This window comes from Zeus faber, assembly GCF_960531495.2.
Source record: "Zeus faber genome assembly, chromosome: 2".
Lineage (NCBI taxonomy): Eukaryota > Metazoa > Chordata > Actinopteri > Zeiformes > Zeidae > Zeus > Zeus faber.
Genome location: NC_137189.1, coordinates 48,820,141 through 48,959,360, shown reverse-complemented (window position 1 = coordinate 48,959,360; position 139,220 = coordinate 48,820,141). Strand labels below are relative to the sequence as shown.

Here is a 139,220-nt window from a genome sequence, read left to right as displayed (position 1 = left end):
CCTTCTCTCCTTCCTTCCTTCCTTCCTTCCTTCCTTCCTTCTCTCCTTCTTTCCTTCCTTCCTTCCTTCCTTCCTTCTCTCCTTCCTTCCTTCCCTGTGTGTTCAGAAGGAAACGCTCCACGTGTTGTCGCCGCTTGTGACTCCGTCCGGGAGCAACGAGGCCCCAGAGCCGCTGAGACAAAAAGACAGAACATGAACCCGGCATCATAAGATGATAATGAACAAAACTAATAAGTCTGTTCAAGTGAGAATCTGTGACATTTATTTTCATTTAAAAAAATCCTAAAAAATTTGCTGCCACTTTATGGTTATAAATAATAAGCACATCGCAATAATTCATTTTTATAATTTATAACACTCATAACAATTATCAACCCTGTGCACGGTGTCACATGTTGTTTATCTTTATACATCTGTCAATTTTAATTGTAATTAAAAAAAAGTTTTTTTATTCCATTTAATTGTATTATAGTTTGAATTCTACTTTTATTTTTTTTTTGAATATTAAGTTTTTTCTTTTCTGTTTTTAATGCTGCTGGTCTGCAGTGCACGGCACCAGACCTCACCAGGACAGATGAACTGATTCTAAAAAAAGAAACAGCCACAACACCACCACCACCACCACCACCACGTGCTCCTCCTCATGCCCCCGCCCTCTAGGGTGGCGGGGTCCACCACCTTTCCTTGTAAGAATTTGGCGATGACAAAAGGAAGAAGCTGTGAATGACCCGCCGCAGCGTGGGTGTAGTTGTGGTCGGTGAACTGTCGACATGGAGGAACATTCACAAAATAAAGAACAGAACAAACATCCTCCACCGCCTCCACCTCCTCCACCGACCCAACAACAAAAAACAAAGGAAAACAAACAAACGATGCATCAGAACGAGTCAAACTTTGGAGGAAAGGAAGCGACGTCTCAGGGCCGGATGGAGGATGTTGCCGACGGAGAAGCTCCATCCGGGACACCTGACGGATCTCCACCCCCACCTCCAAAAACACAAACACCTGAGAAGTCCAGAGCCCCCCCCACGCAGGTTCCTGTTGCCGGGTAAAATCCTGAGCCGCTGTGTTCAAGGCCTCTCCAGCTCGGGTCGTGGCGTCGAGTCGCTGCAGGATGAATAACGAGTCCCACGGAGGAAGCTCGTTAGGAACACCACCCTCTACGTCCTGCTAGGGCCGAGGAGGCCGACGGCGCACGGCGGCTCCTCCGTGCCGCATTTAGGATGCATCTGAGGGCCCTGGAGGTCCCCGGGGGGCGGGGGCGGGGACATATCGGCACTTCCCCCCCAAAACCCGACTCCGTCCTCCACCCGCCGGCGGCGCCGCCTGCGTGACCTTCCCGTCCCGCCGAGCGGCTTCTCCGGCTCCTCTTTCAAGTCGTCCGCCGGCGGGTGGAGATTAGGGTCTGTTTGACGGAGCTTTAAAGCTGCAATTAAGAAGGTGTCTGGCTCCCAAAGGTCTGTTTGGAATCAAACATCTCCAACGCCGGCGACATGTGGGGGGGACACGCTCCGCCCGGCAGCCCAAAATAGAGGCGGTTCAACGAAGGCGTGAAACAGATGTAATCACCTCACAGTCACGGCTGATGTGGGGTCTACGCCCAAAAGATCCTCAATATGGAAACAGACATTTTGGGAGGCGGGGGCTCCAGCAGGGTCCAATTAAATCCCAATCCCATTCCGCCTTGCGACGCCGGTTTCAACGCGGAACGCGATCGTGAACAAGCCGCTGATGTGGAGGAGCTGACGGTGTTTTTGTTTTTCTTTAAAGGGCGTCGCCTCGATTCGGCGTCGTGACGGAGCAACGAGAAAAACGGACTCAACCAAACGAGAAACGTCTCCGTGGGTCAGTTCTTCACACAGTAAAATAAAGGGAAACGGATGAAAAAGGAAATGTGCGCCGACGATGACATCATGGGTAGCGGTGCTGATGTGTCCTTGAGCAAGACACTTCTACGTCCCCCCAACTACATCGCTCACTGCCCCTAGCTACGTCACTTATGAGGACGGTGCAATGACAATAGGTTGAAACTAAAACACAGACATCCACTCGCTCTCCTTCCTTATTTCTATTTCACGTGATAAAGGTGAGATGCATTTTGTTTGCGTTGAACAGTATCTGCAGCTTCCTCTTGTTCCTCCGTTAAAATGTTTTGTTCATCCGTAACGTTTTCAGCTGCAGCTTCGATCTAATTCACAACGGACAAAGAAAGAAAGTGAAGAAATAAAACATCGGCAAGAAAAAGTTGCACGACAGCGGAGGCATCGTGGACTTCACGTCACGTGGCTCTTCGATATTACAGTGTTGGTACATTCCAGCAGGGAGACCACGGGCAGGTTGTGGTTGTCGTTGTCGTCGTCGTCGCTCTTCCTGCCAAGCTCATTCCTCCAGCTCCAGACGTGACATTTAAATTTCTTTTTAAAGGAATCCACCAACGGGGATCGACCTCAAACGTTGTTTTTCATCAACTTTTGTCCAAATTAACGTCGACATTCAGGTTCTAACTTTTCGGCTTAAATTTCGAAGACTTCTCCAACCTCCTCCGCCGACATCACGGCCCAAAAAAAATAATAATAATAATGATAATAATAATAATAAAAAAATATATAATAATAATAATTGTAATACCCTGACACAAAATATCTCTCGCTAGTGAAAGTACATTATTATAGAAGTACTCACTTTTAAATGTACCTACAATTTTAAAGTAAAAGTATATGTCATATCCGGTGTCCTGGGTCTAGAACACGAGGTGCAACTGCACCCGCAGATGGAGCGCTCATGCAGATCCTGATACAGTTAATAACAGGCACGCAAATGAACAAATATAGAAACAACAACAACAAACAACAAACACCAGCGTTGGGTTTTAGACGTTATCCCCAACGTTCTATCACCGTAATACCTGGCGTAGACGTTGCCGCCAAAAAAAAAAAAAGTGTTTTCCATAATACCCGACCCGATGGAAAGGCTGCTGGTTGAGCAAGTGTCTTGCTCAAGGACACTACAGCATGCTAGCAGGAGGAGCCTGGGATCGAACCAGCAACCTTTGGATTACTAGACCACCAGCTCTACCTCCTGAGCTACCACCCCCGGGAACCCGGCGACGCGGAGGGAAGATCTGGAGGAGGAGGAGGCACCTGAGAGCCAGTGGGAGGCTTCACCCAGGCAGAACAGAGGAGGTGACAGGAAGCCCCGAGTCCCACGGCGGTGACTCACGTACGAGGGATAATTCATGCAAAGCTTAGAAAGAGTCACGGGGAGCTGCACGGCTCTTGACATGCAGGGTGATGAGGCGAGCAGCCTCACGCCCAATCTATTACCGGGCGCCGTCGCACCAAGGTCTCAGATCCCAGCTCGGCCCTGCTTCTTGTTGTGTTGACATAACAGAAAGCAGGTGGGGGAGGGGGGCGGAGCAGCTATCTCAAGGGGGCAGCTATCTTGTGAAATTCTCTGATGACACCGCCCTATTTGTCTCTTCCTAGGGGCTCGGAGTCAGAACAAGGCGGTGCCCCGCCCGCCTTCGTTAAACAGGGCGATGGTAACCTCCTCCACCCTAAAGGCCGCGGAATTTCTCGTTGATTTCGGGCAGAATAGTGACAACAGTGCACGGCGACGCAAATGCGTTTTTAGGAATGCACCAACCGACTCCGACGTGAACACTGAGTCGGTTGGTGCATTGCAACTGCTGCCTCGCAGCAAGAAGGTCCTGGGTTCGATTCCCGCTCGGCACCGCGCTCTGGAGGGTTATCCCCCGACGAGGGGCCTTTCAGGTTGGCGTTTGCATGTTCTCCCCGTGCTCACGCTGGTTTCCTCCAACAGGAAAAAAGACCCGAAAGCGCATTCTCACCTGAGACCAATGAGAAGGGATTCTCCTTGTCAGGTGTGGACAGACAACCGGCTTCACTTTTTCTCGTGCCTCTGATGCAATTTGATGTCATTTCTACCGACCGTTCATTCAAAGAAAGTTCCTTTCCCGTTTATTTTTTCGCTTCAACACTTCGTGAACGCCGCGTTCCCTCCGGGAGGAACAGGAAGCCCCGGAAGCGAAAGGAATCGTCCGGCCAATCCGACCGCGCTCTGTCCGGCGAATTCACCGTCCCTGCGCTGCCAGGCTGCTTTAATGCCGACACTTGTTTTTTTAATGATCGCTGTGTTCTTCTCACCCCGGTTATTACACAAACTATAACGAACGTTTTGTTTTCTGCTGCTGCCGCGTCGCTCCGTTTCCCGTTCACATACGGCGACCACGCCCGCGTGGACCCGGCGCGCTGCACATTCATTGACCTTCTGAGGATCAATAAAGTTTTCTGAATCTGAATCCGTCACCTCGGCTCTTTAACGGTTTGTACAGAAAGCCTCCTTTTGGGATCGGACGGAACCTTTGTATTATTAATTATTATTATTATTATTATTATTTTGTGCTTTGTGCTTTTTTCAAGGTCTTATCATTGCGGCGAAACCCACTGCAGGAGGAGATGTTTTTAAAGAAAAATTGCTTGATAAAACAAAAATATTTCATTGTGTTTTAAATGCGTGAGGGGAAGGCGTTGAATTAAAAACCTGCTGAAAAACACGTTGTCTCTGCGTCTGGCTCCACACAACCAAACAGAGCTGAGAGCAGACATTCTATTCCATCGAGTCGGGTTTTTAAAGTGTTAAGATGTAAAAGTTGAACCGCGGCTAAAAAGTCTCCCAACACTAAGATCTGACGCTGAAAAGTTAAGGATCAAACGAAAATACTTCTTCAGACAGTGTTAACAAGGTAAGAAATGTATTTTATTTTTTTATTACATTCACCAGAGGTACAGTACACTGAAATTGCACATTTTCACCAGATATAGCAGCATTCTGACTGGCAAAGAGACTAATCAAGAGGCACATACCAAAAAATACATTTAAATAGAAATACACAGGTTTCACTCTACTCGTTTTCTTTTTTTTTTTTAAAGGTTTTATCAGTAATATGAGCAACTCCTTTTGGCGACCGATGGGAATCAAACCGACTCCTCGGCGGCCGCCCCGGTCTGAAGCCAGACGGCTCGGCGCTGATTGAAGTAACGGTGGAGTGTCGGGTGTCCATTACCGCCTCCTTCAAACGCTTCAAAACGCTCCTTCAAATCACTCTGCGGCGTGAAAATCCCCCGGACACAACGTCCAGAGAAACAACGTGTTCCGACTCCACAAAGCTTCATGTACATGCCGTCGGGAAACAAACGATGTGGAGCGGCGCCGCGTCGGTGCCGTGCCCCCAGTCGTGGTTTGTCCAAACTGGGCCATGACCGCGGAGGGGGGGGGGTCGCTCCGCCCGCCCGGAACGGCGTTTAAAGGGCAGACCGTGCAGGACTCCACACCTCCGCCCGGCTCCGTCTGCCTCCGCGAGACGCTTAGAGGCCGAAGCGTACGCCGAGCCGGCAGTGCCGCACTGCCTCCGCCTCCACCCTGCATCCACCTGTCGGGCTCTCCTCTTTCCTTGCAGCGAGGGGATTCCCGCTCATTTAGTGCATCCGGTTTCATGTTCACCGCGCTGGGAGGGACGAGCCCAGACGCCAAACTCAAACGACGCAAAAATAAATAAAGATCATCTTTAGAGCAAATCTTAGAGTTGTCTTTTGCAGCAGCGTTTGGGAAACTTCTGTGTTGCTATTGTCGGGGCCGGAGACGAAACCAAAGTAGGCCTTCTTTTTATAGACACGGTGAAACGCGGTGGTGTGCTGCGTTGGCGGTGCAGGATGCAGGTAAGACGGCACTCGTTCTGAAAACCAGACAGAACCTGAGCTTGGCTTTGCGCCGCGTTCTTCAGAGACAGTGGAGTCCGTTCAAAAAGGAAAACCACGGTATTTCGTCAACCTAAATCTTTTTTACATGGTTGGCCGTCAACACCACTGATTTGCAGCAGATATTTCAAATGGACTCGGTGATGAGGAAGCTCAGCCGGCCGCCGCGCGAAGGGACGATCGCGCTCCGTGAAGAACGTGGTCACGAATACCCTGCAGGGAGGGATTCAGCTGGAGCGGTTCCCTCAGTACTCGGTCCATTTAAAAAGACGACCAGAGTACCGGGACACCAAGGTTTTCCTCGTCGTAAACATAGTCCAAGAGCGGGGGCAGAAACGTCGCACAGTTGACCCTCAAACCACAGAGCGGTGCTCCCCGCAAACGTAGACGGCGCTGGGCTGGATGCGGCGCTTGGTGTTGCCCGGCAGCTGAGGAAGAAACTTGAAGTACTTGGGCATCAGGTCGACGCAGGCGTCGCGGAACTTCTTGATCCGCCAGTAGTAGACGAGCGGGTTGAGCGCCGACTTGAGGTAGCACAACCACAGCAGCCACGTGCTGATCTGGAAAAAGTTCTCCTTGTGGTAGAAGCCGCTGCTGAAGGCCGTCAGCAGGCTGTAGGCGGTGAAGGGCGCCCAGCACACCGTGAAGACCGAGAAGAGGATGAGGATGGTGGTGAAGGCACGGGTCTTGAAGCTCATGTCGATGTTCATCTGGAAGGGGCGCTGCAGGCTCATCAGGCCCAGCTTGCTGGCCTGGCTCAGGCAGATGCTGTCCGTGTGGCTGTGGATGCGCACGGCGTTGTGCCGGATGGTGTTGAGGATCCCCATGAAGGTGTAGAGCATGACCAGGAAGGGGATGAAGAAGAACACCAGCATCAGGATCAGCACGTAGGCGTGGTAGCCCGGCTCGCCGCTGTAGCCGAACACGCACTGCGGCGCCCTGGGAGGGCTCTGCAGGGCGGGGTGGCCCACGGCCAGCGGGAAGGAGAAGACGAAGGACAGCCCCCACGTCACCCCCACCAGCGCCTTGGCGCGGCGGGGGCTCAGCTTGTCCTGCTTCTGCACGATGATGAGGAAGCGGTCGATGCTGATGATGAGCAGGACGGCCGAGCCCTCGATGACGAACAGCCAGAACAGCATGGCCCACACCCGGCAGAAGGCGTCGCCGAAGATCCAGTGCGTGGTAACCATGGTGACCAGCGCGAAGGGCATGTTCAGCACCGCCAGCAGCAGGTCAGCGAAGGCCAGGCTGGCCAGCAGGATGTTGATGGCGGAGCGCATGGCGGAGCGCTGGTACACCATCAGGCACACCACCACGTTGCCCAGCAGCGCCGCCAGCAGGACGGCGACGAGGGCCGCGGAGAAGAAGACCCGGAGCGGGAGACCCACGCCCGCTCCGCCCTCCGGCGCCCCGGGGGACGACGTCGCCGCCTCCGCCGGCAAGCGGGTGCCGAGGGCGGAGGCGTTCGCCATGGAGACGTTCTCCCGGGGGTGCGTCTCGGAGAGGTTCAGCAGCCCCCCCGCGGCGAGGCAGCAGAGGCCGGCGTAGAACTCCCCCGCCTCAGCGAGGGGAACAACAGCGGAGCGAGCCATTCCTCCCCGGGCATCGTCTCCGGTGCCGCCGCGCTAAACACTGAGCCGCCGCCGCCGCGCGCGGGGACGGCGAGCCGACGCCCGGCACTTCCCAGGCCGCGATTCCCTGCGGGAGGAGACAGCGGTTAGGCAATGGAAAAGAAGACGAGCGGCACATGTTTTTAATCCAGTTACTAGGCAATATCTCCACATCCAACAGATACCGAACGCGCCGTTTCCTTCCCTTCGCCGTCTTGTTAAACCGCCGCACAATATCACGGGGGTGGGATTTCAAAACAAGTTCAAGTGATTAGGACGACGCTCGCCCCTTCAAACCACCGACGAGAGCGTTAAAACACCGCGTACCACGGCCGCCATTGTCGGGAGGGAAAGCCACGTACGAGCTCCTTCCGAAAATCGCTCCGACGCGCTCCTTCCGAGTTGCGCGGAACCCTGACACTCGGCTCGACGGCGGTTTGGGCACAAAGAGAGAAGAAGAAACAATGAGATGATGTCTGAGGGGGAGAGCGCCGTTTAAGGAATAATTAAAAAAAAAAAAAGATCAAAAATCTTCCAAGGTGTTTGCACTTGACTGTTTGAGGACGACAGCTGCGTCCAGAAAACGCCAAAACAATGATTTCTGTTTCATGGCAGATGATTTTAATTGGCGACGCAGCGCAGAATATTCATCCGAAAGGAGGTGAGATAAGTGCTGGAACAGCATTTAAACAACAATCCCCGCCGCTCTCTCCCCACAATGTGATAACACGGCATATTGAAGCGGGCCACGGCCGGGGACAAGTCAACACGCAATAAAAATAAAAAGCGTATCTCTTGTATAAACAAGAGGCAGCGTGATGTCGACCGGACGGGGATCGTTTACAAAAGGCTCCGGGGCAAACGTCAAACAACCGCGCGTTGACGCAAGCGGCCCGGGGCGTTTTCAGACGTGCCCCGCGTCACTATTTTTAGACGCCCGGCGTGGGCGTGAGGGTTTTAACTTCAAGCAATTACGGGGGGGAGGATTACCAACGCGAGGCGAGGCGGGCGGCCGCGGTTCCCCTCCCTCCGCGGGCAGATATTCAACACGCGGCTCGGAAGATCACTCGGAACACCCGAGCGTCGCCAAGACGCCGGAGGGCGAGCGGAGCGGCTCCAAGTGGGTGAACAAAGAGTCGCGAAGAACCGCGCTTTATTCATATGGAGATGACAGGCCTCGCCGCCACAATGGGGAGCCGGTGAATGGGAGAGAAAGATGAGTAAAACTCCCTTTTGTTCGGCCCGCTTCCTGCCTGGCTTTTGGGTAAACACACCACATTTGGAGCGTTTTTTGTTTTTTTTTCTCACCCCAGGCGACGCGGGGGGCAGCGCGCCGCCGAGCGGGACGCGGCAACACGTCGGCTGCCACCGCTTTCAGGCAGAGTGACCTCGGGATACCGGAGACGCGGAGCGAGGACGCGGAGGTTTCGGCGGCGAGAGCGGAGGGAAGCGTGTGAAGTCAGCACCACCCGGGGCGGGAGGCTGCAGGGGTGGACTGCGCAGAGGGTTTTGTCTGCGTTCTCCACCCCTCCACCCTCCAGGAAACTGTTGGGAGTGTGTGCGTGTGTGTTTCAGCGGACGTTTTCCTTCTTGAATCCTCGGTTTGAGACGCATTGGAGTCAACCCGCTCCAGTTCCCTTGCGTTTCAGATCAAGCCGCCCCTAGATTGTGGGGAGGAATTGGACATTTTATCGTGACACATTTCGAGGCCGAAGAAGACGCCCGCGCCGGGATGAGAAGGCACCTGTGCGTTGAAAAGGGAACGTTAAAAATCACCTGGTAATCAGAGAATCACGCCGGCGTCCTGTGTTCATGTCAATCGGCAAAGTGTCTAGTAATGCAGCATGTATACCAGGTCAGCGTGGACAGAAAGACCACCCTGAAAGAAGCTCCTCATTCCACAACAACATCCTTCTAAAGTTCTTGACTCTACACGACGTGGAAAGTGCGAATCGGGAAATTGGGGAAAATTCAATTTTCCCCTGGGTTTCAAATGCTTTTGCCCCCCCCCCCCAAAAAACAAACAATCAACCCTGGACTGACCCGAACCCCACGGAGGGGGTACTGGTGATCACACGCACGGGACACCGGGGCTTCATTCCACCCGACGTTTAATGTTCGCAGCGCACACTCCATCGGGATCTTAAACTGGTGCGTTTGCGAGCAGCGCCCGCGGCATCTCCCACGACTGAAAATACATTTACATGCAAAAAAAAACAACAACAACCCGTCTCTGCTCCGCCCCTGGTCGCCTCGGGCGGTTTGGGGAATGGCCCCGGTGGAGCGTGGACGCCCGTGGCCGACGGAGGAGCGGACGCGGGCGCCGTCCAGATGCGGACGTTGTTTACACTGTTCGCCGAGCCTCGTTACCTTCACTCTCCCGCGGTGGACGCCCGGCGGCAGGGACCCGCTCCGGGCTTCCCCCGCCCCCGCTTCTCCCTTCGACGGACCTGCTCCCGGGGGTCGGGACGTTCCGTCGGTGCTGGTCTTCCCCCCTTGTCGTTGTTTTAAGGTGTTTTATGCTCTGGTTCGTTGTTTTGTTGGTTCGTTGTTTTGTTGTTTTTTGGGGTTTTTTTTACCGGGCAGCGCTGCGCCTGCGCCTCCCACACACCGAGCGGCGGAGCCCGCAGATGGTTGTCTCACGCCGGGGGGCGGAGGGAAAAAAAACCCCAAAAAAAGATAAAAAACGAAAAAGGAGCGAAACAGAACAAAAACGCGAATGAATAATTATAACGTTCTTGTCGCTGCCGCGGGTCGTGGCGCCTCCTCCCGCGCCGACGTGTGCGGCGGCTCCGCGCTGTTGCGGCACAAGGAGGAGGGCGGGGGCTTCCAGGGCTCCGCCCACTCGGCGCGCCTCGGCCAATGGGAAGCGAGGAGCCGCGGGAGTGGGCGGGGCCTGGCCGACAGGAAGCGGGGAAAGGATTTAAGATCAAAGTAAAAGGATATTATTCATAATTATGATCCTATTGTTTATTGGTTGATCAGCTGCGTTTTAGTTGTTTCTTTACAATAAAGATAAATAAAATAAAGGTCAAGTTAAAAAACAACATTTCATTTGTAGTCTCCAAGCAAGCATATTCATTTTAACACGTTGAAATGTAATAGAGAAATATCTGAAAATAATGATTATACTCAGTATTGTGACTTATTTCTGAAGTAATACACCCCTATGTATTTTTGTTTTTACTTAATTCTAAGTATGGAATAAGTGTGCCAACCACAGGACGACTTCCAACCGCCACTAACCCATTTCTAATCAAAAGATAATTTCATTCATTTTCCATAAACGTTACACACATGATTGTGTATTTATTCATATACATTACATTTCATTGATCAGACGCTTTTATCCAAAGCCACTTACAATTGTTCAAACACTGACGGACGCAGCCATCAGGAGCAATGAGGGGTTAAGTGTCTTGCTCAAGGACACTACAGCATGTTAGCAGGAGGAGCCTGGGATCCAACCAGCAACCTTTATATTACTAGACCACCAGCTCTACCGCCTAAGTCAACGTGTTTTTTCCCCTCAGTCTTTCTAGGACAAATGCTCAGTTATTGTTTCTTCCACGTGTGAATGCGAATGAACCAAAACAAGGAGCTTATAAATAACCGTCTTCCCCGGTTCCTTCAGTGCGTGCGCCACCTCAGGAGGCGGTGAATTCACTCTTTATCTTCATTATCATCTGAGCGTTGACTTCACAACGTGTCCCATTAAAACGTGAGTGAACAGAGCAGGACAAGGGAGGCCAAACACAAAGCCAACGTGTTGTACATGTGTGCGTTTATGCAGCGTTTCAGGCGTAGAGCATCAGATAAATACAGTCACACGGTTACATGAGATCCACTTCAACCTTGACCTGAGATCCATTCAAATCAGAGACGTCTCTAAAGCCAGAAAACTCGATCATCGGGATTTGAAAACAACGTCAAGTTTTTACAATAAGAGCATTAATTATTTTCTCTGCCCTTTCCTTCTTTTTTTAAACATGTCAAATGAAAAATGTTTTGCTGTTATCGAGCCATTACGGAGGCATGTGTGCAGCTTTATTCAAATGATAATTCAAACTGGGAAATGAAATTTAAAACGCAACTGTGGAATTGTATTTTGATTTCCCAATTTTGAATTTACATTTCAATAAAGTTACATTCATGTTTCCAAAAAGCCAATAGACGCGACGTTTTAATTTGAATGATTAAAAAAAAAAAAAAAGGTGAACAGGAAGTCAAACGCGTCACTTCTCACACAAACTGCAGCTGGGAGTGAAACTGTCTGGCAGCCGCCGACACCCAAACCACCGGCGTCGAATGAAGTGGAACGGAAAACACAAGTCCACAGAAATAAATCAAAGTATTCTCCGCATCCCCATTCGACCAAGGAGTTCAGTCGGACTCGCCGTCTTCTCCGTTTCAAGACGGCGTCCCCCCCGGGCAGCGACTTCACGGGGAGCCTTTAATCTGCTTCGCGCGCTCCGTCTGGGGCGGTATGATCTTCACGTCGAAGGGCGTGAAGAACTCCAGGATTGCCTTGGTGTCCTTCGGGTTGAGCGAGTACTCCTGCGTCAGTTTCTCCGGCGTCCACGTCGCGGGCTGGCTCTTGTGGCTGTTCAGGGCTCTGAGCGCCTCCACCAGCGACAGCTTCCCTCGGGGCACGTCCACGGCGCCCGGACCATAAAGATCCCCGGGCAAACTGAACTTGAGCGGCCGGCGCTGCTGTTCCTCGTGCGCGGCGGCGGCTGGCTTTGGTGCCTGTTAAGGGATGAGAACGAGAGGAGGGAATAAAAAAAATAAAAAAAAACCTCATAATATAAATACAATAATGGTTAAAAAACAGGCCAGAAAGTAAAGAGGGAAGCTGATGATCATTTTGGACGGCTCAGCTGCCACTTTGTGCTGTTGAGTGATTTGTGGTAAACCTACAGAAAACGTAGCACGTGATGGATCCAACGACTTCACTGTGCGATGGTAAATAACTGACACACAGGTACAAACTGTCTGAACCTTACAGCCATAGAACCAACAAGTCACTTTTTAAAAGTCAGTAGTACTTATATTTTAGTTACTATTTGCTTTTCCAACAGTTACTTGTAACTATTTCCATTTTAACAGTCAAAATGTATAAGGTACTAGTACTTATTAATTAGATACCAGTTACTACTGCAATGTTACTCGTAACAATTTCGACCATTTTGTCATTGAATCCTACGGGACTGTGTTTCAGATATAAAAGATTTGCCTCTGACTAGTATCTATTCCCATTGTCACTAGAATCCATTCCCATTGTCACTAGTTCCTATTCCCATTATTACCAGTATCTATTCCCATTGTCACTAGTATCTGTTCCCATTGTCACTAGTATCTATTCCCTTTGTTACAAGAGAATAGATATCTCCTGAATTTTTTCTAGTCACTATGCGTTGAGTACTACTAGTACTTATTCATAAGTGACCAGTGCATTTTCCTGTTTTTCCTCGTAACATTTTATTCTCACTCATTACATTTTATATTTAACTATAATGAAGATGTTTTGTTCAATAATCTCTCAAGACGGGTACAAATGACATCGTTACTGGTAAAATGACATCAGTTATTGACAGCTGAATGACCTTGGATTATCTCAAGGTCCTGCACAAACACCTTGAGATAGTTGATGATCCAAACCAAAATCCCAGACGACATCCAGTCTCACACCACATGGATATCCAGTCTCACACCACATGGTTACCCAGTCTCACACCACATGGATATCCAGTCTCACACCACATGGTTACCCAGTCTCACACCACATGGATACCCAGTCTCACACCACATGGATACCCAGTCTCACACCACATGGATACCCAGTCTCACACCACATGGATACCCAGTCTCACACCACATGGATACCCAGTCTCACACCACATGGATACCCAGTCTCACACCACATGGATACCCAGTCTCACACCACATGATAAGACACTTAACCTCCTAACTGCTGCCTGGGTGTCGCTATGTGGCAGCTCACTGCTCCTAGATACGTCAGTTACTAGGATGTGAAATGCAGAGAAATGCATTTCAATGCCTCAGTAACTGTACTCTGTGCAAAAGACAATAAATGGAATTTAATGTAATCTCACATCACACCACATGATATCTAGTCTCACACCACATGGATATATTTCCCAGCGCCACCGTCCAGTCACACACAGCTCCGGTTCGATCCCTCAGTGTCTCCGTCTACATCGATGACCCAAAAACTGAAATTGATTATAATCTTTATTTGGTTTTTCATTCAATGCTTCAGCTTGTTTGCTTTTCACTGCTGTTCACGTTTCCATTTGAATGCTCGACTCGTTCATTGACTTCTATTAAAATACATGTATTAGAGCTGCATGTTGTGTATGGAAAATAGATGATTATTATTATTGTTGTTATTATGATCATCATCATCTTCATCTTTATTGCTAATAAGACAGATATTATTATGATGCTATCATATTATTATTACTACTACTATCATTAGTGTGAGAGAGGGTTGTATTATGGTCTGTTTCGAGCACGTTGAGCTGACCTCTGAGGGAGCGGGGTCCTCCGACTTCACATACACGGACTTGAGCAGCGACAGCAGGGGGTCGTTCTTCCCGTGGATGGACTCGGCGACGTCCGAGGCTGAAACACATGTAAGAAGGAAGGAGGGTTTGAGGCGGGAGGCGGGAAGGCTCTGACCCCGGCACGGCGTCCTACCACACGCATCCCCATCGTCGCCGTCGCCACCATGACAAACCCTCGGGTCCTCACCTTCGGGGCCGGGGGCCGGGTGCCTGGGGGCCGGGTGCCTGGGGGCCGCCCGGGGCTTGTCCCTGGAGAGCTCCAGGTGAGCTCTGCTTTCCAGGTTGAAGTTGCGGAGCATCCGCGCCACGCGCGCCCCCATGACCGACGCTGTGGCGGAGCCGCGTGAACAATAAAGGTTTGTTCGGTTTGGCTACGGCGAGCGAGGAGGTCCAAACGGCGGGTTCGGGCCGGGCCCGCGAACGGCCCGGACAGCGACGCCTCGTGGTCGGAAAGGTAACGCCACGGACGTGTCGGAAGAGTCAGGATTGTGTCTTCGTCACGATAGTAGCTTTAAAAACGCAGTCCTCAAGGAATATGAGCACATAGTTACACATGTACAGGAATAAAAAGAAACGAAAGACATGTTGTTTATGATTAACATAACTCACGAGCTATTTATTTCAGCTGGTGCGTCAGCCCGGTGTCGGTGACGTCACATTTGAGCGACTTTGTCAGCCGGTCAGCACTTCGGGGCTTCGAGACTAATGGACCTCCAACAGCTTTGCATCGGATTTTTAAAGTTCGACAACAACATGCACGACAGAAGACAGCGCCCGTTCAATATCGCCGGTGTCAGAATATCTGCAAAGTGAATAGAGACTCAGAGGAAGCCGAGGGAAAACAGACGTTTTCTCCATTGACTTGAACGGGACTGCAGATATTTGTACCCTTTTCCGGTGGGAACGCCCGTTCCGGAAGTAGCTTTAAGAAAACTATAAATTAAATTAAATTAAATTAAATTAAATGATAAATAAAATGCACACCCTCGAAAAAATGTATTTATATATTTGAGTTATATGCTACTGTAAGTGTAGTAATACAAGTGTACTGTATGAATATATGCAATAGAATATAATGATGTCTCTCCTGGCCCAGCAGGTGGCAGCATCTCACCTCCTTCCTCGTGGAGGTCAACGTGTCACGTCGTTCATTGTTGTGGAACAGTTTCCACTGGTTGCTCCAGGATCCAAATGGTTGTTATGCATAAAGTGTCACTGGGATGAAGAGAAACAGGTTATGGAGTCCAACAGGGGTTGTCTATGTAAGGCCAGAGGATGCAGTTGGAAATACAGTTTGCTCTGCTTGACACATCTGGAAAGGATTATCTGCACAATTAGGGCAGAACCACAGCAGCGTTCCTGCACCCAAAGTCAAGTTAGTCATGTTCATCCTGCTTCCTGATGAGAATCCACTTTAAATTGCTCTTTGAACAAGAAATCGGAGGCAAACGAGGTATAATACCAGTATTTAGATGTCTAAAAAAAAAAAGCATAATTTCCTTTGAAATGGAAAATATAATTGTCTAAATGTTCCAACTCCACAAGTACCTTTTCAATAAGGACCATTTGCACAGAATGAAACGCAAACGCCGTGTTGTTATCGCCGCAGACTGCCGTGAAAATGCGTTTACTCAAAGTGCAGAATGACCTTTAAGTGCTTCTTTTTTCACATCCATTGGACGGTTGAGAGTTCAGATATTTAAGATATAATCATTAATTATGGCAACGTGTATTGAGTAACACCCGGCGTGTTATTATTTCGTAATCACTATCGTTTCATTTAAAGCTCAGCGGCACGCGGCCCCAGAGCCGGGGTGTTTCGTTCCCAGATCAACTCCGTTTGCTGCCAAACCGGGGTCATTATCTGGAATAATACCGCTTTCTTGCCAACGGCGCAAATGACTCAGCTAAATGTTTTCAGCCTCCAGAAGTTGGGCCTGTGCTGCAGTGCTGCGGTCGCCGTGAGCGGAGGCCCTTCCTGTCGCGGGTGCCACTGCGAGGACGGCATTCCGGGCAGGCAAACCGGCGTTTCAAACGAAATATTATGGGCTTATGTGGTGAATTATTTGAAAATGTTTCTCGGGGCAAAATAAAGTTCTTCCACATGCGTGACTAGTTAGTAACACAAAGATGCAGGAAAAAACAACAACAAAAACATTCTACGCACACCCGTGCTGCAGAGGGACGGACGCGTCCTCAAATGTTCAAACAAAGAGGTTCACACCCGCCCTATGAAAATACAATTCAAATGTATTGAACTAAGTGAAGTTTTAATTATGCATCAGGAAAATACAATGTTTGCCTGACGAAGGACCGCTGACAGCCGGCTACAGCGGCTTTACACCAAACCCGGAAACACCTTCTCCAGTGGGATGATGCCCCCTAGTGGCCGTCGGATGAACGGGTGAACTAGGTTTTGCTGCTTTTCCTGTCGCATCTGCACAACACTCTCTCCTCTTGCAGCTTTCTTTTCTCTGTTTTCCAAAAACTCGCCTTAGCGACTTTCACTGAATCAAAGGGACTAAAAACAGCCTTTAAATGGTGTTTGAAAAGAGCGGCAATTTATTATTATTATTTTTAATCTTACATCATTTTATATGCAAAATTCATTCATAAAATATCATAATTTATTGGTGAATATGGCAGCATCCAACTTAAATTATACAATTAAAGATTAATTCATAAATAATATGTATAAATTCATCTTTAATTTTATAATTCATGTATTATTACAACTCATATATTATATGAAACGTATGTAACTTGCAGTTTTAATTAGTTTCAACATCATTGCAGAAATCCGATCAGCGTGTTGAATCTGATTCTCCATAGGAATGAATGGGCTTTCTGTTTGTTGTTGTTGTTTGTCGGATTCAGTGTAAAGCCGGCTTAAGAAAATAAAGGTGTGGATGTGAAGGCGATGAGATTACTGAGCAGAGCTTCACCACGGAGCTTCGCGTTTGTCATCTGGAGAAAAGCGCCGCTTCCAAAAAAATCACTGCAAGAGAAAACAACGACAACAGCAGTCCACCGCTGAGCATGTGGTCATTTTAATAACAAATTGTAAAAAACAACATCACAAAAAAATATATAATGCTTTTTGTTCCCTCATATATACACTAATAGTACGTATTTCTAAGACGGACGTCGAAACGCCACATCTCAAGTACAGACGGATGAAACTGCATTTTAGTGGCTAACCTTGAGATCTTTGACAGGAGACACAGAAAGTACACAGAAAATCATTTCCACAGCTCCACAGAAGCTTTTTATGTCAAGAGATGGTCTGGTGTAACCATGGCACCTTATCAATTCCTATTTGGAATCACCTGCTTTCTTTTCTCTCTCTCTCTCTCTCTCTCTCTCTCTCTCTCTCTCTCTCTCTCTCTCTCTCTCTCTCTCTCTCTCTCTCTCTCTCTCTCTCTCTCTCTCTCTCTCTCTCTCTCTCTCTCTCTCTCTCTCTCTCTCTCTCTCTCTCTCTCTCTCTCTCTGGACCCTCATTAGGTAGAAATGGCTCAGACTGAGGTGCAGGATGCATTATCCATCCCCCCTGAAACCCCCCCCCCCCCCAAAAAACAAAGACAAAGACGGACGGCCCTGGTCAGCACTGCGTGTGGGAGCAGGAGGAGTAGAGGTACAGTAGGATGAAGCTGTCGATGAGCAGGATGGCGTAGAAGCAGCGCTGGGCGTGCAGGCTCCGCCCCTTCTGGAAGCGCGTGAGCAGCACGGCGAGCAGCAGGAAGAAGGTGGCGGTGTTCAGGACGAGGAACAGCCTGATGTAGGAGCCCACGCCCGCCGGCCCCACGCTGCCGGCCGTGGCCACCATGTGGACCTCTTTGAACTTGCGTCCCTTCACGAAGGCCCCCTTCCTGTTCCTGCGGCTGTCGGCGTAGTCCACGAAGGCCCGGGAGTCCCCGCCCCCCACCTCCTCGGCGCTGTCCTCGTACGCCCGCTTCGTGGTGCGCTGCCGCTCCTTCTTCTCGCTCACCTCGATCTGTGCAAAAATGTCGGGCAGGCTCTCGGAGAGCTTCTCCCCGAGGTTCACCTTCTTGCCGCCCTTGCCCCTGCCCTGCTTCTTGGACATGGCGAACATCTTCTCCACCACCTCCTTGGTCTTCTTCTTGTCCGAGAACTGCAGGAGGCGCTCGGCCGTCTTGCTGAAGGTGGCGCTGCTGAGCACCCGGCCCAGGATGTGCCTCTCCATCTGCTGGAAGACGGGCTTGGCGTGCTGGAGGTTGTCCTCCACCACGTTGACGTACTCCTCCACCTCCTCCGGGGAGCCGTCCGTCACGGCGTCCGCCTTCTCGAACACCACCTTGCGCCGGTCGGCCAGCACCATGGCGAACAGCGGCTTGCTGGTGGCCTCCCCGGTCAGCAGGTAGACGGTGTAGCTGTGCTCCTTGGTGGCCAGGTAGATGTCCACCCGCTCGGCGTCGCCGCGCAGACTGAAGCTCTGCACGTCCACGCCGGGGCCGAAGAAGATGTAGGCCACCCGGGTGTGAGGGTACCTTAGTGGCGTCGTTACATTCACAAAGTTTGATCCGTTGTACGGGTACCCCCGCGGGTAACTCCAGTACCCGAGCACCCCGCGGTCGCTGGAGCCCGTGTCGTCCATCCAAAACATCTTGTACGCGTCGTTGCCGTGCGCCACCGCCGCTCCGTGCACGCCGTCCACCTTGGCCGCCTGGAACGGCAGCTCGGTGTTGTGGAAGAAGGCGCTCATGGCCCTGGTGGGGCTGCCCGAGTCCAGGTGGACGTGGTCCACCAGCAGCAGCAGCTGGGGGTGCAGGAGCAGGAGGTTCCTCTGGAAGCTGCGGACCTTCAGGTCGGGGCTGTAGGCGGAGCGCCCCTCCCCGCGGATGAACACCATCCCCTGCCTCTCCATGGCCGCCTCCACCTGCCCCTGGGCGTCGGCGGCGGGGCCGGCCTTGTACTTGAGCCACTTGGAGTCGCAAGCCTCGGTGACCTGCCCCGCCCAGGGCTTGAAGCAGCTCCCCGAGGCCGCCGGCCCAAACAGCACGGCGTTGTTCAGGAAGGTGTACTTGGGGCCGTACAGCGCCTCGGTGATGAAGGGGACCCCGTTGGGGGCGAAGGTGAAGGTGTTCTGGTCGGGGTGCTCATGCCCCGCGTTGAAGTTCCTCCACCCCTTGATCCAGTCCTTGTACTTGTTCCTGTGGACGATGTCGAAGATGGCGCGGCCGCCCAGCTTCCCCGACTTGAAGGACAGGAAGGAGCGGTTGGCGGCCACCGGCAGGGCGCTGCCGTAGGTGACCACGCCCCAGTCCTCGAAGTGGTGCAGCCGCGGCGTGCCGAAGTCCGGGGGAGGCTTGGGGCTCAGGCCCGGGTCGTACCTGACGGATACAGTAACAGGAGTCGTCAGAATACACTCATATGGAAATGAAGCCTCTTGATAATAACCCTATAAACCAGTGGTTCTCAATCTGGGGTCCGGGGACACCCTGGGGTCCTTCAAGAGGTTCCAGGGGGACCAAAATGATTGATAGTTATTTACGTCATTTCATTTACAAGAAGTTAGCGCCGTTGGAGGATAATAAGTGTTTTGACAGTTTTTTCTCCCAAACTGTAGAACTTCTCAGACTGGATCCCAGAGGCTAAATCTTATCAAACGGAGTCAGTGGCCTACGTCACGGTTCTAAATGATCCAAAATGATTGCAATACACAATTAGAGACTCAGTAGAGCCCAGTCAGCACAATTCATGTATTAATAACAAATAATAAAGAAAATGGAATAACTAACTAAAAAAAAACAAAGAAACAAATAAATAAAGAGAATAGAATAAAATAAAACACCGTCTGGATGGTAATTGCAGTAATTGTGTGATGGCACAACAATACCTTCCTTTACAACGTGGGAAAACCTGAAAACCCCGGCAGGCGGTGTCTTTCTGTGATGTTTTAGCCACAGACAGACAGATAAGCAGGGAGGGAGACGGACGGACAACCAGACAGACAGTCGGACACAACACACAGCCCAAGCGGCGTCAGCCCTAAGCGACGCGTCTCCACCCACCAGATGAACTCGGTGTGCAGCGTGCACCAGCGCTGGCCCTTCCCCGCCTGTCCCGGCCCCTCCGTCACCCTGTTCCGGTGGATGAGCTCGGCGAGCCAGTTCCCGCTGCCGTTCCGCAGCACGTAGCGGTCCAGGAACACCAGCTGGCTCTCCGGCCCGTAGAACCAGTTGTAGTTGGAGTCTGCGATGGCCACCGTCCTCTGGAAGCCTGCGGAGGTGGAGGAGGTGGAGGGTTCAGATATCTCAGTGGAGTGTTAGACAGTTTAAACACCTGCACCGGAGTTCCGGTTCATTCAGGCTTGTTGGAGAAGGAACCGGGGATTTATTTCATAGGCTTCTGGGAAAAAAAGTTAACGGCTGACATGTTCTACCGAGTTTGAACAGTGAGACACCCCAAATGTACGGAAACATTACTTGAAAGTCCAGAGTCCAGTGCACTATCAGAACAAACTGTTTGAGCAGATTCCCCCCAGTTCGGAGCACACCCTGCTCCCATTCCCTTCATTCCAACTATCTTTCCAAAATGTTTTTTTGGCAGATTGGAAACTCAGATCGGGGTCTGGGGACCATACGCACCGTAAAGTAAATATTTGGACAAGAATGAAAACAACATTTCCCAGCCGTAGACCAAACTGGCAACCCCCAATCAGAACCTGCAGGGGGGAGAGAGACGCTCGTCCTCGCGTAAACAGCGTCTGTTTGCGCGGAACAAACACGAACCCGAGAGGGAAGTATTTTGGGATCGGAGGATTTACTGTGTCCTCATCATCAGGCGCGGAGATACTGTCTCCTGGTAATAACGTGATCTTGTGATGTGTGAGCCCCTGTCGCCGATCAGTCATGTAGTACTGCAAGATTCCCCATCACAGGACAGAGAGTTGTGTAGTGTGAACGGTGCAACGATCTGACCACTCTGAAAGTCCCGTAGTGCGAACATGGCATCAAGTAAAAGTATATACAGTATGTACTTGCTGTTAAATGTACCTAAAGTATTAACAGTAGGGGTACTTGCCATCTCCAGTTCCCTGATATAAGAGTCTGTAATACTTCATCAAGTTCTCCTGCAGCAGATGGTTTTCATGTTGATCCTGATTACAGCAGTCATTTCTTATCTCACGTTAACTTGTATCTCGTCCTCGGCGACACTGGTTTTTGCTGCTGGAACGCCTGAATTTCCCTCCAGGGATTAATGGGAAAAGTATTATTTTATCCTATTTTATCTAATCTAATCTAGTCTTATCCTATGTCATCCAGTCTTATTTTACAATCTACAGAAAGATGTACAGGTGGAGACATCAGTAATTCTCAAGGATACAAAGCTAGTGAACCATTGAGTAGCGTGATAGATCCAGTCCCTGATTTTTTTCTTTACTTTGGCTTATTTTTGATATGAATATAAAACCTGAAAAATAAAATCAAATAAAGTAATGTAACTGTAGAAATGTAGTCAAATAAAAGTACCGATACTTGGCACATTTTTACTTCATATTTAACTTCCACTTTTAAGCTTTAAGTTAAATACACATATGTATATACGTGTGTGCATATCAATATATATACATATATGTATATATATGTGTGTATATATATATATATATATATATATATATATATACACACACACACTGTATATGTGTGTGTTTTGTCATGTATGTCATTGCTGCTGCAATTCTTGAATTTCCCTTTGCGGATTAATAAAGTATTTTTATCTCATCTTATCAGTACTTGTACTTAGTTACTTTCCAGGAGGCTTCCTTGAGGATAATCCCGTCTTGTCTCGGTGTCTCGGCACAGAAAGGCGTCTCTGTGCGTCCCTGTGCGTCAGACTCTTCTGGTCGTCGTAATTAGACGCTCGCTCCACAAAGCACAAAGTGTCGGCAGGAAGCTGTGAAACGTCCAGACCTGCTGGGGGCTGGAGCAGGGTGGAGGACGGTGAGGAGCCTCACCTCCCCTCCCGCTGCCCCCTCCATGACCTTCAGGCCGGCCTCCCAGGGCTTCCAGGAGCCCCGCTGGTCCCGGCCCAGCTTGGAAAGTCATCCAGGAGGGTAATAAGCGCACGCATGCCTGCCCCATCTCAGCACCACCGAGTGCTCCACCCCCAATTTGCTGCGACCACCGTCCAATTTGCTCAGCTTCTTTGCCGAGGGGTCTCGGCCAGGCGTCGGCCGTTCACTGCAAAGTAAATATTTGTTCACACACTGTTGACAAGACCCATTTTCGGGGATGCCCTAAATATAACCGCGTCAACGAAAAAAAACAAAAAGGTTTTTTACTTTCTCATTGAGAAATTACCCGGATTTTGTCTGAGCAGGTTGGTCCCAGAGAGACCTGAGACCTGGACCAGAAAGCAGCAGATTCACCGACCACACAACATCAAATCAACACAAGTCAGAGCGCTACGGAATCAAACTACGTTTACACCTCGACACGCAGAGGAACGTCGAAGTGGAAATCCAGGAGGGAGAACAATTACAACCTCCTGCTTCCTCCACCAGAGCTTTAACCCCAAAGAGGCAAACTGCTGTCGTTTTAGGAGCTTTTGGAGCTCGTTCCGGAGAAGTTTAAATTTTTTCTTTGGCTATATTCGTACCACAAGGACTTCTCTCCAAATGCAGCTTTTTGAGTGTCGACCCTGGAAATGATTTGACATTTAAAGGAAATGGCTCCATAGGAATTGGCAGCAGGCGCTGACCTAAAGCGAAGGCCACATTACGTGAACGGCAATGAAACGATGAAGCAGAGCAGCGCATGTTCAACCGCTGACATTTGCAGATTTTCAGTCTCTTCTGTGCAGACACATAACAACCGCTGACTCTGCCACAAACCAAAAGACGGACAACAGACAGATGCAGTTTTGTGGTGCTCCAGTACCCGTGAGAATGCATTTTCAATCCTGAGTGCTCCCTCACTCGCACGGGCAAAATACCTCGCAATATTTTGACACCGTACAAACATGGCTGCCGTACAGTTCGCCACCGGGGTTGTTTGTGCAGCGAACTTGCAGCGCTGACGTTCCACACTGATCGTCGCCCTCATGAGTCTGACGCTGTTCGTTGCCGATGCATTTTCCACGGACGGTAATTTCGATCTGCTCCACAGCGGAGTAGCAGCAGGAAACGGAGCAAATTAAATACATCTAAATACATCTAGAATAAAAACACACTTTATTTGCTCTGTTTGGAGGAAATGTCGCTGCGATCGCCGTAAACCCGATATCTGAATATATTCAAGCTTATGTGTTTTCTCAGAAGGAACATTCAAAGTGAATATTCCTTCCTGTGCCCTAAGGCGCACAATCTGATTGGCTGCTGAAAATAGCCGTTGCGATAGCCTCCAAGCCTCAAATAGCAGATTTGAGGCTTTGACCTGCACACACCAAAGGGTTTTGGAAAGACTGGCACCGATTAAATCGAACATGTTTGATTGAATCGTGACCTGGCCGATTGGGATCGTATAGACGACACGTCGATGACAGCCACGATTCTACAGTGCGACTACCCTGGACCACCCTGGACCACCCTGGACTACCCTGGACCACCCTGGACCACCCTGGACCACCCTCTACTACCCTGGACCACCCTGGACTACCCTGGACCACCCTGGACTACCCTGGACCACCCTGGACCACCCTGGACTACCCTCTACTACCCTGGACCACCCTGGACCACCCTGGACCACCCTCTACTACCCTGGACCACCCTGGACTACCCTGGACCACCCTGGACTACCCTGGACCACCCTGGACCACCCTGGACTACCCTGGACCACCCTGTACCACCCTGGACTACCCTGGACCACCCTGGACCACCCTGGACTACCCTGTACCACCCTGGACTACCCTGGACCACCCTGGACTACCCTGGACTACCCTGGACTACCCTGGACCACCCTGTACCACCCTGGACTACCCTGGACCACCCTGGACCACCCTAGACCACCCTGTACCACCCTGGACCACCCTGGACCACCCTGGACCACCCTGTACCACCCTGGACCACCCTGGACTACCCTGGACCACCCTGGACCACCCTGGACTACCCTGGTCTACCCTGGACCACCCTGGACCACCCTGGACCACCCTGGACCATCCGGGTCTACCCTGGACCACCCTGGACCACCCTGGAATACCCTGGACTACCACGATTGAGCCAAATCTAAAATTGTTGGCGAATCGCCCGTGAAAATCACGTTATGTGGCCTTAGCTCAAATGAAAGCGTATGAATTAAGTGTTTGGCCCCAAAAACAGAAACATAAAGTTCAATTTTTTTTTTACCGGGCAGGATGGTGCGGTAGAGGAAGGCAAAGTGCTTGAGGAGCCAGGGATGGTCGAAGTGTCCGATGGAGAAGTGCCTCTGCACCAGGAACATGTACTGGAAGAGGGAGCGCGTGGTGTAGGAGCCGTAGGCCACGCCCTCGTACAGCGAGCCGTCCGTCACGTCCTGCAGCAGCACCAGGGACTTCTCCATGATGGCCAGGACCTGCTTGGTCCACAGGTAGGCCTCCTGCAGGTAGCCTGGGACGGGGAGAGGTGGAAGGGGATATGACATGACTGTAAAATAGGGTAAGTTAACGAGGCAGAAAATGCTGAAAACAAATCGATTAGACTTGATTTTGTATTTAGATGTTGTTTTCAAGAAGAAAATATATTGAAAAATAAAATCTTATCTTTTGAATTTTTATTCCAGAATACAATACTAGAGTATAGAATAAAATAGTTAATATTGAATAATAAACTAGTTATTATTATTATCACCGTTATAATCAAAAGTTTAAAATAAGGGACAATTATTTGATAATTATTAAAATCGATTTGTTGTTTTAATATTTTAAACATTGAAGTTATACATTTTATTATAAAAAATAAAAAATACTTTAAATAAAATGTATTATTATTATTATTTGTAGTTTTTTCTTCCTTCTGTGCTAATTGAGTAGAGTTATTATTATTAATAAACTAGTTTCAAATAAATATGTTATATGTAGAAAGTATTTTTTTACGTTGGTCCCTGGTCATTGTGAAAAAGGAATTTCATATTTCCTGATTTAAAGTGAATATTGACTTGTTGACAATTCACAACAGCTATAAGATCAGCTCAGATTCGCAGAAAAATTGTTAAAAACCGTATTTGACAAGTAGTGACGTGATCGACGAAGCTGTCATGCTCTGTTCTTCACAGGTTTCCATTTGAGTGACTGTCACTGGTTGCCGTAGCGACGCAATGCACAGCGTTTAGGCGCTACTAACAGGCCACGCCCCCTTCCTTTTTCCATTTGGGGGAAAGGAAGAGGAAAAAAAACAGGACAAGAGAGGATTTGTGGAAGTGGAACTGAGTGGAGGACGTTCATGACGCCTTTCATGCACAACGTCTCTCTCTCTCTCTCTCTCTCTCAAAGCAACAGCTAAGACCGTAAATTTTAAATCAGGAATTTTATATTTTATACATTTCAATTCAGTTCAAATTGGCTGATTTATAATCACAGCAGAGAACCTATATGTCATATTTCAAACCAAAATATTATAATCATCTAAAATTCAGGAATTCCGGAATGAAGGTGTCGGCGAACTCGTCGTTTCTCAAGTAGTTATTGTTAAATATCAAATTAAAATAATAATTAATATTACTGTTAAATTAATATTGGATACAAATAAATATAAACATGAATTATTTAACAAAACATAAACAAAATAAAAACAAAGGTAGCTTTGACTCAACATAATGCATTCTGGGGCGCTCCAGTCGCCCCGGGCATTCGAGGGTTAAGAATATAACAGCAATAGACACAAACGAGCAACAATATAAGTACAGAATAATAAGTAATGATTTGTTTTGGGGGTAAATATATATATATGTATATATATATATATATATATATATATATATATATATATATATATATATATATATAAATAAGCTGAGCTGGAGCAGGATCACAAAACGAGAACGTGAGCAAACAGTATAACCCTCTCACACAGTCTCAGAGTTTTACTACAGAACAAGTGACCACACAATCCACGCGGTCCAGGGTCCCTCTGCCCTCCGCCCCGCCTTCCCCTCCACCCTCCCCTCCGCCCTCCACTGTTTGGATTGGGCCGGGGACCGGGCCCTGCACTGAGCGGGTATTCACCCGCCACAAAGCAGCATTTCACACCGCCGGCGTTTCCGCTCCCCAGCAGCCGAGTGCAGCCGAGCACACGTTTGGTCTTTCAGCCCCAAAAGCCGACGCGCTGTAGTGGCGTCGAGGACGAACCCAGACGCGGGAAATACAAGGTCGCGTCCCCACCTCCTCCACGCCAGGCCACGCACCTCCGGGTGCTCCAGGCGGCGACCTGCGTCAGAATGCTCGTATTCCCAGAGCTGCTGCTGCTGCTAATCCATACACTATCCACCTCCGTGCACTGCCTCCCACAGCGCGCACACACGCACGCACGCACACGCACACACACACACACACACACACACACACACACACACACACACACACACACACACACACACACACACACACACACACACACACACACACACACACACACACACACAGCATCACGTGTGCATCTATGTTTCTTCGAGGAAACACTAAGCCGACGAATTACAGTACGGTCTGAGCTGGTGCTCTAGTCCAGTGGTTCTCAACGTGCGGCCCGGGCCCCCCCCAGGGGGGCCTTCCAGAGGGTTCCGGGGAGTCACCAGCCAATGATTAATGGTTTAAACTTCACCGTTGGAGGATGTACAATGAATAATGACTGTTTGGATCCTACGTTCACTGTTTTCTCACCTAACTACACCCGGGGTTCTCAATATGGGGTCCGGGGACCTTCAAGAGGTTCCAGGGGGTCCCCTGCGAAATGATTAATCGTGAAAGCTCGCCGTTATTTCATTTGGAAGATGTTAGTATCATTAGATTATGTACAAGACTGACTGTTTGGATCCTAGTTTCGGGATCCCAGAGAGTAAATTGTATTGAATGTAGGTCCATGTGTGAAATTGAGGATCCTTCATATGTTTTCATATGAAAATGAAAGTTGAACTATGGGATCATTTTTGTTGAGGACCACTGTCACATTCCTAAATTTCAACACACGTTCTACCATTGGATCAATAACTCCCGGAGAGGAGTTTAATATTCTGATCAGAGGTTACTTCCTCGTCTTCTAGTATTTTTAATTCCTCCATTTCTGGGTGCTTTCTAAATCCCATTTTCCCACAGTAATCCTGACAGATTAGTGCTTTTAATGTGCCCGTCTGTTCAGTTACTGTGTGCTAAACGCCGCTGCTGCTTTGGGAGAAAGGCTAAACGGAGCGGTAAACAGCCCCAGAACAGAGGAACCGACTCCCCTGACCATCACAAAGAGCTCATGTGTTGCCGACGCCTTAAAGAAGCTGGTTTTGTCACCCCAATAAAAGCGGCATCATCCCGGCGGGGAGCCCGGCAGTTAAAAAAAAAACAACCCCAAAACAAAAAAACAAAACAAAAAAAAAAAAAGCAACACAAATAAAATTAGCAGGGAAACACCACGACGCCGGCCAAGGCAGAAGAAGGAGGAGAAGGAGGAGAGGAGAGGAGGCTTCTCCAGGTGGCGCCGGCGGCGGGAGGAACGAGGCGGCGCCGTGACTCCTCTGACTCCGCTCAGTCCTTCTTCCCTTTCATTTTTTTTTTTTTGTTATTTTCATCCGCCGCTTCCCTCCACAGAAGAGCCTCAAAGGAAGGAAAGAAGCCCGGGCGGAGGAGTCCGCATGAGGACGGAGATCAAAAGCCCCCCCCACCCCCACCCCTTACTTTTTAATTTTTTTTAACTTACGAGAACCAGGCTGTGCAGCGTGAACGTCCTCTGCACAGAAAGGGCTTTCGCCGGCAAACCGCCCTTTGTCCGAGAACGCAGAAAAAACTGAAACATATTTGCGCCGGGGGATGCAGACAACAAAGGGGAAGGACGTCCGAGCTCCTCGGGGCGGGAGGGGGGGAACTCAGACGTTTAATAAAAAAAAAAAAAAAAAAAGGGGGGGGGGGGGGGGGGGGGGCGCAGAACCGCGCGGAGAGTCACGGCCGAGGAAACAGCCACAAAGGATCGGGGCGGCCAAACACTCGATAACCTCCAGGCCCGCCGAGCCGGTATTCCACTCCACACAGCGATCCGCCCTCTCGCAGAGGAGAGCGCGGCCGGTCCCACCGTGGGAACCGGCGTCTCCCTCGGACAGGCTGGAGCCAGGATTCAGCCGCTCGCTGGAAGTGCATTGTGCCGGGGGGGGGGGGGGGGGTGAAAGGAAAACCCGCTGAGTATTGACGGGAAAGTCACAGCGATTTATATGAAACACTGGTGCTTTGTGTTGCGGCTTCAGCCTGTTTCAAATTAAAAAAAAGCCATGTTTGACACACTGAGACGCCATCCAAAAAGCGGACATTCCTCCCCAGGACGTTGCCCTTCGTTCATATCTCATTCATGAATCCGCATTTTCTTCCTTTCAGACGAAAGCGGTTTTAAATGACATCGATGTTTCTCAAACTGAGGTCCGCGGACCCTTGGGGGGGGGGGTCTGTGGCTCGTGTCCAAATGGTCCGTTTGAGCTTTTTGCTGATACGGCGTTTCTTTCAAAAGCCAGAAGTTAAAAAAAATAAAATAATAATTCTGTTTACACGCCAACAAATGTTGATGATGTTTCGGGGAACTCGGCGAGAATTTGCGGTTAGAAACTCTCAAACTCACATCCTGTCGATGGGTCAGATTATCCTGGACGCCTCGACAACAAAAGCCAAAAATGCAGTGAAATTTTACAATGAGGCGATGTAAATTGGATCAACGTTTCCCCGGGGACCCGTGGGCGTCCGGAGGCCTCGTCCAGATGGTCTGTGAGAGCTTTTGCTGATGTTGACGTTCCTTGGAAAACCCAAAATCAGCTCGGCGGTTTTTTCAAATGATGTTTCCATCATTCCAGCTGAAAAAGAATGTAATCCCGCTGACACTTTTTCACACAGCGCGGGGGGCGGGGAGGGGGGGGGGTTCCTTAAAGCAATACTCCCTTAAGAAGAAAAAAAAAAAAAAAGGCTCCCTGGACTAGATGGCGGCCCTTACCTTGGGTCATGTAGACCAGGCTGCCGGTCAGCAGGGCCACGCAGTTGGTGGGCTGGTGGTTGTGCAGGTACTGGAAGCCCCAGCCGCGCACGTACGACTTCTCGTACATGAGGCGCGAGGCGTTGCCGATCACCTGCAGGAAGCGCTCCTGCTGGCCCTTGTTCAGGTACTCGAACAGGAAGTCGTAGGCGGTGGCGAAGCCCACCAGGGAGTGGGCCAGGGGGACCTCGTCCCAGGGGGCGTCCTTCACCAGCCTGCAACACAGACGCCAGTTTAAGGCTGAGTCTGCACTCACGCTAAAGATTAAAGATGGATCTGAATAAAATATTAACTTTACTTTGTTGGTAAATGGAATTTGCCGCACGGAGCCCGAATCAAACCTTCAAAATGAAACACGACACAACGACACAGTGAAACACGCTGGATTTGCTGATACTGAGTGTCCACGTACTGGATAGTACACTGGTGGGAAAATGAAACAGCACAGTAATTACTGTCTCGGGGCTTTTCAATAGCAGTTGCCCGGAGCAGATTTGGGGCATTGTCAACCATCTTGACAATGACCACACCTCCGGGAGTTTAGGAACTTCTGCCAAGGAAAATGAGTTTTCCCGGCACATTGATTCGCTGGGGAACGGGGGAAAACAAGTGAGAATACTGACGTGGATTATAATTATGTGGGATTATTATCACTGGATTGTAAAACGATTAAAACTTGGCAACCCTTCTGTCGGTCCTGGCAACCAACAGCTGGTGCACGGTTGCCAATTTGGCGTGTTTAAATGTATATTTTAAATGCTGCAGCTGAAGCGCCGACATGAAATATGTAAAAAGCTCCGCTAAAAGCCCGAAAGTCAAAGGCGACACAGACTGTCATCCCCGCGTTCCCAGGAGGGGAAACATCACCGAGGAGGCCCAAGAAAATGCCGACGCCGTTTTTGGGCGGCAGCGGCGGCGGCACCTTCCCACCCGAGGGAGCCGCCGACGCGTCAAATTTCCTCCTGAGCTTTTACAGGGAAACCCAAATCTGCACCGAAAGCACTGACGGCAGCACACACCTCAAAGCGCTCCCGCTTTTAAGACCCGAGGAGACATCTGGGAGAGGGCTCCACGCCTCGCTTTAATTTCCTCTGCCGAGCCTCGTGATTACGTCTTTTAATATCTCCGTTCGCTTTGAGAGCAGAACTTGCGTAAAAGCGCGAAGCGGCGCTTTCAAAGGCGCTGTAATCGCATCCGGGCCACATCCGACGGCGCCGCGTGTGTAAACTCACACGCCTTTAAAAGTACAGTCGGTCCTGTCAGAAAAAAAAAAAAAAAAAAAAAAAAAAGGAGGCTGACTTTGGTGCATTTTTAAGAGCACAAATTGTTATCCCCGGTGAAAACAGCTGAAGGTTTTCTTTTAAAATGTTTTTTTTTCTTTAATTACAGATGATTGTCAGATGGCTTCAAACAGCGCTCCGCCTCATTTGAGTGGCGGCGACCAAAAGCCGAGTGATTTTGCTCGGTACGCGACGTCGACGACGCACAGGAAATAACCAGGTTGAAGGCCCCAGACGCCGCGCTCCCGGCCGCCACCTGCGCTCCTCCCCAAACTCTCAAATTCCCCCTTTGAAAACTTAAAAAAAGACGTCTAATTGCAAACATCAGACGTCCGGGATGGGGCGGGTTCTGCTCGGGGCTGGATGTCTGAGATGCATCAAGTCCATATGCCGACAGGGATTCATTTGGAAAATAATGTTTTCCACATTACGTCACATATTATCATCAAAGGACTGGCTCCTTGCATCGAAATGTATTAATCCGCACCTGATGCGCGCCGGGTGGGTCACGGAATTTGTTCGCACTTCAGCCACTGTGACTTAGGGTGAGGTATTTAGTGTGAAGAGCGGGGGTTAAATTGGGTTTTGGCAGGCGGGTGGACCCTGGTTTCCAAACAAAGCGACTCCTGCACACCGTCTGCACTTGTCGCGCGACTGAAACGCTGCTTTGTTTCCACACATTTCTTTCTATTTGACAGTGTGCAGGAATGTCTTCTTTTTTTGGAATATTTCCAGGACTCCAGTTGCTCGCCTCGGTCCAATCACCAGAACCAGCGATATCAGTAGCGCAAGTGTTTTTTGTTTTTTTTTTCCATTGAGCCGCGGCCGGTAACTTAGGTTTCTCAAACTACAACTTGAGCCCAGTGCAGTCAACTGACTAGGGGAATTACATGCGGGTCCTCAAAGTTCTCTGTGATCCCTCAATCCCTTCCAGAAGGCCCAAATGGAAAAATATGGCAACGTTGGCGAGGGAACCTCAATACCTTCCTTTTGATTCATTTACCGAATTTAAGCCCAATGTAACCCCCGGTTAAGAGCAAGCAAGCGGCAGGAATGGAGGCGACGACCCTCCAGGTTGGAGAAGTCCCCCAGGAGCCCTGGTTCAGTGCAGGTAGTCCATGTAGATGATCTTGAAAGTGATAAACACTGAGACAAATTTGAACTTTATCGGTCACGTTTCAATAACAGTCTGTGTTACAAACACAAACATAACGTACACACAGGTTACAGCAGCCCCTAACACGGACCTCACCCCTTCAGCGAGCACTTCGAGGAGGCCCCCCTTGAGCCTCTGGGAGCCCCGGGGAGAGAGGGTGCGGGGAGGGACGGGGCCCCCCTGCTACCAGTGTAGGTGCCAGATGTGCACGGCCCGTCAGATCGGCTCACACGTGACGCAATGAAAGTGAGGGCCGGGTGCGGGTGCATCACTGGCCCGCCTCATCCGCGCCGCCTGGGAGGTGGAGGTGCCACGTTCTGATTGAGCGGTATCGTCGGACATTTTGACCGGCGAGTTTATAATTTATCGGTTTTTTTTTCTAAATCGTTTAACCAGGCAAAAAAAACAGCAACTACCGGAGTCGAACATCAAGGAAGCGACGTAGTGCCGTAACGTGTAACACACTTTTCCCGACTATTATTAAAAATTGTTTTGTATCGGCCAGGAAAAATCAGAGCATTGAAACAGTGTAAGTGGAGTTTACTGTGTTCTGAAACTGGAGTGTCGAGGGGGGGAGAGAGGGGTCTCATTCCCCGCTCTACAGTCCTGTGCAGAGACTTTAAGAGGCGCTCAAAAGAGAAAAATAAAAATAAAAAAAGAAAAGGCACATGGACCCCCAGCTCCGGTTCTTGGCATTTCGCCGCTCTGGGCATTCGGAGCGGCAGGGCGGGCAGATCACACCTGAGATAGTGCGCATCGGGTGCACTGGGGACACATTCCTCATGGACGTGCATATCTTGCCCAGGCAACCCGCTACCTCCCTGCCACATTCACACTTCATTCACACGTGTCTGTCTTTTTAGATGTATTTATTCAAGAAAACTGTCGGGACAGTGGGGACGCACGTCTCCCCGTTGCTTTCTGTTTCTATGGGACTCAATTGCAGCTATCGATTGGAATATCGCTATGATATGACCGCTCAAGCCTTCTCTCTACCAAGCTTTATGAACCCTCTGAAAGCGAAGGGAGTAGCAAAGCAGTTTTATCTCTTGGCTCGGTAACTCTGAGATAAGCTGCTCTGGTATCACATTTTCACATTTTCACATTAACATTCAACATGGACTGGACTTTAGTGTGGTTGCTGGGTCATGGAAGTGTTGCAATGCGTCTTACCATGAAACCTGATGCTTTTTAAGGATATTAAGTGATCATTATTTGGCTCTTCAGTTTAGTCCTAGTCAAGCCAAAAGTAAATGTGTTCTGAGTTTGTCACACCACGGAACAATGTGATATTAACCACCCAGCCAAATTTCAGTGACTAAAAACATTGGTAAGTATATAAAATTAGGTTTCAAAATAGCGGAAAAAAAGGGCAGTTCCCTCTGTTCTAAGACGCTGGGGGCGTGTGTCTGGTTTCTCACCTCAAAGCTTGGTCTGCCCCAAACTCCGGACTTTTTGCTTATTTCAGCATCCAACCTACTCTATGTACAGTGTTCGGGGCAGGGGCCATGCAAAGTATGACCGCTCACGTCATCGAGTCATGATGTGGCCCTGCCCAAAAAGGTCCGGACCACAAAAATGGCGGGAAACAGTTTGACGGTGTGACAGAAATGACTTTTGAACATGTATAATGTGTTAAGAAACAGATCTGGGAATTGACGGGAACTTTAATGAGTTTCACACTGTGACAGAGCCTGGGGTGGACAGCTTGAAATGCCATTTGCAGCTCTCCGGGGGAGTTTGATTTAACGAACAACCAATAAACCAAAAATGTCATTTCCAGAACAAAGTTTTGAATAAAATAAATTCAAGTGCATATCAACGCGGTAACAAGAGCGATGACACATTTTAGATTTTTCCCTTTCGTGTGACCTTTAAACACGGACCTATGCATCATCGTGGGGTTCAGAGGTCTCTTCTGTCGTTAGGGTCGGTGACGTCGCCGCGGCGCCGGGGTCAAACCGCCGGCGAAGGGGCTTCTCTGCACCTGGCTGTTGTGGGCGTGTCCGCTCAATGTGGGCTGGTTTTTTATGAGCGTGGCAAACATTTCAAAGCTCTCTCCCGTCATATTTAATATACATTATATAGAGAGGTGACTTTTTTTGTTTTCATTAAAAGGGTGGCGCTGTCTACTTAGAAAAATGAATAACTTCTCGAAAAAACTAAGTAGCTAGTCTTGCATCCGTCCCTTAAAATAAAGAATCGTCCTTGAGAACAGACGAATCCTTGTTTGTCACACGACACGCCACTGCAATACACACACGCTTTGGACGGCGGCTGGTGAAATGGGTTTTCTGCATTTAACCCATCCTGGCATCCCTTCCTCCGGGGAGCAGCCAGGAGCAGTGGGCAGCATTCGACGACGCCCGGGGACCTGGCTCCATACGCCCATCGCTGGCCGGACGATGATGTGTGCACGTGTTTGGTGGGTGTCCTTACTTTTGTTAGATGGAGGAAACCCCATGTGAGCACGGGGAGAACATGCCCCTAATTGGGAGATAGCCCGCCAGAGCACGGCGCCAACAGCGCCCCAGGCGGGAATCGAACCCAGGACCTTCTTGCTGCATTGCACTGTGCCACCGTGCCCCTTGTTGGAGAAACACAAAATGACGTGTTCCTTATTTTACTGATAGTTTAAGGACATTTTTCATGAAAAAAAAAAAAAAAAAACTAATCATGAACATTACGCAGTGGTCCGGGCGGCCATGTTACGGCGTTCCCCGTTTGCATAAAGTTGAACCTGCTCAACTTGTCGCCGTGAACTCGTCGCCGGTCGTCGCTCCGCCCCCTGCAGCTCCGCCCAGTGCAGCTCAGCCCGCTGCAGCCGGATGAAGCCGAGTTCCCTGTGCCCCTAGCACGAGGTCGTCCGGAAGGCGATCCGCTGCCCGCGCCCCGAAAGCGCATCACATCCCCCCGCGGTGCGACGGCCGAGCATCTGAACATTTCATTTCCGCTGAACGTGGCCGTGTTCGGCGGAGGATCCCCACAGCTGGGAGACACATTTCCTGCGGCACAGACGCTCACAGCGGACGGGGCGGTGGTGGGAGCGGCGGCAGTGCGAGGTCGGCCCTGGATTCTGGCGCCGATGGGAGTCGAGTGTGAACATGAATTTGCTGATGCCGCCTTCCTTTTCTTTTAAAAGTTCCTGACCACAAATCAAATTTCTCTGTGGGCAGTAAACTTTAAATGTTTCAGACCACTAAACTGTGTGAATAGGACTTCAAACCCGAGAGGAATTAAATTGGGGCACTTTGCACCCCATGCGGGCCCCATGCCGGGCCATCCTCGGTGAAGCCAAGGGGGTGCTTTTTCTTTGGGGCCGCTTCTGCTCATCCCTGAGAACCGTCTTTATTAAATAACCGAGGTTAGTATCTGGACTCAGATGACTCCGAGGACATTTTTCTCTGTGGATGTTAAACATCCCAGGTAGAAAGTCTTGGTGGAGGTTCCGGAACCTACCGACTAATAAAGTTTGCACGCGTCACAAAATGCGTCTCGATTCCTTGGTCATTTCAGTTTACGACCAAGTCGGCTAGAAAAACGGAAGTCGTTGAGGTCCTGACGACTGGAGGTTAAAAAACCTGTGGTCTGTGGTGTTGCACATTGACCAACCGATTATTTGAATGATATTGAAATTGATTTAATGTTCTTATTTTTAAATGATTCTGCTCCTTATTTCAATACATAATTCAGTATTTGAATATTCATATTCATATTATATGGGTCTAATTTTCATGTGAGGGCTAAATAACATCTAAAGATTTGAAGATAATTTGGGATAAAAAAATATATATATCTTAAAGTTTTATTTCAATGTGAAGGTTCAAGTTAAATTCTCATTTCTTCATTTTTCATACCTTCCACAACATTTTGGAATGTGCGTGACAAGGTCTATGAATGAACAAATATGAAAAGTATTCGGGTGCCCAAAATTATTTGGGTGGGTCCCAAAAAAAATGTCTGCCAGCGTTGAGGACATCGGAATAAGTTTTGATTCCCAGCATGAGGAGCCGTGTGTAAATCATTTCCTTCATTCTGTTTTCTAGACGTTCAGAGTTCAAGGCGCCGCATGGGTCCCTGGTTCTGGGTGGATCTTCCGTGGAAGGTCCGGTTCACGTCTTCGGAGGATATTTACCGGGGCCGCAGAGCGAGGGCACTGATGTCGGCCCCCGGTTCGGAGACGTAACCCGGCGGTGGGCAGAAAGAACTCCTCGTTTAACAGGAATAAGATTAACGTCTGGGATCACCCTGTCGTGGAGTCTGGAAGTGTTCCTGTCGGACGTGGAATAACTGTTCAAACCACAGTGTGCAAACCCAGTCACGTGGAAAGGTTTTTGCCCGACTGAGTGCAAAGTGCCTTTAAAACACAAATCTTTGCCTCCAGTTGTAGCAACATTCAAAAGAAAGAACACGACTCCAGCTTCAACCTTTGAGTTAGAGCGAAATAAAAGGGGAGCGAAATGAGTGGCCAGTTAAGTCGACCCTTGAGTTAGATATCGAGGCAATTGTCAAAAAATGTTGTGATATTAGATTTCTGTCAACATGGCCCGTCCACCTTCTACTCATAAGCACAATCCAACCAGAGGTTCTAATGTGTGAACCGGACCGGATCAGAACACGGCAGGACGTTTACCGTGTGAACCCAGTGTGAACCGAGTGTCTGCGGGTGTGGAAGAGTCAAATGCACTTTTATGTAACACAAATCTCACCACCGTTTAGGGCTTAAGATTTTCGGGACAAACCGCCTCTCATGTATGAACTTCTTTCCTAAAAGAAATACAAATGCAGATAAAAAAAAACCCCTAAAAAACGTTGATGTCGAAATGAAGACCTCGTGAATTTTAAATGGAAGACTTTTCGACGGGTTTCCAGGGCTAACGCTTCTTAAACCAGACCTGCAGACACCCTGGAACATGGACGTCCACCTCTGCTGACACCTCTGTATGTGCTGCCGCTGCCAGCAATTATAGTTGGATATTACTTCTCTGTTTATACACACTTGTTTATGCACGTTTTATTAACCCTTTGTATTAACAAATTCATTCAAATCTTTCCAACAACCCCAATTCCCCTTTAGTATTAATAATAGTACTATCTCATTGTCCTACAAGAAAGCTTGTGGGCCCCTAATAATAATAATTTAAAAAAAATTAATACAATTAATAAAACAATAATAATAATAATAATAATAATAATAATAATAATAATAATAATAATAAAGCAGAAAATGTACCAACTAGGCTGGGCGGCCATCCTCTCCATGTAGTCTCGTGCCAGGTCCAGGGCCCCGGCGCGGTGCGGGTACAGCAGGCAGAACATGGCCAGCACGCCCAGGTTGTTGCCGTAGACCTCGTTCCAGCGGGCGCTGAACTCAGCGGGGGCCCAGGGCGGCAGGTACTCCTCGGGCCGCTCCAACATGGCGTCCCCGGCCACCCGGAGCCGCCGCGCCATGTCGCGGTGGGAGCCGCCGGCCGACGCCTGCAGCTCCTCCACCTCGGCCGGCCCGAAGTACAGCATGGGGTGGCCCTCGTAGTTCCCCCCCATGAAGGGGATGCCGCCGCCGGGGTCCACCGCCACCGGGGCCAGCAGGGGCCACAGCAGCCCTAAGAAGAACACTGTGGGGGCCCCGCGGGTGTGGGTCCTCATCCTCACATCAGAGAGGGGGACGTGGCATCACCGGAGGGGCTCAGCTGAGGCGGACAAAGGGAAGATTTGGGAGAAACGTCAGCCATATTTCCCTCCGATTGGTGTTTTTTTGTTTTTTTTTTTGGTGCAGAAAGGGCCTCGCATTCCTGCAGTAATGAGATGCAGCTGCAGCCCCGATCGCTTCCCCCCGAACCGCTCCGGTCCGGCGGGGAGGAGGCCAGACAATCATAACTCACACAACCAGTCCTGACACGGTCGCCCTGACAACGGGTGTGTTTTTTTGTTTTTTTTCCCCGCCGGTACCATGTCGCCGGTGCACGTTGCGTGGTGAGCGGGGGGGGGTCGATAGTCGGGTCCGCTTGTGTTTAGGATCAGTACATTTCATCCCACCTGGTGCTCAGGGTTAATAGCGGCGCCGGGACTTGTTCAGATACCGGGATGAAACCAGTTATGAGGGAAAAAGACAAAAATCTGACCCGAAAAGTTGAATCTCTAAACGTTAGGGAAAAATGACTTAATTTCCCAGCTTCATTTTCACAATTAGCCCATCAGAATTATCTTGTGGAGAAGAATTCATCGTGTTCTAATCGTCATCCCAGGATCCCCATCTGTCCACATCTGCACTGAACAGTCCAAGCACTGGATCAGGAGCGGCTGCTTATTAAAACGTTTAAATTAGATTCTGAATCGGTTTCAAGTCGACGCCAAAAAAGTCTCCTCATCAGTCGTGGAAAGTAATGAAGTACTTTCTTATTGTACCTCAGTACAATTCCCAAATATCTGCAGTTACTTAAGTATATTCAGTATATGCAGAGATCCTGGACTTTCACTGCTTTACATTAAAAAGCAAATACCTCTGATTTTACTACGTTTTCTCGCATAACTTTAGTTTATACTTAAATTACTATGATATTAATATTGTTTTTTGGGGACTTATCTTGCAAAACAAAAAGGTCCTTCGGGCACTTTAGGCTGTATTATCAGCTCTGTTTTATCAGGGCATCAATTACTTTGGCTTTTAACACTTTAAGTGCATTTAACAGCAAATACATACCTACACACTTTTACTGAAGTAGAAATGTCCAAGTGGTACTTTCACTCGTACTCAAGTCTTTTTTTAGTCGGGGTAATGAGTACTTTTGCTTCAGTAAACGCTCTGAGTACTTTCTACCAACCACTGCTCAACATGCATCATATCACATGGATTTCTGTCTTAAATGTGCATTTGTATTTCAGAAAACTATATATGAAGAGTGTTCCCCTTAACTAAGTGTACAGTACTAATACAGTACTATAAAACTATATACAAAGCAGGATCTGGAGGATTGGGGTGTCATGTCACTGAATAATCACGGTTTATAATCCTATTTTCTCCACCCAAATTAGCGGTGTCCGGGCAGGCGGAGGCGGTGGGGTCAGCGTGGACCCCGCTGACCCCACCCCCCGCGGAGCTCCAACCCCTTGCTACTAAAAAGCAGCACTCTGCTCCGCGAAACAAAAACAAAAAGGAAAAGAAAAGAAAAGAGCGAAAGAAGCGAAACATTTGTGAACATGACGGTGGGTTCCAGCACCGGGCTCCTGGCGCAGGTCTGGTGGAAAAGCATTTGGTAGTGATTTACAGGACGTCTAGACGGTCAGGCCGCTCTTCTGACGTGAGCTTTCCCTCGACGGGGGCCTCGTTTCACCGCAAACCCGCTCCTCTCTAATAGGTGCTTTCACTTCTTTCAATTAAAAAATAAATAAATAAATGAAAATAAAGATGGGACGCCGGCTAGTTTGTTCTGAAACGGGACCTTTCGGACCCCCGGGGGCCGGTGACAAGGGGGTCCAGTCATCACAGGGAAGCAGGGGCCATTCGGGGCCTAAATCCTTCCCAAGCTTCTGACTAAGATGATTTTTTTTAGCACATTTAGATCATTACCAATTCTGTAAATCTTCCCTTTTTTTTTTCTCTCTCTCTCTCTCTCTCTCTCTCTCTCCCATTTTTTGCCGACGTTGCAAAATTCTTTGTACAATTTTCTCTTTTTTTGGTAAATATTTCTTAAACGTATATATTTTCTTTTCAACTCTATTATTATTTTATTATCATTTATTATTAATTATATTAACTTTATTGTCGCCAGTGTTGCCCGGTTAAGTCACTTTAACTTTCAACCGCTGAACACGTGTTTTATTTGCTTTTGCTTTTGCTTTTTGACTATTTGCCTGCACCGTGGAGCGCATCTGCAGATGGGAAGCGTTTCAGCGGTCACGTGACACTGGCTCTAAGTGTTGAACGGTGACAAATAAAAACAATTTCTACTTTTGAGGACGGAACAAAAACCTGCGAACCGCGCCCTCATCTCACACCGCGTTGAATGATCTAAAACAACCGTAAACCCGCTTGTCAGAGCCATGGAGAATAACAGGAGCATTGGTTATTGGCCAGATCCTACCACTGAACACGGCGTGGAAACGGGACTTGAGATTTGCTCCCTGGCTCTGCTGAAACTATTTAAAGTGGTAATCCACGACACGGCTCCGTGTTGGGCCCCGGGATTCCACCCGGAGCTGGCGATGTTTTTTTTTTTTTTTGTTGAGGTTCATCCACACTGACGCTGGTGTGCTGAACACAACGAGCTGCGCCGCTTTGGCCCGTTCAGCGCGGCCGCCTTTCACTTCTTGCCCGTGTGGCGGATGGCCAATGGCCAAACGCAATGGCCGTTTCTCAACAAAAGCCAAAGCCAAATGAAAGGCGCAGGGGACAACTTTCGCGCCGCCGTTGCAAAGACAACCGGCTGGGCTGTACGACCGCTCGGAGCCTGGCGCACACGCAAACAGCACTTTGGAAACACCAGAGGAACGAAAGCGTCTGAAGAGGCCGACTGAAATCGTCGCAATTTTTATTTTAATTTAATTCGTTCCGGTCACGCAATCATGGACGCCGCACCGAGCGCCCGGGCTCGTGGCTGCGGTACGTCGACGTCGCCGCCATGTTGGAACGGACAAGACCGACCTGTAAACAAACACAAGTGAAAAGGAACCTGCGGCGTTTCTGGGTAAAAAAAAAACAAAAAAACACTAAACACTGCGACGTTGACATTCCTCGACCTGTTTCAATGAGCGCTTCTCATATTCAAGGGTTTATGATCCACCTGGAGCAGATTGCTCCGGTTCCTCCAATGGCTGCTCATTGGTTGATGCACTTCCTGTGACGCACCGCGATAAATCCTTCATTTTCCCGGGAGTTGGTGGCAGTTCCAGTGCAGAGTGATATGGAGGCTTTTGGGGAACCGTCTTTATTCTGCGGACATTGCATTCTGCAATCAACGTCAACGTCATAACGAGAAGTAAAAGCAAAAAAAAAAAGTTGCCTATTGATCCTTTAAAGCATCAAATGTGGACCTTTTTTTTTTTTTTAACAGCATAATGTTACGGATTACCACTTTAACCATCCCAGCCCCGTTACACTGCAGTTACTGCCCCAAATAGCAGGGTTTGGATGTCTAACACCCAGAGGTTTGTGATTATCCCCCATTACACTCAACCACTGTGGCTGAATCAATCATCTGCCCATGGGGGTTCCCAAACCGGGGTCCGCGGCCCACTAGGGGCCCTTGAAGGAAAGCCAAATGGGTATTATTTTGTTAATATTTTTTATTATTATTTTTTTTAGTTAGATGTAAGTTGCTGTTTTGCATTTTCAAATAACCTTTTTTTTTCTCCCCCCGCAAACAGTTTATACTCTCGGTTTTCTCTGCACTTTTTTGTCGGGAAAGGTTTAAATTAAATGTTAAACCGGATAAAGTTTGGAGCTTTTAATCTTAATCGTTGTTTATTTCTGTAGTTAAAGCACAGTGTAGTTGAAGCAGATATATTTGATTTCGTTTTATTTGAATGTACCGTTTCAATGAAATGGCAGATAAAGTGCATTGTGTGATTGTATTTTTATTTGTAATGTTTTATTTTTTCGGGGGCGCTGAGTGAAGTGAACCCCTCGGTCGAAAGCACCGGAAAGAAGCCCCCAAAACACTAAAACACAAAACATGTCGATTCAAGGAATCACGCACCGGTGGACTCCCCTCCCGGCCCCGCAAGTGTCTCGAAACCGACAACGTGACACTTTCCCCCGGGTCCGCCGTCAACCCAGCCGCCGGTGCCGCACGGAGGGTCGCCTCGTCCCGCCGCCAACGCAACCCCAAAAACGGCCCCGAGCCCCCCGGCGTTTACCTGTCAGAACCTCGGTAATCCGCTCATTCCTCCGGTTCCTCCGCAGCATCAGAACCGTCGACGGTGGGAAGCTCTTCCTTCTTTCCTTCTCGTTCGTTCCGTTCCGCCGAGCTCCTCCAGGACCGGCGGCCGAGGCAGGAATGCGGGGCCGAGCGGAGCGAGTCCCTGCCGGGGGAGAGGAGCGGGGGGCGAGGAGGGGCTTAACGGAGCCCTCCGCCCTCCGCCCTGCATCCACCCGCTCCGCAGCAGGTAGTCATCTGGAAAGCGCGTTTCGACTGGAGGACGCGTCGAGTTACAAACTTTCTTCATCCGAGTCGAGGCCTGAGAGACGTCGCTGTGTTTTGTGGGTTTTTTTTGGTTCGTTTTTCATTTGTGATTTTTAGGCTTTTATCCATTTTTTCCAAATCAAACGTGTTTTTCTCCGCGTTTCAAATGATGTATTTTTTTCTGACTTTTATCAAATGTTTTTTTTCTTTTTTCCCTACGTTCCCGATCTCGCTTCAGCTTTTTTGTCAGTTTTTCCGAATCGTATTTATTTTTATTTTTATTTTTCTTGTTCTTTCTTCCTCCTGCATTTTTGAATCGATATTTGTTTCCCTTTCTTCAAATCGTAGTTTTCTTTCAAAATCATATGCAGCCTATTAAAATATACAAAAAAAAATACTATTAAAAACCCTCAGATGAAATAAGACTTATTAGAACAATGTGTACAGGGTTTAAACCTAGTTTAATTAATAATAATAAATTATAATACACTATCTACTATTATTATTATTGTTGTTGTTGTTGTTGTTGTTGTTGTTGTTGACGACGTATTAGGCCCTTTTTTTAGTGGTGTACCTGCTCTAAGATCTTGTGTCAGCTGAGCACCAGCCTCTGGCATTGGGAGAAATAAAATAAAATGAACATGAATGATGTACTGTACAGTATGTGCAGCGTGTGTGTTTTTTGAAACACCATATATAACCAATACATTCGAACACATTGTTCTTCATTTCAGTGTTGCCCCGGCAGTACCCCCATTGGAGAAACACCGGGTTAGAGCCCAAATGACATGGAATGAGTCACTGGATCAATGTAAAATGAAAAACTCTTTTTAAATGTTATATATATTTCAGGGTTTCAGTGTCGTGCGCTCCATCCATTTTTCAAATAACACCACAACACAAGGCGCCGCAGGTACCAAAATCATAGAAGCTTTTATTTGATTGACAGTACTTCCACACCACACAACTGGACCCTCCCCGTGTTTTCCCAGAACCTAAGAGCACGGACGACTGGACACGAGGCCAACGGGCCACGAGCCGGATGAGACCAGGTCGGTACAATCACTACGGCTGCAAGCTCCTCTTGATATTATTCGTCATTATTATTATTATTATTTTATTATTATTATTATTATTATTATTATTATTATTATTATTATGGCACAAACTGGTCTACACAGTGCCTACACCAGTGAAACAGCCATTCAGAAGTCGGTTAAAGCGAATCTCAAACTGCTGATTTACTTTTGTTTCACCTTTTCTTTTTCTTGCACACTCACTCAAAGAGAACATTTAACTTTTGGCACCGAAAATGAGACAAAGAACATCTAGAGCGCCCCTCACCGTCCGTGGTAAAGAACAGTACCGCACACGCCAGGGTTGTGGTGATTTATTGTGATTATTTTGTTTCTCGACACAGCACGATAAAGAGAACAGGATTCCATCGTTTGTGTATGTACAATGTCCTGGATAACGACACAAGGGGGCGGAAAACATGAGAGCTGTTATTATTCCAGATACTAAAATGCATACAGCCGAACAAAAAAAAGAGTAAAATGAGAACGTACACAACGACAGTGTAATAATTCGGTAAACACACCGGGTTTTACACAGATACCGTCTGCGTTTGGGGGGGTCGGGACTCCTCGACGGGACTAACGAACGGGGAACAGGCCGGGCTCCGCCTCAGCTACGCTCTTGAGGTAATCACTCCATGAGTAAAAGGATGGAACGTTTGCTTATAATAAAAAAAAATAATAATAATTTTACAGTTTTATGTAATTAAAACATAAATATTTCACTGCACAGTTGACTCGTGTACTTAAAGGGACACTCCAGATTCAGACGAGAAGGTCGATACCAACTTCATCCCTGTGCGTCCGGCACCGCGATAGCGACGGGCTGCATGCTAACTGTTAGCGCAGTGCATGGCTGCAAATGGGATCAGCTAGCCTAGCTCGCTGGAAATTGGGGAAATACGGCAGAGATGAGAGATACTGTACATCTTGTGAAAAAATAAAACCATTAAAATAACATCTTATCTTAGAATGAGATTGCATAACCATTTATCCACCTTTGATTAATACATACAAAAATGTCCCCCCAAAAACCGGAGTATCCCTTTTGTTTTAATTCATTTTTTTAGCGGAGTGTCCCTTTAAATACGACGGATATAAATTCTCGCACCTCTGGCGGTGCGAAACAAGGGGGCTTCAAACACAACGATCGGTTTCCACGACGTACAGTATTTCACCACTACCACTGCCGTGCGCGCGCACGCACGCACGCACGCACGCACGCACGCACACACACAGAGTTATTTTTGCGGGTCATACTTCCACGTGTACAGAACAGCAAAACCACGAAACGACAGTTAGATGGAGGCATGTCACAGAGAGAGGCGGAGGCGTACATTCACATGGGGAGGGGTTCCTGTGCTTCACAAATGGACCGGCTCAGGTGATTCAGGTGGTTCAGGTGATTCAGGTGGTTCGGGTGGTTCAGGGGGGTTTTCGGGGGGTTTGGGGGGCAGGCCGACGACGGGCAAGATGGAGGCACATTCCTCTCTCCTGAGGGGGCGGGCGGGGCACCTCTTACGACATACTCTGGCACCTCTTGAGGAGGGAATCCGGAGGCCGGGGGTAGTAGCCGGTGGTGCAGGGCTTGTCAGGGGAGAACCGGGGGAACTTGTAGTCCAGCGGGAGATCTAAGATAAGATAAGATAAGATAAGATCAGATCAGATCACACTTTATTCATTAGTCCCTGTAGGGAAACTCAGGTGTGACAGCACCAAATAAAACCAGTGCAAATCAAGGGAGATGTACAAGTTAAAATGCTGCATCAATCATCAAGTCATTACAGGATAAAATGGGAAGAGGGACATTCCATTCCAGATGTTTTCTGTCCCACCCATGAAATAATAACAAATAACCTGTGCACAAACTACTAAAACATGCACTTGTTGTGTAAATATACTTCTCCTAGGACAAAATGTGTATATAGTAGTTGATAAAGTGGTTCCAAAATATTATTTAAAAAACCAAATAGCTTTGGAGCAACCCCTAAAATGGTATTTTTCTCTGGTCCCACCTTTTCGATGACCCACTTGCATATCAAAAAACAGTTATAATAAGTTTTAAATCGACTTTTTTTTTTGCAAAGATTTTGTTGACATAGGTCTCTTGTAATTGTTAAAACAATTAGCTTAATAATCAGCATATTTTTAAATAATAGTAATTATGAGGTGAAGTCGGGTCCCACGACATGCGCGCAACCCTGTTACCGAAAGCTACGGAGCCTGGCAGAGCAAGAGACAACACAGGGTGTCACATGACACAGAGGAAATGACATCATCAAGCCATTTGCTCACACCGTGGGTCGACCAACGGTACGTCCTCCCTTCTATTCTTCCAATCTTTCCTGCAAAGATTGCGTGTGTCACGCTAAGCAGCCCGACCCTCAGAATATGGAGGAATTTCAAAGGTTTCTTTTCTCTTTTCCTATAACTGAGTCTGTCCTCCACCTTGACGCGAGATGAGAGAGTGACCGAGAGAGCGTCCCCGTTGTGCGCGGTGCTCCTTTATAATATCCTTAATATCCAAAACAATGTCTTTGAGATTACTGGTTCTTTTGGTGATTTCAGCAGCTAAGTCCTTTATTCCCAGCGGAGATCGGTAGATGTAGAGACGGAAACCAAGGACGTGCACGTTGGGGCGGGCGGGGCAGGTTTCTGAGGTGCGGCAGTGGGGAGGGTAAAAAATATATATATTATATATATTTTATATATATATATATATATATATATATATATATATATATATATATATAACATATATATATATTTATTTTGAAAGAGTTTTGTTGTCTGAAATAATTTGGTGAAAATGGTGAAGGAAACGGCGGAAGGTGTGGCTGAAGGGAAACCAGAAACTTTCCAAATCTCTAATCTCTGCTTCGGCTCCGCAGGAGGCAGGAAGCATCAGTGATGAAGGCTTTTTGTGGTTAAAAATGTGAACATTTTGTTTTGCTTCTCATAGCTGTGAAAACTGCTGCACAGTCTTTATATATCTGACTATTTCTGTTGTCTCTTTGGCTATTTGTATATATATTTGACAGTTAAATTGTATTTTACATTTTAAAACGTAACATTTAATTACAATTTTAGAATAAAATGCAATTATATATTTATTTTTACGTCACTTTATTTTATCATTATTTTTATTCTCAATTTAGGCTTTTTCCCCCCCAGGCTAATGGTCTGCAGTGTGAAGCACCGGACCTCAGCAGAACACATCCCTCGTATACAGTGTGCAAATGTCCCCGGCGGAGTAAACTGATTCTGAGTTGCGGTTCTTTGCAGCACACGCACCAGAACAGGCGCAGAACGCCCGACTTTAAGGAGGGATTTGTTTTTAAATCGTTTGACCGGCGGCGCGATGGAGCGGCTCTCAACGTGTCTCCGTAGCTGGAGTAAGTTTGAACGACGCCGTTAGCTCCCCCAGCAGAGAAGAGGGGGAGGAAAACCACCGTCACCTTCAGTGAAGAATAATAAATGTTCTCATTCACAACAGGAAGCTCACACAGACAAATTTATTATGCCTTCAAAAGGGAATTGCAGCATTTTAACCGATGTATTCATGCAGGTGAAAAAAAGCAGAAATATTATTATTATTATTATTATATGATATTATTTTGCAGTGAAGAAAAAGCTTTTTTTCTCCTTTTTGCGCTAAGTCTGTTGGAGGCTTCTCTTCCAAAGCACTGGGACCATTTTAACATTCCCAATATTACAGGTCTCAGTTCATGTCGTTTTCAACATTGTATTTATAAATACATTATACCGTATATGTGGATATCATATTGTGGATATCATCAATTTAGATGGATTGAGAAAACTGGAATAGTTATTCAGAAATAATGGCTAAAGGACACCTGCAGAGACACAAAATTGAGGGTTGCATTGATGTGACGTTCTTTTATATTTGGAAGTGTGCAATGTTTCAATGGAGCTCCTAATAATAATAATAATAATAATAACCTTTATTTTTATATTTATTAATATCATGCACACCATGCATTAAGGATGATGCATTTTCGTGACAGTGTGAGATGAGCGTGACAGTTTCACGCTCCCTGCATGGAACTGTCTATGACACCCAAACAAAACCAAATGAATCAATCATGCATGACATATAACAGGTCCTCGCTTTAAGAAAAAGAACCTCTCCTTTAATATTCAACACTAAACTGCATTTAACATCCTGTCCGATTCGATGCCCGGCCATCGCTACAGCAACAGTTGTCTCTGACCCTCACCCGGGTTTCAGGGCAGACTGATGAGGACCTGTCCTCTCCTGGTCGCGGTCTGTCGTCAGAACCACGGCGGTATATTAAGCGGAAACATCTGTTGGCGGCAGGAAGGGGAGACGCTTTCACTCTCACTCCTTCGCAAAAGACTAAGACTGTTCATAAGAGAAGTAGAAAACCGATGAGGCAACTTCTGGGAACTCATTCCAGCGAGAACAAGCAGAGAGTTAGGGTTGAAATTCCGTTAAAATGTTGAGTGGACTCTGCATGGAATATTGAAAATTGCGTGTGTTGTACGTCCGCGCGTAGCGATGACCTCAAAATAACACCCTGTGCACCGTGCATGGGAGGATCTCAAGTGTTTTGCATTCGCGACCCAGTTAATGAAAAAAAAACATCACTGTGAAGCAGTTAAAGAAGCGGGAGAACAGCAAAGACCAAAAAAGCTGCTCTTTGCAAAAATTGCTGGGGTGTCCTTGAGCCAGACAGCAAAGTCATGAACACCTGGTAAAACGCAGGGTTTGCAGCATTTCTGCCCCCCAGTACAACATAAAACTATCTCGTTTTCGAAAGGGGAGGTTTCACGTTTTTGAAGCCTTAAATATTTGCCCCATTGAACTGAATTCAAGCACGGTGAAAACACAGTGAACCTGACCTTTTAGGTTGTAAAGTGCTAGAGAGGAGCTGCTGTGTTGCCGATCACGTTCCCTGCGCCGCAGCCAAGAACGCTCATGAAATCACTCTCAGATGTATTTCAAGATCTGAGCTGGCAACTGAAACACAAATTCCAAACATTTCGGGACGTAAAAAGATCTTCGTCATGCAGACCCTCCCGTCACTTAATGCCAAAAACGGCGGGCTGTTGCAACGGGGATGGATCTCTCCCTGCCGAGTGAATTAATTTCACTATCAAAACCAGGAAATCATTTTCAAGATAAACTGTAGGCCTCAACTTCCTGTTTAAAATACATTTTTAAAAACACCTGGACAGGATATTAGACAGATCACATAGACAACTTCCACTCTGCAAAGGTTTATAGCGGCTCTAGCCTGCCAAGGCCAGACCAATTTATAAATGTGTATGACAGCAAATTAAAGGTGAGCTGGCAGATCTGTCCGGTCGCCGTGCTCCAGCGGCCCCTGGTTCTCTGCAAACGACATTGTCTCATTAATCAATTTCAAATATTAACACCTATGAAAACAAACAAAACAATGTCTGACAAGGTGTCTTACAATGTGCTGTTATCGATGAAGGAGCCAATCCAATCATATCTTATTCTATTTTTGTCAAAACATTGACCAAAATGGTGTCTTCTCTCCTCAGTTCCCTACAGACCCACAGAGTAGAGGAAGAGTAGGTAGAGTAGATGGGGGTAGAGTAGAGGTAGAGTAGATGGGGGTAGAGTGGAGGGGGGTTGAGTGGAGGTAGAGTAGAGTAGGTGTGGAGTAGAGGTAGAGTAGAGGGGGGTTGAGTGGAGGTAGAGTAGAGCAGAGGTAGGGCAGAAATTGTAGAGCAGGGGGAGGTAGAGGTTGAGTGTAAGGGTAAAGATAGAGTAAAGGTTGAGTAGAGGGTGGTTGAGTGGAGGTAGAGGTAGAGTGGAAGTAGAGGACGGTTGAGTAGATGTGGAGTAGATATTGGAGGGGGTAGAGTAGAGGTGGAGGTACAGTATAGCAGAGTGGAGGTAGAGCAGAGGTAGCGTTCAAGATTCAAGATTCAAGATTCAAGATTTTTATTTGTCACATACATATACATACTTCCATACATATATGCAGTGAAATGTAATGCAACGCACCCGGTGATAGCACACAAGAAGTCCTAGGAAAAAGTACAAAAATAAAATAAAATAAAAAGTAGAAAATTCCTTTCTAATAGACCGACTAACTGACTCCTAAAACGTAATACAGTAAGTGGAATACTTATAGAATAAGATAAAAAATAGATGTACTACTCTAGCGTAGATGTAGAGTAGAGGTAGAGTACAGGGAGCTATAGCAGAGTAGAGGAATGTAGAGGTGGAGTAGAGGTAAAGTTGGGGAAGATTAGGGGTGGAGTAGAAGGATTTACAGTAGAGGTAGAGAACAGGTTGAGTAGAGGTAGAGTAGAGTAGAGGGTTGAACAGTAGAGGTAGAGTCGAGGGTTTTACATTAGAGGTAGAGTAGAGGTAGAGTAGAGGGTTTGACAGTAGAGGTAGAGTAGAGGGTTTTATATTAGAGGTAGAGTAATGAAGAGGGTTTGGCAGTAGAGGTAGAGAAGATGTAGAGTAGAGTAGAGTGTTTTACAGTAGAGGTAGAGTAGAGGTAGAGAAGGGTTTTAGAGTAGAGTAGAGTAGAGGGTTTTACAGTAGAGTAGAGTAGAGGTAGAGAAGGGTTTTAGAGTAGAGTAGAGGGTTTTACAGTAGAGTAGAGTAGAGTAGAGGGAGAGAAGGGTTTTAGAGTAGAGTAGAGTAGAGGGTTTTATAGTAGAGGTAGAGTAGAGTAGAGGGTTTTATAGTGGAGGTAGAGTAGTGTAGAGTAGAGGATTTTTCAGTAGAGTAGAGTAGAGTAGAGGGTTTTACAGTAGAGGTAGAGTAGAGGATTTTACAGTAGAGTAGATGGTTTTACAGTAGTGGTAGAGTAGAGGGTCTGACAGTAGAGGCAGAGTAGAGTAGAGTAGAGGGTTTGACAGTAGAGGGTTTTTCAGTAGAGTAGAGTAGAGAAGAGGGTTTTTCAGTAGAGTAGAGTAGAGGGTTTTATAGTAGAGGTAGAGTAGAGTAGAGGGTTTTACAGTAGAGGTAGAGTAGAGTAGAGAGTTTTTCAGTAGAGTAGAGGGTTTTATAGTAGAGGTAGAGTAGAGTAGAGGGTTTTACAGTAGAGGTAGAGTAGAGTAGAGAGTTTTTCCAGTAGAGTAGAGGGTTTTATAGTAGAGGTAGAGTAGAGTAGAGGGTTTTACAGTAGAGTAGAGGATTTTACAGTAGAGGTAGAGTAGAGTAGAGAAGAGGGTTTTATAGTAGAGGTAGAGTAGAGTAGAAGGTTTTATAGTAGAGGTAGAGTAGAGTAGAGTAGAAGGTTTTATAGTAGAGGTAGAGTAGAGTAGAGTAGAAGGTTTTATAGTAGAGGTAGAGTAGAGTAGAGGGTTTTATAGTAGAGGTAGAGTAGAGTAGAAGGTTTTATAGTAGAGGTAGAGTAGAGTAGAAGGTTTTATAGTAGAGGTAGAGTAGAGTAGAGGGTTTTATAGTAGAGGTAGAGTAGAGTAGAAGGTTTTATAGTAGAGGTAGAGTAGAGTAGAAGGTTTTATAGTAGAGGTAGAGTAGAGTAGAGGGTTTTATAGTAGAGGTAGAGTAGAGTAGAAGGTTTTATAGTAGAGGTAGAGTAGAGTAGAGTAGAGTAGAAGGTTTTATAGTAGAGGTAGAGTAGAGTAGAGGGTTTTATAGTAGAGGTAGAGTAGAGTAGAGGGTTTTACAGTAGTAACATGATACATATGTTACTTCAGGGCTTTGATGTGACATCATGGTGGATCCAACACTGATCATCAACATTAAGCAGAACAAACCCGCTCCACCCGTGCAGCGTCTGGAGCCTACCTGCGATGTGCTCCACCCATGCAGCGTCTGGAGCCTACCTGCGATGTGCTCCACCCGTGCAGCGTCTGGAGCCTACCTGCGATGTGCTCCACCCATGCAGCGTCTGGAGCCTACCTGCGATGTGCTCCACCCGTGCAGCGTCTGGAGCGTACCTGCGATGTGCTCCACCCGTGCAGCCTCTGGAGCCTACCTGCGATGTGCTCCACGCTGGGGATGGCCATGGCGCTGTACTTGTGGATGCTGTGGCAGCACCACGTCAGCTTCTGGTTCTCCTCGTCGCCGCCCCCGCTCCGGTGCATGTCCACGAAGTAGGAGCCCCACTGGTCGGAGGAGGCAGAGGGCGTCTTCATGCCCTGGACCTGGTGGAAAGCACCAGTTCATTGATCAGTTGATTGGTAGACGGTGTTACGATGCCAATATTTACAACTTCAGCAAAAAGTTAATGTCAGTCTTTGGTCATTTGCATAGAAATAATGAATACCTTGTGTGACATATATACTGTATATACCACATATAAACATATACCACAAATGAAAATACCTATAATTTTTCATGTGCATAGAATTGAACTTGTATGTTCTGTATTTTATATATTTGGTTATTTACAGTCTTTATTTTTGGCCATTTTTCCTTTTTTTTTATGCTAATTGTCTGTACGGCAATGCACCGATCACCACAACAACAAATTCCTCGTATATGTCAACGTGCTTGGGGGAATCAACAGATTTTTGGTTCTGATTCTTCTCTCTCTGGTCAACAGCTCTTTTAAATATACTTGAAAAAATGTCATCACGGGTTTCAAAATGTCACTGTCGCAAATTACAGTATCTAGTAATGAACCAATTGCACTCACAGTAATTTGATTAATTATGTAACTGCCCTGTTTAATTTAGAAAGGAACACTCGTTCCACCCAAAACAACACTTTCACACTTTCTTTCTTTTGCCAGAAATAAGATACTACTCAATACTAGAGGACGTGGTGGCATGGATCAATCAAGGATAATATTGTCAAATGTAACATTTGTTTAATATATATTATATTTATGTGATATTATGGGAATGACTAGAAATGATTACTGGTAATTATTCCCTGTTAAACTAACCTGTTAGCGTAAGTAATAAGGCATTTTGTTTTATTATCTTATTTATTTTCTTTTTTTCCCCAGTCGTGATCCAGTGAATAAGTCATTTTTCCTGGAAACTCCTCTTCCTGTTACTCACCGTGTTCAGCGCTAAGTCAATATGTCAAACACGCTGTGGTAGCGCCGATAAATGCAGAACATCTCAAAGACAGGATGTGGTAAGGGAGGGGAAAAAAAAGCAGAATGCAATAGAGCCTAAACCGAGAACAGATTACTTTCAAATGTGACGCAGAAAAGCTCTTATCTGCGGTACCATCCACTTTCAAGGTGTCTGCTGGCCACACACTGTGCAGCGGTTTTTACTTGTGCCTGTTTATCTCCGGCATCAGTTTGCTTTTTTGGGGAGATGACTGTGATGTCGGCCAAAGTCCTTGTTTCACAGAAGTAGATCTTGAGGAACTGAGACCCCACCCAAGCGGCGAAAGCCTCAAAACGTCACACTTCATTGAGGACTTTGATGCCAAACTTGAGATTGTCGTCATGAAACCGGATCAAGACTCAGGTGACAATGCAGGGTGGCCCATCAATAATTCCAAACGTATATATGAATTGGCTGTCAAATGAATCTGCCCGTCTCAAACCCACGCCGTTGTTTGGGTTTCCTGTTTCGACTTGACCTTTGGGTGATGACACATGAAACCCACACGTCTGGTTCCAACTGCAGCTAAGAACCCTTAATGTTCTCTATCTCGACATCTAACCCGTGTCTGCTCCACTGTTTATCTTCTGCTTATTTGTCCCACACATTCCAGCCGCTCTCGTTCCAGTTACCGTCCAATAAAAGGGGGAAAAACAAGGACAACACCCGCCGCCCACTCTCCCTTGGAAAGATAGAAAGGACAGCCCAACCTCCTGCTGACTCAACGTTTTTTTCCCCGTCAGCCTGTTTGAAACAACCATCCTGCTGTGATGTCCTCTTGCGGCGATAAAACAGAACCGACGTGACACTCGTGCACCCTGGTTGACAGCGTTTCCCTCCCCAGCTTCCTTTTCCCCTGCGTCCGGGTTCCACATTCTGCAGTGTTACATAACCTGCCCCTGGGTCGAGTATGACGGGGACCGGCCCCAACATGCATCACTTTACAAGTTTGCACATTCGAGGTGAAAGTGGAATGACGCCGAAACCACCGCAGCGTTCTTACAAGGTTGTAATTCCCTCAAACAAAAAAATAAAAAAAACTTTGCCACAATGCCTTTCAGAAAACCAAAGGCACAGTACCACAGTACACAAACACAGGGGCTGCATGTGTTCTCATGAGAAGGAACATATTCAGGCTTTCTACAAAAGGCACACGGTGGCTTCCAGCCAGGGAACCTGGAGGGAACCTGGAAGGAACCTGGAAGGAACCTGGAGAGAAACTGGAAGGAACCTGGAGGGAAGATGGAGGGAACTGAAAGGAAACTTGAGGAAAGCTGGAAGAAAAGTGGAGGGAAACTGGAAGGAAACTGGAAGGAAAAGTGGAGGGAAAATGGAGACAAGCTGCAGGGAAAGTGGAGGAAAACTGGGAGGAAACTGGAAGGAAACTGGAGGGAAACTGGAGACAAGCTGCAGGGAAAGTGGAGGAAAACTGGGAGGAAACTGGAAGGAAACTGGAGGGAAAAGTGGAGGGAAAATGGAGACAAGCTGCAGGGAAAGTGGAGGAAAACTGGGAGGAAACTGGAAGGAAACTGGAGGGAAACTGGAAGGGAACTGGGGGGAAACTGGAAGGAAACTGGAAGGAAAAGTGGAGGGAAAATGGAGGCAAGCTGCAGGGAAAGTGGAGGAAAACTGGGAGGAAACTGGAGTAAAACTGGAAAGAAACTAGAGGGAAGCTGGATGGAAACAGTGAGGGACTGGAGGGGAAACGGGAGGGAAACTGGAGACCGGAGGCTGGCTTGTGGGTGCGCTGGCTAAGCGGAAACAGCTGCGGGCAAACTTCTGGACGTACCTCAAACTTTCCCTTCTTCTCCAGCGGCTCGGCCTGGGCCTCATTTGTCCGGGCGGCGTCGCTCTTGGGGACGCCCTCGCCCTCCATCTCCTCCACGATCATCACCGTCTCCCACTTCCCAAAGCTGGTGGCGGGGTACATATCAGAGCGCATGCTGTCCCCGAAATACACCACCTGTCCAGGTGAAAGCGAAGGTGTGTCGCAGGTAAAAGGAGTGAAAGAAGACGGCACAGGAAGGGAGACTTGTCTCAAAGGCAACAAATGTACAAGTTCAGAGCTAATTTGTCAGACAAAGGTCCCTGTCAAATTCAGTAGCTCGGCAACTATAAACCACAACGTGTTTATTTTGCGTAGCAACTGACAGAAAGAAAATGGAAAGACATGTAAAGAAATGTAGTCATTTGCAGTTCCTAGTGTGACTGGGCTGTGTTCACACAGATCACAGGACGGGTACAATGGACCGCATGACGACGGACCGTGGCTCAGCCAATGCTGCCATCCTATTTGCACTTTTCCTGTCCTAGTTTATTCCAGGAATTAACACATACAAATATGGTCAAACTAAGTAACTTTGACATGATGCAAACTCGTAATTGTAAGCGGGACCAGGGGATAATTGTGAAATCCAAAAATGTGAGCTATCATTAGGAAAATGCTCAGTCATAGAGTCATAAAAGTAAAATGGGCGCGCTGACGACAGTAGCAAACTGCCTTAAAGTCAATATGACATCAGTTTGGGCCTTTACCATGATACTTGGCACATTACAAAAATCCACATCGCACAAGAAAAGTCGAGGGGAATAGGGGGAACTAAACAAACAAACAGACACCATTACAAATACATCCAAATAACATCTCGGGTGTTGAACACTGTTTTGTGCAAATGCTTTTTAAGCAGCGGCCACATCCTGCACACCTTGCAGCCGCTTCCCGCGAGGCCTCAGGGGGAGCACTGTGATAGAGTTGCACATTTGTGCCGAGTCACCGTCTCCAGAGTTTGAAGCAGACGTCAAATCCAATAAGGCTGAAATGCGTCTCGTCACGGCCCCCCACAAAACCCCACCCGCCCGGGGCCGGGAGCTAGACCAGACATGAAGGGCCTGCAAAACTCATCACAGCCCATCGCGGCGCAGCAGAACTCCTCCTTTGTCCTCCACGTCTGGAGAGATAGGCAGGTCCGGGCAGGTCCAGACCAGTGACGGGCGTCCTGCCTCCAAACCTCAGATCCCTCCGTGTCGGCTGATACATCGACACGCGGGGAAAGAGTGTGTTTTATTTTAGATGAAGGTTATTTTATTGTACTCCGTTTCCTTATGGAACTAAACAAGCACATGGCGAGGCACAATCCGTTCATATCGAGGGGCACGGAAATTGGAAAGCGTCACTGTGTTGTTTTGACGAATCAAGAGGAGTTCATAAACGTAAGCACCATTGATATTGAGCAGCGTTGAGGGACCTGCACAGCGCTGGGTTTAGACGCACAACTTTTATGTGTAATGGAGGATTAACTCTGAAAGGATCCTTTTCACACTGAGGGGGAGGAGATGTGGTTGCACCAAACTTTATTTATACAGTGATATTAGACCTTAGCCCAGCAATTCTCCACCTATGGGCCGGGGGTATTGCAAGTGGGCCACCAAATCAGGGGCAAAACACATTGATTTTTATTGAAAAAATAAAAGAAAAATGATGTTTTTAAATGTAAAAAAATACTAAAACCTTTCTTTAAAACCTTCAAAGATGCATCATCACTGATCGATAGGAACTTATTTTAGGGCGTACTAGGTCCAAGCCGGACCAGAATCGACGTGCACCTGTACATATTTGAACTTGCGGTGATAATCAAAATGGATGGTTGGCAGCATCAGGCACACTGAAAAGGAAAGGCGGTCAAACAAAAAAAGCGCTTATCATTGGGAATTTTTTGGACAGGCACAGAAGACGAACGTTACTGCTGTGTGTGGTGTGTTCCAAGATTTTATCAAACTAAGCTCTGAAGCCATGGAAACTGCACCGTCACCTCCAGACAAAACACCAACAGGACGCGTCCAAGCCGCTTGAATTTTTCGATAACAAACTCGAGGAGGATCAGGAAGAGAAGAAAGTCACGGAAACGTCATGTGCGGGCACCGAGAACGCAAATCCCGACCCGTCCCACAGAGCTGTGTAATTTCTGATGCCTTTCCCGACGACGTATCTCTGTGAGACTGGCTTTTCGCCGCTTATGGCTTTGCGGGACTAGAGGAATAAAGTGAATGTTGATCCAGATCTTCTCCTGAGGCCGTCGTCCCTTAAGCCAGACATCCAGCAGGTGGTCTCTGCCATGCACCATCAGCCTTCTCATGAGGTGAGTTCATATTAACGCGCTCCTGTTAGTGTTAGTTTTACGTTACTAACGTTACGCCAAAGTTCCATAGACGTAGGGTTATTTTTAAACCACCTCTTTGTTTACCACTACTGCACTGTATGTATGAGCATGCATATGACTGTTAAAATATACGTCCTCTGAGAACGCACTGTTTGGCTCCCGTATTACTTCTGGTCGGATGTGGGCCGCCAACACTTTTGAGATTTTCAAGTGGGCCGCCAGTCCAAAAAGGTTGGGAACCGCTGCCTTGGCCCCTTTACCACTTGCACTGAAAGGCGTAAATCTACTGGCAATGTTCCGTATTGGCGTTATATGGAAAGGAAATGGATGGGATGCCCCGTCGTTTCATAATTTCCCCACTCTCGACCGAGAATTATTTCTGGGAAAATGCCGGTACGGCTGTGAATGGAAGTGTGTGTGAGTGGGAGCAGTAACATTGCCAGGACAAGCACGTAAAGTAGTGGCGGAGCTGAATCTTAATACCAGCAAAGCACAAACAGTGGGTTTTTACGAACGTTTATTTTTTACAAATTTTTAAAGTTATTTTTTATTTTGTAGCTGGGCTACAAAGACGAGAAACTGAAACATGTCCAATCTTTACGGAGACTGGTCTTTATATTCTTAAATTTTCCACTTTTTCTTCTAAAAAATGCCACTCAGACCCGAGACTTGTCTTTTAGAGTTAGGGATGGGTGCGGGGACATCGAGTACAAGCGCTTCGCTTGCCTGCCGGCTGCACCGGAGTACGGAGCCGGAGAGAGAACAAGCGGACAGGGAGCGGTAGAATGGGTGGAGAACGTTCCTTCACTGGAGGCAGAAAGTGGAGGACAGGTACAAAATGATCACGCTGATTTAACAACATTAGGTTACGGTTATTGAGTCCGGGGACGCTCCGTCAGGGGAGGGAAGAGTCTGTCCGGTAGGGGCGGGGAGGTGGAAACCGAAGCGCTGGTCTCTGAGAGCCAGGAAAAAAACCAAACGGATTCAGATTGTACGACCGTTGCCAACAGATGTCCAAACGATCCCATCTACACTGCAACCTACTAACCTTAACCCATTACGTACTGTATCCGTAACAGTCATCTCTGTGGGAACAGACTCCATACGGAACCTTTCCGTAAAGGAGGCCAATGTGGGAATGACTACTTACTGCCTTTGCCGGATATTTTTTAATCCAGCGATGTTGCTGATTCCATGTGGGAAAGGAGCTTTATATTGATGTGGTTGATATCAGGATTGAGAAGGTGTTTAATTCTCAAAGTGCTCTACGAGGCAAACGGCCAAAAGACACGTAGTTCTGGTAATTCCACAGAAGTTCCACAGACCTTCCACAGACCTTCTGCTGTATCTGCAGAAGGCCTGCATCCAGCATGCTGGCTGGCGGGCCTCCTGGGAAGGGTTGGAGGGATCATGTTTCCAACGGTTCCTTCCCCGAACCAGCCACAGCTGTACATCCAACCCAGAAGGCAGTGCTGCCGCTCGGCGTGTATCGCTGTGCCGCGGTTTGAGCCGCCAGAGTCACTGGATCAGTCTGGTAAATATTTACAGGGGCCAGGAATTCCAGCACAGAGGCAAAGCGTTATAGAGCAGCTTTCATTGGGGGCAGACACAGTTTCATTAGGCGGCAGTGGGAGGAGCTCCACTAACTGGAACTTAACCGGATTCTATTATTCTAATAGTATTCTCACAGGATTTCAGTGGTATACTGATATGATAGAGCCCTGCCCATGTCTAAATGCGTTCTAACAGTATTATATCACAATTTGAAGCTTCTAACAGTATTCTGACCTTATTTTAACAAGTGTTTTAACAGTATCCCAGCAGTATTCTTTCAGTATTCTAGTGTTCTAGTAGTATAGTATTCAACAATATTCAAAGGCTGGTAGTAGCTAGGGACCACAGGTATGTGAAATATACCAGAAACTCAAAAGAACAAGCAGACTTGTTCTATTTCTTAGTAATACAATTTTACAATATATGTTTATAAAGGATCAAAATGTTACTGTAGCAAATGTCTTGTGAACATTTCGCTTTTTCCTTTAGAAATACTTTAGTTCACCCAAAATAACACATTTTCTATATATTTTGACATAAATACTAGATTTCTAAAAATGGACTTGAGAAACAAACACCTTTTTCAGCGTGTTCCGTCCTTTTTGTCTCCTGTTATCAGAGCATCTGACGGAACGCTGTTGCAGCTGAACCCACCCGCAGGTGAACCCACCCGCAGGTGAACCCACCCGCAGGTAAATCCACCCGGAGGCCCGACATGAGGACCTAAAAGAAGCCGCTGTGCTCCCCTGTGTGGGGTCTGGGGCCCAGGCAGGAGGGGCCCAACTCACATCAAAATGAGCGATGAGCTTGAAATAATAATTGCGTCCTTGCTGATCAATCCATCCATCCATCTAGCCATCCAACCATTGACTTATCCATCCATCTATCCATCAATCCATCCATCTCTCCATCTAGCTATCTATGCATCCATCTACTAAGCTTCTCCTCATCCCTCGTATAAATCGACTTATCTTTCTGTGTGATCAACTACAGTATAGAATGAAAGTGATGGTTCATCTAACGTGATCTGTCAGAGGCCTGCAGTCTTCATGAACTGTGGTGGACGGAGAGGGGGAAGTCCAATATCCTGGTCCACTTTACTTTGGCTTAGTGGAAGAATTTCACATTTCCTCCGTGTCTTGTCACAACACTCGGAGCGCTTCATATATCCGATAGAATAAGCCCGCGGGGAAAAAAACCTTATAATAGCTCCCAGGAGGCCAAAAAATAATAATAATTAAAGATTCAAATTTGGAATTAAATGTTGTTTGGACGTTCCCATCGCCGGGTCCTCTGACGGCCCCCCATCACCTGGGTCCTGACCTGACCTCCGGCCCAGAGGGGATTTTAATCCCCCCTAAAAGGCCTCCGCTCAGCCCACCTGCATCCACTCCCGTCAAGTGAAAGTGGAGACAACTATACCACCACCACCACCACCACCACCACCACACACACACACACACACACACACACACACACACACACACACACACACACACACACACACACACACACACACACACACACACACACTCCAGAAGCCCCTTAAGTGCAGGTTGACACTGCATTCCGAGGGAGCTTTCTCCACGTGGTCGGGGAACAGAGGGAGTATTGAGGCCCGGGTCTGACTGAGGGAGGGAGGGAGGACGTGGACGATGACGTGACTCTCTGGATGGGATTTGGGGGAGCGGGTGTGGGGGTAGGGAGAAAGGGTGAAGTTAGCCTCCCTCTACCTGACCAAAGCCTCTGTAGGAAACCAGCCCCAAACCACCGCTCAGAGAAACAGGAGAGAAGGAGCTTGAGTTCTCTGTAGCAAGCTCAGGTTTAAATACTAAAATGGGTTCCATTTAAAGGCCAGTTTGAATCTATTGAACAACTGCATCCAACTTCATCTATCTACATATCTATCTATGTACATACAGTATATACCTACATATCTATGTACATACTCTATGTCTGTCTGTCCGTCCGTCCATCCGTCTGTCTGTCTATCGATTCATGTATTCCTTTCTCTGCCATTTTTTACATTTTTCTACTTTTTTTTTTTCATTCTCCTGTACCAACTTTGCAATTTACTGCCTTGCCCGGTTGTCAAATTATATAAAATTTGGAATTGAACTTGTAAGGGACCATGTACAATATAAAACATGAATGCTGCCATTAGATATATCGTACCCGAATTACCTTCAGCTCATTTTCAACTGCATAATGGAGCCTTGTGTGCGGTCTCCATCTTGAAATGTGCATTTAACTGGGACGTTCTGCTGAAGGACAGTAGCAGCGACCTTAATGGGCCAAATACGAAGCTGAATGTTCATCGACACAGGCTCAGATGGAGGGACACCCGGCAGATCCTCTGTTTGTCAGATGATGTTCCCAGGCCGCCCGCTGGCGGACGGCACGCCGGCTGCCGCCGTGCCAACGGGTGCACGCAGCCTGGGGTCCGTGTGAAACCTCCATCGTGTGATTTACGGCGAAGGCCTCGGTCTCTGCTCCGTCTGACAGAGCGCCCAGATCACCCGGAGCAGCCGGAGCATCCGGAGCTGGAGCTGCCTCAAAGCAGCATCCTGGGCGGACTGCTGCCGCATGTCGGCTGGCAGGTCTTCCAGATCGGGTTCTGGTTTGAATTACTTTTTTATATTTTTGTTTACACATAAAACAATAAAGTACTATTTTATTTTTTAAGCCTTCATCTTTTACTGATTTCCTTTTTCGCCAATATTATTCAATTAGAGATTCTTTTACTGTTACTGATTTTGTTTTACTGTAATTGATTATTTTACTGCAGATTTTTAAAAGTGTATAGTTTAATAGTGTTTTTGGGGCACCTGGTTTCAGCAAAGAAATGTCCTTTTTAAGGCGGCTACAACATCTCCAATATTCAACAGCAATGTAGAGGGGAAAAACCCCATTCCAAAACCTATTTTGGGCAAAGCTTTTTTTTTTCTACTGTTGTTTGTTTCAAGCCTAAGATAGATTTAAAAATCAAAATTTCCCCAGAAACCAGCAACATTTGCAGGGTCCCTTAACGCCCCGAACCCAAAATACCCCTTAAGGCTTTGTTAGAAATTATAAACAACAAAACCAATTTCAGCCTTTTTTAAATACATTCTAAGGCATTCACTTTTCCTAAATTCATTCTTTTTAGAATTTTCAGAATAAAGAAAGTCTGTTATTTACCGTCCGGACGGCACTTTGGACCTCATTCACCAGACTTTCCTTAAATCCTTCTTTGTTCTTTCATTTATTCTTGGAAAAAAAGTCTCAAATAACCCGACGTGGGCCTCATTAAAGCGGTCCCTGGCTGCTGGCGGTGCGTCAGATGAGCCGGGTGATGAATTGTCTCTAAAGTGCACGTGCGAGCTGTTCATGTCGACGTGCACACTTAGACGCTCTGTCAACACCATAAAACAGCCGACGGACTGAAGGGTTGTGGGCAAATAAAAGCCTCAATACGTGAACCTGTTTGGTATTGATCTTCCCGTCATTTAATGATTGATCTCTATGTACGTGTGTACAGAGAACAATGAAGCAAGATAAGTATGTGCAATCAAACTTATATCACCCATACTTACAGTATATCGAAAATTGAAGATATTTTAATGCCAATTTTGGCTAAATTCAAGACATATCCTAAAGAAGAAGGAGAATAAATACAACATCATCCATCAAATTAATATTTGCTATAATAAGCAAAATGATTTTGATCCTGGGGGATTAAGAAAGTCAACCTAATTCTAGTTATGACTCTAAAATGCATCAAAACTTTCTATAGATTTTGCATGTGTCCTCCTGGGGACCGATCTTTATAATACCCTTCAGACTTAGTAATATACTTTTTATGTCTAAACCTTTTGCTGAATGGACGTAATACTTTTCCAGACGTTGTGAATGGCAGAGTGCGCTGCAGGCGTACCTTGGGCTCCGGTTTCCCCGTCATGGTCTTGAGCAGCTCGTGGAGGTGTGGCCAGTTGCCCTGGGAATACCAGCCGGGCTTCTCCAGGGACGGGAGTCCCTCGCTCTCCTCCACATCGTTCACTACGGAGGGAAGACAGAGGCCGACCACAAGGTCAGTGGAGGACCAGCCAAACAGAGGACAAGAGCAGACATGACCGCACACACTCTCCGGCCCAAACCAAAACCAAAGCAAAGCATGTCCCTCGGCGACACTCACCAGCGTGGCCGCAAGAATCACACAACAGGAGGGACGACCTGTAATAATGTGCACAGTGGGTTCATAGCAGACCACATTCCTACAGCTGGGATAAGTCTCAATGAGGAAAAGGGAAAAAGTGGAGAAGGCCTAATTGGAGCTACTTCCGCACTGTGTTTACTTGCGTCTCGGCTTCTTCCCGGGGGAGGGAGAGGGGGTTTTTTTTGATGGGGGGGGGGGGGGGGCGTTTCTGCCGAGGTTTAAACTCTGTGACTGACACAGTAGAAAACTATTGCATCAGCACAGTAGTGGAGGGGAAAATCCGACTAGCAGAGGGGTCAGGACTGCTGCCATACATTAGTGCCCCGCCTAAAGATCATTGGTGTCAGAGTTTTGTACGGGGCATGTCGTTCTTTGTTACCGACGGCCTATTTTATCCCGGTATCTGATCCGACTTTCACGACTGTGCACCACTACAAGAGAGTCTCCCTAAATCCTGAAATCAAATCTGACATGAGCCATAAACACTTTTCTGCATCTGAGAGTTTGCGAACACGCACAGAGTGGTGCAAAGCACCTGGCACAAGCGTGAGCATACTGTACTTGCATGTACCATCGAAGGGGGCACAAAGAGACAGTGTCATTTCTGAGCTTGTTAGAATAAACAGGAAACATAAAATAAAACTGAAAATGGAATGGGCAAACTTGGAAAACAAGTCCTAAAACTTAACTGTCAAATAAATCGTAACCCTTCCATCTGTAGTCATAGCATGACGGCCCAGATCTAGAGCCAGATCTATGCCTTGGTCAAGGGCATCGGCAACCTGTGTCAACCTGTCACGCTTGTCTTCAGGGCGGGAGGAAACCCATTTGAACACGGGGAGAAAATGAAAGCTCCACACGGAGCGGCACCAGTCGGGTTTCAACCCACAACCTTCTTGTGAGGCAACACAAGACACCCTATAACACCCTGTGTACTACGGCTTAGACATGGGTTTTACTTCTGTGTTGGGTTTCTGTCTGACCTCAAAGCGACCAGATCTCCTTACTGGCTCCGTCCCTCAGCGTTTGTTTGATGCACAAGAAGACACAGATTTTGGAGGTTTGAAAGCCGGTTTGCAAGCGGAAGTTGCCTCTTTGCATCTAAATGCCAAGAAGTTTAAGTGTATCTTTGCAGAAACACGTTTCAGCCTGAAGCCCAGCCTATTGAAAAGCTGCAGGATAAGGCCCGAGAGTCTACACCCTAATTATTACGCACATACCAAGAATATCGGGTAATCACCAAACATTCCATTGGACAGAATCATTTTTACTGGGAAACTCTGGCAAAAAAGCCCCGGTCTTTAAGATCCCCGCAGACTTCACAGAATCACTCAGATTTGGACTCAATCTGACGGACGTGCAGCGTGAGGAACAACAACAGGATTCGATCTTTTGTTCTGCGTCGCAGTAGGTCTTTTTTTGTTTAGTTTGTCTTGTTTTGTTCTACTAGTCTGACTGCCCGGACGAAGAGTTCAGTGACACTGACTTTCTTTCCCAACTTCTCTCCACAGATCGCTGTTCCCCACCTCCCCCACCTCCCCGCTCAGCGTACGAGCGACGGCCACGTGTAGTGTTCCCCGTCTGACGGTGGTAGGAATTAGGCTTGGGCAGATCGACGAATAAATCATAAATTAGAAACTTCAATCAATCGATTGACATCAATGACGGATGATTTTTTTTTTAATCCACCAGGAAAAATCTGAGCATTGAACTGTTTTGGATTTATTATTTGATTCTTTTTAATGTTCATTGTGTAAAAGTGTTGTTTTTGTATTGCATCTAAACATGACTAATGTTTTCCCTCTTGTTGTTGTGACTGTGTTCTTCTAACCCTCTCGCTGTGAAGTGTATTCTGAATCAACGATGACCACAGAAAGGGAATCTCCTTCATATTCTTTCATGTGGAATTTATTTTGTTTCCTTAGTTTCTTACTTGTACGTTAAATAAAAAACGTAGACCTAAGTGGTGCACGGGCATCGGGCTCGGCCTGCCGGCGGGGGCGAGCAGAGACACTCCGATTCGGAGGACGGGTTGGGGGCGGTGCTGGAGTGGCTCGGAGCCGGCTGGGGAGTGTAGGGGTTCTCCAGCGGTCCCCACGGAGCGGTCCCCACGGAGCGGTCCCCACGGAGCGGTCCCCACGGAGCGGTCCCCACGGAGCGGTCCCCACGGAGCGGTCCCCACGGAGCTTTTGATTTTAGATTATTAATCAGATATGAAATGATTGAATGATACACGCCTGACACTTACTGTCGAGGTGAAAATGAGCGTGTCTGCCAGGCTGTCATGTTTCCATCGCTGCCGATCGGAGCTGGAGCCGACAAATACCCGTGACGACCGCAGGGTCATTTGTCCCGGGACTGAATGCCGATTGTAACTTTTCCCACGAAAGACAAAAGCCAGATTACCGGGTTTTTTGCACAGTGGAAAAGAGGTTTCAGAGAATCAGAGTGGAGTTTATTTTAATTCTCCTCCGGGCAGGTTCCCGACTCCCGCGCTGGTTTTCTTGTGTTTCTATTTTAATCTATTTATTTTTGTTTGTTTGTTGCTCGTATGAATTTAAACACAACTGAGTTAAGGGACTGTCTACGTCACGCACGTTTCCCAGTTGCTTTCCTTTGCAATGGGACTGAATTTAGCAAAAACTCTGTTTTTGTGTAAATACTTAAATGAAATGCTATAAAATGCTTAAAATAAATACTGAAATGATACATCCTGTGCTTCTGGAACAGGAAAACGCATTTGCCGCATAACATCAGGGTCTATGCGCCTGCACCCCGCATTTTGCATGGTCGCCCAAGCCTATGAGGAATACACCAAAATACTTTCAAAAGACAGACAAACTTTAAGTTCGAAGATAACCTCAAAGCAACCCGACATTGTAGTCTGGGACTGATCACAGAGAGCGTCTCAAACCAAGCGATTGAAGACAAGACATCTCCGCGTGACTCTCTGAAGATCTGGAAAATGTGTCTGGGACTGATTGTGTGAAGTGTCTGACTGGTCTACAACTTCAACAACCCGGGGACCATGTAGTCTGAGGGTCCTTACAAAGACGGTTGTGGGCCAGGACTCAAAATCACATTTTGCTAAGAGCTTATGGTTGGGCATTATCGAGTTTTAGCAATATTATAATAAAATATCAAATATAATATCAAACAAATCTACAAAAACCTGTCAAGAAATGACATGAGGTCAGTGAGGTCTGAGGTGAAGCGCTATGGCCTAACTTTTGGCTTGAGAGGCTTTTTAAGGCATTCATTGACGACAATGCTTCTAAAAACACCTTCATAAATGTGAGATTTGATCAGTTCGCCGCTCGACACCGAACACGAGATGAAGCACGTTGGGTCCGACTGCAAGACGACACCACGCACGAGGTTCTTCAAACACCAGGGATGTCACCGTGAATGCGGCCAAAAAATGACATTGACAAATTTGTACGGAGCTCAGAACTGGCAGTACTAACGCCGAATAGCGACGGGGGCCAGCGTGCATCCCTGCTCGGAAGTGGGATTTCTCTGGGGACGGCGCGGCGTGTGGAATGAGGGATGAGTGTTAAAGACCAGGAGCACAAGGAAAGGAGAGAAAGAAAAACGCGTTCGTGAGTGGAAATGTTGGGCAGCGCGGAGGTCACGGAGGGTCACACGGACGTTAGAGACGCGATAAATATTATGACAGGAGGAGAAGAGCCTGAGCATCTGCACACACACACACACGCACACGCACACGCACACGGACACAGACACAGACACGCACATACACACACACATATACACATATACACACATATACACACACACGCACGGACACAGATACACACAGACACACACACGCGCACGCACACACAGCTGTGAAGACTCGACTAGATTGAGAAGATAGAGAAGACTCGATCATGAAAGAGCGAGAAAGAGGGATTGGGAAAGAGGGAGAAACGGAGAAACAGAAAGAGAAGGAGAGAAAGAGAGATGAAAGACAGAGAGTTAAAGAGAAAGAAGGTGGAGGAGAACAAGATGGAGAATGGCAGAGTGGAAAAAGCAAGAGTGGAAACGATAAGGGAGAAAAGGTGAGATAAATGGGGGGAAAAAGGGATGGAAAAGAAGAGAGCAATAACGAGAGGGCGGAGAGAGAGAGAGAGAGATACAGTGAAAAGAAGGAGAGAAATAGTGAAGGATAAAAAGAGAGAGAAAAAGAGGGATGAGAGAGAAAGGGAAAGAGAGAAAGAGAACTGAGAGGAGGGAGAAAGAGGGATGAACGAGGGATATAGAGGGAGAGAGTGAGTGGAAAAAAACAGAGAAAGTGAGCGATAAAGAGGGAATCTAAAGAGAGATGAAGTAAGAGAGAGAGAGACAGAGAGAGAGAGAGAGAGACAGAAACAGAGAGCGACAGAGAGAAAGACAGAGAGAGAGAGAGAGAGAGAGAGAAAGACAGAGAGAGAGAGACAGAAACAGAGAGAGAGAGAGCGACAGAGAGAGAGAAGACTCAAGTAAACTACCTGAACACAAGGTATCTGCAGGTATCAACAGCATTTTAAGTCTTTTTAACATGTTTTTGATGCAACATTTAGTAACATCTCTTTAAGAATAAAATGGATCTTATAAATATTATTTTTTGTTGGTGTGTGTATTTGTGCATGCATGTGTGTTTATGTATTTGTGCATGCATGTGTGTGTGTGTATTTGTGCATGCACGTGTGTGTGTGTGTATTTGTGCATGCATGTGTGTGTGTGTGTGTGTGTGTACTTGTGCATCCATGTGCTTTTAAAGTTTTCTCCACCGTGCAGGACATCGTACTTCATGCTGAATTAAACAAGTGTTTCATGGTGGAATTTGTAAATGGATGTTTCCTTTTAAAATGTAGTGCATCTGGTATTTCGTTTTTTTTTTTTTTCATAATATATTTTCCAGAAAAGTTCCACTTATAATATAAAAAAATATAAAATTTTAACAAGCATGTATTGCAAATACATTTTTTTTTTGTTGGAAGTGACTAATTTAATGTCTGAAGAATCTTACACCGATCAGCCACGACATTAAAACCAGTGACAGGTGAAGTGAATAACATGGATCATCTCGTTCCAATGACACCTGTCAAGGGGTGGGATATAATATATTTATATATATACTGTTATATATTTTATATATACTGTATATATATATATATACTGTAATATATTATTATATATATATTGTTGTATATTATTATTATATATATACTGTTATATAATATTATTATATTAGGGATATATTAGGCAGCAAGTAAACAGTCAGTTCTTGAAGTTGATGTGTTGGATGCAGGAAAAATGGGCAAGCCTAAGGATCTGAGCCACTTTGACGACCGGTGAACCGGCGACAAGGCTCATTGATGCAGGTGGTGAGTGAAGTCCAGCCCAACTGGTTGGATCCCACAGAACAACTACTGTAGCACAACGTGGTGAAAAAGTGAATGTTGCTATGATATGGGTCAGAGCTGTTTTGGTGGCACAAGGGGGAGCTACACAGTGTTAGTGGTGGTTTTAATGTTGTGGCTGATCAGTGTGTATCAGGCTTCATAACATCATTCAAGGCCTTAATTTGAACTAAATGTATTTAAGGCTTATCTGAAAGACCTTTTTGACGACCCGCAGACGCCCTGAAATACTGCGGGAGCCTTCACGGAAAAGAAAAGGGAAAGAAAGCTCGACAACATTAAACCAAAACTGGACGCATCGGCAGCTTAGTAGCGAGTCAAGTCAAAGAAAGTGTGGAAAAAAATAAATGAATTCCCTCCAAATGGGGAAAAGGAGTGGCCTGGGAAGAGCAGGATCTGGGAGGGTTTCTGACGACGTGGCGATATTTAGACAGAAGGAGAGCGGGAAACGGGCCCGAAAAAAGAGAAAGAGGAGAGGAAGAAGAAAGAGAGCGAGGGAGTGAGTGAGTGAGGGGGAGAGAAAGACTTGAATATTTTAGCGGCTGGGTCACTGTATCTTCACGCATAACACATCCCACCCGTGTTATTCCTGGCGGTGGGACGATCCAGATGAGAGCGGAATTCCAGCAGAGTTCACCTTCAGAGGGAGGGTTTGGGATCGCGTTGCGTCTCTTATGTAAAAGGGAAAACAGAGCGGGAACGGAACAAGGGGGTTTAACAGACCATCAACAGTCAATTAGAGAGGAATTCACCAAAAACAAACACATTATGTAACTAATAAAGAATATTTATCAAATCAACTATACATAGAATAATGTAAACACAAAGAAATAAATAAATAAACAAACGAAAATAAAAACATAAAAAAATAAAATACAATAATAATAAATGTCTTAATAAATACATAAAAGATCAGTAAATTGTGATTAACAGTCGAGGTAGGACTCACTAGAGGCCTTTTCAAAATTAAGTTTCCCCAGGACCTAAGAGATGTTGAATTTGGCAACATCAGAGCTGAACTGGCAACCCGCTTGCACCCATAAATCTCAAATCACGATCGCGAGAGCGTCCTGAAAGCTTCAGTTGGCCCGGCCTCTCAGGGCTGAACATTTCAACTAGGTTGCGCTCCTGACCACGCCCCGGTGACCACGCCCCGGTGACCACACCCCGGTGACCACGCCCCATTGACCACGCCCCGGTGACCACGCCCCGGTGACCACGCCCCGGTGACCACACCCCGGTGACCACACCCCGGTGACCACGCCCCGATCTGGCGCGGTCATGTGGTGCCGTGGGAAACCACTCAAAAGAGAGAAATACCGCAAATGACTTTGACTTTTCAGTGTCAACTCCAGGTGCCTCAAGACAAAACAGGGTCATGTTCTCGCATCTGAGCGGGCGGACGGGCACTCACCAAGAGTCCTGAAGGGCCGCTGGTGCGGAACCAGGGAGAAGAAGCCGGGCTTCAGGGCGTTCGTGATGACGACGTCGAAGAGCTCCTCAAAGTCCTTTCTGTGAAATGACCGGGGAGAAGTGAGTGAGTGGAAGTAATGAAAACCCCTCGCCGAAACCAAACAGCGCGTCGCTGGGATGGAGAACAGCGAGCGGGCGTTTGTTGACGTGCACGCGGGGTTAAGACTTTGAAGGGACCGTGTGGGCGCGGCAGGCGGACACGGAGGCTGGGCCGGCTCGTTTGGCTTCTCATCTCCGGCTCGGACCGACTGGGATCTAAACCGGAGCGAAACCTTTTCTCCTCCTTCTTCCCCCCGCTCCTCATGGCGCGGCCGCAATAAAAAATAAAAAAAAGGTTCAGGTCAGATTTCTCTGCAGTTCTTCATCACTTCTCCTCAGGTCGTCACCGCCTGTTGGCAGGAACAACCTTTCTCGGCTTTGATCACCATAGTGTTAACGAATGCAGCTGTGGGAAAACTATGCAACTCGGCAACTCGAGGTCGCTCCATCGATGGGCCTGTTGCCGCCCCGGCTGAGGGAACCGTGTAAGTGCCGACGACCTCCAAAAACATGGAGCAGCTTGTTCACATGCAATGTCAGCAGAGTAACGCTCAGATGGTTTGCAGGACTATGTTTTCGGAGCAGGCGGGAGACTGTCGAGAGACTGTCGAGAGCCGCTCCTCCAGACCAAAATAAACTTTTTGCCAATCCCACCGCCGCCGCTTCTCTCGGCGGGTCGCGAAAACCTCCACAGCGGTTTGAGGGCAAACCAGCCGCCCGGTGGTGCCAGCGTCCCCCGGGGAGGCGGAGGCAGAGGGTTCTGGCCGCCGGACGCCAGCCAAACAGCTCCGGCCTTGTCGTGCTACATCTCACAGCTGAGCGTGACTGGACGGCTGCCGCTCGGGCCGAGCGGGAGGGGACGGCCGGGGGAGCCGGGCTCCTGATTTCGGGAAAGCGAGGAAACAAGTGGCTGCTCGGAGCCGGGGATGAAGAGGGAGGAAAGGAGGATTTCTCATTTGTTTCATCGTTGTGTCGGGATAAAAAAAAAAAAAAGAGCAGAGGCGAACAAGGCTTTGTTTTTGTTTTTTTGTTTGCAGCACAGATTCTGGTTTTGAACGCCTGGGATGTGCCAGAGGGAAGAACAGCCGGATTAAAGCTTCCTCGCGGGAAAACGGCCGCGAAAGAGGAAATTCCCCGAGATTGCTCACTCAACCGCTTCCAGGAACGAGCCGCACCTTCCCCATTAACGGAGCGCGCCACCCATGTGCCCGGCCTCCGCCTGCGTGCCCGGCCTCCGCCTGCGGGGCCGTCGCCGGCTTCCGCCTGCCTCCGCCTGCCTCCGCCTGCCTCCCCCTGCCTCCACCTGCGTCCGCCGGCCTTGTGAAGGGCTCGACAGGGCCGGCCGGGGTTGGAGTTGACGTGGAGCCACCCTGGGAGGTGGCACAAGCTGTGGGGTCGGAGGTCGCAGGGCAAGGTGGTGGGGCGGGGCGGCGGGGGCCGGTAAAACAGTGAAAGGCCAGTCTGGCGGGTGTTTGACAGGAAACGGTGAATTAAGGAGGGGGTGGAGGGGAGGTTCCCCTTGGGACGTACTGGCATCCAGACGAAGGGAGGGGGGGGGGGGTTTCAACTCCGCCCGTTCTGACTGTTTGGCTGCACAGTCAGATAACAGTGGGGGGGGGCGTCGCCGTAAAATCATTCACCGCTGCAGTCTGAATTGATCATGATGAGAGGACACGCGCTACAACTTCTCACAATATGAAGACGTCGCAAATATGAGGAGGGGGGATTTGTTGGTTTTCTTTTCAATGCACTTTGTGCCTGGTGGTGTCACAGAACGGAACAGCGAAGCCACGAACAGGAGCGTGCCTCTGCCGTTATTCTGGCTGATTCCACCCTAATCCTGCCGCCGCGGCACAAGGTTTGCTGCTCAATGGGGTGTGTAGAAGGGGGGTTAGGCTGCAAAAATAAGCCCAAATAGCTGAGTTTATGCTGCAAAAGGGGGGGGTTGGGCGGGTTTAGTGCTCCGCCTTACGGAGAGACCACCGGGACAAAAAGTACTTTCACCAAACTTTGACCTACAACAGTCACGTGTCTGGCCGTAACGTCGCTGCGTAAGGAAATCCCATTGAGTAGAACCCCAACCCAGCCCGGCTGCAGGAATGACGGATGGCATGCGACAGCAGCAAGGAATGCTGGGAGCTTGTGTGGTTTTTTTTTGGGGGGGGGGGGGGGGGGGGTTAAAGCACAGGGCTGGACTCTACTGTGGATGTGTGTTATTGCGTGTTGTGTGTGTGTGTGTGTGTGTGTGTGTGTGTGTGTGTGTGTGTGTGTGTGTGTGTGTGTGTGCGTGTGCGTGTAACTGGGAGATTATAAATGCTGTGTGTGTGTGGGTGTGTGTGTGTGTTCACTGAGGCGGGGTGTTTGTGGTCATGGTTGCAGGCTTAGGACATGAGTGTGTGTGTGTGTGTGTGTGTGTGTGTGTGTGTGTGTGTGTGTGTGTGTGTGTGTCCAAACCTCTTAATGTATGTTTGCTTGTGTTAATAATTCTGTGTGTTTGTACATTTGCATGCGTGTGTATTTGTGTGTATATGTGTGTGTGTGCGTGTGGGTGTTCTATGCATGTGCATGCAGGCACATACTGTAACAGTGTGTGTTCAGGTAGATTTGGGACTGTGGCTGAGTGTGTGTGTGTGTGTGTGTGTGTGTGTGTGTGTGTGTGTGTGTCTGGTTGGATGGTTTCAGAGTGTACAGTACATACAGTTGGAACTGTAGCAAGAGAAGTTTAAAGTATTATACAGAAAGACATCTTTGTAGAAAGTAATAGATCAACCTTTAAATGTGTTAATAGTGGATTTCCACCTTTTCACCAAATAGGTATCCTTTAAAATTAATGAATAAAGTAACATTTTTTAGATTTAATATATAAATATATATTTTATAATTATTATTACAAATATATACAATTATCATTAAAATTATATATATCATTGTTCTTATAATTTGTTTTATTCATTTATTTTTCTCTTTTCTTAATGCCTTCATTGTGCTGTAACTGGGACCCAAAGTGTGGGTGGGAAGTGGGAAAAATGTACTCTTGTTATTTATTCTATTTTAATCCTCCTGCTTACAGGATAAAAAAAAACAGATGAATCAGAAATTCTCCTACTCGCTGCTGTGGGAAACTCTTGCAGCTTTTTTAGGTGGGGAAATAATTTCATTTATGTATAATTCTACGTAAAAAAAAACAACAACATCGACAAGATGTGACAGAATCTGCTGATGACCTCCACCACCGAGCCTCTGATCCTTCACCTGAGCCCCACAAGTGAGAGGGCGCGGCGCTCACCCCAGGATGTGCTCGCAGATCAGCCGGCAGTAGTCGCTGTGGGAGCTGGTGATCAGCAGCAGAACCTTCCCGGCGCTCTTCATGCTCTGCAGCCAGCTCTTCACGGCGTCGGAGCAGGGCTGCAGGTACCGGCCCGGGTCCCTCTTCACGCTGGGGAAGTAGGTCCCAGCGTCCTCTGGAGGGGAGGAGAGGAGGGGGGGCACAGCACGGTGGGATCAATGCACAGAGAGAGTGACGGTGGGATGGAGGGTTGGTTGGTTTGACCTGTGAGTTTGGTTACAGATATAAAAAACATTATTAAACATTCTTCTCATCAATGAGACAGTTTGAACCTCAGATCCACAGGACAATAACAACGCTGCCATGGCGTGATTGAGCGATTTAAAACAAGGCCCGATTCCACATTCACAGCCTCAGGCTTTTTTAAAGGTGACTATAGAGCTTACGATGGGTCTCGTGGAATAAATGAAACAATGGCACCGGATTAGCTCCCCACACGGAAAGCGGTGAAACGCAGCCGTTGTTTGAGAGAGCGACGTGTGTCAGATCTGAGGACACGTCCTCCATTTCTGTCCATAACAAACGACAGCCGAGACGGAGGAGGAGCGGAAAGATGAGCATCGATTATCGTACTCCTGGCTTCTCCGAGCGCGGCATATGGCGAACAGGCGTCCGTCCGGTGCTAGGGGGTGAAAAGATGGACCAAGAGCTCCACGCATCCAGCTGTTTGACCAGTTTGTAATTAGTCTCACAGCGCTCGTTCCCTGGGAAAATGTAATTTAAGATGAATAGAATCCGGGGCTGCATCGACACAAATGGCGTGCCACCGACTGAGCTGTGGGATCGCAGAACTCCGAGTCCGAGTCGGTCCAGTGAGCCAACCACCCCTTGGTACAATTTCAACGTGTGTCACCGCACCAAGATCATTTTTGAAGGTTAAAACCGTTTCCCCCGTTTGACCCCGGGGAGGCCGTGACCGTCACAGGTTCAGGCAAATAGAGCAGAGAGGAGTTCCATCCGTCGTCCGTCCATTTCACCGTCGTTCGGGAGACGTCGCCATGTTGGTGGGACGTACGTACGGTGGATTTCCAGAAAGTGACAGAAAGTGACCGCCTGCAGCATCCATCGTCAGAGACAGTTGCTATGCGCTCGCTCATCCACACGACAACTGGTCCCCACGACGGATTGGTAAGTCCATCCAAATCTGATTATGGCCCAAGTGGACAGAAAACCAGGGCCTGCCAAGTATCCCTAAACTGGAATACCTTCCTGGAAAGGACGGCAGGCAAACGGAAGACACTGCCCATCACCGATGGATGATGGACTATGGAGTCAGCTGAAATGTGAAGACACATCAGTGTCGCTAAACTGGGATAAGGGGGTTGACCGACTGTCCCTCACCTGGAATCCCGCCCCCAACGAGCTCCCAGGCAACAACACACACCACTGGCTTGGCTTTTGCAGTGCGACAGGAATACAACCAATAAGATAGGTGCTGTATAAAATCAGTTAGACAGCTCTCATCTCGATACCAGTGGCATCTCCAAGGTATTGAACTAGTCGATATACACAGTATGCACATAAAACATACTCCTACAGTATATACCTGTGAAGACTAGATCACCCTGCTCTAAGTATAGTTCTAACTCTTTTAATAATACAGCTCAGTGTGGAGCCGTGGCCGGAGCGACTCCACATGACGCGAGACAGTTTGAACAAAGCCTCGGCAGAAAAAAATAAAAGACGGGTCCCTCCTCTTAAGGTCCGCTGGCAGCTCCGCGGTGCTTCCTGTCAGGCTTCAGGGAGCACGCCAGCCATGAAGCAGACAGGATGGAGGCTAAATATGGCTCCGCTCGAACCTTTGTTGCACAACTGGTGTCTGTCGCGGCGCGGCGCGGCGCCCCGTGACCCTGTGTTCAGCACACGGCCTCATAAATATGGAACGCCATGAATAAAACATGGCCCGTGGTGAATAAAAAGGTACTTGATTCTGATTGGACGTGGGGTCATGGTGCTTGCACACACACACACACACGCACGCACGCACGCACGCACGCACGCACGCACGCACTTTATCTTACTATTGACTCTTGAAATGCAATTTATCCCACTATTTTAGAGCGGTTGGCAATTTCACGTTTCCAAGGCGCGAGCGTGGACGACCTTATCCAAACAGGGGGGAGAGGGCCGCCTGTATATCTATATAAATATGTATCTATATATTTATATAGGGTATAAACTGTTTGCTCTCTCGCTGAGGAATGTCCCCGACATGTGAGAAGCGGCGTCGCCTCTTTCACGACCAGGAGAACGGAGGGTTGTGGAAATGGAGGGGGGTGAGCGGCGTGCGCCCAGGAGCCGCCGTGTTTACCCTGGCGCGGCTTCAGGCGCCCTGGAAAGGAACGCGGCACTTCTGGTGGAGCGCCGCACTTGAGTTCAAATCCCTGAAGGTGTCCTCGTCAGGCTCCATTTCTGAGAGACCGTGCTCTTACACAGCCACATTTCAAAGCGAGAAAACGTATCTTCTCCCATATTCATGTCAGTTTAGAGGGTTGTCGGGGTCAGTCGTACAATCAGTTCAAAAAAAAGGTTTGAGGCACCCCCCAGCGAGATAAAACCACCGAAATAAGAGGACGGGAAGTTTCCAACAGGAGCGCATTTGTCATCGAGAACTAAGTACTTTAATACTTTTCTTTCTAGGGTAAACATTAAAAGGGGGAATTTTTGCTTCCACAAGACTGCTTATTATTTCTGTCTGCTCGAGGATCACTTCTTTCCCCTCTGCACACACGGCATCACTTTGACCACAGAGTGAACCGAAGAGATACTGTAGGGAGCGAGGTCGGGAGAGGGATAGACGGACGGACAGACAGACAGACAGACAGACAGACAGAGCCAGACCACAGACACCGACGCTCTCCTTCCTTCCGCAGCCCGTCCTTCACCTCGTCACTGAGGTCGACGACCGGTGACAACACAACGCACGGCGACGCCGCGAGAAGGCACCGGAGCATTTAGGTTCCGTGGCCTCGCTCTCCCGTGGACGGTGGAGGCTGTTCCGCATGAGGAAAGGCTCCGCCGCACCAAGCCTGGGAAATGTGGAGCGCGGCGCCACCTGGTGGCCGTCAGCGGCGTTGCACCGAGTGTGGACAGCGAAACGACAACATGGACTTCTCACCAGAGGATGACGACAAAGACGGGGACAAGGACGAGCTGGGACAAGCATCAGCAGGGAGACTGACACTGGAGCAGCTGGACGCTAAACCAACCAATCAACATTTGATAGTTCAGGTTCAGGGTAAAAAAATTAAAAAAATAAAAGTCCAATCCAGAGTTTTGAGCCAGCATTTCACAAACATCTGGCTCAGATTTTCCTCTGATTGTTTCCCAGTGTGGCGCTGTATTTCTTCCACCTTTTTTCTTTTTTTACAAAGGTTTTATGGTTGGGTTTGAACTGGCTCACCGGTGGGAGCGGTGGATTTACGGAGCGGGACCCTGACCTGCCCCTTCACCCGGACCCTACTGTGGAGACCTGTGGACAAGCTGCACATACCTCCCATCATGCACTGGGACAGCTACCCTGCTACCATTAAATAATAGATGTGCTCCTCCGCGACAGCTGTGGAATTAAAGGGGGATTCCACGGCAAAGCACCGATTCAATAATTTAACATATCAAAGCAAAATGGTCTCAGTTTTCTGCAGGTTTCTGTTTGCGGCTGAAAAACGAAATCTAAATACCGGAGGCAGGAGCTCACACTCACTTTTTCTCCTCAATTATAACCTGTGATAATCTCAGGTATAATCGTTGGTAACAGAGAAATCTGGGGCACGTTCAGTCGTTTAGCGCTCAATGTATGAAATCACTTCATATTGAGAGCTGGTTGAAAAGCTCGACAAAGCCGTCCCATTGACAGTCGACGCCTTGTTCCACATTTGACTTAAGCGCCCTCACAGATCGACAGCATGAGATGGAGCCTGAGATAATCTCCTCAACTGTCACAGGTCTGAAAGTAAAGCAGGCTCTCTTCACAACATATCTATCCGTCAAGGAACAAACTCATCCTTTTTTTGCGATACGCCTTGTCATAAAAAGCAGTTTCATAGGTGCAAGCGTGCAGAGTTTGCCTTTGTGTGCCGAAGTCTATATGACCAGTTTTCCCAGTATGTCTCTATGCGTGCAAAAGTATGTGGACACCCGAACACCACACCCATATGTGCTTGTTACTTCATACATTTAAACTGTAAAAACATGGGCATTAATATGCAGCTGGAAGCCCCTTTGCTGCTTTAACAGCCTCCACTCTTCTGGAAAGGCTTTCCACTAGATTTTGGAACATGGCTGCAGGGATTTGCTCCCGTTCAGACACAGGAGCACCAGCGGGGTCAGAAGGCCGGCACTGATGTTGGGTGATGGGGCGTGGCTCGCAGTCGGTGTTCCAGTTCATCCAAAAGGTGTTCAGTGGGCTCTGTTCAGGCCAGTCCTATCACACCAGAGTGAGTAAAAAAACATTTCTTTATAGACCTCGCTTTGTGCACAGGGGCATTGTCATGTTGAAACAGAAAAAAGGGCACTCCCCAAAAACTGTTGCCACAAGGTTGTGATTGTATGCTGCAGCATTAAGATTGCCCTTCACTGTAATTAAGGGGTCGAACCCAAACCATGAAAAACAGCCCCAGACCATTATTCCTCCAGCACCAAGCTTCACAGTTGGCATTATGCAGGCAGGTAGGGTTCTTCTGGCGTCCACCGAACCTAGATGCATCCATCAGACGGCGGATGGAGAAGCGTGATCCATCACTCCAGAGGACACCTTTCCACTGCTCCAGGGCTCAATGGTGGCGTGCTTTACACCACTCCAGCTGACGCATGGCACTGCGCATGGTGGTCTGGGCTGTAGAAACCCAGTTCATGAAGCTCACAACGAACAGATCTCCCGCTGATGTTGCTTACGGTGGAACTTTTTGGGACTCGGAAGTGAATGTTGCAACCCGCGGCCGACCACTTTTTACACGCAACGCGGGCCCGTTCTGTGACGGTGTGTGGCCGACTGCTTTGTGGTTGAGCTGTTGTTGCCCCTAAATGTTTAGGTTTGACCAGGGCGGGTCTAGCAGGGCAGAAATTTGACAAAGTGATTTGTTGAAAATGTTGCGTCGACATCCCATGACAGTGACACGTTGAAAGTCACTCAGCTCTTTGGTACGATCCATTTGTACTGAAATAGCCAAACCCTTTTATTAGAAGGGGTGTCCACATACTTTTGGCTATGTAGGGTAAGTTGAAATTGACAGATATTAGAGATAATGAGAGTGATTATACCGAGCTCACTTCCTGATTAAAGGAGATTCACCTGCTTGAAACCAAATTGTTTCTTACAACTTCTCAAAAGGTACCAATACAAATTATATTGTCCAGGCAGTTTTAGGAATTTTGTGTGGAATAAGCTAAGGTCCAATATTTTCGGCATTTTCCATTCCACTGCAATCAAAAACATAGCTACGTGGATACCAAGAGATGTTCTCATTTAATACATTTTTTAAGCTCAACTACAGGAATAAATCGTGCACCATTCATTGTGAATTGAAAATAATTGCAAGGGCGGCAATATTTTCCACCAAGACTGTATATACCCCACACATGGAGATTAAATGTACAGGCTCTGGGTGTGAGCATGGTGCCGTCGGGCCCCTGGGGAACCGCGGGCCCCCGGCCGCCCGGCCACATCAAAGCGCCCGACAGGAAACACAAATCAACAGCGCCGGTGCAAACGACGGCACCGGGCAGCAGCGTGTCCCCAAACAGCCACACCAAACGTGACGGTGGGGGCAAGGAGTTTGGATGCATTTTGTTTATCGCCGGATTAATCAGCAGGTTATCAAAACATACATAAACAGCCCTATATATTTATACGGCTCCTGATTACAGTTAATAAGGCAGAGGAGTGGGAGGAAAAAAAAAAGAACAGCGGCGCTTTGTCTGTATAAATAACTCAGAGAAAGGAGCTTTAAAGGAAGGCTATAATCTGCCCTTTTCTCTTAAAAACCGTGTCCAGACAAGGTCGGCTTTGAACGGAGCTATTTCGGTTTGTTTTTTTTCCGTACCTGTTGAATTCTGGGAAGAAAAAAAAAACCCCGGCGTCCGCAGCCATGTCTTCTGTGGAGGCGCCGTTTTTAGCAGCCCGGCCGCAAATTGCTGCGCCGTGTCCCTCATGACGCGTTTTATCTCTTTGGACGGCCAGAGACGAGGAGAATCTTAATTTGCGAGGCTGGACAACAATAATGCTACAGTGCGATAAAACCCCGCACGGAGGGAACACTTTGAGCAGATCTTCTGATTTGATTGTTTTTCCTGTCGGGGTGAAGAGATCGCTGCAAATAAACAAACTGAGATGCAGACACGCACGGAGCGACAGGGAGATTTGGGCCGTGAGGTTCTGCGAGTGCACCTGTTCTGGAGCGGGTCGGCTTCAGCCCCGTGACCACAACTTCTCCTCTCAAGGATGTTAAGTCTGGTATTAGCTTTTAAAGTTGTAGTCTGGGGCAATAGCTCTATCCAACACCGTTTAAGTCCAGAGCTCAATTTAACTTTCAACTTTTTTTTTTTTTTTTTTCCTTTTTACAGGAATATCAAATTAGACGGAACGGAGATGGAATAATAAAACACTGTGAATATATTTTTGGTTTTAATTCGCATGGAAAAACATCAACACACGTCCTGCACGACTTTGAGTCAGTGAGCTGGAAATATAATACTTTTGCATTTGATTTGAATGGGAAAAGATGTGTAACTATCTATCCATCCATCCATCTATCCTTCTCTTTGTCTACCGACAACGATTTACCTATGGGGATCCATCTACCTGTCAATTTATTTATAGGACCAATCAATGGAGATCCATCCATCCATCTATCTGTTTGAGTTCCCGTCACACCAGTCGATCAGACCTACCTACGATGGAGCGAGAGAAAGAGAGAGATGGAGAGAGAGAGAGAGAGAGAGAGAGAGAGCGAGAGAAACTTTTTCTTGACTTTTATGGTTCCTTCATTTGTAGCAGGTAATGTCGCCACAGCAGAAGCTTGATTATGAAGGAAACAATAAACGAAAAAAATTTGAGACAAACGAGAGAGAGAGAGAGAGAGAGAGAGAGAGAAAAAGAGAGAGTGATGGAGAGAGAGAGAGAGAGAGAGAGGGGAGATGGAGAACAATGGCTTGCGAGGAGAGAGGGACGGTGGTTTTGGGACTCCCGTGTGCCGCTCGCCTGCGGGAGACGCTGACGCCGGCGGCGCAGCGCCTCAGGCCGGAGGAGCGAGAGTGAGCCCGGCCGCAGCCTGTCATTATACGGAACCCGGCGCTAAATTTAGCCAGAGATATGTTGAGAAGGGAGCAGGGGGAAGAGTGGGGCCAAAGTGTATTTCAGGATCTGATCCACAACGGGGATCAATCCCCTGAAGTCCACGGGCAAGGTGCGAAGGACACGCCTGCCGTGCGCCAGCTCACTAAAAGTAAAGTCAAAGCAGCCACTTCCAGTATGGTTCACACCTCGTTAAACCTCAGGCAGTAGTAAAATGCATTTGACGCTCACTTCACAAGGTGCACGTGCTGAGTCAGGAACGGACGCGGCGAGAGGCGGCGTTGTCGTTAATCACAGGGGCCGTGAGGCGTTACGGCTGCGGGACCCTCATTACGCCTCGAGGTGCAATCCCCAGGAACGAGGGGTCGCCGCCCGGGCGCCGAGCAGACCCCCGACCTGGCGGTCCTGGCAGACAGTGCACGGGGGACGGGAGCAATTCATCCTCCGTCCTTTCAGCTTTCAAACTTAAAGGGGCCGCGATTCGGAGGAGACCAGCGATGGCGGCGGGGGGGGCGGGGGGGTAATGCTAGAGTTAGGGCAAGGCAGGAACATGCAATGTGTAATATGACGTGAAATCCCAAATCAGCTTTGTGTTAAATGTTGTCAGTGTCTGAAACGTCATGCTGCTTTTCTCTCTCGCAAAAGAGATTTTAATCTCAGTGAGACTGACCTGGTTAAATAAAGAGAAGTAAAAAAAAAAAAAAGCAAAACCAAATGAACGCTGGTGTGTCCCTTGCAACCCTCAGGATCCTAATGTGGGATTCTACGCTTTTATTGTATGTTACATTGGTGAATTCACAAGATATTTGAAGAAGAAATATTTGAGAGTGAATAATTAGTGGATATTGTGACCACTGACTGGAACACCTGGAAGGCTCTATGAACAACTCCACTGCGATGCGTCTTAAAGACAAGATCTTACCATCACCAAAGTCACCGCGCCCTATCGCCAACTCATCGCACCGGCGTCACCACATCCGCGGCAGGCTCGGTGGGCCGGGAGGTTGATGTGGGCATGGTGGGACGTTTTAGGCAACATTGCAAATATTTTGACGTTTTCAAATGTTGTTTGGAGACCGCAAATACCAAAGTATATTGGGACGATGTGTGCCCTCCAGCTGGGCTGTTCCCTGCATGGGCACCTGGATCACAAACATATGCACCATGGACCTGGAGGCCACTTTGATCTGGAAACCACTAAACAGAGTGTCAGGTCTCATATGCATGGTGAGCGTCAACCTTCAGAGAGCGGGAAAAAAAATGTAAATAAAATATTAAAATGAAGAAAGAAAAGCTCAAATAAATTGAGGGAGAAAAAAATGCTTCAGTCAAGCGAAACCAAGTGCCTTTGAGCTTAGAAACTTAAAACTATGGCCACATGACATGATTTCCCAGGCCGATTTAGCAACGATTTGAGATCGGGCTGAGTCGTGGTAGTACAGGGTGGTACAGGGTAGTCCAAGGTGGTACAGGGTAGTACAGGGTGGTACAGGGTAGTCCAGGGTGGTACAGGGTGGTACAGGGTGGTACAGGGTGGTACAGGGTAGTCCAGGGTGGTACAGGGTAGTCCAGGGTGGTCCAGGGTGGTACAGGGTGGTACAGGGTGGTACAGGGTAGTCCAGGGTGGTACAGGGTGGTACAGGGTGGTACAGGGTGGTACAGGGTAGTCCAGGGTGGTACAGGGTGGTACAGGGTAGTCCAGGGTGGTACAGGGTAGTCCAGGGTGGTACAGGGTAGTCCAGGGTGGTCCAGGGTAGTTCAGGGAACTGTAATACAGCGTAGTTCAGGGCGGTACGGGGTAGTCCAGTGTACTGTAGTATAGGGTAGTTCAGGGTGGAACGGGGTAGTACAGGGTGGGACAGGGTAATGTAGTACAGGGTAGTCCAGGGTGGAACAGGGTAGTACAGGGTGGTACAGGGTACTGTAGTACAGCTTAGTTCAGGGTTGTACGGGGTAGTCCAGTGTACTGTAGTATAGGGTAGTTCAGAGTGCAACAGGGTAGTACAGGGTGGTACATGGTACTGTAGTATAGAGTAGTTCAGGATGGAACAGGGTAGTACAGGGCGGTACAGGGTACTGTAGTATAAGGTAGTTCAGGGGGGTACAGGGTAGTTCAGGGTGGTACAGGGTAGTTCAGGGTGGTACAGGGTACTGTAGTATAGGGTAGTTCAGGGTGGTACAGGGTACTGTAGTATAGGGTAGTTCAGGGTGGTAAAGGGTAGTTCAGGGTGGTACAGGGTACTGTAGTATAGGGTAGTTCAGGGTGGGACAGGGTAGTACAGGGTGGTACAGGGTACTGTGGTAGTCCAAGGGGGAACAGGGAAGTCACGCTGTAGTATCGTAGCTGTCATTGATGTGTCTTCAAGTGAAAGACTCAAATCTGTCTCAATGAGATCCCAGTCGCTCATGATTCAATCAAACATGTTTGTTTTGATCGAGTCTTTCCAAAAATCTTCGGTCCGCGCGCGTCAAAGCCTCAAATCCCAACCAGCATTTTCACTGAGCCAAAGAAAAACGCCCGGTGAGCGAGTGTGGACCTCTGAGATGGAGGAGGGACGCGTGGAACAGCGTCAGACTCACGAGGGTCCGATCCGATCCAGCAACCACGCTGGCGAGCTGTACGGCAGCCATGTTGGATTTGCTGTAAAAAAAAAGAGGAGGAATTCTCGCGGGCGCTGGGGTAGCGCCGACCTCCGTCCGTCTGTTCTCCGGCAGATTTGTGCTCGTCGAAGACCCCCGCTGCTACGTGTGTGAAGGGAGGAGGCCGACGATGTGTCGACGTCGGTCGTTTCCGTCAAAAGAAATGAAGTGACGTGGACGAGGCGTTACGTGACCCTTCGGTTTAAGGAGAAAATCCCCGAGGCGGAAGAGACGTGGCGGTCGAAAAGAGATGCTTTGAAATTCCCCCCGTTTGAGCGCAGAGCATCGTACGGCTGCTGTTCTCTGAAGGAGAAAGGAGGTAGTTCTAGGGATGAGTCATTTGATGAGGCAAACGGCTTATGATACCCTCTCACAGATAGATTTATAATTATACACACACCCACCAACCCACCCACCCATCCACCCACCCACTCACACACACACACACCAATTCAGCACAAGCAAACAAAAGACCTCTTGTGTTCCAGCTTTTCTGGCGCGTTGGGGTTTAACCCCTGCAGCGCTGCGGCTCTTCCTCACGTGACCCGAGAGGACAAAATCTGCACGCCGCCACCACCACCACCACAACCACCACTGCCTCCTCCTCCTCCTCCTCCCTGCAGAGCACCGCCTTCTCAGCGTCTCCCGCGGTCATTACGGTCGCATGCCAGTGGATCGTTCTGACGCAGGCTGCAGCTTATGATCATCAAAGCGTCCCCACCCTCCAAAATAAACTCCCCGTCTCCCCAAAAAACCTGCCGCGGCGTTGGCGTACGGCCGCCGTCTCGCTAATGGCTTTCCGAGTGTTATTGTTGCACGCAAAACAGAAGCTTAGCTTATCTGCGAGCAAACACAACACACATCAAAGCCCCCAACGCAAGCGGGCCATAATTGGGAAGGTCAGACATAACAGTGTGCGTTCCCACCCAGAGGAGCCGGGTCGCGGCAGGAAGCACAATGCCGACACACACGATTCACAGCTTCGCGGACGCACCCGGCATTCAGATCACAGTTTTCTGCTTTGGCCTTTTTTGTTTCGTTTTTTCGTGTCGTCACTTCCGTGCCCTGGGAGACGGAGGGGAGGGAGGTCCGGGAGGCTTCTTCTGGATATTGTTCGTCTGGATCTTCTGGAAGCCGCTGGGGGTCTTTATGTGGACGCTGAGCTTGTGAGTCTATTGGACGAACTCCTCCGTAAACGGTATCAAGTCCCACCGACTGCGGATTCTTCTTACCCAAGTTTATTTATTTATTATTTTTTTAATACTTTTCTCCCCATTTTATCTCAAAAATAAATATACCCAAATCCATTTCCAAATGCAGAAAAAAGAATAATCTGAATGACTCGTATTTGACCAATAAACTAATTAGTTCCCAAAGTGCCATTCAGTACCAAAATCCACGGCGAGATAAAATAAACCTAAATTTGTTCCTCATGTTCAATGAAGAAATGACTGCAGCATACAACCATACTTATCAATTTCCCTGGGACTTCAAGGAAGACAGCAGAGAGCCTTATCAATGCTTTGCTCGGGGTCAAGTGAAGCAGTGTCATTAGAAAACGTCCCTTAAGAAAGAGGTTCGGCACCGTGCCGCCAATGGTTGCTGGAATATTTTTTAACAACCATGTTTCTCTGAAACCAACCCCCGAAAAGTCCTTCTGCGGGTGGTGAGGGGCCTCTGAACGCAAGCAGACGTCCAGGGAACCCAACGTGCATCTTTCAGACTAATTATCCGCAGCGCTGAGTGACTTCATACGCCAAACTCGTCTTTATTTATGAAGCAGTAAAAACACAGACACGGTTGCCATGTTGTCAACATACAAGCGGAGCGACGCTCACCCACTCCAAATTAGATTAAACGATTAGCGTCTATTAAATTTGCAAAAAGAAAAAGGACAATAAACACGTACCAAAGAGTTTTTTAACAATTTAACCGAGAGGAACATGCATTCCAGATTGGGAAAGGATTATACGACCAGAGCATACGAGCCGACATAAAGCATATACCATGCACCAGCGTGACAACAGAAGCAGAGAAGAAATTAAATACGGATCAAAAAATATATAAATAAACCACAGTGAAGGATTGCCACGGTGTTGTGAAAACAGCTCAATAAAAATGTAGAAAAAATGAAGACGGAAAAAAAAAAATAGCGCACAGTCGGGAGCGGAGGCTTGCGGCCTCTTGGACGAGTTTGTAGTGGAGGAAAACGTGGCCGGCTCACTCCTTTATTAGCGAGGTTGAGGAAGGATTTAACAGAGATTAACAAGTAAACCCCAATTAATTGTTATTGTTTGCCCACAACCACCCACCCCCTCCATCCCTTAAACAAAACCAGGAATGGACTTCTCGGCGACAGGGGTGACAATGCCGTGACGCGGTACTGCCGCGAAGCTTCCCGTTGGACCCGGAGGTGAAGGAGGGTGTGATGGACGGGCGGTGCGCGTGGCCGCAGCATTCTGGGGTTTTTCCTGCATCTTAATGCCATGTTTCTGCGTCCGAAAGTGCTGACTTGAAAAGGTCCCGTTTTAGATTTGCAGGATGACCGTCGAAAACCCGTGCAGATGTCCCTTTCGCCGAGTCCGCGCCCCCTGTTTTACTGGCCGGATTAATCGTCCCACCGCGGCCGCTCCCGCCCGGGCAATAAAACGCGACGCGTTGGGTTCCTTGCACCAGAGAGCGGAGCCACAGATCATCCAGGCAGTAAAGCAGTCAGCAGATAAGTGAGCTCGGTTTTTCATATAAAAAGAAAAGCAATGGATACCCACAGACCCCAGTCGCCCAATTGCCCCGGGCAACCAGATTTGGGCCACTGTCAACCGTCTTGTGCGGTCTGGTTGCCCCGTTGTCAACCACTTTGGATGTTAAAAACAAAAATAAGTGTGGTTTACCTCCGTATTTTAAGACATTTCCACTGAGGAAGATTTGTGAAAAATGGGGAAAACAAGTGACAACATTGAGATATAGTTTAGAATGATTTATTACACGGATCTGTTGAATGATACTACAATGTTACTTGAATGATACTAGAATAGAATGTTACTAGAATAATACTAGAATGATACTAGAATGTTACTAGAATGATACTAGAATGATACTTGAATGATACTAGAATGATACTAGAATGATACTAGAATAGAATGTTACTAGAATAATACTAGAATGATACTAGAATGTTACTAGAATGATACTAGAATGATACTTGAATGATACTAGAATGATACTAGAATGATACTAGAATAGAATGTTACTAGAATGTTACTAGAATGTTACTAGAATGATACTCTAATGATACTAGAATGTTACTACAATGATACTAGAATGATACTAGAATGTTACTAGAATGATACTAGAATGATACTAGAATGTTACTACAATGATACTAGAATGATACTAGAATGTTACTAGAATGATACTAGAATGATACTAGAATGATACTAGAATGTTACTACAATGATACTAGAATGATACTAGAATGTTACTAGAATGATACTAGAATAATACTAGAATGATACTAGAATGTTACTACAATGATACTAGAATGATACTAGAATGTTACTACAATGATACTAGAATGATACTAGAATGTTACTAGAATGATACTAGAATGTTACTAGAATGATACTAGAACGATACTAGAATGTTACTAGAACGATAGTAGAATGTTACTAGAATGTTACTAGAACGATAGTAGAATGTTACTAGAATGATACTAGAATGTTACTAGAATGTTACTAGAATGTTACTAGAACGATAGTAGAATGTTACTAGAATGATACTAGACTGATACTAGAATGTTACTAGAACGATAGTAGAATGTTACTAGAATGTTACTAGAACGATAGTAGAATGTTACTAGAATGATACTAGACTGATACTAGAATGATACTAGAATGTTAGTAGAATGTTACTAGAATGATACTAGAACGATAGTAGAACGATACTAGAATGTTACTAGAACGATAGTAGAATGTAACTAGAATGTTACTAGAATGTTACTAGAACGATAGTAGAATGTTACTAGAATGATACTAGAATGTTACTAGAATGATACTAGAATGATACTAGAATGTTACTAGAATGATACTAGAATGTTACTAGAATGATACTAGAATGATACTAGAATGTTACTAGAATGATACTAGAATGATACTAGAATGTTAGTATAATGTTACTAGAATGATACTAGAACGATAGTAGAACGATACTAGAATGTTACTAGAACGATAGTAGAATGTTACTAGAATGTTACTAGAATGTTACTAGAATGTTACTAGAACGATAGTAGAATGTTACTAGAATGATACTAGAATGTTACTAGAATGATACTAGAACGATACTAGAATGATACTATAAACTGTATAATGATACTAGAATACTAGAATGATACTAGAATGATACTAGAATAATACTGTCCCATGTCCTGATCACTCCGTGAGGGGATTATTTCGCGATAATGACTGGCTGGCTGCATATTATCGCTTACATAGTGACATTATCAGTCAATTGTCAGTCTTGGCAACCAACAGCTGACGTATGGTAGCCAACTTGGCAACCATTTCTAACAGTTAGTATTGGGCCCGGACTAGATTTAATGTTGAGTAAAAGCAGCTGGGTTTCAACGAGGGCTGCACCATATCGGAAAAAACTGACTGCAACTGCAATATATATTGAGATTTGAAAAAAATACAGAAATTTTCACAACATGACTTGAAACTCTCTATTTGGAAAGAATAACTATTTCTAGAATGATTGGGGTGATGTTGTAGGGGAGTGTATCTGCACAGAAACTAAATGGAATAACATCTTTATTCTTGGCACATTTAGGATATAATCAGTAAACTGTCAACTGTCACAGGAAGGTTTCTTTTCTCTTCATTTATAAAAATAAATATTCCTCTTTCTCATAAGCAATGACCAACAAAAACAACTACAAAAAAAACTATTAAAATAAATAATGGAAAAATATTGGTAAAAATGTTTTAATAAAATTCGGTGAATTCAACCCACAATTGGAGCGTTTGTGGTGGTCAGCCACGGTCCAGGAGGTAAACAGAGTGTGTGTGCACCCCCACACCGCTTCTATCGCTGTGACGCAAATCAGCTGCAGGTCTTAATCAGACACCTGGCTTTCTAAACAACTGACTGGTGGTTACATCTATTCATCCATCCATCCATCCATCCATCCATACATCCATCTGTCCGTCCATCCATACATCCGTCCATCCAACTTCTGCCACCCGCAGTCATGAGTGTCCTGCTGGGGGCCGCAGGGTGGTTAATTTCCTTAATATTTTGAATGGTTTTGCAATCAGTGACACTTGAATGACGTTCACCTTACATTTCAGTCACACAAGTTAAGATTTATCCCCTGATTAATTGGCGCGAGCCGTGAAGACACATCCGAGGGTCCGCCGGTTCACTGGTTCTCTCCGGAGTCGCCTGTAACAGGCTGAGGACTGTGGAGCTGCTGGTTTGAACACCTCGCCACTGGTCATTAACTGCCCGGCGGGAGAGCACAGAGTCACCACCTCAGCGCTATTCCAAGGAACCGACCGGGATCTGGTCTAATTATGGAGGAAAATATAAAGCTGTGCACGTGTCAAACCAGAGGTCCGCAGACCAGATGTTTCCCCTCGGCCCGCATATACTGTAGTAAGGAAGATTATTTCGATTTGCAAATTAGCGCAGCTCATCAGAGGTCCGACCAGTGGATGGAATCCTCTGGTTCCCTGCACGGAATGGATCGAAATCATGGCAGGACTTTGCCTGGAGACACAGGCGTTTCGCAGCTGAACCTACCTTCACCTTGCGAGCGAGCACATCACAAAAAGGCCAAAGATAGAAAAGTTGGCACTGCAGACAGACAATTTTCAAGTCAACTGGGACAATTCTTCACAGTATAAAAAAGCCACAGTGTCCTATCTGTCACGACACGAAGAATATAATCTGGAATTTAATTATTGTGCTGGACTAAACGTCCTGTCAGCTCACTACCGGAGTATTTGTAATTTACGGTATGTGGTACTGCCAGTCAAATAAAAATAAAAAAAAGAGAAAAAAATGAATCCCCTCTCTCGCTCGTTTTATGACCGGGGTGTCGACTTAGGAAGGGTTATAACTCTGCCGCACAGTCGTATTAGCCAATCTAAGAAAACACCCCACATCACAAGCCTGTAACCCCGCGACAAGCAGCTCCACAGGTTACGTAGCGAGCAGCAATCTCATGTCATTGGGGCCACGGCTGTAGGTTATGATTCTACAATTGTTTTCCATTCCAATTGACTCCATCTGTCTGTCTGTCTGTCTGTCTGTCTGTCTGTCTGTCTGTGCGCAGAACAGAACTAGAAATGGAATTTTAATTGTCAGAGTCGACATTAACAACACAGTGTTGACCCCAAGAATGTCCAGCAGTAGGTGTTTAATAGATGAGGCGATATGTCCAGATAATATCGTCGCCGTGAAATGAGAGTTGGGAGTTTTGTTGTTGTTATTGTCTGCCTCCGTGGTCATAATACCCTCATTACTAATGATTGTTCCTCAAATATTTATTGTCTGTTAATACCCTGAGGCATATAGAATATATATAGGGTTACTGCCATAGAGGTATTCGTCAAAATATCGCGATGCTTGATTTTGTCAACATGGCCCAGCCTGACAAGGCAGCTATTTTGGGAGGAGTAACGACCTCAAGACGGTGTTTAAATACTACCTTCATAGAGGCCGATGTGTCTTCACTCACAGTAAACAGCTGCAAACCTGAAGTTCTTTAATTATACAAACTGTTGAAGTGATTTTTCCCAAAAAAACGACATTGAGAGTATGGACCCACAAGGAGAGCAGTAAAAAACCCAAACTGATGTTTAACTACAAAAAAATATATATTTTCTTATAGAGCAGGGCCTAAAATAAATCGTAAAAACATTGACGCAGGTCAATGATAAAACCGTGTGAAAAGAGGTAGAATCCTATTTCAAAACCTCTCTAATGGTTGTAATAATAGCTATTACTCCATGTGAAATGTACGTGCGCTCCTACTATCTACGCATCAGCCGTGGCCAGAATGAAACCAGAGGTAGTTAAACCCACCAGATGAGCGCTCTGCGGCTCCTTCCTCATTCATTTCCACGGGAGAACACTGGGTTTCTTTTAGGAAAACGGCGGGGGGGGGAGAAGAAAAAATCCGCCCAGTGATCGTGAACTTCCGTCGGCATTCTTCCCACCGGGCTAAGAACGGGGTTCATGGAACCTTCCCAGCTGCCCGAAATAAAACACAAACCGACAAAAAAAACAACAGCAGACCTGAGATGGGAGGGCCCGCCAGCGATTCTGACGTAGTTTAGACGGAGGCCACCGGCGCTCACGACGACCGGGTTCGGAGCGGCCGCATGGGGATGGAGCTTCCATGCGGGCGCCATGCGGGCGCCATGCGGCGGTTTATTTACGGCAAAGAGGACGCCCGTTGCACGTGGCGAACGTCCTGAGCGGGAGGAAGGTATAGACGGGGAGACGGCGTTGATGACGGAGGAAAGTGTAAGTCGGGGGAAAAGAGAAAAGAAGAAAAGGAAGGTAGTTTCCCCAGGCAGGGCTTATAAAATGGGTCTAATTTCCCTCCAGACGTGGTAATTGGACATCTACAGTAACAGGCAGCGGTTTAAGCCGAGGGGAATTTACCGGAATGACAGCTTGAGTCAGAAAGAGCATCTTCACCTGCAGACGAACAGCCGTTAAAAAGCCACGGATAGATAAATAGCTGGAGGCGATATGACTTTGAAAATTGCTCGTACGATTCGGCATTCGTCGCAATCCTAAAACCCAGTGTGAGGAGAGATTGCTCGCTGGGCTCTCAGGCCGACGAGTCAAGGTCAACTGTGGGAGGTCAACGTCACTGAACTCACAGGCTTTCAGGAGAACCAAACTCAAAACATGCCGGGGGAAGGCCGTTCCCGCTCCCATCCTCGTATCTTAGGCATCCGGGCGCTGCATAGGCGCGGCACCCGGGGTCCAACTTCGACTCCGGATCGTGACCGATGCCTTGCTCGGGGGCCATAAGTGCCCACGTGAACGGGCGGAGAAACATGCAGACTCCACACAGAAAGGCCCGGTCGGAGTCAAACCCAGAACCCTCTGAGGCCTTGGGCGTTCATCCCGCTGCCGCATGTTCATGGATCAAATCTCTGCGATGATTTGGCTCAATCTTTTACTTTCATATACTGTATATATTAGTGACCCTTGGATTCAAAATCACCAACCCTATCATTAACCCTAACCTTAACCCGTGCCCCGAGGCGCTGGTCCATTCCATGCCAACACCGCTTTCGCGTCTGGACAACTGTAATTGCCTTTGAGTGCTTTGTCATTTGCCGAACACCAACACGCCCTCCCGAAAATCACAAACATAACAGCGTCAAAGCCTTATAGGTTTATACTGTCCAAGCACCGACTCCATCACCCGTATAGGAAAGGCAGAGGCCACCTGTCGGACGGAGTTCAGCTCCGGATCAGCGCAGGGATGAAGTTTAAGGGTCTAACAGAACGTGATACCAAACCAAGAAGCCGACAGAAGAAAGCATCTGGGTCCAGGCAAATATAGAACTTTATAACATCCCGTCACCCGTTGACTTGACTACAAAATCACATGGTCGAGTTAAATGACTTTAAGTGTGAGGGACGCTAAGTGTGTAAAAGGCCTAAGTTAAGGTTTGGGGGTTTTCTTGCACGAAGCATGCAGAGTGGACATGGCAGCGAAGTGCTGAAGACCAGCATTGCCAGTTCAGTGCTGGTACAAGGAACCTATAAAGTTTACTGGTCCTGTGATCTGGGCTCAATAGTTGTTGTATAATAACAGTGTGAAGAAAAGGCATGAAAATATGCGGCGCTAGAAACAGAAAAAATAGAGCTGTGAGGCTATTTCTTCCCAACAAATTTGTGTTGTGCAGATTCCTTCAAGATGTTAACGTTGAACATCCACCTCTTACGTTATGTTCTTATATGTTCTTATGTTTTAACAATGGTGAGTGCTGTGGTTGTTCTGAGTAACAAACTAGAGAAACCGCCACCCCAAGAATCCCTGTTGTGTACATCTCAGAATATACAGTAAAGCGCCTTTAGATGAAGAATTGTGAGTTTGGTGCTTCCTGACCCCCTCGGGGGACAGACTGTGTGAAGGCGTGGTAGGTATTGTAAAAATGGAAAGCACGGCACTGATGGTTTCGCTCTTGCTCTCCCCAGCCTTAATTCAGGTAATTCACTTTAAACTGCCCCATTACCTCCCAAAGGCCAGCCTTAATCTGAGCTGGGGCCATTTTACGTACTGACGCTAAAGCCTGATATCTCTGGCTGTCTTTCAGACTAATGACTTTCTTTTTTTTTTTTTCTTTCTGCACAGCCAAAATAAATAAATAAAATAAAATCAAGAGGGTTGCAATTTAGGCTTGTGGTTACTATTCTGGATCCCAGCTCGCCCCAGGCTGGCCGCGCCAAAAGCCAAGAAGTTTTTGTCCTTGGGCCCCTATAATTCCACACACATACTCTCACACATATATACACAGAGACACACTCTCTCTTACACACACACACACACACACACACACACACACACACACACACACACACACTCATAAAGCTGCAAGTGCCTCTTAGTGGCCTTGTCGGTTTATTAAAAACGTTACATCCGAGCCTCCGTCACTTCCCAGCCGAGAGACGCTCCCCACCCTCCTCCCCGACTCAGACGAATCAACCTGCAATTACTTCCTGTTTTTCCTCAGGTGGCACGGCCGCCTCACATCCCCTCCAAATGCACAAAAAGAGAGACCACAACGTGAAGGCGTGGACGGTGATCGTTACAAAAGCCAAATGGTCGATGCGTCCATCATGGGGATGACCGGCGGAAAACAGAGCTGAACCTACAGACATTACACACAAGCGACGTATGCAAGTAAAACTGTCCCCAGGGTTCCTATGGAAGGTTGTTTCGGTCCCGTTCAGGGAGTTAATAAAGATAAGCCCCAGAAGCCCCGGTTTCCATGCTGTCCCCACCGCAGTAATTAAACCCTTGGAGGGGGCACTGAGTCACGTCTGGAGCAGGGCCCCAGTGCGGCTGAATTTAAGGAGCATTAACGTCGGCTTCGCCAGACGCCGCTCGTAGAGGACACGATGCCGTCTGCGCCGCTATCGTGAAGGAACGACGAGTCATTTCTGGATCCTCTGTGACGCCGGCAGCCCGCGTGGAACAAAGCTGCAGCGTTTCTCGCTCCATCGCATCCTGCCCCAAGGAGACACCTCCACTCTCTGGTGGAGCTGGTGTGAGTGCGGAAGAGGAGAGGGAGAAACGTGTGGGACCTACATTACTATTGAAAATCGTACAAAAACGTACAAAATAGATACTGGATGTGCCGTTTTGTGTGGAATCCAAACCGGTGTAAGCGTTTGAGAACATTTCCAATCCCATTTGTAATTGTATAGAACTTGTCAGAAAATGCTGAGGTTGCAATTTTTTCATGTTGATTAAAGACGGATGCCGACAGGTAAAAAGCAGCAAACCCGTCACAGCACCTTTAAAGGCACTCAGGGAGGACTGTCTGCCTCCCTACGTTAACGCCACCCTGAAGCATCTGAAATGTCAACAAACCGCCCGACCGCGTTCCCCTCCGGGGGGCTGCAGCCGCACGGTGCCAGGGATGATCCAGGATGCAGGACGTGCCTTCACGCTAGATAGCAATTTATATTAAATGACACACGTCGTACAAATTTAGACGGGGAGGAAGCAGCGCTGACACTCGCGGTGGGAAACAGAAAAGGGAAAAAATAAAAAACATAATTAAAAAAAGAAAGAAAGAAAGAGAATCCCAGATTGAGATGTAATGAAAGCCTTGCCACGCCACAGTGCGGTCGCTGCCACTTTCATGGTCAGATGCGACGCAGCAGCCCGAGCTGCAGAGCTGTGAAACACCGCCTCCTCCGCCCAAAACGCTGTCATTTCGCTGGGACAGCACCCAAGGAGAAGGGAAAGCAGCTGTGTTGATATTTCATGAAGAAAAAAAAAAATTATAAACAGAAAAAAAATATTAATCTTATAAAGAAATAATATATATATACATATATATATATATATATATATATATTATTATTTTTTTTTTAACTTTTGAGATAAATTGATGAAGAAGAATTGTGTCTATGGTGCTGTAGTGTCTGTCTGCAAAAACTAGAATTTGTAACGTTGCGCTCGTATGCCTCTTCCAAAAAGTCAAGTTGCAGTTTACATCCATGTCCGTCCAGACTCATATAATGTAGTGAAGCCTTTGAAGGATAAAAGGTACGATATGGTACATGGTCACAATCTCCCCTTCTGTTCCTGAGTTATGGCGTTAAATAATGGGCAGAAAAGAGTTTTTGCAGAACATCATGGTGTCACAGAGAAGTTGACCTTTGACCTTTCGGATATAAAATGTCATGTCATCATCGTGTCCCTGGAGTAGAAAAGGCGTTCGGGCGACGCCGTCCATTTGCCATCGGGGCTTCTTTTGCAGGACACTGATTGTTAGTGTGTGAGAGTAAATTCCGCCTTTCCTCTCCAAGTGACCGTTGACGGAGGTGATCATTACAGATAATACCAGGAGGATACAAACCTCGATGAATGTGGGTAGAAAAGTACAAATAACAGATAGGTTTTTAATAATGTCTTCAATGGCTCTGGGCGTTCCAAACAGGGGTAGTGATGGTCCCCCATTTGCATCTTGCGTGCAGTTACCATGTAATCATTCAGGGTGTAGGCTCCATCCACAAGCCTGTGATGGTGCTTAGATGCCCAATGCAAAGTCAATGACAGATTTCTGAAAGCCACTAACCAATGCCACTTCCCATGGACGAAAAAAAAAACTACTCAATCATGGTACTAATTATAGCTTGTGCATTAAACAATGTCTGTTAACGTTTAACCCTTAACTAGCTGGGAGACTTAATGTTATGTATACATACATAGTACATAGAAACACGGAAGCTGCCCATTACGACTACCATCATCTGCAAGTTTTCCATTTGGAGACTGTGGTGTGGGGTGGTGTGGTTTAAGCAGCCACACCTGTCTTCGGTCTAGGTGATTGGGCCCAGGATCAGATGTGGCTGTACGCCTGTTGCTCGTCTAAGCAATCAACGAGCGACGGGTAAAACACCCACCCAGGGAGAGTCACTGTCATGACATGTGTCCATCTGCTCCCGGCTTGTTCCACCTGTCCACTCTCTATAATGAACAGCCTGTGTCTCTGTGTGGGAGGGAACCTGGAAACACCACTCGGGTGACGTGTGGCGGGCGGAGCTGCCTCAGAGATGTTTATATTTGCACGCCATGCTCAAGCTCCTCGCAGATCTGCAGATTTGAACCTGGAACCTTTATTCTAGAGCTTTGTTACTTTGTTCAAGAGAGCAGTTTTAGACGAAGCATGGGTACCCCAAAGTACCCAGAACTTTTAGTCAATAGTTTTTTTGGCAATTAGTTAAGAAACGCACTGAGTTCCCCGTTCTGAGATCCCGCGGTGGAGACCCGGATAAAGTCATGATTTACCTTAAAGTAGTAATGTTTTGAAATTGGGGCGGATGAGGTTAATGTAGGAGGGAGATCAAGGTTTAAAATTAGGTGTAGGAGTAAGGGGCGGGTTCTGAGTTGGGGGTTAGGTAGGGGGAAGGTTTGGATTAAGGTTCAAATTAAGTAGGGGCACAATCTAGGTCAGGTAAGGGGTGATCTAGGATAAGGAAAGGGTTCAGTAGGGTGGAGATGTGGGATAAGGAAAGGGTTAAGTAGGGTGGAGATCTGGGATAAGGAAAGGGTTAAGTAGGGTGGAGGTCTGGGATAAGGAAAGGGTTAAGTAGGGTGGAGATCTGGGATGAGGAAAGGGTTAAGTAGGGTGGAGATGTGGGATAAGGAAAGGGTTAAGTAGGGTGGCGATGTGGGATAAGGAAAGGGTTAAGTAGGGTGGAGCTCTGGGATAAGGAAAGGGTTAAGTAGGGTGGAGATAAGGGATAAGGAAAGGGTTAAGTAGGGTGGAGATCACAGATAAGGAAAGGGTTAAGTAGTGTTGAGATCGGGGATATAGAAGGGGTTAAGTAGGGTGGAGATGTGGGATTAGAAAGGGTTAAGTAGGGTGGATATCTGGAATAAGGAAAGGATTAAATAGGGTGGAGATCTGGGATAAGAAAAGGGTTTAGTACGGTGGAAATGTGGGATAGGGAAAGGGTTCAGTATGGTGGAGATCTGGGATAAGGAAAAGGTTAAGTAGGGTGGAGATGTGGGATAAGGAAAGGGTTAAGTAGGGTGGAGATCTGGGATGAGGAAAGGGTTAAATAGGGTGGAGAACAGGGAGAAGGAAAGGGTGAAGTATGGTGGAGATCTGGGATAAGGAAATGGTTAAGTAGGGTGGAGATGTGGGATAAGGAAATGGTTAAGTAGGGTGGAGATAAGGTATAAGGAAAGGGATAAGTAGGGTGGAGATCTGGGATAAGGAAATGGTTAAGTAGGGTGGAGATAAGGTATAAGGAAAGGGATAAGTAGGGTGGAGATCTGGGATAAGGAAAGGGTTAAGTAGGGTGGATATCTGGGATAGGGAAAGGGTTAAATAGGGTGGAGATCTGAGATTAGAAAAGGGTTAAGTAGGGTGGAGATGTGGGATAAGGAAAGGGTTAAGTATGAAGGAGATGTGGGATAAGGAAAGGGTTAAGTAGGGTGGAGATCTGGGAAAAAGAAAGGGTTAAGTAGGGTGGAGATTGGGGATAAGGAAAGGGTTAAGTATGGAGGAGATGTGAGCTAGAGAAAGGGTTAAGAAGGGTGGTGATCTGGGTTAAGGGCAGGGTTAGGGGGTCTGGGTTAAGATTAGGGATTAGGGAGGTTGGAGATCTGGATTGATATTCAGTGGGTGGGGGTCTGGGTTAAGATTAGGGATTCCGTTGGTTGGAGTTCTGGTTAAGGGTAAAGTAAAGGGGTCTGAGTTAAGGCTAAGTGGTTAGGTAGGGTGGAGATCTGGGTTAAGATTAAGTGGGTGGGGGTCTGGGTTAAGGTTAGGGGTCAGGTAGGGTGGAGATCTTGGTTAAGGTCAGGGTGGGGGTCTGGGTTAGCATCAGGTGTTTGATAGACTGGCAGATGGATTGGTGTGTAAAGTTGAAATCTGTGCCTGGGTCCAGAGCTGTGCCTCAGTGAATGCACCACAATGAAAGTGCAGCAGGTGGAGGAGCAGAGCCTCAACTCCGCCCCCTGGTGGTTGACGGTTTAACCACAGCCTCAGAGTTGCAGCACCTACAGTGTCAAAAGTTAGGAGGAAAGAACAACCACTTGAAAAAGAGGTTTATGAAAGGCGTTCAGTGGTGTTGATTCTACGTTTGCTGTGACGTTATTTTAGTAAGAAATAAATAAAGTTCATCTTCACCGCTGTTCATAAATGTCACATTTATGCAAATACATTAATTATGACTTTGAATCTTAAAATAAGAGGAAGCAAAACACTTTTCCAAATAGCTGCAAAAGCCGTTTGTTTTGCCGAATTTATTTTTAAGTTTTGGGACATAAAACTCACCACAGCTCCACCTGCACTGAGAGCAAACACCGTCAGACTCAACTAGTCTTAATTTTTCCACAAATACCTTCTGTCAATATCGACTACGTCAACACCTGCACCTTCCAGACAATAAGATGACTGACAAACTGCAGCCGGAGCCGGAGCGGGAAACCAAAAAGCAAGCACCGCCGACCGGAGGATCTTTTTACGAAGCACGTGCGGCAATTTCATTGAACACCGGGAGGAAACCATTGAGAAGGCAAACAGAGTCACCGCAGAGATTCCAAACGGGAAATATGAAAGAGACCAAGCACAATATGTGCCTCTGCTTACAGAGCGAGAGAGAGGGAGAGAGAGAGAGAGAGAGTGGGAGTGGAAGTGAGATTGGCAGGGAGGAGTCGGTTTTGGAGAGCCAGCGTCCTGGTGTGGACATGGCACCCCTCATTAAGGATGACATCACAGCGGGGAGGACCTTCCGCCCCCCCCACCCCCACCCACACCCCCACCCCCCAACCCCAACCCCCACCCTCCCCCCACCTCGGGGCGTGATGCTGGGGACCGGCTCGGTATAAGAACCCGGAGCCCACGACGCCCTGGGAAGGAAGCGGCCGCGGCTCAGACGGACGACACGCTCGGCACCATAAGGATATAGCAGCGTCCAGACGCGCACTGATCTTTGGAGCTCGAACCTGCAGGTAAGCGCACCGGCCGGTTGGGGTCGTGGCAACACGTCTCCGGCGGCCGACGGAGGCAGGAACCCAAATGGTGACGGTGTTAGGTGATCAACAGGCCAGGACAATGTCTCTATGTTGTGTAGTTTCAGGATTTCATGACAGTTTTGAGAAACCTTTTGTGACAAATATTGAAAGAATAGCAGATATATATATATATATCTATATCTATATATATATATATATATATATATCTATATATATATATAGATATATATATGTATATATCTATATTTTCTGCTTCTGTTGCCAAATTGTTATTGTAGTTATAGCTTCTTACTTCACAGTGAGTGTTCAGATAATAATTGGGTGCATGAAGCTCAGTTTGTTGAATTGTGATTTTCAAACATTTCTTTCGCCACAGTCTCCTCGTTCTGTTTTGTTGTTCTGCCTGCCGTCGCACGCGGCCGCTTGCGGCTTTTGCGCCAATTAAGTGCAATTACGTGCGAGTTATGTGCGTCTGAGCCGAAGCGGCAGTGAGAGGAGGTGCGGAGGCGTGGCGGAGACGCTTCTCACGCCTCGCTTCCTCCGTCTCTTGCAGGGTTAAGGCTTCACAAGATGGACCTGAGGGTGAGCTGTTCCCTGCTGGTGCTGCTGGCTTTGGCCCAGGCCACGCCAGATAGGTACTACAAGCAGAAGGTGACCAAGCAAGTCTACCCCGTCAAGAGCCACGGTGAGTCACACCCTTCCTGCTTCAAACTGGATGTGGTCCACTTTTATCATTTTATAATTGAATATGCCAGGTACAAAAAATGAAATCTCAGAAAGTATTTATTTGCGGTTAAACCTAGTTGGTCTAGTTTTGATATAATGGAGGCGTTTGACTGATTTACTTTCTGTTTTCAAATAAACAAAGTATTTTGGGAGGACGCCAGAACATACCTGTTCATCTTCAGTTTAGTGAGATAAATCCTGCCCAAGTCGGTGGTTCTTTCAAACCTCAGCGGCCCCGCGCAGAAAATCTCCTTTTCAGGACGTGTTAATGCGACGATCCATCTTTTAGACGTACAATATTAAAACAAACTTAGGAAAAATAGAGCGGGGGAAAATATGACAGATGACACATAAGGACACTCGGTCACTGCTGCGTTAAAGCTCTAGACTAGAGACCGAGAACGGTGATTTTACAAGAAACATATCAGGCAGGACTCCATGCAGGCAGAAAAAAAAAATTTAATCCAGAACAATTCACGTCCGTCAGAAAGAAAAACACACACTAGACCTCCATATTAAATATTAGCCGCAAACTAGTGGGTGTGATTAGGCCCAAAATACCGTTGATGGAGTAGAACAGTGCAGGTGAATGGATCTGCTCAGCGAGATCCAGCTGGTACGAGTTCTACGTCCGTTTTGGAAATGTGCTCCCTCTTCTGCCCAAAACCACTGGCGAAGTCGCCCACCGGCCAACCGCAAGAAAGCACTCCCACGTGTAAATGAATTCCAGCGCATTGTTTGTACGTCCAATGGAGAAAGTAGAATCGGCGGCGGCGGTGGCGGCGACAAAGCAGCGGTCATAGTTTGAATTCTTCAAGACCTCAAGGGAGAGGTGAGGTTTCGGTGCGTCAAAATAGAACGCTCTCCGCAGTCAACAACAATGAGTGCTTGAATTTTGTAAAAAAAAAAAAAATAAAATCAATTAAGTAAAATCCCCGAAGCAGATGTTACCGCCGTTGCGATGGCACACCCTGAGAAACCGGGCCGCGGCGGACCCGACCACACCGCACACTTCGAACCCTGACGCGACGCGCAGAGTCCCTCCGACAACAACCGTAAATCCTCCAGGGAAACCACGAGGTTCCAATCGGCGCCGCAGCGTGACGGACGCACACCGCGTCCTTCCATACGAAAGCCTCCGTGATTGGGGCGGGGAGGGGGGCGGAACGTGGCTTCTCCCCGAGCGCAGTCGGGAGGCCCGGTGTAAACAACTCAGCCACCATTCAACAACAGGCCTTTAGATGCGACCGCGCGGTGTCACCACTGCCCACTTTGCGGCGTTTCTGGTTGCCAGAAACTCCCGTTCTGGCACCGGTTAGTCCCCCGGGGGCGGGTCCGGCTCGGTCTTATGTGGCTTGCAAATGACAGCCCTGCCGCCCAGTTCCGTTCTCCAGGCGCTGGACCCTGTCGCAACCCCCCTGTTTTGTTCACAGCTCCCTCTTGGCGATGGCCTCGAACTTGTGACAACACGCTGCGCTGACTCCGGCTCCCGTTCCCTCTGCTGGAGAGTTTTGCATCTTCCATAACCTTCGCGCAGACAGTTTGGAGAACGGGGCCGAACGAGGAGATGGGTCGGGCGAGTGGCTGGCTGCGGCAGCCTCAAAGCTGGAGGGGCTTTGTTGTGGACCGTGGACTCCAACCTCCCCCTCAGTTAGAATGAAATAAAAACTAAAAGCTGCTCCAGCCAGGACTTTTGAGCCATTGCACAAAGCGTTTTGGTGCAAACTGCTTTAAGTGACATCTGTCAGTGAATGACTGTGCAGGGAAGGATTGGTGGAAGAAATCGAGGTTTGACTCGCAGCCTAACGGGAGAAGCAGGAAATTAAAAGCGGCAAATTTGGAATTTCTGACAGAATTTTAGAGGTTGTTTTTTATTGTATTAATGCGAAATATTATAAAATTATAGAATAACAAGATATGTTGACAATTGCCTTAGAATGAATGCAGACAAAATATGTTAACCATTTCAAATGTAATTACCTTATTTAATTAACTATTTTTTGGTATTGCAACTAAGCATGACATAACTATCTATATATCCTAGATATTCCGTCATTCAGCCCAAGTTGCACTTGCTCGCACACACTGCATGAAGTGGCGGCAGGAGTGATGTCAACAAATTGCAGACCACTAACTATACAGACCCGCCAGCTCCGGCAGCCCAGGAAATGAGGGGGTGCAGTATAAAACGTGGACAAATTAAAGTGAGACGCCCGGGGGCTGGTTTGCTGGGTCCCCTCGCGGCAGAGACGCCCAGTGGGAATATCCCCCTCCAGGCTACCCTGGGAAAGAGAAAGAAAAAGTCCCACAACCTTCCCCATAATCATAGGGAGTAGTATCTACTGCTTGTTAAAAACAGGTTGCGGTCTCATGGTACCGAATGCCATCACGGAGCTTTTTCAAGGACCAAAGAACTATCTTGGAGTGAGGGAATGTGGAGGCGAACATTGTGAAATAATACCTTCACCGCACGTTTCCCTACACCGCTGTCTTCAGGCAGGGCCCGACAAATCTGAACTTGCTTTGATGTGGATCGTAAAATTGAGAAGTTGAGGCAAAGCTTGCGTTAAGAAAACCTAAAACATCTATGGGTTTAACAAGTCGAAGCAATCTTCTTCTAAGTTGACTTTCACTTCAGTGTGGACACTTTCCTTTTTGGAGAATAGAGAGAATTTGGCAATAACAGTTGTTTGATTCCCCCAACGCCCAGTGAGATTAAATAATGGGCCTGATCGATGCCCCGACATGTGAAGCATGATAGAATTGGTTATCAATACTCTACTACTAAAAAATGGGTCACGTCTCATAGTTCAATGTGCTTTTTCATCTTTAGAACTATCTATTTCTACTTACTTAGTCATTGAAAATATTTAAAATCTTCTTAAAAATCCCTAATTGCAGAGGTACAAATGAACTGCGATCAAAAGAGCAGAGAATAAAGATTGGCACTTTTCAAAATGATCTCTCGCCAAAATAAAATCCAATTGAATTAACAATGTCACCAAAACAATTATCAAACCTGGTGAACGCTATGAGCTCATCAGCTGATAAAATAATACCATTTATGGAGTAGAATAGTGCAATGTGTAAGGATTCCCATGGTGTGCGTGAAACTGTCAATTATAACCACAGTTCTTTTTTATTTTCTAGCTGTCGTAGGTGAGCCAGGCCCTCAGGGAGCTCCAGGTGAGCCAGGACCAATGGGTCCGGTTGGTCCCCCTGGGAAGAGTGGTGTGGGCCATACGGGACCAAAGGGCCCCGCCGGACCTCCCGGACCTCCTGGCTACACCCAAGCTGGTAAACCTGGAACACCAGGCGGCCCCGGAAAACCAGGTAGCAATGGCGCTCCAGGTGAGAGAGGTGCACCTGGTGCAACTGGACAAATGGGTCCCAGAGGTGCACCTGGAGGTCAAGGAAGCCCCGGACCGGCTGGACTTTCTTCCGCCGGCAAACCCGGACCCCACGGCCTGCCTGGACAAATGGGACCAAGAGGAGAGACCGGTCTGAAGGGACACCCTGGTATCCCTGGCATGCCTGGCCAGAAGGGAGAGAGAGGACATGGTTTTTCTGGGGCTCAGGGTCCACCTGGACAAGTGGGCCCAATGGGTCCTTCTGGTATGCCTGGCACACCTGGAGTTGGCAAGTCTGGTGCCCCTGGTTACCCTGGCGATGCTGGAAAGCCTGGCAACCCCGGTAGAGATGGAGCTCCTGGAGCAACAGGTATGCCAGGACCAAAGGGTCACCAAGGAAATCCAGGAGTTGGAGCACCAGGAAAGTCTGGTCAGAACGGTACTCCAGGTCTGCCAGGACCTATGGGAGCTAAAGGTCCTCAGGGTCCAGCTGGACAGCCCGGCTCACCTGGCATGCCAGGTGTTGGTAAAACAGGTGTCCCCGGCATTCCAGGTGACAGAGGAGGCCCCGGAACCTCGGGAACAACTGGTCAGAAGGGAGAGCCAGGACCCAGTGGTTTTACCGGTCAGCCAGGTTCTCCTGGTCCTATTGGCCCACATGGTCCCCAGGGTTCCAGAGGATTCCAGGGAGAGCCAGGTGGACAGGGACCTAAGGGCGACACCGGCATGGTAGGCGCACCAGGGCCAAAGGGAACCAAGGGTGACCCAGGTGCCCAGGGCTTCACAGGGAAACCAGGTATCCCGGGGGCAGCAGGTTCTCAAGGAGCTACAGGATACACTGGCCCTCAGGGTCCAAAGGGAGCACAGGGCCACACCGGCGCCCCCGGAATTCCAGGTAGTCTGGGCGTTGCAGGACAAAAGGGACACATAGGACACCCCGGAGCACCCGGAAAAAGTGGTGAAAACGGAATTCCAGGCAGCGGTGGACCACCTGGGCCTCCTGGACCTGCCGGTCCTACCGGGCTGAAGGGCCACCCAGGTCACCCAGGAGCTCCTGGCCCTGCTGGCATTATGGCCAAAGGAATCTCTGGTCCCTCGGGTCCTCCTGGAATTCCAGGTCCCAGAGGTCAGGATGGTCGCCACGGCCCTGCCGGTCCACCCGGGCCCCCTGGTCCTCCCGGAGAGACGGTCTACCACCATGAGAAGAGCATGCCCATCAAATCTCATGAAGTTGTGATGCCCCATGAGATGATGAAGGCCCCCATGTCTGCCTTCAGTGCTGTGCTGACCAGTGCCTACCCTCCAGCTGGAAGCCCCATTCAGTTCAACCAGGTCCTGTACAACGGGGAGAACCACTACGATGTGCACAGCGGCATGTTCACCTGCCAGATCCCAGGCCTCTACTACTTCTCCTACCATATGCACGTCAACGGTGCCAATGCATTGGTGGCCCTCTACAAAAATGAGGAGCCGGTCGTGTTCTCCTACGATGAGTACAACAAGGGCTTCCTTGATCAGATGTCTGGCAGTGTTGTCCTTATGTTGCACACCCATGACACAGTCTACATCCAGGTTCCGGATGAGGAGAGCAATGGTATCTTTGCTGCAGACAACGTTCACTGCTCTTTCTCTGGGTTCCTGATCGCCTCAACGTGATTTCACTCATCAAATTCCACAACCCAAAGCCTTAAAAAAACACATTAACTACTCAGAGAAATAGTCCAATTGGAGAACTGCCAAAATGCCAATGACATTGTCATTAATGTAGAACAAAAATAAATTCTACATATCTGCCTCCGTCCTATTTTTACATAAACAGCCATATCAATATTTTTTCATAGCTGAGCTGTAAGAGAGGCATCAATAAAGAGTTTGGATGAGATATAGAAATGAACGGTTCAGATGGTCCCCAATGCAGCATGTGTGCCTGGGCAATTCTAAGAAACACAAAACAATATTGGAAGATGACCTTTTAACTGGTGCTCTCGAACTGCCTGTAACATTTACAGCAAAACTTTTATGTGTTTTTTGTTTATACATGTATGTCGTCGAACACCTTTAAACCTGTAATGTACATGCAAAGGAAACCACTCTCTTCAATAAAAATATGCTTTGGTGTGTTGAAGATTTCTCATGAGCACTGTGGTTACCGAAATAACGCAGGGTGAGAACTTCAAAACGCATCTTGTAACAACAGCCATGTCCCATTGGATGTGTTATGTACATGTGATTGACCAAAACAATGAATAAAGGTTCGGTTCAAAAAATAACTTTCTTTTGTTGTGTGCCTTCCCTTTGTGAATGCATGAATCCTTCCCATTAAAACATAGCGCGCACGAAGATCCCATTCGGCAGATTCTCACAAAAAACAAGTTGAATGCGTGGTGAACGGAGTGCGTACCTTTGAACGCGGACGTGTTGTAGTTGTGGTCGATGGCAGCGAGCATGTCTTTCCAAAATTCTGAATTCACCTCGCTCCCCCGCTGTTGGAGCCAACAAACGTGAAGATCTGTTTTAACACATTGCATTCCACACGAAAAAAAACCCCAACGGTTCATCAATGAAGAAAAAGAACAAAGTGGAAATCACCTTGTTCAACATGTCCACAACTCTGCCGCAGAGCAGAGCACCGGGGAGGTCGAAATAGTTGTCATAAAAATAGTATTTTGCTGCAAAAACAAAAACAACAACGCAAGGGTCAGGGAAGAGTTCACGGGATAAAGTGACATTTAAAAACATTACCACAGTATTCTGTGGATGGAACATTTTACATCTTGTGTTATTTAAACAAAAGCGGTTATTTAAAGGTAACAGTAATGAAAGGGCATATGAGGGGAATACCGGATCTGGTGAAGGAAGTGTTGAGGCTGTTGAAGTGCTGCCATTCCCTTTTGGGACCATAATGTTTGATGATCTCTTCTGTGCTGAGGTCCTTGGATCCATGTGTCGCTCTAATCAAACAACAAAACATATCCCAGAGGAATGTCAATGAAGCAATGTTATAAGAAACAAAAAACATTAAACACTCATTAAACACAAATATTGTGTGTATATATACATATATACATATAGGACACCTCCTAGGTAAGTAGAGTTTGGAGGTTTAGGAAATATGACCACGTGGGATTGTTGGAAGTGTAGGATCCATCCTAGTTAGACTGCTTGGAAGTACATGAACCATGAGATGCAACATTTCCCATGAATGCATTAGACTGTGGGGGGCCGGCCAGTCCAGTTTCCACCACCACAGTTTCCTGTTGCAAAGCATTTGTGTAAATAAAAAAAAATTAACTTTTTTTTTGTTCAATTTCATTTTTAGGATGAATATGTACACCCTTTATTTCCGGGTGAGTATCTTAAAGTACCTCACTAAAAAAGACGAGGAGATGAGGATACATAGTATTAGCAAGCTAATTGTCAAATATATCAAATAAAAAAGAGTTTAATCAATTTAACTGACAGTAATAAAGGCCATTAGTTCCATTTTAAACAAAAATATATACATATAAATATATAATACATATCTAGATTATTGCAATTCTACATTTTAATTTTGTTTTTATTGTAGATTTCACGTACACTGCCACATAGAACAGGGGCAGCAGGGGAACAGGACAGGACAGAGTGGTTTGTAGATGGAAAAAATGGAAAGTTATTTCTTCTTCGAAGGACGTTTAGTTCATTGATCTGACGACCAATTTTATCTTATCATTTTCATCATTAAATAAATCTGTGAATCCGGTCAAGCGTTCTCATCACGTGATGATGGTAACCTTCCACACCACCTTTTTCGACAGCACCGGGACGCAGTCGGAGCCCTCCCCGCGCAGTGAGACGCCCACCTTGGTGCGTACAGTAGCGGCGACCTGCGGGACCTACCGTAGAACCGTGCCGTCTTCGGCCAGCTTCACCAGGTTCCCGTCCTCCAGGTCCACCACCAGCCCTTTGAAACTGGACGGAGGGAGACGAGTGAGAAGTCGAACAGCGACGGGAAAACCAGACTGACGACATTCACCTGGTTGATCACAGCGGCTTTGATTAAGCAAAACAGGCTTTAATCTAAATCAGGACTAAACTAATGCCACTGAAATGAATCCAGAATTTAAAAAAACGCCTTTCAGAGGCGCTGCTTCATTTCAGATGAACTCGCTCCAGACCAGGGCGTCCTGGAGGTGATGGAGGACTGCTCAGCTCCTTCTGGTCCACCTGGAGGCCACGCCCATCCATCCAAAGGGTTAATTCAAACTTTCACTCAGACCCAGATCTGCTCTAATCTTCCTTCTGGAAATCAGATTTGTTTAAAGCCAGCCTGAGAGGATTTTAAACCACGACGGAGAAAGAGCCTTTCAGTTAGTCCGGATTAAAAGTGAGATTTCGTCTGAGATTAGACCTCATCTGCGATGCTTCTCCTTCACCACGAGATGAATTTAAACGACAATCCTGGGTATTCAATGATTGATGATGTCTTCAAATTTGATAGGAGCAACAGTCTGAGCTACGTCAACTCCGTCAGGGTAATAATCCCATTATAGCGATGGATGGTTGTCCGGGGCGAAACACCTGACATCGCTGTGATGCGTGATGACATAAGTGGTTTATAGCAACGAAAATCCAACTTCACGGTGAATATGAATGTTTCTGTTTCACTGGACACAGTACCATATTAGACCATAATACACTTATATTATATCCATATGATGCCTACACTCAGTGCTCACAGCAACTATACTGTACATAGCCCATGCATTTATCTTGTGCATAGAGAACCTTATATCTGAATTATATATATATAAAAATATATAAATATATATATTTTATATTTTGTGTACATTATTTTTTTTATTGTTTTTAGAGGGTTACTTTCTTATGTTACTTGTCTGTCCGTCTGATTGTACAATAAGTCGAAATGAGCAAAACTCCTCTCACATGGAACTGCACTTGGCTGAGTAAACTGGAAAACGTCTGGTCGCTCCTCTGCTGCTTAGTTAAACACAAGAGCTGATGCAGTGGGAATGGAGCGTGACAGGTTTTTTTCTGGCTGCGACAGAGCGCAGGGTGATCAAACAACAACGCCAGAAAAGGTTGCAACAAAAAAAACAAACAACACCATCTTGAACGGGCGTAGATGATCGGTTATTCGGTGCGGGTGGCGAGGACAGAGAGGAGGAAGAAGATGCAATTAAATGTGGTGTTAACGCAGATGAACGGAAAGATTCTGCGGCGCTGTAAGCCTTTCGATTTGCCCCTTAATGCTGAACTCTCTCTCTCTCTCTCTCTCTCTCTCTCTCTCTCTCTCTCTCTCTCTCTCTCTCTCTCTCTCTCTCTCTCTCTCTCTCTCTCTCTCTCTCTCTCTCTCTCTCTCTCTCTCTCTCTCGACGCCGGTCACTCACCAGAAGTCCCAGGTTGCCGGGGTCAGGGTCAGCAGGTCCTGGTCGTAGCCTTTGTGCTCCACCAGATACCTGGCAAAGCTCTCATAAATCAACTGCAACACGAAAACAGAACAAAACAATTATAAAAACAGACTGTTACGGCCATCTGCTTTACTACCACGGCCCCAAAGCGGGTTATTATGAAAAGAGTTGTGCGGAACAGCACAGTAAAACTATAACAGGCACAGTGCGGATTGATTGATTGTGAACAGGCCTGGACTGGCCAGTGACTGACAAGAGGACACTGTGGCACTAATGGGTCAGGCCTGGCCTGGTGGTGAAACATCCCAACTGTTATATCACAATGACAGGAGCATCGGCTCCATCAAAATGCACCACGTTGGCAGTGCGAGGTGGTGAATCGGGTCCAGATGAAAGATGTTTTCGGGTCGAATTGCTGTGGAAAGCCATAGTAAGATGCAAGGAGCTGTGTTTTAAAGCCACACTGCCTGGCATCATCCCTAAAGCCCGTGACTCACTGGCAGACTGCAGCATCAGGACCATGCATGCACCACCTCAGACACACCAGACTGCAGCATCAGGACCATGGATGCACCACCTCAGACACACCAGACTGCAGCTTTAGGGCCATGCATGCACCACCTCAGACTCAAAGCATCCAAGCCACTGGCTGCCACATCGGTTTGCAGCATCAGGACCATGCATGCATGACCTCAGACACAGCAGACTGCAGCATCTGGACCACGCATGCACCACCTCAGACACACCAGACTGCAGCTTCAGGACCATGCATGCACCACCTCAGACACACCAGACTGCAGCTTCAGGACCATGCATGCACCACCTCAGACACACCAGACTGCAGCTTCAGGAACATGCATGCACCACCTCAGACACACCAGACTGCAGCTTTAGGGCCATGCATGCACCACCTGAGACTCAAAGCATCCAAGCCACTGGCTGCCACATCGGTTTGCAGCATCAGGACCATGCATGCATGACCTCAGACACAGCAGACTGCAGCATCTGGACCACGCATGCACCACCTCACACACACAATCCATCCAAGCCGCTGTCTGTACCACCGGAACCCAGTGTCTGCAGGGAGGTTGTGCGCCCCATCCCTGAGAGTCGTGCAGCTGCGGACTCACCCTGGAGGTCTCCTTCAGGTGGTAGCGACACAGCGTGTGGTCCAGGTCGAATCCTATCACGTCGCAGTCGGAAAGACTGAAGTATTCGCTCATTTTGGCCGAAGGTGGAACAACGAGGGGGGACGATGAAAATGAGAATCGCACGCACGCACCGCAGCCCGCAGCGCGCTGCTGGGTGGCGATGTCAGCCGAGCTCCCCCGCAAAAACCGCCTCCTCCCCGACGACACCCCGTGCTCCGCAAAACACAGTGCGTGGGACGAACAACGCGCATCCAGGTGGATGTGTGTCGGTAATGGCAGGTTGTCGGTGCAGGTAACGCTGCGTCACCCTGACCAGCGGAACTACGCCCGACCCGCGAACGAACCGTCCGCAGCGAACGGATCGTGCAAACGACAGAAGAGTCGCTCGGCTCCGTCGGTCACGGAGTTATCCGCAAATAAAAACATTTGGTTCCGTCACGATTATTTATTGAGGCGGAAGAATGTAAAGTGTGGCTCTCGTAAACCCTTCAGCCCCGATGCTGCACTCGTGTGGATCACAAAAATAAATGATTTAATTCTGTCGATTATCAATCGTTCACACGAGGCTGAAGACGGCTCCTTAGTCGAATTGTTCGGTCCACCTTAAATGGCCGCAATAACGTCATTTGTCCCGTAGATGACGCTGTTTGGTGACTGATCTGTGTCCTGCACTGTAGAGATTTCCAGAATGAAAGATCTGTTCTGAGTCACCTGTATTCAGAACAACTTAACCAACAATGACTGTCCAGGAGGCATTTTCAGTGGAATGAACCATTTCTATTTTCCAAAATGTGCTTTACGGAGCAGCCACGAACAGTAACCAGTCGTTAAACGAGAAAGGCAGGACGTGTTTGCCCTTTCTGCTTAATTACCACGACTGTCCTGTGGGATTTTTAATTATGAATGAGACGTTTTTATTGTCAAGCTCTGAACGCGGCGTGTCAGCCTGCGCCGTCTCATTGTGTCATTGCAGTTTCTCCACTATTACTACAGGATGTTCCTCCCTCCTTGTTTTCAAAACATCTCAAGAACCTGAAACTGGTGCGCGACAAACAATGTGAGGAAAGATCAGAATCCAGGACTACAGGAGGTTTGACTCCAGCAATTGTTTTTTATAAGCCTGTGAAGATGACAATGTCAGAATGAACGCAATCTCTCCATAATCAATTAAATAATGGGGGGGGGTCTCCCCCCTTATTTTCAAAAAGTTTTCGTCACGTTGCTTGTCGTGCACCAGTTTCGGATTCTTGAGACGTCAAGGAGGGAGGAACATAGTAATTGCAATCACACGAGACTGTGCAGTCTGCAATGCGTACCATGTTCAGGGGCTTATACAACGTGATAGTTAAACCTCCTGTAGTCCTGGATTCTGATCTTTCCTCACATTGTTTGTCGCGCACCAGTTTCAGGTTCCTGAGATGTTTTGAAAACAAGGAGGGAGGAACATCCTGTAGTAATAGTGGAGAAACTGCAATGACACAATGAGACGGCGCAGGCTGACACGCCGTGTTCAGAGCTTGACAATAAAAACGTCTCATTCATAATTAAAAATCCCACAGGACAGTCGTGGTAATTAAGCAGAAAGGGCAAACACGTCCTGCCTTTCTCGTTTAACGACTGGTTGCTGTTCGTGGCTGCTCCGTAAAGCACATTTTGGAAATAGAAATGGTTCATTCCACTGAAAATGCCTCCTGGACAGTCATTGTTGGTTAAGTTGTTCTGAATACAGGTGACTCAGAACAGATCTTTCATTCTGGAAATCTCTACAGCGCAGGACACAGATCAGTCACCAAACAGCGTCATCTGCGGGACAAATGACGTTATTGCGGCCATTTAAGGTGGACCGAATTCGAACGAGGAGCCGACCTCAGCCTCGCACTGTTTACGTTGGTTGAACACAAGGTGTAAAGCAATCAGTCACATGTTTTACGACTTGTTTTTCCCAACATTGATTCATTCTCCAGGAATAACTTTCGGCTCGCAAGTCGAAGAGCGTCCTGCTCGCCCCGCGTCGCTGAGCGCAGCTTGTTTCCGCCACGTTGCTCTGTTTCGTTCACAAACCGAGGTTCGAGACCCCGCGGGCACGGGCGGGCCTGGTGGACGCCTGCGCGCCGCGGCGGCCGCTGGCTACCGGGTCGCGGGAGAAACGAACGAGTGAGCCGGGAACCACGCGTCGTTCACATTGGTTCACAACGGACGGGCCGTTCGCGGGACGCGGCGGGGACCGGAAGAGCGTGACGATCTGAGCGGCCCCGTTCAAATCGATGGGGAAACGTCCGTTTTCCTTCGGCTTCGATTGAGTCTCTATATTCATGTTCGCGGTATTGGGACAGCAAGCAAAACACACCGTCGTCAATGTTTGTGTCATTTCTGTCACACGCAAGGTGTAAAAAAACAACAACATTATTTTAAACCCCCCGACGTGACATGCTAACCGGCCAATCGGCTAACAAAACAAAGTCGAGCGTCACTGACGTCACTAACTATCTAGCCACGATATCGAGACGCGACAAATTCCCTGCTGTTTATTTATTTATTTGATAATTTCTGATTGTTTTTCATTTTTGAGTGTTTGTATTGACATTAGTTTCGTTTTCTTTCATTTTCTTTATTTATAGATTTTTTTTAAATTAGTTTTACGTTTGATTTACATTTACATTTACATTTACATTTAGTCATTTATCAGACGCTTTTATCCAAAGCGACTTACAAGGGAGAATAACATTCAGCTACATTGCGACAGAGATTAGTGTAATAATAATAATTTGATGGTAATAACCCTATGTCCCTGTTTGCCGTTACTGTAAATTCGCTTCTAACTTCCAGTGGTTTGTATTATTCTGTTAAATAAAAACTAAACACAAAATAAACGCAACGAATCGACTGAATCCAAATATTTTAACTTGTGCTGTCGGATCCCAAACTATTTTTGACAATTGTGGTAAAACAAAAACAGCCAACTCATTCATTTGTGTGTGCAATGTGTAACCTGCTAATCGTTACCTCGGTGTAAAATAAATAAGAATATTGTACGGTCACGTCATTTGAAACCATCCTTTCCTAAAACATTGTTTTCTGTTTCTTGTTCTATTATTTTTATCACTCCACCCATTTTGGACGTTTGTCATTCCATTGCGCCCTAACCGTGTATGACGTACGTATGTGACGGATAAAGTGTCTTGGATCTTTATTTTTTATTTTTTAATTATTATTATTTTTCCGTTTTGTAGTTTTATACCTTCATTGTGTTCAGTTTGATGTGAGCTGCTGTCACTGCAACTTCCCTCTGCGGATGAGAAAGTATTTCAGTCATCTAAAAAAAATAAAAATAAACAAAAGTATAAAATAAATATTACAATAAAAAAATGAAAAACGGACGGAATACGTCAGACATTCTCTCCAGGTGCCTTTCCAAAAAGAGATTTATGAATTATAATAATAATAATAATAATAATAATAATCATCATCTCGCGTTTCAAACACTCACGCATTGGGTTCCACACCCGACCGTAATGGCGTCTGACAGGTGTAAACGCGCAGAGGTGCATTGGGGGAATACCGTAATACGGCTAGTGGACGCCCCACGGCGGCGCGGTGCAGCAGACAGGTGCAGCTGATTGAGGAGCAGTGACGGTGGCGTGGTCCGCCATCGAGCCGGGCCCGTGGAGAATAGGAATCTCCCAAGAAACTTCCCCTTTGAAAAGACACAGGAATGACCCGGGCGCTGGATGATGGGAGAGAACGAGGGACCGGTTAAGTGAGTTCGGACCCCGGACCCCGGACCCAGGCACCATGGAGATCCGGGAGAAGTGCCTGCTTTGCTGCCAGCGCTTGGCGGCGTGTTTCCAGAAGCCCCGCTCCGAGACCGACGGCACCGCGGTGCCCGCTCGACCCGACATCGTGGTGGTGATCCCGGGTCAGACGACGTCCTCGCCCCCGCCCTCGGCGCCGATCCCCGCCGGCAACTCGGTGTACCTGGCCCTGTACGACTACACGGCCCGCACCAAGGAGGACCTGAGCTTCATGGCCGGGGACAAGCTGGAGGCGCTGGACAAGAGCGCCGGGGACTGGTGGCACGCCCGGGCCCTGACCGGGGTCTCGGCGTCCAAGCAAGGGTACATCCCGGCCAACTACGTGGCCCCGGTGGAGAGCATCGACGCAGAGCTGTGAGTACCGCGCCCGTCCGAGGGTCCACCCCGGCGGGTTCCCAACCTGGGCTCCGCTGAGAGGCTCCCCGGGGCGGCCCTCAGGAAAAGGGATTAAAAGTTCAACTTCGCCATCAGAATGTAAAGCATTTAAGTATATAGTATGTACTTATACAGTATATAAGTATATAGTGTAGATAAGTATAAAGTGTATAGTAATCACTGTTTTGATCCTAGTTTCACCTCCTAGTTCCTAGTTTTGATCCTCGGTTCTCAATGTGTGGCCCTCGCCCCCCCCCCCCCCCCCCCCGTGGGTCGTCCCTGAGGCTCCAGGTCCCCAACAAAATCCTCCATAGAACAGATTATATGTTGATTTATTTTCCCATATACTAAACACGACATGGCTGTTTTGTTGGCCCTTGATATGAAAAAAAGTTGAGAATCACTGCTTTATACCAGTGGTTCTCAACGTGTGGCCCGGGGACCCCTCCATGGGTCCTTCTTCCAGAGGCTCCAGGAGGGTCCCCAACAAAATGCCTCATAGTTAATGTTCTGTATGTTTATTTTTTTTCTATATACTGAATATGACTGTTTTGATTGTCCTAGAAAAAGCAAAGTTGAGGATCACTGCTCTATAGCAGTGGTTCTCAATGAGGGGTCCGGGAACCATTCCAGGGGTCCTTCAATAGGTTCCAGGCGGTCCACAGCGACATTATTAATAGTTGCACTTCACCTTTATTTCATATACAAGACGTGAACACCATCGAACAACAATGAGTGTTTTGATCCTGGTTTCATGTTATCTCCCTAACTCGACAGTAGGGACGGGGTGATGTCATTATAATATCCATACGGTGATAAGAGACAAGATATTATCAGGGAATTTGGTTATCATGACATTGAGTTATAGTTAAAATTTAACTTTTGATTTAACTATATAAGACAACATTTAATGTGTTATCTTTCTGGTTAAGTTAAAGGGAAGTGACTTTTCTCTCTGTTATATTCAATGGTCATAATATCCACATGATGAATGGTTCTCAGATATTTCACGTGTGTAAATATGTTTTGAATCCCCAAAATATCGTCACGTTATAGAATTCAGACGTCTGTCAAAAACATGGTGATATCTCCACATCAACCGATGTGAGATGGACCCTGGATCAATTCTGTGGAGCGTTTTTTTGTATGTATTTTCCTTTTTAGCTGCTCTCTTCTGTTTGGTTATTCTTATCCTTTTGGTGATATTAATTTCCTTCATTAGATGTTGTGTTTCTGTTTCTGCTGCTTTGGGAAACACTCCTCCACACGTGTTGAAATTCCTCTTTTCCTCATTCGACACAGCTCAGTCAGTGGCATCCCGCTTGCACTCAGTCGTCTATGTGAGAGCAGTGTTCATTCCAAAAAGTACATTTTTGTTGTGTTTTTTAATTTTTTAACCTCCATTTATTTTATTGTGCCTCTTGTAAGTGATTTACAAAGCACTTTAGATGCAATCCATCGCGGTTAATGATTCAGCGACCAGGAAGACGAGCTGCAGGTTAATAATTCCCACGGTGGGAACAGTAAATGGTTGGGCCCTGTAATACCAAAGCAAAGAGTGAACATACGGACATTATTTTGTCTTCGATGTCGTGCCATAATACTTGGACTCTGTGACAGTGTAGAGAAACTGGATTTACAAGGTGGTGTTGCACCATTTCACTGTACATGACGCAGTGGAACTTTGTCCACAGCTGGTTTCTGCAAGGATGCAATTTTAAACAGCTCCGCAGAGATGTGAGGGAGCATTTTAGTCATTATTATTATTATTATTATTATTAATATTATTCATTTAAGTTATTGTCTTCTACATTACTAAAAAAAAACATTTAGCCCTCTTGTCTGGCGTCTAGTCATCACTATGTGACTTGAGTGCATACGGACCAGACAGTTTCTGGGATGTTTTCGTGTTGGTAAACAGTTTCATCTCAGCTGATACCAGGTTTTTCCGGTTCTTTCCTGTTTGCGTGATTGAGAGAGGCAGTGACGTCATTATTCGCAGGTACCATCGCTCCTAAGTACTGTGACTCTTTATGATGGAATGGAAGGTGATGTCACCCATGTGGTGACACCATTGTGGTGTACACGGTGCCGCCATGTCGTCGTGTGCTGCGCTTTGAGGACGTGCAGGTTTCAGTTTTGAGTGAGCATTGGGCAGTGACTCATCACACACATCTCCAAAATATCAGCAGCCACCTTGTACTTGCTGTATTGTTTCAGAGAGAACTTTTTGGTGCAGCGGGCAACGCTTTAAACTGGTCCCTGCACTCCAGCTTAACGGAGAGGGCTGTTTGGAGTAGTGGAAATGTTCTGAAATTGAGCTATGACGCAGGTGCCTGTGGGGTTCTTCTGGATCGGTTAACCCACATCACACTTTTTATTTGCCCATGAAAGGTAAAACTGCAAACGGGGACAGACATTTGATATAAAATCCTATTTTTGAGAACACTTTTTTTATACTACTGTCTGAAAATAGACATTGCGTTCGGGGGATTAAGCCTTTCTCCGTGCCTTTGGGCAAAGCAATGTTTTAAAGACAGTGGCATAGGGGGAGGAAGTCTGCCATCTTGAAGATTTTGTCACACAACACATGCACCCATACGGCGACCAGCGCATGCGTCAAATGATGACCGGTGAAACTTGTTCTCTGCTTTTGACCCATCCTGGCTTGTCCTTCCTCCGGGGGCGGGGCAGCCAGGAGCAGTGGGCAGAGCGACGCCCGGGACCCATTTCAAACCTCAATCGCCGGTCAGACGGCCATGTTGTGCATGTTTTTGGTGGGGGGGTTGGGATTGAAGGGGGAGGGTTAATGGTCCCAGTTGTTAATGTGGGCGCGAGAGATGTTTGTTTAAACCACGTGTAGCTGCAGCCGATGTCATTGTCGGTGGGGTCAGTCCAGTAACCCTTCAAGAACTAGTTCCCCCCAGGAAGCGGTGGCGTCCTGTAAATGGAAACGTAATCATCCACGCTTCCTTCCTTCGGGTTGTATGGATTTTTAATATTGATTCTACCTCCATATCGCACGTCTTGTTCTCGGGGCTCGAGCGCGCTTCTCTGAGCTGAACCTCATGAGCAGCATGATGTCCTTTTTCCCCAAATTGCTCCAAGACAAACTTTTTGCACACGCAGCTTTTTTTTAAATTTTTTTTTTCTTTCGATAGAACCACCGCTGCGCCTACAATGTTTAGACGTTCCGCCGGCTGCCTTGTTGTACGCTGTGAAACCCCTCATCTCAGCAAGAAGCTCTTTTGTAGGATTGTGTCGTGAAGAGCTTGTTTGTGGAGCTGGGACGTGAGTTGAGCGCCTCACCTGAGGGGAGTCTGAATTTCCACCTGCCATCCGTGCGCACGCAGGAAGTGACGGTGGAGGGTCCAGCTTCAGCCTCTCCAACATTGCCATTTGGTTGCCGTTGTCCCCGGTCGTCCGAACGGCGACGTCAATGGCTGCATGAGAACGCGGATGTGTTTGTTTGCATGGAATTCCTCCGTTGGTTGACGCTGCGTTTAAGCAGGTTGACCGCTGCCGGCCGGTGTGACGGACAGTGGTCGCTGAACGAGTCCATAGAACCTGAAGACGTTTCTCGTTTCTCTATTTCTTCAGGTGTGGCTGTCGGCGCCGGGGATGTTTTCTGACTTTGAGACGCCCTGTTTTAGCCTGGTATCGGCCCCGAATGCCCCCCCGTAAACGCGGCGGTTGACGCATTGTGTTTATTCGCCGCCGCTTGCAGGTGGTACTTTGCGGACACCAAGAGGCTCGACGCCGAGAAGCTGTTGACGGCGGCGGGAAACAGACACGGGGCCTTCCTGATCAGAAACAGTGAAAGTCAAAGCGGAGAACTTTCCCTCTCAGGTACGCTCCGAACGGTCAGATCCTCTTTCCTTCTCCACGACCCTGCACTCATCTGCAGTCGACACCTTTTTTATTTATTTATTTATTTATTTATTTATTTTTTTAAATATGACAAAATGAACTTGTGGTTAGCTCTCCCTCAGTGTTAACCTGTTGATATGCACTGCCTTTTCCCACTAGATTCTTAGTTCTTAACTTTATTTTGGCCGTTACCAAGTCCCACATCAGGCATCAAATTTTGAAACCAAACGTACGGTCAAACTCTGCACTGTACATGTTACTGATCGGTATCAGTAACACGTACAGAGTGGAGTTTGACCGTACGTTTGGTTTCATGAGAACAGAACGTTAGTGTTGGCGTATGGTATGAGTTTCCCTCCATTACAAACGTTTATACAACACTGTGTCGGTAAGCTGTCCCATGACGTTGCTTTCTTATTGTTGCAACCAAACATACTGGATCTTACAGCAACCTTTGTCAAAATGTGCAAGTATTGACCACATTATTATTATTATTATTATTATTATTTTTATTTACAGTGAAATTATGAGAATTGACTAAAATTGCAAATAAAAGGGGGGAAAAAATAAATTGATTTATCCTTTTAATGCAGAAAAGTTTCAGCCTGGTTCGCCCAGTCTTTCTTACAAGGTCTTTACACTTCCTGTCACAAGAGCGACAGGCGTTGGGTTGGAATCCATGCCTGGACAGACGACATCTTCAGCCAATCAGATAAACCGAACGCGGCACGAACACCATCCGCAGAGATGATCTCGGCCGTATCCGCCAAAAATGGTATTCTTCTGGTATCTTCTTCGTCACCGACAGGGCAAGCTGATAAATGGAGCTCTTTCCGAATCCGGTGGGCTCTGGCGAGGCTGGAAGAGTCGTTCCAAAGCTGTCGCAGCTGCACACATTGGGTTGAATTTACTTTGTTTTTTTGCGATCACGATTTCCTGGCGCTTTGGCATCAGCCAGAAAGTCCAGTTGTCTTTGTTTTTTGTTTTTTTTAAGTGTCTGACATGATCTGATACCTGATGTGGCTCTTGATATGACATTTTTTTGCATTGCTGATTATATGCTACCAGTACCCTATTTTTTTCAACGGTTATGAGACCAGTATCCAATCAGCCTTATTATCGGTGGATCAAGTATTTATATCCCACAATAAAAACCTCATTTAAACCTCGTGCCACCACATTCTTTTTTCCGTCTTCCGGTTGCTCGGCGTCCTGCAGGACGCAGATCCTCGTTTGGAGTGGGAACAATACACGTTCCTTTCCGCATTCCAGTAGAATCCCTGCCTCGCGCCATGACTCATTCTTTCCACCGGTGCAGCGTGATCGATGGCTCTGGGTCATCAAGTTAAACAAATAAAACACCAACTTCTCACCGCTCCACTTGAGCCTCCCTCCATTTAGTACCGTCACAAAAGTACTCGGCGGTGCTAAATATGTACTTTAGTACATACCGTGAAGCAGTTGAGGATTATTATTTATTTTAGCCGCTGATCACCAATAAATCAAAGTGTCGACGGGTTGAATTTGCTTTCTAATTGACGATGATATGAACACTTGTCATGTCCACATGTGGAACGTTGTTCAGCCACTGTTCCTCTTCAGGACCGGAGAGGCCTCCTGTGATTTAACACACATCATTTTAAGCGTCAAGTATCTGCATAAAAGATCTTTATAATTATACAACAGTACAGAGCCATTGTATTCTATGCTTTCCAGATTGTCAGGTACGAAATGAATTGATGAAGCTTGTGAACTGAACATACACACACACACACACACACACACACACACACACACACTCATTTTCCAGGCTGAAGTTGGGGTTTTGCCGTCAGTGCTTTGGCTTGATAGGACTTTGTGCGTTAACTGGTGCTGGGCGATGGCAGAGTTGATCGTCTTGATCTTGAGGAGACACAAGACACAAAATAGATTTTGTCATTTACATCATCTTAAATCTTAGGTTCTCTTTTTGAACAGAGTTGATTAAAATTATAAAATGCTAATGTTGGTTGGAGCAACATCGCCATGGTAACAAAGGATTCTCTGAGGTGTGCTGTTTTCCATGAATTCATTTATTTTCTTTATCATTTTCCTCCTAAACACAACAACGTGACTATTTCTGCGTGCTTTAGTGCTGGACCAGGGGAAGGTGAAGCACTACAAGATAAGACGCTTGGACAACGGCCACTACTACGTTTCCAGGAATAAAACCTTTGAAACCCTGAAGGAACTAGTGTCCCATTACTCCAGATACGACGACGGGCTCTGCGCGCGCCTCCAGGAGCCCTGCAAAAAGGTAAACGCAGGTGATCAGCACCAAGACGCTTTCCCCGGATGCGTGTCCAGTTTTTATTTATTTTTTTATTTTTAATTCCGGCTCCTCCACCTGCCCAGATGGAGGCCCCGCAGACCAACGGCCTGTCCTACAAGGACCAGTGGGAGATTCCCAGGAGCTCCATCAGGCTCCTCAGGAGGCTCGGCGCCGGCCAGTTCGGGGAGGTCTACGAGGGCCTTTGGAACAACACCACGGCGGTGGCGGTGAAGACGCTCAAACCCGGTGGGTGCGGCGTGTGTGGTGTCATCGCTATAATGTAATAGAATATTTGGGTTATAATTTGACCAAACTGTTGATGGCCACAAACTGAAATCCTCGCAAACCCTCATGAAGTCGTTCTTTGCCGTTTTCATCAGTTGCCGGCCCCGCTCGGCCAGATCTCATCTCCGTGAGATATCACCTGGAAATGCTTTGCATGTTCCAGCTTCCTGATCCAGCACACACCGCTCCCCATCACATGGAGTATTACACTTTAAATATATATCAGTACTAGATGATGCTCACGTCATTATTTCATAATTTTGTAACATTTTCTTGGAGAATAAGGGCAGTCCTCCCATATACTGATTTTTATTTATTGTATTTCGTAATGTGTTACCATAGGACTTTCAATGTGAATGTAGAAAAATCTAAATCTTGGTGATGAAGTAGTGATCGTAGAGTACAAGACGCCGCTTCCGTTCCGCTTTGGTCTTGAGCTGACGTTTACATGACTTAACATTTGTGAGACGGTGAAGTGAAGGATTATGGGAAAACAAGGTCCTCTTTGTTCCAGGTAAGCAGTTGGTCAAACAGAGGTATTTTAATGAGGGTCCCGAGGATCCAGGTGTGGTCAGGGGGAAACAAAAGCTATTGGAAGTTTCCTCTCAAGGAGAAGGGTGGAGGCACGGCAGGGGTCCGGTGAGCAAAGGTGGTACGAGTGTCCCAAGGAGATGGGGGAGGAAGTAGAACAACAAAAGGTGTTATGAGTGGAGTGATAGTTGCCAAACAGGACATTCTGCCGGAAAGGTTGGAATTATACTACGGTTGTTTAAATATTCAATTCTACGACATATATCCAACATGTTTCCAAATGAGTGTGAATGTGTTTTTTGCTGGTTGGTTGGAAGCGTCCCGGCAGAGCTTTGCCTCCTGTTCTGACTCCTCCGTGCCGGTGCTGGTTCTGCCAGGTACCATGTGCCAGCAGGACTTCCTGAGGGAGGCGCAGATCATGAAGAAGATCCGACACCCCAAGCTGATCCAGCTCTACGCCGTCTGTACCGTGGAGGAGCCCATCTACATAATCACCGAGCTCATGCACAACGGCAGCTTGCTGGAGTTCCTGCAGAGTAAGAAACCCCGGCACTCCTGGCGGAGCTTCGGTTGGATGGTCCCAGACGAGCGGCGGGATTTGGATCTTTTACCGGTCACACCTGAGCTTTAACAGAACCCTGACGTGAGCGTGGCCGGCGTGTCCGTCGGTAACCCTGTCGGAACGCGCTTTGCGGGATACGGTGGAGCGTCTAAAAAATAATAAAACAACCTTCAAATGCCCTCCTAAAACGTACACTTGTGGTTATGAATCCATGCTGTATGGACCAGCGGCTCCCAGACTGGATTCAAGGTGAAGCCCCCATCGCCGACTAAATACAGCTCATTTGACCGATTCATTATTCATTCATTATGTGAGTTTTTATATTAAGGTGAAAATAAGAAAAATGTAAAGCAAACAAGCCAAACCACATTTAAATAAGAAGCCCGGTTTGGGAATCCCTGATTTATAACACTCTGGGCTCAATGAAGGTTTTTGTTTTTTGGCATTTCTGCAAGATAAACTAATAATCCCACACTTCACAACTGCTGGTCGCACCGTGCGGGGAAGGGCTTGTGCATTCAGGTTGGGGGGGGGGGGAGTTGAACCAGTGATTTAACCAATCAAATACATATTTTGATGTATTTTTTGGGCCTAATTTTTGCCTTTTTATTGTAGAGAGCGGTGGTGGGGGACAGGAAATGGAGGCCGGGGGGGGTTAGAGAGGGAGGGTGAGACGCCGCGAACGACCTCAGGAGCGTGCGGCGCGTGGACTCATCTGGTGGAGCCACCGGGCCCCACACCAGGCTTCTAATGAGCAGGCTCCCCGGTGATCACGGATCTGAAGGGAAATGCGCTTACCCGAGTCTGTGGGAGAGTCAGATAACCCGCAGGGCGTTTCAAAAGCCGACCCTCCCACCTAAAGCCAGAGGAATGGCCTCAAGAGGCCGCTAGAAATGGGACTCGGCTCCATGGAGATAGTTCGGTGTCGGAGGTATGGACGGGCGACAAGTCGACGGCAGGTAACGAGCCGCCCGCTTTATCTGCTGTTTTCCAGGCGGGTTCAGAGTCCTCCTCGACCGTCGTCCGGGGGTCGGGGATCCAGTTAGCGAACCCGAAAAAAGAGTCTCCCGGCTCATATGAACCTTGAGCTCCGCGACACAACCTCTGATAATAAAACGCTTTCAACACATCCCGGGAGATCAAAGTCTTAGCGGGGCGCCGATCCGGCTGCTCCCTCGCGGTCGACGTCCACTCTGCGGCGAAGAGGAAGGAGGACGAGGGCGTTTCCCCCTGCGTCGAACCTCATGAAGCCTTTTGAACAGGGCCGCTCTGCTGCCGCTCCCTCTGGGAATATAATTCCCAGAGCGTCGCCGTAGGGGAGTCGCTCCGATGAGGACGTCGTGGCGGGGTGTGGTCCTCCTGCGCCGTCCTGACCTTGGTTCATCGCTGCCCCTAATAATTCACCGCCGGAGGTTTTCACGCGGCTTTATTTACGAGTCTCCCCCCCCCCCCCACTCCTGGCTGAAGTGAACTGGGTGAAGCTGCTGAAAATGACTTGAAATGAATTTAAAAAGCACTTAAAACCAAATCCACAGTGTCTTAAATCCTAAAACAATATATTACAATGCTGCCCAATGCGTCTCCATGACAACTGGGGTGGCGTCGGATCCTACATTCTTAGGGGATTTTTCTTTATTTTTTTTATGTGACATAAGACAGGAGGAGATATATGACAAACATAAGAAAAAGAATGAACTGTTCATTCCAGATTAAATGTACATTTTATTGATAGTAAAAATAATAATAAATTAAAAATATATATATAAAATAAAACACTTGTTTGAATATAATAAATGGAGCTATCACCAGGGAAACGGTCGTTATGTGCAACGTGCGCCAATGAGTGAAAGCACTGAAGCTGAATGTGAGTGCTGTGCTCTTTTCAACTAAACAAAGGCATTTTCTTGGGGTCCTGCAGAGGACAAGGGCTCCAGGCTGAGTCTGTCGCACCAGATCGAGATGGCGGCGCAGGTGGCGTCCGGCATGGCCTTCCTGGAGCTGCAGAACTACATCCACCGGGACCTGGCCGCCCGAAACGTCCTGGTGGGGGAGAACAACATCTGCAAGGTGGCCGACTTCGGCCTCGCACGCGTCTTCATGGTGAGCTTCAGCACCTTGTGGTCAAACTTTATTCATACGGGAAGCGGGAACTGGAGCTGTCGCGGTTACGAGGCGATCCCCCGATCGGGCATGTTTACATCTGAGTTTAAGGGGAATTTTTATGCCAATAAATAAATAAAATGTGAATTTAGGTGAGTTTTCATCAGTTGGATTGAGAAAAATTAACTTTATTATATTTTTGAATTTAAATGTTCCAACGTTCAATACCAATATTGCTCTTCTGCCTTTGTTAATTTGGGTAATTTTTTTTGTTACACCACTATTATAGTGGCATAACATTTACAAAACACAATAAAATAGATATTTTCAGTTATTTGAATGACAATTTCTCACAAAAACATAGGAAATGACACAACCAAATGAATATAAATATCAGTGTATCCTGCCTCTGCAGTCTCCCTCTGGGTCTGCTCAAATCTATTCAATCTGTTCTAATGTAAGTGGAGTAATCTAAGCAACTTTATTTGACTTTATTTCCACATAAAGTGTTGTGCCCCTCAGCGTCAGCCTTGGCTGCACAAATGAAATATACTTGGAATCTGCTTCTACTCTTCTCGTTGAAGTAAGAAAACCTAGAATATTTGGCCAGGAAGTACCTTTTCTTTCAACATATGTAATATATATTTTTTTGTTTTACAAATTGGTTTAATTATGTTTGTATATTAAAATATATACAAACTATATAATGTTTTCAGGTGAGCGGCAGTTAATTCCAACTCAAAACATATTTTTTATTATTATTATTATTATTGTTGTTTTTGTTATTATTGCGTGGAATCACTGTATTTTTTCAGTTTGTATTGTGTTTATATTTGTTTGTTTTTCAGGTGGAGAGTGAGAACATATACGAGGCCAAAGAAGGAACCAAGTTCCCGGTGAAGTGGACGGCGCCGGAGGCCATCAACGACAACAAGTTCAGCATCAAGTCGGACGTGTGGTCGTTCGGGATCCTGCTCTACGAGATCATCACCTTCGGGCAGATGCCGTACCCCGGTGAGAGCACAGACCCCCATTACCACCACCGTCAGCAACTAATGATTTAGATCAGAACAGAGGAGCAGCACGCCGGGAAAGTGGGTCACTGCATTATGTTAAAAAAAAAAAAGACAATGATTTTAAGATTCTCATTTTATGATTGAGGAAAATAAGGTTTAAATGGGAAAACTGAGACGACTTAAAAAAATTATCGTTTTAAGAAATTAAATCCTTTTTATTAGACAGTCGTCTCGTGACTTTTTTTTTTTCCCAGCGTTCTTCAAATCACTGTTTCTATCGTTTGTAGTAGTAAAAAAAAAAAAAAGCCCAAAAAAAAAAACGAGCAGTTCCCTAAATTTTAGTTTTGAAGTTTTGAGAAAAGTCGCTGCAAAATCCGTCATTTTGGGTCGCGACTCCTGGAGGTCCTGCTCAAGGACCCGCGCCACAAGGCTTTTCAAATCTCAACACATGTTGGGGATGTGAGGGACCCCCACACGCGGCGCTGCTCAGGGTGCAGTGAGCAGCAGCAGCAGCAGCAGCAGCAGCGCACGCCAACGGATTCCATCACCAACGACCACGGTCCTGATCTGGTGGAGCTGCTCTGATCGGACGCGGAGGTTTGGTTACGTCCCAGCTCTCAAAACGGGAAATCCCTCTGGACTTCAGAGGAAACAATCATGGCGGACAAGGGGCTAGAACCAGAGACACTGTTTTTATTGATTGATTGATTGATTTATTTCGTTGTGTATTTTTTTTTTTTTTTTTTGTTTTTTTTAACGAAAATCCAGACGGGCTTCCGAGCATGTCGGGTGAAGTTAAAAAAAAATATATATATATATATATATTTTTTTTTTAAACGCACTCATAACATCCCTCACACGTCAGAATCATCCGGCACAATAATCTTTAGAACCGTCAGAAAACCGTGCCGTGGCTCAGGGTGGTCGTGAGGAAGGGGGCGGCGTGGTCTTCATCTTGTGGCCGCGCCGACGTTTCCACCGTGAAGGTGCAGCGAACGTTTTGGGAACCCGCGCAAACGCGTCTCTGACGGAGCCTGCTTTGCCCCCCCCCCCCTTCCAGCCATGACCAACTACCAGGTGGTGCAGAGGATCCCCATGGGCTACCGGATGCCGGCACCACCGCACTGCCCCAAGGTGATGTACGACATCATGCAGGACTGCTGGAAGGAGAACGAGCAGGAGCGGCCCACCTTCGAGACGCTGCAGTGGAGGCTGGAGGGCTTCTTCGACATGGACGTCAGCTCCTACGACGACGCCAGCCGCTACTAGGGTGTGTGTGTGTGTGTGTGTGTGTGTGTGTGTGTGTGTGTGTGTGTGTGTGTGTGTGTGTGTGTGTGTGTGTGTGTGTGTGTGTGTGTGTGTGTGTGGCAACGTGTCTTTTGGAAGATGGCTACCACAGCTTTTACTACGTCACAGTTCGGCTGACTGCTCTCTAAAAAAAGAACGGGGGTGACTCGCTGAGTGACTGATCCGTGCCCGTGTTTTGTTTTGGTTTTTTTCGGGGGAACCCGCCAGCCGTCCGTCCAGACCGACCGGTTCTGGGCGACGCATTCCTTCCAGGACTCGACAAGGTGCCGCCACTGAAATATGTTCCTTTATCAAGCCCCACAGAAGCCTCCGCCTTTTTGTCTGGGTGGAGGGTGGAGGGTGCTCGGCGTGGTGCAGGAGGATGAACAACAATAGTTCGAGAGCTTTCTTTTGACGTCCGGCCGCCCCGTGGACGATCTGATCAACGAAGCCGCTTCGCTGGTTGAACTGTCGCCGCGCGTTCAAGTCAGTCTTTGTGGGGGGAAAAAAAACAATACGTTTTACCTCCGATGAACAGAATCTTATCAAATGTACGGCTGTAACCTCCATTATTTGGTGTCCAGAAATGTTTTATATGATTTTTATATTTTAGCCCAAACATGAAGTCATGATTATTAAATTAATTTTTATTTAGCAGGATTTGCTTGGATGGTTTTGTTTTTAGTTGTACGATCAGCCTCTGTGTTTTTAGTGAAGAAGTTCCAAACCTTTTAATGCCGCACTCAAATTTGACCCCCCCCTATAATATTATCCTCAATGTCCATATTTTTCTATTTTATCGTTTACATGACATGTTTTTGTTCATACATTTTGTGTTTTAATTCAGACATTGGTATATATTTTCGTATAAATTTTCTTCTGGGAGAAAAATCTTAAACATGTATCACAATAAAATCTAAAGATATATATATATATATAAAATAATTTCACTGTGGACCCGCTGCCATTTCTTCACGGACCGCTGGGGGGGCCACGAGACCCCGTTTTAGCCGCTGCCATTAGTGTCGTGACAGGAACTAAATGTAACTCTCCAAACTCGCCACACGGTGGCAGCGACACACTCCTCCCCTTAGAGTGTGTGTGTGTGTGTGTGTGTGTGTGTGTGTGTGTGTGTGTGTGTGTGTGTGTGTGTGTGTGTGTGTGTGTGTGTGTGTTCGTTCTTTTGGTTTCATTTTCACACGATGTGCTGAAGTGACATGTAGAGATGCGCTCTACAAATAGATAAATGGGATATTGGAACAATGACCATTTCATCTTTTACGCCAAGTTTAAAAACAAAAAAATATTTCATCTCATTTTTTATTATCTCAACTTGGACTAAAACTATAAACACTTTAACACGATAGCAACGTTTGGGAGCCCCCGACGGTTCCTAAACCTGCAATAAACTGCTGTGTAGTTTGCGTGTGGCGCAAACGTACAAGGGTTGCCTTAAAACCCCGGATCGGTGAAGCCTCCTTCGCTTTATGCACAAGGACCTTTCTGCTTTATGGAAAATCTGTACATGAAATAATGTTCAAAATAAAATACACCCCCTGTATTTCCCCCACCCGCCCCTAGAGGGCCACCGGCGCCCGTTTGGAGCAGCAGACGTGGCGTGAATCAGCACTTATCCTTGAGGGCAGCGGTTCCCAACCCCCGGGTCGCGGACCGGCGCCGGGCCGCGGGGCATTTGCCACCGGGAAAATCTCTCTTTCTCGGCTCCGCGGCGCCGTCGGAGCGAGCTTTTCTCCCAACAAGCAAATAAAAACTTCAGACTTCTAATTTCAGATGTATTGAATTTTACTCCGTTTCCTAATTGAACAAACCCCCCCCCCCCCCCACCTCAGCTGGGGCCTGGTCGGCGATAAGGTTGTCAACTCCTGCTCCTGAGGAGGGAACATCAGAACGTTGCGGCTCCGTCACGCTCGGTGTGTTCATGTTTTGGTTCGGGTGTAGTTCATGGCAAGTTGGATCCCTCCCCGGCGACGCCGCCGTCCGGCTCCTTTTTGAGGGTGAAACCTGCCGCGAGCCCGGTGTCGGGGCGTGGCCGCGTAGTGGAGCGCGATGCACCCGGAAAATCCTGTCGGAGGGCGTGGGATGAGCACGGGCGGAGGTGGCACGGGCAACATTGCGGCACCTCCTTCAAGCACGTGGGGGGGGGGGGGGGGGGGTCGTCGTGACGACACGGCGGAGAAACTCTTGCAGCCGCCTCGTCCTGGCGATGCGTCGTGGGGTACGCTCGCCATTTCACGAGGTGCCGCGTGGCGTCCTGGAACTTTGTTTATTCAGTTAACTTTTGCCATTTCCTTGAGTTTGGGCTCAGGCTCATGGCCATCTGGGCGGGAAACGGAGCCGGAACGTGATTCATTATGGGATACCTGTACATGCTCTCGCTTTTTCGTTTCGTGTTAGGAAACTGGGAAATAAATTGAGAATAAAAACTCACCCCGAGCATCTCTGGCCAAGTTGAATGTCAGATTTTTTGGGTGGGCGTGGCTAACTGCATTAGAAAAATGAGCACAGCTGTAATCCGTAAAAAACGAAAACAATATTAATCGTTCCTCAACTGAATTGCTGCATCTTTTCCCCCCATTCATTCACCGTCTCTGCCAACCCGCAAGTTGCCCTTTAAGGCCGGCACGTTTGCCCCATTGGAAGCTGCAGGTAGGTTTCTCGGTCCGAGTTATGAACGGTGGGAACCGGCGTGACCTTGGCCGTGAGAACAGAACCTGTCTCGGGCGGTTTTTGGGTCTGAATACTTCCCTCAGCCGCTTCGGTCGCTGCGGTTCTGTCCAAACACAGCGGCCGCAAACGGGTGTTTCCACTCCCCCCGTCCTCCTCAGAGTAAGTCTGTTTCCTTGTTCCCGTGCGTCCGGCGCGGCGGCGCTCGGCGCCGGAGAACCGGGTGCGGGGGCGGAGGGGCGGGCAGCGAGGAACCTCTGAAAGCTTAACGCTGTTAACTGTAAAAGACAAAAATACCCCAGAGGCTCAGTATCTTCTTCTCCTCGTCGGGGTGAGGTCACATTATGATTCTTCACAAACTTCAAAATAGTCGTTCACGTCTTTCCAGGTGTTTTATGCATTAACGCAGCGGTTCTCCCTCCATGCCCATGGCAACCAGCCAGAGCTGCAGCGGCGCTTAGCTTGGTGATGTGTGGATACTTTAAATTATTATTACTGTTATTATTTTTATTAGGGGATCCTCCTCGGAATCTTTCTGGCTAAAACGACCCGGAACGGAACGGCAGGAGTTCGGACACGGCTGACGTCTCGTTTGAACCGGAACGTCACAAACAAATCGTGGTTCCACTTTCGTCCAAATCGATCCGCATACAGAGCAGACATTTGTGGAGGAACGACCAAATATGACCCAAAGTAACCGGACAGTCGTGCGTCGCCAACGTTCTAAAACGAATGGAAAGAGATGAGCTTAGCGGTGAGACCCTTTATGACATCATCATATTATTTACTTTAAATGTACAGGTTGTGATTCAGAATGTGCACAGGCGCATGGTGTGGACTCTGTAGTGGTTAGAGATTTCAAACTAGGCGTGTGTGTCTGTACCTTCTTACCTGGTAGATGTCTGTGGATCTGTTGGATTGATGTTTTCTCTCTGGTGCCCATTATTTTGCTAAAAAAAAAGCATGAAAAATAATTAATCCCGAGAAACATGTGACCGCGTCTAGTCCACTCACCTGTGCAAGTGAGTGATGCGTCCTAGATCCAGGAAGGCATCGGTAAAATAGAAGCCGTGAAAGGGTGATTACTCACAGAAATGCGTTTTTCATATTTCATGGAAACACAACTTATAGAAAAATGTAAACCCAAGATATGAAGTCACCACTAAAATAAGGTGAATTTGACGACCTAAACCTCCGTAAATAGGTAGAGCTGCTTGAATTCGTAATTGTAATTGACGCGCACGAGATCAAACGTCACCTGCTGTCAGACTCTGGCCTTTTACACAACAAGGTAAGTTATGACAAGGTTTGGTTTAAAGTAAAAAATAGACGGTTGTTTTAAAATAAGTTCCTGAATAGTTGTCTGCATTACAATATAGACAATCAATTAAAATGAATCTTCCAATTGATTCTTAACAGAAACAAACTAATTAAAATGAACATTTATTTATTAGGTTTATGAAATGACTATGATTATTATGTAAAGTAATTACAGATTTTGTTATTGTTAAAAAGTATTCGGCTAAGCAATATTCCAAATATCCAGTCCTCAAGGTCACTCACAATATTCTCAACGAAAGTACTAAAGAAAAATACTGTGAAAAAAACACTAATGAGAACTTTGAATATAAGTGTTAATTTGCCATATGCGTTGTATAATGTAGCTATGCCAGTTGACAGAGCACTTAACAAATGACTGTCAAATAGTAATGATGCATGTTTATGAACTATTTCTCATACATGTGCAGTGATCAAGCAGGGGTCGTGGTCGTCACATGCAAGGAACCAAGTTGGGCTGCGGAGTATGAATAACCCAGTAGAGCTGTAGCTTACGACAGCAACACCGAATCTGTCTGTCGTCATTTCTGTAATAGTAATAATTCATTCTGTCAAAGTCAACCCATATTTGCCATCCCCGGGCTACAGACCGATGTAATGGACAGACAACTACTGAGTACACCGACTAAGTGAATACTGTGAAACCATCCAGTAGCAAAAATCATAAACCAAAGACATGGATTCCACCCCACAGAATTTAAAGATGCACGGGATAATTCAAGTTTTGTGCCAGCAACGTGCGACAATACAAGAAATCACTAATTTACTGTCACGACTGGCCATACCGAAAATATTTTAGACAATGAAGAAATGCAGAATAAAGATATCAATATTAAAGATACTAAAACTAAATACAGTGTCATGAAGAACCACAACAAACAAATCATAATTTGAGAACAAATTCCTATTTACGACAAATGACCAAAAAAAACAAAACACACAAATGAATTAATAGTTCAAATATTGCCGCCAGCACTAAAGATGAAACAAATGTAAATTCAACTCACGTAATTATAGTCAATGAGTCTGAAAATGCAAACTTTAAAATCCTTCCTTTGGCAATATATCAACAAAAGAAACTTTGCTTGAATTGTAACATCTGTCATTGGAATGAAAATGTCATTATACATGAAGCGATGCTCTTGACTTGAGCCTTGTGAAACAAAATCGATTGTGGCCGATGGTAATTGCTTCTTCAGGGAATTATCCTCTGCAATGAGTGAAAATGAAGGAAATCACAGAAAAAATAAGACTCATGGTGGTGAAAGACATGGGAAAAAAAAAACCTCCAGTTTGTATTCTAACTATTGAAGACATTACTCATCTGCTGAAAATTATTTACAATTATCACAAATGAAATATGTTGGAAGTTGGGCGACTGAAGTTGAAATGCGAGCAGCAGCAGATGTACTATGTGTACATATATTCACATATTCTCATAACAAATGGTTGAAATATTGTACAATCAAAGCCACAATTTAAAATTGAGACGGGAAATTCCTTGAAACACACCAATGAACGTCCAATGAAGTTGCCTTTATCGATGCGTTAAATACGCAAATTCAGAAGACTGTGGTCGTATCTGCACGAATTCAAGTAAATATGAAGAGAGCAAAGATTTAAATTCCTGAACCTCTGAAAGGGGGAAAAAAAAAGGAAAGATACGGAGAGAACAGACTTTATTAACATAGCTTAGTTTTTGTAATATATACATTACAATTGTCCATATTATTTTTCTAACATCGCTTAAAATTGCCTTTTTAATACGCACTTAATTGTCGTGTGGTCTTCATAAAGACTGTGATATTTGTTTGACTATTTTGTCGAGATGTTTTAAACAACTGTTTAATAAAACAGTTAAATCTGACATGTCTTGTCATCTCTTGTCCCACTTTCCAAATGCGCTCTGTTTTACTAGTTACAAACAAAATTAGGGCTGCTAGGTCAGTTAAAAATAACTGATCTTTTGTCGCAAAAATCACCGATTGTCACGTTGCACCAGATAAAAAAACGGCTGTTATGGCCGAAGAAATACAACAATGTCCTGTACGACAAGGGAGATGAGAATCGGGCTGAACCCACGTAGTGTAACCCCTCATTTTATGCTTGCTTACGGAAAAAAACGTCAAAATATAATTTGCAACCAACACGACAAGAATGGCCCCGTGTACCACTTTTGTACCACTCTCCTTGACATTTTTCGGCCTAAAATTACCGCAAGCACTACAACCTCAGAGCTTAGACGTGGTTGAGGTGTCGTTGGAATCGAAGCGTTTTGTACGTGTTGTCGTCCAATTTTGACACACACACTGATCTACATTTGTAGCAGGAAATATTCATAGACCTTCACCAACCCACCGCTAATTGAGGAACATGGGCGTTATATTAAACCGACCAAATTTGATCGAAATCACAGACACGGGTCCAATGTGTTTCACACCAAAATATGTCCCGGCTCAAAGTATCTGGAACACACCAATGACAAAAGCTTTGTACAAATCGATCCACATACCACATGAAAAACATTCTGGTCTCCATTACTTTGCCAGATTAATGAAAAATACGATAAACATTAATCCACAAATACACGTGACCAGGTCGAGTCGGATCCACTCGAATGTACGAGTGAGTGTGTTCAAGATCCGGCGAGCTGTCGGAAAAATAGAAGCCGTGGAATGGTTGTTACTCACAGAAATACAAGGTTTTTTGTATTTCATGGAAACTTAACTAATTGAAAATATAATTCAAGCAAAAAAGTCACCACTAAAATTATGTAAATTTGACTACTGTCGTAAATCACCGTAAATTACGCAAACCTACGTAAAAACATCATAATTGATGCACACGAAACACGTCACCTCCCATCACTGAGATTGCCCATGTACTTTCACACACAACAAGGTAAGTTATAACAATGACATGATTTGGTTTAAAGTGAAAAATAAATGTTTTAATTTAAAGAAACATCACATTTAAACAGCTTCCTACAACTAATCGTAGCAGATTTAAATGAAAAGAGAAAGTATTGAAAAGTTCTTCCATAATAATTCTAATGATAAACGAATGTTAAAGTTCCATAGATGTCTGCATTACAATATTGAGAAGTACGGTCATCTATTTAACTGGATTTTCCAATTGTACATTATAAACAGAAAAAATACAATGAAGTAGTAATTACAACTAACATTTATTACATTTATAAAATGAAATGTTATTGTTATGCAAAGTAATTACAAGGTTTATTTGTCTTTTTTTGTCAATTGAATTTGGACTGATTTCGTAGACAAGTGTCAGTAAAGTTTGATGCATTTCACAAAAAAAAAAAAAAAATGTAAAACACGCACCTTAAACGAATAAAGCGGCCCCGTGTCTTGCTGCCTGCAGCTATATTTATTATTATAATTATTCTTATCATTATTGTTAATGAGTCAGTCGGGTGCTCAATGGAGCCGCTTTCGCTATTTTCTGGTTGCGTGCCACCGTTAATTATCTACACCAGGCCTTGCTGTGTGAAAGCTGCCTGGATATCAAACATCTGTAATTGAGTTTGAAACAATCAGTGCGACGGCAGATCAGGCATCACAGACGCTCAGCCGGGAGGTCTGGTTTTCGGCGCCCGGCGCCTTTAAAGGATCTCCACTCCCGACCCCCCCAACCAACCTCGCTGGACAGCTTGATGTCAAGGTTACGCGCGCGGCGCGTAACGTCGGCAGGCGCGACATCGGCGCCCCGCAACGGCAGGGCGCCGATGTCGCCGAAAGGCCTGGTCTGAGCGTGTGCGAAGGGTCTGGAGGTGAGAAGTCCCTCGTTCCTCTGGAGGGTTCTAAAGTTTGAATTGCTGATATTTCCAACAGCACTATGGGTTGTTTTAACCGCTGTAGCTGTGTTATGTGAACTGATTCCATCGTTGAATTGTATTTGTGTTTTGATTTTTTATGTGGTTCCTGGGTCGATGAGTTTAATGGAAGGTGGAGCCGGTGGACTCATATTGAGCGGGTTATGGATATGAAGTAGATGAGGTGGTGTTTGTTTGCGTGTGGATATGAAAGTGCCTTGGGAGGGAGGGAAGCTTGTGTTCATATGTTCATGCACTCGGAATCTGTAAATTCTGCTCTTTGGAATAATCTCACTTGGGAGGCACAAACAGCTCAAAATCAAAAGAAAACAAACGGAAGATTTGAAGCCTCGCGTTTGGCTTCACGCTTGTTGTCGGGGCAACAAGCGTGGTCGGGGAACTGTTGTCGGGGCAACAGTTCCCCGATCACAACGGCGTGAGAAGTTTCTTCTTCTTTCTTCTTGGGGCGATGTCTAGATGCCGTTGGCGGAACGGCAGTTTACAGGAGCCTCTTAAAGGATATTTGGCCGCTTTGAATAAACCCTACCCGGGAGCTGAAAAGTAAAATCCTTCCCGGGGAGGAAAACCAAAATAAATTTGCCACCACGAAAACGAACCTTGAAACGCAAACTGGAATGCAGGACTGAAAATGAGTCCGGAAATCTGAACCTTTTTGCCGCATTGTGTCTGACCTCGGGGTTTTCCAACCCCAGGAATGTGTGGATCTCGCCGTGTGAGGGGTTGGAAGGGCGTTTGGGGAAGACGTGGGTGAACCACACCGAGGATTCCCACGTCTCCCCCGGCAACTTGACACCATTATGTCCACTACCTGAATGTCTGGGATATTAGATGTACGGCACAATGAACACCAGGACGCTCTACGCGTCTGGTTCCGGATGGAAGCTCCACTGAAATACGCAGCGGGGTTTTTGGAAGGTGGTTTGTACCGACGATAACCCATTTTACCTCGAGCCAGAGAGATGAATAATCACGACTGAGCATAGCCGCAAAATAACCCGTCTCCCCTTTGAGCGTCCTCCGTGAAGGAAAGGAAAACATCCGTCTCTGCTGATCAGGAAGCCTATTTTTCTTCCTCCCAATTTTCCGCGGTCGTAAATTACCGGTGGACGACGCGCGACTGCTTCTTGGCGGGAAGGCGAACGCGCGAGGCGGGTTTCGCGGAGAATTATTCAAATCACCGGCTCTTGTTTGCATATAGAGAAAGAGAACGTTGAGGGCGCGCGGAACGGGATGAGTGATTCCTCCGCTAACGCAACATATTTATGCCCGCGGAGTTAATTCTCCGCTTCCCCCCCGTCCCCGTCCCGACCGTGATTGGATGTGACCGAAAAACCTCCTGAATCAACGGCCCCCCGGTGCGAGGTTCTCGCATCCGACGCCCCCGGCGTCAGCGCCTTGACGCTCGTATATCATGGAAAAAAAAATAAAATCTCTTCTGAGCGCCAATAAAAATGTATCGATGCCGAAATCCCGTTTCGTGGAGGCGCGATGCGACGGAGGCTATCGACGCGGTAAATCAATGGCTTTCCTCCGCGGCGCCGAGGGAAATGAATGGGAATTAGGCCGTCGCAACTGGTCAAAAATGGTTTGCGCTCGCGACGCCGCTCGGTCGCGCGCGTCGCTGTGAGTTATGGAGACGCTGGCGACGGGAGGGAATCTGCATTTCTCCGTTTCCTGTGCTGGACCGGTTGGACTGTCAACGTTCCTCGTACCGACGCCGAACCAGAAAACACTCGATCACCTCTTGACATCCAGAGTGTAGCGTTGGCTATGGCAGGAAGCGACGCTACTTCCCGTTTCTAGTCTGGCCGAAACAGTCAATAAAACCTGGGAAAACTGGACAAATTCCTTCATATAAAACATAAAGAGGATATTTGTGAGTTTCCCGTTTTAGAAAAGAAGATTTCATGTTTTTTGTTTTTTTATGTTCAAACGTTTGCCCAGTCCAACATTTGCCCCATTGGACTGCATGGAAGCCCAGTGAGAAGCTGTAGCAGAGTGGTAGGTTTTTCAACGCTAAAGCGCTGAGCGAGGTTGTGCTATAAACAGTTGTAAATGATGGGAACCAAGATTTAAATAAAGCCCAGTTTGAAAAATGGCGAAGCTGTCCTTTGATATTGGACTGGAATAAACTTCAGAGTCTTGAGCTGCTTTCACACATGCACCCCAGACAATGTCCAGATAATCAGGTCCGGACATTGTCCCAGAGTTTCCCTTCACACATGAAGCCCAAAACCAGAGTCAATCCATGTCAGCTGATTTACACCACCTGTAAATACTCTGGTTTAGACGAGGGGCGGAGCCCAGATAGAGTATGGGGGCAGGGCGTGAGAGGCTACAGACTTATCATAGTTTTGACTTTTTTGGCGTTGATACTCCATGTATTTGGACGTAACATAAAGGAGAGCGTGGAAAGGAATATTAAGGAAAGCAGAAAGGAGTAGGCAGCAGCTACGTTCCGTGCACCAAGATCCGCACAGAGAAAATAACTGGCACATGATGGAGACGTCAACGCGCGACACACCCACTCGCTCGCTGTAAATGCTCCGGACAATCACCTGCTCTGTTCACACGTACCCCTCAATGGGACATTACCCGGACTTTGTACTAGGGTGCCGGCTGGGTAATGTCCGGGTCAAATGATTCGGACATTTGCTTTCACACGTGCGACACCTCCGGTTGATGTCAGTATCATTTCAGGGTTGCAGTGCACGTGTGAAAGCAGCTCTAGTCAAGTGACTCACTCCTCTGGACGATAAGAATGTTTGACTCGCTGATATTTAGACACTCAGCTGTGTTGATTATGATGCTCTGAATTGTATTGTTTAGGATTTCATGTGTTGTTGGATCAGGGCTCTCTCGGAAAAGACTCTTGAATGTCAATAACGGTACCTGATTAAATGAAGCCGAGATTATTTTTCATCGATTGTCCTTTGTGAGGCAGTTTGATAATGATGTGAAGTCAGGAATCACAAGCGGCAGGCGGATCCGACCGTCCGTCTTATTTAATGCTCTGGAGCCGGCGCGGGTTCTGTTATAGTTCTTAGTTGACGTCCTCCGCTGCCCGGCTGTCACCGTCTGAGTTCATACCATAAACAACATTATTAGTCCGTCCACTCGGGGGGAATGTCGTTTACTAAAAGGAGCCACGACGCCCGTTTGAAGGATCGGCACCGGTGCGTCTCGGTGAAACCCTCGAGTGCTGGAAACTGATCCCTGACACCGTTCGCTTGTGATTGTCTGACAGTGTTTTTAAACCAAAATGAGCGGGTAAACCCGGCTTTTTCAGACATGTCTGAACCCGACAGAAATTGGCGATTGACGGCTTTCCCATTGCCGGTCGAAGACTACGCCCTTCTTCCTTTGCTGGTGCAACACTGTGGACTGTGGACGGTGCTGGAGTCCCTCGGAGCCCGGACAGAGAGTTCACTGCTGTGCTCCCCACAGTGCCATCCCCGCACTCAACCCAACGTTTCACGGTCCCCCATGCGGGAAAAAAGTCAATAACTTCTAATTTTGATTTTGGATTCTGAATGGGATATGAAATGATGGAATGACACACAGATATTTCTGTCTATTATAGTTATAGGAAGTTCCGGACGCGCCAACGTCCGGAACTTCCACATATTGTGCAGATAAACGGGCAAAATGAGCGGGTCGACCCGGGTGTCCTGTTCACGTCAGAGCTGGTTAAATCCGAGTCTATTGCCGGGTCATTTGATCCCTGACTGAAACCCGGGTTTTTCCTTTCCCGCTGACGACAAACGCCGGATGTTAGCGGTGGTACTGGTTTATTTTTTTGGTGCAGTGGGAACGGGGAATGAGGAATGACCCTTCGGTTATTTTCATGTAAGTCAATCCTTCACTTTAATATGAGGTTGTGAGCATACGTTGGGTGTGAGGGCGCTTCGGGCGCCTTTCATCCGAAAAACCCGGCGAGGCGGAAAGAAAGTGAATAAAACAACCATTTCTCTCATGAATGGATATGTTGTCTGCGGACCGGGGATAAAATGTTGAGTTTTTCAAAAACAAGAGTTCCGTCGTTAAAGAAACGACCCCGGCGGAAGGAAAACCCTCCGCTGGAAAGACAACGCGGGAGACAAATTTTGGGAGACGCCGGACGCCATCGGAAGTGAAAGGCGAGCGAATCCCCGAGCAGAGGATCCCGGCGTTTGCTCGGCGCGTCTCCGTCCGGGGTCCCGCGTCGATGCTCTCTCCACACGCTCGGCCACGTCGCGATGAGGCGCAGCCGGGCCGCCGGCGCCGCGCCGTAGGACGGAGATGGCGGTTGGCCGCGAGGGTCGATATCTAATCTGGTTCGCGGGCGGCGACACGGGCCACCCGACGGAGGGTGAGACGCGAGCGACAGAGCGACAGTCTCACCACAGGAGGGAGGACGGAGGAGGAAATGGACGGATCACCTGAAGAAATGTGATTCATAGCCACTGGACGGACAGAGAGAGATGGACGAGCAAGCAGATGGACGGACGGACAGAGATAAAAAGGTGGATGATAGACAGGGAGGTGGATGGGTAGACAGGGAGATGGATGGATGGACAGACAGGTGGATGGATGGACAGACAGGGAGATGGATGGATGAATGGACAGACAGTGGGATAGAGAGATTTATCAACAGGTAAGTAGATGAACAGAGACAGAGAATGCCTATTGTTTTCCAAATTATATCCATTTCACCTTCCTCTCTAAGTCTCCTCCTCCTCTCCCCCCTCCTCCTCTTCCTCTTCCTCCTCTTCCTCTTCCTCCTCCTCCTCTTCCTCCCTGCTGGTTCTGAGACGAGGACGTGGGTCCAGCAGGTCGGGGGACGTCCAGACGAGGGGCTGACGCTGTAATTATATTTTTTTTCGTGAGGTCCGGCCAGTCAGCGTGCGCTCCGTGGCGGCCATGATGGATGGACTCCTCACATTGATCCCGCCAACCCCCTAATGGCCCGGGGAGCAGGGCATTATGGGATGGTCCTCCCCAGGACAGATGACCCCCCCCCCCCCCCATATCAACCCCCCCAGCTCTCTGCCTCGTCACAACTTTATCTAGCATCGATCTGCGACAGGAATAAATTGACTAAACGCTGCTGGAGCGAGCGCGGGCAGGCGGGGCAGCAAGTGGCAGGAGGCCAGAGGCAGGAGGCAGGAGGCAGGATGCAGGAGGCAGGAGGCAGGATGCAGGAGGCAGGATGCAGGCGGGGCGGCAGGAGGCAGGAGGCAGGATGCAGGATGCAGGCGGGGCGGCAGGAGGCAGGAGGTTCTGCTGCTTCTGCTGCTTCTTCTGGTTTTGCTGCTTCTGCAGCTTCTGTTGGTTCTTCTGGTTCTTCTTGTTCTGCTTCTGCTGGTTCTTCTGGTTTTGCTGCTGGTTCTTCTGCTGCTTCTGCTGCTGGTTCTGTTGGTTCTTCTGGTTCTTCTGCTGGTTCTTCTGCTGCTGCTTCTGCTGCTTCTGTTGGTTCTTGTGGTTCTGCTGCTGGTTCTTCTACTGGTTCTTCTGCTGGTTCTTCTGCTGCTGCTTCTGCTGCTTCTGTTGGTTCTTCTGGTTCTGCCACTGGTTCTTCTGCTGGTTCTGTTGGTTCTGCTGGAGGAGAGTCTCCTGACCTCCTCCTTTTAAACGGAGGGTACGTGTGAGGCTGTGGTTCTCAACGTGGGGTCTGGGGGTCTGTCAAGAGGTCCCAGGGAGGTCCCATAGTCAAATGAGTTCAACTTCACCATAATTTAATTTACTGGGATGTTGACACCGTTAGAGAATGTACAACATCCTGGTTCCTGGTTTCACTGCTGTCTCCCGACCGGAGTTGGAGACACTGAATCAGATCCAACAATAAAAATCCTCTTGGTCTCCGTTGGGTCCCAGAGACCAAATCTTACCAAACGTGGTCCATGGTCTAATACCTATCAAACTGAGCTTTCTGGTTGGGAACCCCAGTCGAGTGACGTTGACTTCATTCCTGGTCACTGTTTGATTCCTCTCCTCTCTCAGAGCAGCAGCTCAAATCCTCCCCAACATCCTTCTCAAACTACATCCAGATGGAGAACTGAGGGGTGGGGGCCGGAGGAGAAAATCAAGCAGCTGCCGAAAGTAATTTAATACAAAGTTAAGATTCACGTCTGGATCGACTAATTTATCGATGTGGAGTTAAACCCAAGGTCAAATATGAACTTTCACAATTCTGATTCCTTCTGGAGTCCCGCTCCGTTTAAATATTTTAGTACATCCGCCCTTTCCAGCCACAGCCTCAATTAAGGATCAAAATCAATGCATGTTAATTGGAATTATATGAGCCCCGTTTGATCGCCGGCGTCATTAAAGTTTTATCCGTCATTTCAAAAACGGGGCCTCATCTCCGCGAAAATGTCTCCAGACGACATTCTGGTTAAATGGGGCTTGTGACACCGGGGTGAAGCTGTGAAGTGTCATTTGTCCCGACCCCGGTGACATCTGCCCGGCTTCCCGCCGCTGCCGCCGCAACTCGAAACCCACCACCTGCTCCACCCGCAGCCGACAATTATTTTTTTTTATTTCTGCTTGTACATGCGTTTACGTAGCAAACTTGCATGATTTAACTGATTAATTAACATGTTTCTTATTTGACCCGGCCAGTCATTTATGGATAACGGATCCTGTTTTTTGGGGAAATTTGCTGAAATCCCTGTTTGTCCAGTACAGACACAGTGACGGGCTGCATGCTCACAGTGTTAGCTCAATGCATGGCTGCAGATGGGATCAACTAGCCTAGCTGCCGTAAAATTAGATAAATATATACTACCATACATCTTGCATCTTTATGAAGAGTAAACATGAGTGCCTTTAAGTGCCGCTACAAAACAATTTATCCACTTTGATGCGAGCTGGGGGTTGCCAGGTATGAAATGCAATGCCCCGCGTCGGGACATTACTATCAACAAAACTCTTATTGAACTGGCAACCCCAAAGCACCAGGGATTCGAGTTTCACAGGCGGTGAAATCAACCTGTATCGACCTTCTCGTCGGGCTGAGAACCAAAGGCGTATTTCCCCAAAAAAGTGGTGTGGAGTGTTCTCTGAAGGGAACGACGAACCGGTGCACGGTTCGTGGTTGAGCCGGAGGACGGACGGGCGGGTTTCAAAGCTGGACTCCCCCACCCGGACCCGGAGCCGCCCCGCCTCCGCCCTCGAGTCCTTTGAATCGCTGTCCATCGACGCAGCGAGCCAGAGGTTACACAAAAGCAATAACAGCATAATCATAATCTGCATTATCTGCGGCATATGGTGACGAATCCGCCGGCGCGACACGTCCGCAGGTGTCAGGGCGGCGTCCGTCTCTGAGGGGCGCGGCGGAGCCACAGGGCTCTCGAACTCAGCGTCGCTTCGTCACCTCTCCTG

The 139,220-nt window shown here is 47.3% G+C and overlaps 6 protein-coding genes across 6 annotated transcripts; 2 read left to right on the top strand and 4 right to left on the bottom strand.

Annotated features, from left to right (window-relative positions):
- Positions 1-4,772: 4,772 nt before the first annotated feature.
- Positions 4,773-10,132, bottom strand: gpr63 (G protein-coupled receptor 63). Its single transcript, XM_079996849.1, has 2 exons — positions 9,758-10,132; positions 4,773-7,475 (listed from the first exon to the last, which is right to left on the bottom strand). The coding sequence occupies exon 2, from the start codon at positions 7,367-7,369 to the stop codon at positions 6,131-6,133; it is 1,239 nt and encodes a 412-aa protein (XP_079852975.1). The 5' UTR covers positions 7,370-7,475; positions 9,758-10,132; the 3' UTR covers positions 4,773-6,130.
- Positions 10,133-10,676: 544 nt separating this feature from the next.
- Positions 10,677-14,417, bottom strand: ndufaf4 (NADH:ubiquinone oxidoreductase complex assembly factor 4). Its single transcript, XM_080020851.1, has 3 exons — positions 14,165-14,417; positions 13,938-14,035; positions 10,677-12,136 (listed from the first exon to the last, which is right to left on the bottom strand). The coding sequence occupies exons 1-3, from the start codon at positions 14,295-14,297 to the stop codon at positions 11,828-11,830; spliced, it is 540 nt and encodes a 179-aa protein (XP_079876977.1). The 5' UTR covers positions 14,298-14,417; the 3' UTR covers positions 10,677-11,827.
- A 3,152-nt stretch (positions 14,418-17,569) lies between these two features.
- On the bottom strand, positions 17,570-41,537 carry dse (dermatan sulfate epimerase). Its single transcript, XM_080024186.1, has 6 exons — positions 41,411-41,537; positions 36,789-37,245; positions 29,081-29,334; positions 24,284-24,523; positions 20,010-20,217; positions 17,570-19,328 (listed from the first exon to the last, which is right to left on the bottom strand). The coding sequence occupies exons 2-6, from the start codon at positions 37,199-37,201 to the stop codon at positions 17,579-17,581; spliced, it is 2,865 nt and encodes a 954-aa protein (XP_079880312.1). The 5' UTR covers positions 37,202-37,245; positions 41,411-41,537; the 3' UTR covers positions 17,570-17,578.
- Positions 41,538-44,270: 2,733 nt separating this feature from the next.
- nt5dc1 (5'-nucleotidase domain containing 1) lies at positions 44,271-108,040 on the bottom strand (the record flags this gene model as incomplete). Its single annotated transcript, XM_080024648.1, has 12 exons — positions 107,807-108,040; positions 106,656-106,747; positions 105,145-105,216; positions 104,107-104,216; positions 103,855-103,934; positions 103,667-103,748; positions 71,940-72,114; positions 68,556-68,653; positions 61,455-61,576; positions 53,617-53,790; positions 50,735-50,903; positions 44,271-44,383 (listed from the first exon to the last, which is right to left on the bottom strand). Exons 1-12 carry the CDS (start codon positions 107,897-107,899, stop codon positions 44,271-44,273), a joined length of 1,380 nt encoding a protein of 459 aa, XP_079880774.1. The 5' UTR covers positions 107,900-108,040.
- col10a1b (collagen, type X, alpha 1b) lies at positions 97,056-103,535 on the top strand. The gene is made up of 3 exons (XM_080024647.1): positions 97,056-97,165; positions 97,743-97,874; positions 101,066-103,535. The coding sequence occupies exons 2-3, from the start codon at positions 97,760-97,762 to the stop codon at positions 102,919-102,921; spliced, it is 1,971 nt and encodes a 656-aa protein (XP_079880773.1). The 5' UTR covers positions 97,056-97,165; positions 97,743-97,759; the 3' UTR covers positions 102,922-103,535.
- Positions 108,041-111,619: 3,579 nt separating the features above from the next.
- Positions 111,620-123,958, top strand: frk (fyn-related Src family tyrosine kinase; the record flags this gene model as incomplete). The annotated part of the gene is made up of 8 exons (XM_080023952.1): positions 111,620-111,993; positions 115,742-115,863; positions 118,017-118,180; positions 118,279-118,441; positions 119,389-119,547; positions 121,492-121,673; positions 122,522-122,687; positions 123,750-123,958. The coding sequence occupies 8 exons, from the start codon at positions 111,620-111,622 to the stop codon at positions 123,956-123,958; spliced, it is 1,539 nt and encodes a 512-aa protein (XP_079880078.1).
- Positions 123,959-139,220: the final 15,262 nt, after the last annotated feature.

Excerpts from the sequence above, each read along its gene's own strand:
- gpr63 (XM_079996849.1), bottom strand. The coding sequence starts at position 7,369 with ATGGCTCGCTCCGCTGTTGTTCCCCTCGCTGAGGCGGGGGAGTTCTAC.
- ndufaf4 (XM_080020851.1), bottom strand. The coding sequence starts at position 14,297 with ATGGGGGCGCGCGTGGCGCGGATGCTCCGCAACTTCAACCTGGAAAGC. Across the intron at positions 14,036-14,164 it reads CCCGGCCCCCGGCCCCGAAG|CCTCGGACGTCGCCGAGTCC; the intron begins GTGAGGACCCGA and ends CATGTGTTTCAG. Across the intron at positions 12,137-13,937 it reads AGGACCCCGCTCCCTCAGAG|GCACCAAAGCCAGCCGCCGC; the intron begins GTCAGCTCAACG and ends ATCCCTTAACAG.
- dse (XM_080024186.1), bottom strand. The coding sequence starts at position 37,201 with ATGAGGACCCACACCCGCGGGGCCCCCACAGTGTTCTTCTTAGGGCTG. Across the intron at positions 29,335-36,788 it reads ATGGCCGCCCAGCCTAGTTG|GCTGGTGAAGGACGCCCCCT; the intron begins GTACATTTTCTG and ends TCTGTGTTGCAG. Across the intron at positions 19,329-20,009 it reads CTGCACACCGAGTTCATCTG|GTACGACCCGGGCCTGAGCC; the intron begins GTGGGTGGAGAC and ends TGTATCCGTCAG.
- col10a1b (XM_080024647.1), top strand. The coding sequence starts at position 97,760 with ATGGACCTGAGGGTGAGCTGTTCCCTGCTGGTGCTGCTGGCTTTGGCC. Across the intron at positions 97,875-101,065 it reads CTACCCCGTCAAGAGCCACG|CTGTCGTAGGTGAGCCAGGC; the intron begins GTGAGTCACACC and ends TTTATTTTCTAG.